General features: G+C 38.7%; 3 protein-coding genes across 4 annotated transcripts in view; 1 reads left to right on the plus strand and 2 right to left on the minus strand.

Annotated features, from left to right (window-relative positions):
• The first annotated feature begins 57,612 nt into the window (after positions 1-57,612).
• On the plus strand, positions 57,613-83,477 carry ELF9 (RNA binding (RRM/RBD/RNP motifs) family protein). The gene is made up of 14 exons (XM_039026648.2): positions 57,613-57,851; positions 58,709-58,819; positions 59,132-59,266; positions 59,349-59,578; positions 65,743-65,991; positions 66,110-66,202; positions 66,288-66,326; positions 72,700-72,789; positions 72,910-73,012; positions 73,157-73,237; positions 75,227-75,303; positions 75,891-75,971; positions 77,026-77,117; positions 83,135-83,477. Exons 2-14 carry the CDS (start codon positions 58,711-58,713, stop codon positions 83,256-83,258), a joined length of 1,503 nt encoding a protein of 500 aa, XP_038882576.2. The 5' UTR covers positions 57,613-57,851; positions 58,709-58,710; the 3' UTR covers positions 83,259-83,477.
• Positions 83,478-94,344: 10,867 nt separating this feature from the next.
• Positions 94,345-96,407, minus strand: LOC120073686 (uncharacterized). Its single transcript, XM_090312034.1, has 4 exons — positions 96,104-96,407; positions 95,439-95,992; positions 95,155-95,349; positions 94,345-94,860 (listed from the first exon to the last, which is right to left on the minus strand). The coding sequence occupies exons 1-4, from the start codon at positions 96,405-96,407 to the stop codon at positions 94,345-94,347; spliced, it is 1,569 nt and encodes a 522-aa protein (XP_090168160.1).
• Positions 96,408-137,230: 40,823 nt separating this feature from the next.
• LOC120073745 (1-acyl-sn-glycerol-3-phosphate acyltransferase BAT2, chloroplastic-like) overlaps positions 137,231-144,179 on the minus strand; it is a 20,266-nt gene continuing 13,317 nt past the window's right edge. The window contains exons 4-9 of one of the 2 annotated variants that reach the window (XM_039026567.2): positions 142,583-142,646; positions 141,641-141,832; positions 141,121-141,527; positions 140,874-140,975; positions 139,704-139,980; positions 137,231-137,560 (exon numbers count right to left, since the gene is read on the minus strand). In XM_039026567.2, coding sequence (XP_038882495.1) covers positions 139,759-139,980; positions 140,874-140,975; positions 141,121-141,527; positions 141,641-141,832; positions 142,583-142,646 — 987 coding nt within the window. In that variant the 3' untranslated portion in view covers positions 137,231-137,560; positions 139,704-139,758. Of the gene's footprint in view, positions 137,797-139,703; positions 139,981-140,873; positions 140,976-141,120; positions 141,528-141,640; positions 141,833-142,582; positions 142,647-144,179 lie in introns of both variants that reach the window. The other variant, XM_039026569.2, reaches the window with a different exon arrangement.

A 144,179-nucleotide genomic window follows, 5' to 3' on the forward strand; every position in this document is an offset into this window, starting at 1 on the left:
TACATATGTTGGAAAGAGTCTATTAAAACATATTTTGTGGTAAACGACCTCGATTTTGTCATATTTGAGGAGTGTCCTTAAATCCCGACCTCTGATGCACCGAAAAATGTTTATAATGCATATGAGGTGTGGATGAAGGCTAATTTGATGGCCCGCCTTCACATTTTGGCAAGCATACCTGATGCATTGGCCAAAAGGGTTGAGAACATGGTCATTGCACGTGAGATCATGGACTCATTGCAAGAATTGTTTAAGCTAAGTTCTCACTTTTTAAGCACAATGGGATTGATGACAAAGAAACCAGTGGTGTCAGTTCCCAAGATAATCTCCAGTCCTTCTTGAATGTCAAGGGACTAATAGAGAAATCAATTGTTTCTGACTCTGATGAAGTTCATTGACGAGAATTGTTCTATGAAATGGAACTTGGAGTTTATAATATAGGTTCTAATATTGATCCCACTACTCTCCAAAAAAGGAAGAAGTCTGAAAACGTTAAATGTGATTTATTTGTCTTGGAGATGTGTTTGGTAGAGAATGATGATTCTGCCTGGATGCTTGATTCAGGTGCTACTAACCACGTATGTTCTTCCTATCAAGGATTAGTTCCTGGAAAAAGTTGGAAGCTGGAGAGTTGACTCTTAAAGTCGGTACTGGTGAGGCCGTTTCAACTGTTGCTGTAGGCAGGCTTAAGTTATTTTTGGACAAGAAACGATATCTGTTACTGGATAATGTTTATGTAGTTTCTCCTATTAAGATGAACTTAATTTTAGTTTCTTGTCTGATTGAACAAAGTTATTCCATCTCCTTTTCTAAGAATAAAGTGTGTATTTTGAAGAATGGTATGGAGATTGGTTTTGGTTCAATGGAAAATAACTTGTATGTACTAAGGCCGTTAGTCATAAAAGTCTTGCTTCATACTGAAATGTTCAAAACAGCAACAACTGTGAAATGACCAAGAGTTTCTCCTAAAGAAAATGCCCATCTTTGGCATCTAAGGTTAGGTCACATCAATCTCGATAGGATTGAGAAGTTGGTGAAATGTGGACTTCTAAATGGTTTATAAGAAAACTCTTTGCCAATATGTGAATCTTGCCTTGAAGGCAAAATGACCAAACGATCTTTTACTAGAAAAGGTTACAGAGCCAAGGAAACCTTTGAGCTTATATATTCGGACCTTTGTGGTCCAATGAGTGTAAGAGCACGAGGTGGGTATGAATATTTCATCTCTTTCATAGATGATTATTCTATACATGGGTATTTATACCTAATGCAACATAAGTCTGATACTCTTGAAAAGTTCAAGGAATATAAGACTGAAGTTGAAAACTTGTTAGATAACAAGATAAAAACACTACGATCTGATCATGGTGGAAAGTATATGAACTTAGAATTTCAGAACTATATGATAGAACATGGAATCACGTCTCAACTCTCAACCCCAAGTACATCTCAGCAGAATGGTATATTGGAAAGGAGAAATAGAACCCTATTGGACATGGTTCGGTCTATGATGAGTTATGCTCATCTTCCAGACTCATTTTGAGGATATGCAGTAGAGACTGCAATTTACATTTTGAACAATGTTCCCTTAAACAGTGTTTATGAAACGCCTTTTGAGTTATGGAGAGGATGTAAAGGTAGTTTACGCCACTTCAGGATTTGGGATGCCCAGCCCACGTGCTTGTGGCTAACCCTAAAAAGTTCGAACCTCGTTCGAAAGTTTTCCTATTTGTAGGTTACCCCAAAGAAACGAGGGGTGGATACTTCTACGATCTAAGTGAGAATAAAGTGTTTGTATTGACAAATGTTGTCTTCTTGGAGAAAGACCACATAAGGGATCATAAGTCACGAAGTAAGCTTGTTTTAAATGAGATTTCTAATGAGACTACATAGGGATCATAAGCTCGATAGCCAAACGGTTTTGCGAATGGAGCTCAATAAGAGTATTTAACAAGCTCCATTCACAAAAACCCTTGGGTCCAATTTTTGTGTGCGAACTTTCCGGTGGGCAAAAACGCGAAAACGGACCCAGGGGTTAAGAACGATGAAAAAAAAGTCATGCGCCAGATAGTTTTGCAAATATAGCTCATTTGGTACCCCAAATGGCTATTGGGTCCGATGTGGCTGCCCCGGGGCCCAATTTTTGTGCGCAAACTTTCTGGCGTGCTAAAATGCAAAACCGGACCCAGGGGTTAAAAACAATGAGATAAAGCCGTGCGCGTAGACGGTTTTACGAACAGAACTCATTTGGTGCCCTAAATGGCTACGGGCCCGGTGGGGCTGCCCTGGGGCCCAATTTTTGTGCGCGAACTTTCTGGCGAACGCGAAAATGGATCAAGGAGTTAAGAATGATGAGAAAAAGCCGTGCGCCTAGGCAGTTTTATGAACAGAGCTCATTTGTTCCTCAAATGGCTATCGGGCCCGGTGGGGCCCATATTTTGTGCGCAAACTTTCTGGCGGGCGAAAATACGAAAACGGACCCAAGGGTTAAGAACGATGAGAAAAAGCCGTGCGCGCAGAGGGTTTTTCAGATGAAGCTCATTTGGTGCCCCAAACTGCTATCGGGCCCGGAGGGGCTGCCCTGGGGCCCCTCGCGGATGAGTCTCTTGAGCCATTGGACTCTTTATCAGTATTCCATTTTTGTGCGCGAACTTTCCGACGGGCGAAAATGCGAAATCGAACCTAGGGGTTAAGAATGAAGAGAAAAAGACGTGCGCGTAGATGGTTTTACGAACGGAGCTCATTTGGTGCCCCAAATGGCTATCGAGCCCGGCGAGACTACTCCGAGGCCCATTTTTTGTGCGTGAACTTTCCGGCGGACGAAAATGTGAAATCGGACCCAGGGGTTAAGAACAATGAGAAAAAGCCGTGCGCGTAGACGGTTTTGCGAACGTAGCACATTAGGTGCCCCAAATGGCTATTGGACCCCGCGGGACTACCTCGGGGCCAATTTTTGTGCACGAACTTTTCGGTGGGTGAAAATGCGAAAACGGACCCAGGGGTTAAGAACGATGAGAAAAAGCCGTGCGCGCAGATGGTTTTTCGAATGGAGCTCATTGGGTGCCCCAAATGGCTATTGGGCCCGGCGGGGTTGCCCTGGGGCCCAATTTTTGTACGCGAACTTTCCGGCAGGTGAAAATGCGAAAACGAACCCAGGGGTTAAGAACGATGAGAAAAGGCCGTCCGTGCAGACGGAGCTCATTTGGTGCCCCAAATGGCTATCGGGCCCGACGGGACTGCCCCGGGGACCATTTTTTGTGCGCGAACTTTCCGGTGGGTGAAAACGCGAAAACAGACCCAGGGTTTAAAAACGATGTGAAAAAGTCGTGTGCGTAGATGGTTTTTCGAACGGAGTTCATTTGGTGCCCCAAATGGCTATCGGGCCCGACGTGGCAGCCCAATTTTTGTGCGTGAACTTTCCGAAGGGCGAAAACACGAAAACGGACCCAAGGGTTAAGAACGATGAGAAAAAGTCATGCGCGCAGACTATTTTGCGAACAGAGCTCATTTGGTGCTCCAAATGGCTATCGGGCCCGGCGGGGCTGACCCGGGGCCCAATTTTTTAGCACGACCTTTTCGACGGGCGAAAACGCAAAAACGAACCGAGGGGTTAAGAACGATGAGAAAAAGTTGTGCGCGAAGACGGTTTTGCGAACGGAGCTCATTTGGTGCCCCAAATGGCCATCGGGCCCGGCAAGGCTGTCTAGAGGCCCAATTTCTGTACGCGAACTTTTCGGCGGCAAAAATGCAAAAAACAGACCCAGAGGTTAAGACCGATGAGAAAAAGCCGTGCGCGTAGACGGTTTTGCGAACGGAGCTCATTTGGTGCCCCAAATGGCTATCAGGTCTGGAGGGGCTACCCCGGGGCCCAATTTTTGTGCGCAAACTTTCCGGCGGGCGAAAACGCGAAAATGGACCCAGGGGTTAAGAACAATGAGAAAAACCCGTGCGCGCATATGGTTTTGCGAACAGAGCTCATTTGGTGCCCCAAAGGGCTATTGAGCCCAGCGGGGCTAACCCGAGACCAAATTTTTGAACGCGAACTTTCCGGCGGGCGAAAACAAACCTAGAGGTTAAGAACGATGAGAAAAAATTGTGCGCGCAGGCGATTTTGCGAACGGAGCTCATTTGGTGGCCCAACTGGCTATCGAGCCCCGCGGGGCTGACCCGGGGCCCAATTTTTTAGCGCGAACTTTCCGGCGGGCGCAAATGCAAAAACAGAACCAGAGGTTAAGAACGATATGAAAAAGCCGTGCACAGACGGTTTTGCGAACGGAGCTCATTAGGTGCAACAAATGGCTATCGGGCCCGGCAGGGCTACCCCGGGGCCCAATTTTTTTTCGCGAACTTTCCGGAGGGTGAAAACGCGAAACCGGACCTAGGGGTTAAGAACGAAGAGAAAAAGCCGTGCGCGTAGATGATTTTGCGAATGGAGCTCATTTGGTACCCCAAATGGCTATCGGGCCCAACGGGAATGTCCTAGGGCCCAATTTTTGTGCGCGAACTTTCTGACGAGCGAAAACGCGAAACCGGACTCAGGGGTTAAGAACAATGAGAAAAAGCCGTGCGTGTAGATAATTTGACGAACGAAGCTCAGTTGGTGCCCCAAATGGCTATCGGGCCCTTCGGGGCCCAATTTTTTTGCGCAAACTTTCCAGCGGGCGAAAACGCGAACACGAACACAAAGGTTAAGAACGATGAGAAAAAGTCATCCGCGAAGACGGTTTTACAAAGGGAGCTCATTGGGTGCCCCAAATGGCTATCGGGCCTGACAGGGCTGTCCCAAGGCCCAATTTCTGTACACGAACTTTCTGGCGGCGAAAATGCGAAAAACAGACCCAGGGGTTAAGACCGATGAGAAAAAGCCCTACGCACAGACGGTTTTGCGAATGGAGCTCATTTGATGCCCCAAATGGCTATCAGGCCTAGAGGGGCTACCTCGGGCCCAATTTTTGTGCGCGAACTTTCCAGCGAGTGAAAATGCGAAAACAGACCCAGGGGTTAGGAACAGTGAGAAAAAGTCGTGCGTGCAAAAAGTTTTGCGAACAGAGCTCATTTTGTACCTCAAATGGCTATCGGGCCTGACGAGGCTGCCCTGTGGCACAATTTTTGTGCGGAAACTTTTCGGTGGGCGAAAACATCAAAACAGACCCAGGGGTTAAGAACAATGAGAAAAAGCCGTGCGCGTAGACGGTTTTGCCAACAGAGCTCATTTGGTGCCCCAAATGGCTATCGGGCCTGACAGGGCTGCCCCGGGGCCCAAATTTTTGTGTGTGAACTTTCCGACGGGCGAAAACACGAAAACGCACCCAGGAGTTAAGAACGATGAGAAAAAGCCATGTGCGGTAGGTGATTTTGCGAATGGAGCTCATTTGGTAGCCCAAATGGCTATCGGGCCCGGCGAGGCTGCCCCGGGGACCAATTATTGTGCGCGAACTTTCCGGCGGGCGAAAACGTGAAAACGGATCGAGGGGTTAAGAACGATAGGAAAAACCCGTGCGCGCAGGCAATTTTATGAACGGAGCTCATTTGTTGCCCCAAATGGCTATCGGGCCCGGCGGGGTTGACCCGAGACCCAATTTTTGAGTGCGAACTTTCCGGCGGGCGAAAAGGCGAAAACAAACCCAAGAGTTCACAATGATGAGAAAAAACTGTGCGCGCAGGCGATTTTGCGAACGGAGCTTATTTGGTGCCCAAATGGCTATCGAGCCCGGCGGGGCTGACCCAAGGCCCAATTTTTTAGCGCGAACTTTCCAGCAGGCGAAAACGCAAAAACGGACCCAGAGGTCAACAACGATGAGAAAAAGCCATCCGCACAGACGGTTTTGCAAACAGAGCTTATTTGGTGCCCCAAATGGCTATCGAGCCTGGCGGGGATGCCCCGGGGACAAATTTTTGTGCACGAACTTTTTGGCGGGTGAAAATGCAAAAACGGACCCAGGGGTTATGAACGATGTGAAAAAGCCGTGTGCGTAGTTGGTTTTCAGAACGGAGCTCATTTGGTGCCCCAAATGGCTATCGGGCCCGGCGGGGCAAACCAATTTTTGTGCACGAACTTTCTGGTGGGCGAAAACGAAACGGACCCAGGGGTTAAGAACGATGAGAAAAAACCGTGCGTGTAGACTGTTTTGTGAACGGAGCTCATTTGTGCCCCAAATGGCTATCGGGCCCGGCGGGGCTGACCCAGGGCCCAATTTTTTAATGCAAAATTTCCAGCGTGCGAAAATGCGAAAACGGACACAGGGGTTAAGAACGATGAGAAAAAGTTGTGCGCGCAGACGGTTTCACGAACGGAACTCATTTGGTGCCCCAAATGGCTATCGGGCCCAGCGGGGCTGTCCCGGGGCCCAATTTCTGTACACAAACTTTCTGGCGGCGAAAATGAAAAAAACGGACCCAAGGCTTTAAACCGATGAGAAAAAGCCATGCGCGCTGACGGTTTTGCGAACGGAGCTCATTTGGTGCCCTTGGCTATCAGGCCTGGAGGGGCTACTCCGAGGCCCAATTTTTGTATGCGAACTTTCTGTCGAGTGAAAACGCGAAAACAAACCCAGGGGTTAAGAATGGTGAGAAAAAGCCGTGCGTGCTGACGTTTTTGCGAACGGATCTCATTTGGTGCCTCAAATGGCTATCGGGCTAGACGGGGCAGCCCGGGGCACAATTTTTATGCCCGAACTTCTCGGGGGGCGAAAACGCGAAAACGGACCCAGATGTTAAGAACGATGAGAAAATGTCGATCGCGCAGGCGGTTTTTCGAACGAATTTCATTTGGTGCCCGAAATGGATATTGGGTCCGGAGGGGCTACCCCGGAGCCCAATTTTCGTGCGCGAACTTTCCGGCGGGCGATTTTGTGAATGGGGCTCATTTGGTGCCCCAAATGGCTATCAGCCCCGGCGGCGCTTCCTCGGGGCCAATTTTTTAGTGCAAACTTTCCGACAAGCGAAAACGTGAAAACGGAATCAGGGGTTAAGAACAATGAGAAAAAGTCGTGCGTGTAGACGATTTTGCGAACGGAGCTCATTGGTGCCCCAAATGGCCATCGTGCCCGACGGGGCTGTTCCGAGGCACAATTTTTGTGCACGAACTTTCCTTCGGGTGAAAACACGAAAACGAACCCAGGTGTTAGGAACGATGAGAAAAACCCATGCGCGCAGGTGATTTTCCGAGCGAAGCTCATTTGGTGCCCCAAAAAGCTATCGGGCCCGACAGGGCTGCCCCAGGCCAATTTTTGTGCGCATACTTTTCGGCGGGCGAAATCGCACCCTGGGGTTAAGAACGATGAGAAAAATTCGTGCGCACAGATGATTTGGCGAATGAAGCTCATTTGGTGCCCCAAATGGCTATCGAGCCCGGCGGGGCTGCCCTGGGGCCCATTTTTTGTGTGCGAACTTTCCGGTGGGCGAAAACACGAAAACAGAGTCAGGGGTTAAGAACGATAAGAAAAAGTCGTGTGCGCAGACGGTTTTATGAACAGAGCTCATTTGGTGCCCCAAATAGCTATCGGGCCCATTGGGGCTCCCCAACGGAGCTCATTTGGTGCCCCAAATGGCTATCAGCCCCGACGGGGCTGCCCTGGGGCCATTTTTTTTTGCGGGAACTTTCTGGCGGGCGAAAACGCGACAACGGACCCAAGGGTTAAGAACGATGAGAAAAAGCTATGCGCGCAGTTGGTTTTGCGAACGAAGCTCATTTGGTGCCCAAAATGGCTATTGAGCTCGGCGGGGCTGCCCCGGGGCCCATTATTGTGCGCGAACTTTTTGGCGGGCAAAAACGTGAAAACGGAACTAGGGGTTAAGAACGATGAGAAAAAGTCGTGCGCGCAGGCGGTTTTGCGAACGGAGCTCATTTGGTGCCCCAAATGGTTATCGGACCCAGCGGGGGTGCCCCGAGGCTTAATTTTTGTGCGCGAACTTTCTGGCGGGGCGAAAACGTGAAAACGGAACCAAGGGTTAAGAACAAGGAGAAAATGCCGTGCGCGCAGAGGTTTTGTGAGCGTAGCTCATTTGGTGCCCCAAATGGCTATCGGGCCCTACGGGGCTGCCTGGGCCACACTTTTTTGTGCGCGAACTTTCCGGCGGACGAAAACACGAAAACGGACCCAGCGGTTAAAAACAATGAGAGAAAGCTATGCGCAGAGGCGGTTTTGCGAATGGAGCTCATTTGGTGCCCCAAATGGCTATCGGGCTCGATTTTAGTGCGCGAAAACGCGAAAACGAACCCAGAGGCTAAGAACGATGAGAGAAAGCTGTACGCGTAGATGGTTTCTCGAACGGAGCTCATTTGGTGCCCAAATGGCTATCGGGCTCGGCAAGGCTGACCTGAGAACAAATTTTTTAGCACGAACTTTCTTACAGGCAATAACGCGAAAACGAACGCAAGGGTTAAGAACGATGAGAAAAAGCCGTGCGCGTAGACGTTTTTGCAAACGGAGCTCATTTGGTGCCCCAAATGGCTATCGGGCTAGGCGGGGCTGCCTCGAGGCCCAACTTCTTTGCGAAAATTTTCGGCGGGGGGAAATGCGAAAACGAAACCAAGGGTTAATAACGAAGAGAAAAAGCCGTGCGCGCAGATGGTTTTGTGAATGGAGCTTATTTACTGCCTCGGGGCCCAATTTTTGTGCGCGAACTTTCCGGCGGGTGAAAATGCAAAAATGCACCCAGGGGTTAAGAACTATGAGAAAAAGCTGTGCGCGCAGACGGTTTTGCATATAGAGCTCATTTGGTGCCACAAATGGCTATCGGGCCCGTCGGGCTGACCCGGGGCCCAATTTCTTAGCCCGAACTTTCCAGCGGGCAAAAACGCGAAAATAGACCCAGGAGTTAAGAATAATGAGAAAAAGCCGTGCACGTAGACGATTTTGTGTACGCAGCTCATTTGGTGTCCCAAATGGCTATCGGGCCCAACGGGGCTTCCCCGGGGCCCAATTTCTGTGCGCGAACTTTTCGGCGGGCAAAAACGCAAAACCGCACCCAGAAGTTAAGAACGATGAGAAAAAGCCATGCGCGTAGGAGATTTTGCGAAGGAGCTCATTTGGTGCCCCAAATGGCTATCGGTCCCGGCGGGGCTGCCCCAAGGCCCAATTTTAATGTGCGAACTTTCCGACGGGCGAAAACGCAAAAACGGACCCAGGGGTTAAGAACGATGAGAAAAGGTCGTGCTCGCAGAAGGTTTCGCGAACGGAGCTCGATTGATGCCCTAAATGGCTATCGGGCTCGACGGGGCTGCCTCGGGGCCCATCTTTTATGCGCGAACTTTCCGGCGGGTGAAAACGCGAAAACAGACCTAGGGGTTAAGAATGATGAGAAAAAGCCGTGTGCATAGACGATTTTTTGAATGGAGCTCATTTGGTACCCAAAACTACTATCGGGCCCGACGGGGCTGCCCTGGGGCCCAATTTTTGTGCGTTAACTTTTCGGAGGGAGAAAACGCAAAAACGGACCCATTGGTTAAGAACGATGAGAAAAAGTTGGGCGCGCAGACGGTTTTATGAACGGAGCTCATTTGGTACCCCAAATTGCTATCGGGCCCGGTGGGGCTGCCATGGGGCCCAATTTTTGTGTGCGAACTTTTCGACGGGTGAAAATGCGAAAACGGAGGGGTTAAGAAGGATGAGAAAAAGCTGTGCGCGCAGGCGGTTTTGCAAATGGAGCTCATTTGGTGCCCCAAATGGCTATCGGTTTCGGTGGGGCTGACCCGGGGCCCAATTTTTGAACGCGGCCTTTCCGGCAGGCGAAAACGCAAAAAACGGGCCCAGGGGTTAACAACAATTAAAAAAAGTCGTGCGCACAGACAGTTTTGGGAATGGAGCGCATTTGGTGCCCCAAATGGCTATCGGACCCGGTGGGGCTGCCCTAGGACCCAATTTTTGTGCACGAACTTTCCGGCGGGTGAAAACGCGAAAACGTACCCAGGGGTTAAGAACGATGAGAAAAAGCCGTGCGCGCAGACGGTTTTGCAAACGAATCTCATTTGGTGCCCCAAATGGCTATCGAGCCCGGCGGGGCTGTTATGAGAAAAAACCGTGTGCGGAGATGGTTTTGCGAACGGAACTCATTTAGTGTGCCAAATGGATATCGGGCCGGACGGGCGAAACGCAAAAATGGACTTAGAGTTAAGAACGATGAGAAAAAATCGTGCGCGCAGACGGTTTTGCTAATAGAGCTCATTTGGTGCGCCAAATGGCTATCGGGCCCGGCGGAGCTGCCCCGCGGCCTAATTTTTGTGCGCGAACTTTCTGGCGGGCGAAAATGCGAAAACGGACCCAGGGGTTAAGAACGATGAGAAAAAGCCATGCACGCAGACGGTTTTTCGAACAAAGCTCATTTGGTACCCCAAATGGCTTTCGGTCCCGGCAAGGCTACCCTGGGACCCAATTTTTGTGCGCGAACTTTCCGGCGAGGGAAAACGCGAAAATGGACCCAGGGTTTAAGAACGATGAGAAAATGTTGTGCGTGCAGATGGTTTTGCGAACAAGGCTCATTTGCTTCCCCATATGGCTTTCGGGCCCGTTAGGGCTACCCCGGGACCCATTTTTTGTGCGCGAACTTTCCGTTGGGCGAAAACGTGAAAACGGACCCAGGGGTTCAGAACGATGAGAAAAAGCCATACGCGTAGACAGTTTTATGAACGGAGCTCATTTGGCGCCTCAAATGGCTATCGGGCCCGGCGGGGCTGCCCCGTTGCCCAATTTTTGTGCACGAACTTTCCGGCGAGCAAAAATGCGAAAACAGACCCAGGGGTTAAGAACGATGAGAAAACATCGTGCGTGCAGACGGTTTTGTGAACGGAGCTCATTTGGTGCCCCAAATGGCTATCGAGCCCGGCGGGGCTGCCTGTAGAAATATAAGTTATTTATGCTATTTTATTTATATTATGCGGCAAAAATAAGCAAAATTTGCGTAGACAATATAGAAATTGGCTTAGAAATACGAAACTTATAAAGTGTCATGAACACACCTACTAACCCTATTGCGATGGCGAATGGAATGTCCAAATCTTTGTTTTGTAGGAAATAGGTCGCCGCATGCGTTAATTGCTCGAGGACAAAATGAACAATGCATCCACACAGCATGCGGCAATCAATCAAGAACGAAAAAGATCAACACAATTACAGCGCATGCAACGTTCGATCATGGAGTCAAGCGATAAACGCATTTCCACCGCATGCAGCCATTAACAAGAGTTCAAAACAATTACACCGCATGCGGTGATCGATCGAAGATGTGAAGAGCAATGCATTCTTAGGAGATTCTGACAAGTGTACAACGTTTCTGTTGTACGATTCTGACAAATTGATCGTGGAGCAGAGCGGGCATTTCCATTACGCCATAGTAGGAATTATCAGAATTACAAAGTGAGACCACTAATACAGAGAGCCAAGATCTATAAATAGCTTCCTTGAATTAAGTGTAAAGGAGGTTGGTCTGAAGAGACAATACAAAGAAAATCCGGGAGAACGACGAGACAAGGCTGAAAGGTAAGTCTCCGAGCACGAAATTTTTCCCATTCCCGAAGCAGAAGCTCTATGTAAGAGGTCACTTCTACCTGGGAAGCAAGCCTGAGAGGGAAGCTTTCCACTTCATCTCATCCACACGCCGGCAAGCACAACGTCTCCGATCGGGATCTGTGTCAAGACATTGATACTCTTTTCGTATTTGTTTCTTTTCTTTCATTCATCTACTGTGTTCATCTTTCTTTGATCTTTCATTCACGATCTGTATTAAATGCTTATTTTTAGATTAAATATCATTATCGTAATCATTACCATCTCTCTGTTCTTTTCCATACATTCATCATCCATTTTCTCCATCACGTGTCACTAATCCCCTAGGTAAAGAGGAAGGATTAAGCGAGTGAGTTAATCATTGTTAAGGAAATCGGATGAGTTTAGCTTAATCATGCTCGACGACATCTTCACCTGTGAGAGCAGAAGTGAAGATGTTATTCTGCCTATCAAGAGAGGGTTGGAAGAATGCGTTGACTAAAGCGAGATGTCACACCCTGCTCCAGATTACCCTCTTAACCTGGATGGAACGATGACTGCAGCAGTTACCAACCCTTTTGCTGGCACTTACTGCCTATTTAACCTATTAAATTTTGTTCAAACCCTGAATACATACATGTCATCATTATACGAACATATTAACTCAGAACTTAACACATTTACATTACAGGGTTTCGCAGCATTGTTCATACATGAATATTATAACTTAGTGAGCCCCATCTAGAATACTAGTCACTAGACAGACACATGTGTACTAACTAATACAGGTCTTCAATTATGTTTCCTTCAACCTGTTTCTTTGAGTGGTAGAGCAGCAGCAGAAAAGTCTTTTGGGAACTGACCGCTACCTGAAAGGAAAACATTTAAAAACATGAGTTAGAAGCCCAGTGAGTGACTTAATAAAAACATAAATCTCATGCTTAAATTGGAAGCTCGAAAACATAATACTGGAACTAAAATATGCCAAGCAAACGTGTACATAAAACCTTTAAAACCATTGTATCTTAAACATTCATCGCTCTAATTCCCAACGCCAAGCCATGGCCAGATGAGACCCCTACTTCGATCTCTTCATACTGAACTATGGCTAGAAGAGACCCCTACGTTGATCCCTTTAAATATACCGATGGGCATCTCAAGCAACTTCCTCTAGACATAAACATTGATAACTATTCTTAAACATCATTAAACATCATTATTCCTTAGTTGAGAACGAGCATACATCACTCTAGCTCTCAACGTCTGTTACCAGCCAAGAGACCTATACTTCGGCCTTCCTTTGCTGGTATATGGCCTAGGAGACCCATACTTCGGCCTCTCATTCAGATCTACCTACGTGCACGTGGAGTTTTCTATGTACCGTCTACACCTTAGGTACATTTATTCAGATACCTTCCTTACTTCAGTATCCGACTCACTTAAGCTATCAAGTTCTCGAAGAGCATTAAAAGAATAGTTTTCAAATATAGCATAGAAAACTCTTTAGGATATCTTCTCTACCTTCAGTATCCTTTTTCATTATGTTTAGAATACCAACACATGTACTTTGACAAACTTAGGTATTTAAAACATAGTACGTCAAGCTTCATTCAACCTTAGCTTTAACCCTAACGCATGCTCCATACTTTGTAAAATAGGTTAGCTTAAATCTTGTTGAACTAGCTTGTAAAAACCATTAGCATGCGTTAGACATGGAAAACATACTTGGAAAACTCATACATTAGTAAACATCATGCGTTGATCATGATTTCAACCATAGAAATAAGTTGTTTGGAATCACATAAAATTTAGCATGAGAATAACTTTGCTCAATCCCTCAACGTCGTATTACTTACGTGCACGTGGTTATAACTGAGTACCGTCATACCTTAGATACTTAACTAGGATACCTTCTCATTGTCCTTCAGTATGCTTAGGATACCTTCTTATTGTCCTTCAGTATCCGTCGTATAACTAGTCATAAACATTTAATTGAAAACTAAGGCTTAGTGCTCAAATCATCATACTAGTTCATCATGAAAATGGAGTTACTAAAACATGCTAAAAGTATTTGGATAGGATAACATACTTAAATCATGTCAATTTCCATGGAAAACATGTTTTACTTAGCATGAGAAATAACTTCAAACATATATTGCTTGGCACTTCATATAAACACTTAGCATGAGAAATAACTTCAAAGAAATCATAGTTTCTAAATCATTAAAACATTAAATCATCACATAGTCACTCACAGGTCCTTTAAGTTTGCTTCCTTAAGGCTTGATAGGCTTTTCCAATGGGAGTTGAACCCTACACATATAAGCATACTATTTAGTGTTTACATTAGCCTTCCATTTAGGCCTACTCAATAAATCAAGCTCACATGCCAAACCATCACATTGTGCCTCCTACCATTCACTTTGAGGGTCGAACACTTAGCCAATTTGGAGGGATTGGGTGTCAAAAGAATGCACCCTTTGATCGCCCATACTCCCCACACTTAGAAAAATTTTGGAGCATCAAGCTGCATATCAATTTCAACAATTCATAACTAAATTTTCAGAACTAATCTCAAGGAAATTCCTTCCCAAACTTTCTTAGAATCAAGTTAGCAACATTACCTTAAAATTTCAGCTCAAAATTTCCCGTCGTTTGATCTAGAGATTCAAACCTTCATCATTGGCCCCAATTCAAGTAGCTGCCTGCTTGTTTAACAACTTCTAGTTCAAACTTCAAAAATATATAACTTGCATTCTAGGCCTCATCTTAAAAAGTTTCATTCTACAAAGTTGTTTATAACTAAGTTAACAATATTACCTCAAATTTTTAGCTCAAAACTCTTCGTAATTCGTCCTGGAGCTTCAATTATTCACTGATGGCCTAGATTCACCCGAGAAAGGAACCCTTCGTCTTTATTTTGCCCCTCTGGCCTTATTCTGGCGAGTTTTCCCCCCAGCAGCACAACCACAAAAAATAAACACACCGAGATTTTGAATGCCATTGGAATTACACAAATAGCCTAAGTAGTTTGTCCAAACCGACCCAATGAATTCGGCCTTCTTGCTTATACCACCGCCCAAATTCCTGCATGACCCTCCTTGTGCCACTTTGCCGACTATTGGTGATGAAGGGCTAGGATTTAGCAAATTTTCTTTTGCTAACTGCACTCATAATATTATTTCAGCACTACACCTCATTAGATGGCATGGTTTTATCCATATGCTTATTTTGCATTCCATCATCAAGCATGACCTTCCTTAGCCTAGCCGAGTTTTGTCCTACTTTTACACTTAGCTACCCAAGAGCTTATTACTTCTTGCCTCCATTTCTACCCTTCCTAAGACATGGCTTCATTTACCTCATTAGAAGACATCACATTACTTATGTTTGCCTACTTAAGGTAATTAGGGTTCGGGTTTTACACGAGAAGTATTTTCGGAGATGGAAACAACCTTGCGTTCATTACGTTCATCCCTGTTTCACCATAGACATATGGGAACCCGACCGATCACTGAAAGGTGTAAGCCAAGGGAAAGTGAAACCATAGTTGCATCCTAAACAAGATTGACGAACTTGTGATATCCTTTCCCTTAACCCATTCTCCTTCTGATTCATTCACAAGACTTGCCATCGCATTCACTAGATCATCTTTCATAACTTCACAACAAGTCCTCAACCTGTATCATTAGTAGTTTAGACATTTATTTTATCAACGCAATTTACTTTATCGCAATTTTACTTTCACCGCAATTTACTTTTTTTCACAAACCAATTCTTTATTCTTTATGATAAACCGGTCGCATTTACCACATTAGTATCGCAAGAAAACTTGCGTTGGAATTATACTTGGTTCCAGCGCAAGAAAACTTGTGACACGCACTACATCATCGCATACACCTAAAACGTAGTATCGCGCAATAATATCTTTATTGCAAAGCACTTGAGTGCATAGAGCATCATCAATTTCATTCATTAGCGCATAATAAAATAAAAGATAAAGATACAAATTAAATTTTTGTTACCAAGTTATTGGCGCGGTTGCCGGGAATTGGTAACGGTTAGTGTTGAATATTTTTGTGGTATTTTGTAGGACAGATCTTTGTTGTACTGTCTGTTTATCGCGGAGAGCATGCTGACGGTTTATGAGTATTGGTACTGATCCATAATTCGAAGCTGACCCAGAAATTGAGTGTACTTTTTACGCACGAGCATGCCAGAACCGAATTAGGCAAATAAGGAACATGGCGAATAATAACGATCGGCCCGATGGAAATCAAGGGGTAAATCGGCCAGTGCAAGACCCTGTCTTTCTTGCTGCCAACCGCAATATCCCAATGAGGAACTATGCGGAGCCAAATTTGTATGACTTCTCGCCCGAAATTTCTAGACCCACGGTTGAAGAGAATGCACGCTTTGAGATCAAGTCGGTCATGCTTCAAATGATCCAAAATGCAGGACAATTTGGAGGTATGCAAGGTGAAGACCCGCACGCACATTTGACCAGCTTCGTGGAGATGTGCAATACTTTCTCCATTTCTAGCGTTACTCCTGAGGGAATTAGAGTATACCTCTTCCCATACATACTGAGGGATGAAGCGAAGAGGTGGGCTCATTCTTTGGAGCCAAATGAAATTACTTCATGAGACCAGTTGGTAGAGCGATTCATGAAGAAATTCTTCCCGCCAGCCGTCAACGAAAGAAGACAGAAGGATGTGCTGAATTTTGAGCAGATGGAAAATGAGACTCTCAGCACCGCCTTGGTGCGATTCAGAAGATTGGTAAAGAACTGTCCGCACATCGGGATTTTCGATTGCGTTCTGATGGAAACCTTTTACAACGGCCTGGACAGATCAACGCAAGCCGTTGTTGATGCCTCTACAGCAGAAGGATTTATGGACAAGACCTACACTGAAGCTAAGGTCATCTTGGATCGCATTTCGTGAAACACAGATGACTGGGTAGACAACGGGTACGAGGGAAGAAGCCAGAGAAAAGAAGAACAGAAAATGCCATTGTACCAGCAGATACAATGACAACATTGGTCGCGCAAATGGCCATAGTGACCTCTCTCCTCCAGACGATGGCAATAAATCAAGGAACCTTCTCTCAGGGTGCTGCGCAAACCAATGTGCTGGCACAAGTGGCAGCAATCAGCTGTGCACAATGCAGAGGGGGTCATTCTGCAGTGTGCCCATCGAACCCGCAAGTAGTGTACTCCATTCAGAATAACCCGTATAGCAATACATATAATCCAGGTTGGCAGAATCACCGTAATTTCAGTTGGGGAGGTAACAACTAAAGTTAGGGTCATTCTAACTTCAGTTAGGGAGGTAACAACGACCAAGGAGGCCAGAGGAATTCACAGAACAACTCCGGGAATCGAGGAAACCCTCCAGCTTTTCACTAGGGTCTGAATCAGAGTCATCACCACCAAAGGCAATCACACAACCAACCTTCACTTCTACAAATACATCAACTTGGTTTTGGGATAAGCGTTGCATTGTTGATGAAACAAAAAAAACTTGAATAAATTTGGTATACATTGCAACGGTGGGTGTATCTTGCGCTGATAGATACACTTTGTGCCCGTCATCCACAAATGCACTGCGTTGACGGATGAGTTATGCATGTTTGTACACTGCGCCGTCCTCAGCAAAAATGCACTATGTCGAGGTAGTGTTGTGTTGGTAGAAATACCGTGTGCTTGTCCTCCAGAAATGCGTGGCGATGAGAGGTGTGTTAAGCTAATGCATACGTTGTGCCCGTCCTCTGCAAATATGCATTTGCGGTAATGGATGCATTGCGTTAAACTTTAACATTGTGCCCGTCCGAATAAAATAAAATGATAAAATTTTCACAGAGAAGTAGTCGAATCGTTTAAGCTTCCAAGAGAATTATGATTTAGCAGAGGAAAAGACGTCCTTCCTGCTAAATCATAATGGGAGGAGCGCTGTGGCAGGCTTTTTGAGAATATCAAAGCCTGCCACGCAGAGATTGCGTTGGGCCCGTCAAGGCCCAACCTATAAATCTTGCTTCCTTCAACCGAGGAGCTTATTTGAATCTCTCGAAAAAGAAAACCCTAAAATTTCCTCTACATACCATACCCTTCCGATTTCCTTCCTCAGACCAAATTTTTCCTAACTCCTTCACTCAGCCAAGCAAATGGCCAGACAATCTTCACACTCATCTTCCCTACCATCATCCCCTTCCCAAGCACTCGTCATCGTAGGGGAGGTGGCTTTCCTTGCTGCTAACCGCCGCCCAGCCTAAGCCTTCATCAAGAATCACCGAGAACCTCGGCGAAAGACCTCTTTAGCAAAACCACTCACCATCTAAGAGGGGCCGAGCACAGAGAATGCCCCTGCCACCAGACCTGAGGTGGAACTCCCAGTACCTTCGACAGAAAGCAAACTCAAGAGAAGGGACGACAAAGAGGTATTTGGGAGCATTTTGAGTAATATGGAAAGAGAGGGGGGGCTACCGGAAGCTGGAGTTGTAAACCAGCCCCTGCCTTCAGAGGAGGAAATGACGGAAGCTTCGCAAAGAAGGGTCGTGGCTGTTGAGGATCCTAAGAAGACTGTTCCAACAGACTCCAATGAGGGACCCATCGGGGCTGTTTTGGAGGTGGTAGGAGCGAAGAAGTAGTTGGGAACGGCCAAAGGGAATAAGAAGAGAAAAAGTAAAGAAAAACGGGTGGAAGGAGATGAAGCTACCCGACCGAAGAAGGAGAAGAAAAAAAAGAAGAAGAGTGAAAAGAAACAACACAGGCGAGAAGAGAAACACCTGAAGAAGGAGGAGAAAAGAAAGAAGGCGGAAAGCCCAGATTTTGATGGAGAATCAACCATCACAAGGGTGGAAGAGGGGATGTCAATGCAAATTAGAGCATCAGCGCAACCTTAAGTTTCATCACTGCATATCAGAATGGTTGCGTTTGAAGATAGAAAAGACCCTGACATTACTCCTCTTATGCAGCGTCGCAAGGAGAATGCGTCACAAGGGTCTACAAGTGACCCATTATTCTTTCAATGTATAGCAGAAGAAGAGGAGAGAAGAAAAAGAGAAGCAGAGGAGAAGTAAGAAAAGATGTCATGTGAGTGCCAAATCATCGCATCAGGCGATTTGGCCAGAAAAATACATGATGAGGAGGTTTGTCGTGACAATGCAAAGGCGGCAGAAGAAGAAAGAAGAAGGCTCGAGGATGTGCAACACATTTTGCTTGCCTCGGAGCAGTTTAAGAGAGAAATGAGAGAAGAAGAAGAAAAAGAAAAGAAAGAGAAAGATGAGAGGGAAAGATGCCACAAAGCCAATGTGCAGACAGAGAAAATAAAAGAAAAGAAGTGGAGGAATGGAAAAGGGAAAAAGAAGGGCAACACAAGGAAAGGGAACACAAACAAAGATAAAAATCCCGCCTTGCGTCTGCTCAAGACAAGGGCAAAGCTAAAGTTGAGAGCAGCGAGCTTGCGTCGACCAGGAGGCGCCCATCAACAAAGAAAGAAAATGATGATATGATGATGGAAATGGGTTTCTTCCTGCGTCGACGCCACTACCAGATTTGATCACAAGTGTAGTGTTGGAACATGGGTGGGAGACTTTTTGCCAATGTCCCTTCATAGTTATTCCTGCGATAGTGAGGGTCTTTTATCACGGCCAGCTCCATGACACCGAAGATGCGGTGATCATTGAAGGGTGGACAGTGCCATTCAGCGCAAAGGACATCAATGAGCTTTACAAGTTGAAGAACTTATCGGAAGCACCGGGTAACAAAATAATTAATGATCCTGAAGAAGTACACATGGAAGATGTGCTGAAGGTATCAACGCAACCGAGCACCCAGTGGTCGGTATCATTAACAGGCATTAAGACCCTTGCCTCAAACAAGTTGTTACTAGAGGCACGACTTTGGGTATATTTGGTGAAATGGCGGCTCATCCCAACAACGCATGATAAAATAATTTCAAGGGATCGAATGATGGCCGCATACTGTATCGCGCGAGGCATTCTGATCGATGTAGGCCAGCTTCTTGCAAAGCAGATTCGAGGTTTTGTTGGCCGTGTGAGAGGCCAATACTTATTCCTGTGGACGATTTCGAGCATGTACCTCTCTATGGGCGTAGGCATTGACGAAGAACCCATGCTTGAAGTTCACGGCCTCATCCACATGAAGATCCTGAGAATGCTTCTCAAAGATTCCCCACATTGCCCCGAGCTTCCAACCAAAAGGCCCCTCATAGATCTGAATGCGCCGCAACAACCCAAGCCAAAGAAGCAGCGCCGAAATGATAAAGGAAAGGAAAAAGTCCAAGAACAATCACCGCAAGAGCAAACCCAACTACCCTTGAACCTTTTTCCTTTAATCATTCGCCCACCGAGCCCTCCAATAGAACCTCTTTCCCCTCTTCCTGAACACTTCACAAACCTCCTTCTTACTCCAGATTCTAACCTCGCATCTCCAGCAGCATCCCCTAGCCATCCGTCTTCACCTCACTTTTCACCACCATCGTCGCATGTTGACGACCCACACGGTTTGGGAGCAAGCCCTTCCGCTCAACCTCAAACTAATGTTGGTGAAACATCGACGACGCAACCCACCATCGCATCCCTTGCTGCTGACTTAGCAGAAATGCGGTCCCTCTTTTCTCAATAACTTAACTTCTTCCGCCAAGCAATAATGGAGTTGCAGGAGAGCAATGTAGAGTTGCAACGCAATAATACAATGGTGCGTCAGGCGATGGTTAATATTCAACGTAATATCTTTACCATCCTTCTGAACCAAAGACAGATGGCAGAGCGCAACCATAAGTACTTCAACTTCTTAACAGCATATCTATATGGTACCATGGTGCCTCCCCATCTACATCTCTGCAATTTCAGGAAGCGCCTCAACGAGCTCCTCCGCAACATCCTCCTCAAGATCCCCCGCCGCAACTCTAAATTTGGGGGTGTGCCACCGTCTCCTCAATTTTGCAAATTTTTCTTTGCGGCCATCCATTCATTTTTTTATATAGAAGCTATACCTTGTATTCTTTTGTACATGCTACAATTTTGTGTTGCGATATTTACAAATTCTTTGTGTACTTAGACAAATTTTATACAACTGAGTAATTATTCTTTCCATATGCGTTAGCCATTTTACTTTTATCATCCTTTGTCAATTATTGCGGTAATTCTTGTCTTTTATTTTGCGTTGTTTATTTGCGTTGCCATGATGAGTAATAGGCACACCCTTAGAAAACTTTCTTTATACATTGCCTTTTCTACCTAACACTTAGACAATTCATCGCAATAGCTCTTCTTTACCTTCTCTATTTCAAGACTCTACTCAAACCTTCTTTTCAAAATTTTGACTAAGTGTTTTGTCTTTTCTGTCCAAAACAACGCAATGAGGACCTTGCACATCTCTAAATTTGAAGGTGGGAAAGGTCTGAGCAGATGCGATCAAACGAATGCGGTAATATCAGGCAAAGGCGTTCATTATTACCAAAAAAAAAAAAAACTCCGCTGTCAGCGCAAGGAAAAATCTCAACCTGATAAGAGTTAAATCGTGAAAGGAACCTACTCGTAGTAGGATATTCACATGACACCCGTGGGAGCAAGCCAGAACGAAGGTAGGTTTCTAGGATCGACGCAATAAAAAAAAAAAGAGACAAAATAAGAATAAAAGAGACAACTCCTCTAACCAGCAAAAGTAAAACTTGGCTGAGGATCAAGAGTTGAAGTTGAGATTGGTACATAACCGTAGTTGGATGCTCGCATGACACCCGTGAGAGCAAGCCAAAACGAAGGGTGTAACCATGATTAACATTCTCTAATAAGATGACGCAAACCAAGCCACCGCATAAAGACGCACTTCGTTGTTTTCGCAAGAAGAGGTAAAACATTCTTCTCAAAACTAGAAGGGAACTTTGGGTAGAGGTTTGTTTTAGATAAGAATAAAGTAAAGCATGTGAAGAATTTTAAAGGATAGAAGGAACTTGCGGTATTGAGTAATTTTGTAGAGGTGGAGCATTCGGTGTAGCCAATCGACGCAAAGTTAGGATGGGAGTTGAGCAGAATTGCCTTAGTCGAAGATATGCTTGAGGACAAGCATATATCTAAATTTGGGGGTGTGATACTTGTAGAAATACAAGTTATTTATGCTGTTTTATTTAGATTATACGGAAAAAAGAAGGAAAAGTCGCGTCGACAGTATAGAAATTGGCTTAGAAATACGAAAATTGTAAAGTATCGTGAACACACCCACTAACCCCATTGCGATGGCGAAATGGAATGTCCAATTCTTTGTTTTGTAGGAAACAGGTCACCGCATGCGATAATTGCTCGAGGATAAAAATGAACAACACATCCACACAGCATGCAACAATCGATCAAGAACGAAAAAGATCAACGCAATTGCAGCGCATGCGACGATCGATCATGGATTCTAGTAATCAACGCATATCCACCACATGTAACAATCAACAAGAGATCAAAACAACTACACCACATGCGACGATCGGTCGAAGATGTGAATAGCAACACATTCGCAGGAGATTTTGACAAGTGTACAACGTTTCTATTGTACGATTCTGACAAATTGATCGTGGAGTAGAGCAGACATTTCCATTACGCTATGGCAAGAATTATCATAAATACAAAGTGGGAACACTAATACAGAGAGCCAAGGTCTATAAATAGCTTCCTTGAATTCATTGTTAAAGAGGCTGGTCTGAAAAGACACTACAGAGAAAATCCAGGAGAACAATGAGACAAAGCTGAAAGGTAAGTCCCCGAGCACGGAATTCTTCCCATTCCCGAAGCAGAAGCTCTGTGCAAGAGGTCACTTCTACCTGAAAAGCAAGCCTGAAAGGGAAGCTTTCCACTCCATTTCATCCACACATCGGTAAGCACAACATCTCCGATCTGGATCTGTGTCAAGACATTGACACTCTTTCCGTATTTGTTTCTATTCTTTCATTCATCTACCGTGTTCATCATTCTTTAATCTTTCATTCACAATTTGTATCAAACGCTTAAACTCTAGATTTAAATATCATTATCGTCATCATTACCATCTCTCTATTCTTTTCCATACATTCATCATCCATTTTCTCCATCATGTGTGACTAATCCCCTGGGTAAAGGGGAAGGATTAAGCGAGTGAGTTAATCATTGTTAAGGAAATCGGCTGAGTTTAGCTAAAGCATGCTCGACGACATCTTCACCTGTGAGAGCAGAAGTGAAGATGTTATTCCGCCTATCGAAAGAAGGTTGGAAGAATGCGTTAACTAAAGCGAGAAGTATTTCCAGAGATGGAAACAACCTTGCGTTCATCACGTTCATCCCTGTTTCACAATAGACATGAGGGAACGCGGCCGATCACTGAAAGGTGTAAGCCAAAGGAACCTTAGTTGCGTCCTCAACAAGATTGACGAATTTGTGATGTCCTTTCCCTCAACACATTCTCTTTCTGATTTAATCACAAGACTTGCCACCGCATTCACTAGATTATCTTGCACAACTTCACTGCCAATCCTCACCCTGTATCATTAATAGTTTAGTCATTTACTTTTATCATCGCAATTTACTTTAACGCATTTCATTACAACGCAATTTACTTTTCTGCAAACACCAATTCTTTATTCTTTATGATAAACCGATCGCATTTACCACATTAGTATCGCATTTAAAAAACAACAATCCTCGTGTTCAACCTCAGGTCAATCTGAGAAACTTGCGTTCGAATTATACTTGGTTCCAACGAAAGAAAGTTTGTGACATGCACTACATCATCACATACTACGAAGCATATCATCATCAACACATACATTTAGAATGTAGTATTGCAACAATATCTTTATTGCAAAACATTTGAGCACATAGAGCATCATCATTTTCATTCATTAGCGCATAATAAGAAAAGAAAATAAAGATAAAGATAAATAATAAAGTTTTTGCCCAGCAACGGCGCCAAAAACTTGGTAGACGAAATTTCTTATTTGGTGCGTCGGTTTTGCGAACGGACCCAGGGGTTAAGAACGATGAGAAAAAGCCGAGCGCGCAAACGGTTTTGCGAACGGAGCTCATTTGGTGAGCCAAATGGCTATCGGGCCTGCCCCGGGGCCCAATTTTTGTGCGCGAACTTTCCGGTGGACGAAAACGCGAAAACAGACCAAGGGGTTAAGAACGATGAGAAAAAGTCGTGCGCGTAGACGGTTTTGCGAACGTAACTCATTTGGTGCCATAAATGCCTATCAGGCCCGGTGGGGCTATCTAGAGGCCCAATTTTTGGGCGCGAACTTTCTGTAGGGCAAAAAAGCGAAAATGGACCCAGGGGTTAAGAACGATGAGAAAAAGTCGTGCGCATACACGGTTTTGCAAACGGAGCTCATTTCGTGCCCCAAATGGCCATCGAGCCCGTCGAGGCTACCCCGAGGCCCAATTAAGTGCACGAACTTTCCAGTGGGCGAAAACGCGAAAATAGACTAGAGAATTAAGAACGATGAGAAAAAGTCGTGCGCGCAGACGGTTTTGCGAACGGAGCTCATTTGGTGCTCCAAATGGCTATCGGGCCCGGCGTGGCTGCCCCGAGGCCCAATTTTTGTGCACGAACTTTCCAGAGGGCGAAAATGCGAAAATGGACCCAGGGGTTAAAAACGATGAGAAAAAGTCGAGCGCATAAACGGTTGTGCGAACGAAGCTCATTTGGTGCTCCAAATAGCTATCGAGTCCGGTGGGGCTGCCCTGGGGCTCAATTTTTGTGCACGAACTGTCCGGCAGGAGAAACCACGAAAATGGACCCAGGGGTTAAGAACGATTAGAAAAAGTCGAGCGTGTAGATGGATTCAGGAACGGAGCTCATTTGGTCCCCAAAATGGCTATCGGACTTGACGGGGTTGCCCCGGGCCCAACTTTTGTGCGCGAACTTTCCGTCGAGTGAAAACGTGAAACGGACCATGGGGTATCGAACGATGAGAAAAAGTCATGCACGCAGACGATTTTGTGAACGGAGTTCATTTGGTGCCCCAAAATGGCTATCAGGCCCGGTGGGGCTGCCTCGGGGCCCAATTTTTGTGCGCGAACTTTCTGGAGGGCGAAAATGCGAAAACGGACCGAGGGGGTTAAGAACGATGATGAAAAGCCGTGCGCGTAGAGGTTTTGCGAACGAAGCTCATTTGGTGCCTCAAATGGCTATTGGGCCCGGCGGGGCTGTCAAGGGGCCCAATTTTTGTGAACGAACTTTTCGGCGGGCGAAAAGGCAAAAACGGACCCAATGGTTAAAAACGATAAGAAAAAACCGTGCACGCAAACGGTTTTGCGAACGGAGCTCATTTGGTTCCCCAAATGGCTATCGAGCCCGGCGTGGTTGCCTGGGGCCCAATTTTTATGCGCGAACTTTCCGATGGGCAAAAACGCGAAAACGGACCCAGGAATTTAGAACGATGAGAAAAAGACGTGCGCACAAACGATTTTGCGAACGGAGTTCATTTGGTTCCCCAAATGGCTGTCGGGCCTGGCGGGGCTGCTCTGAGGCCCAATTTTTGTGCGCGAACTTTTCGGAATGCGAAAACGCAAAAACGGACCCAGGGGTTAAAAACGATGAGAAAAAGTCGTGCGCGCCGACGATTTTGTGAATAGAGCTCATTTGGTGCTCCAAATGGCTATCGGCCCGGCAAGGCCGCCCCGGGTTCAATTTTTGTGCACAAACTTTCCAGCAAGCAAAAACACGAAAATGGACTCAGGGTTAAGAACAATGAGAAAAAGTCATGCACAGACGGTTTTGCGAACGGAGCTCATTTGGTGCCCCAAATGGCTATCGAGCCCGGCGGGGCTGCCCGGGGCACAATTTTTATGCGCGAACTTTCCGGTGGGCGAAAACGAACCCATGATTAAGAACGATGAGAAAAAGTCGTGCGCGCAGACGGTTTTGCGAATGGAGCTCATTTGGTGCTCCAAATGGCTATCGAGCCCGCGGGGCTGCCCCGAGGCCCAATTTTTTTGCACAAACTTTCCAGCGGGCGAAAACGCGAAAATGGACCCAAGGGTTAAGAACGATAAGAAAAAGTCGAGCGTGCAGACGGTTGTGTGAACGGAGCTCATTTGGTGCTCCAAATGGCTATCGAGTCCGACGAGACTGCCCCGGGGCCCAATTTTTGTGCACGAACTTTCCGGCCGGAGAAAACACGAAAATGGACACAGGGGTTAAGAACGATTAGAAAAAATCGAGCATGCAGATGGTTTCATGAACGGAGATCATTTGGTGTTCCAAAATGGCTATCTGGCCCGGCGGGGATGCCCCGGGCCCAATTTTTGTGCACGAACTTTCTGGCGGGCGAAAACGCGAAAAAAACCAATGGTTAAGAACAACGAGAAAAAGTTGTGCGCGCAAACGGTTTTGCGAACGGAGCTCATTTGGTTCCCTAAATGACTAACAGTCCCCGCGGGGTTACCCCGGGGCCCAATTTTTGTGCGCGAACTTTATGGCAGGCAAAAATACGAAAATGGAACCAGGGATTAAAACGATTAGCAAAAGCCATGCGCGCAGAAGGTTTTACAAACGGAGCTCATTTGGTGCCCCAAATGGCTATCGGGCTCGGTGGGGCTGCCTCGGGGCCCAATTTTTGTGCGCGAACTTTCCGACAGGAGAAAACGCGACGAACCCAGGGTTTAAGATCGATGAAAAAAGTCATGTGCCAGAAGGTTTTGCGAACGGAGCTTATTTGGTACCCCACATGGGTACCGGGCCCCGTATGGCTGCCCCGGGGGCCTAATTTTTGTGTGCAAACTTTCCAGCGGGTAAAAACGCGAAAACGGACCAAAGGGCTAAGAACGATGAAAAAACGTCGTGCGCGCAGACAATTTTGCAAATGGAGCTCATTTTGTGTCTCAAATGACTAACGGGCCTGGTGAGGCTGCCCTAAGGCTGAATTTTTGTCCGCGGACTTTCCGGCGGGCGAAAACGCAAAAATGGACCCAAGGGTTAAAAACGATGGAAAAAAGTCGTGCACCAGACGATTTTGTGAACAGAGCTCATTTGGAGGATGAAATGGCTATCGGGCCCGACGGGGCTGCCTCGGGGCCCAATTTTTATGCGCGAACTTTCTGGCGGGCGAAAACGCGAAAATGGACCCAGGGGTTAAGAACGATGAAAAAAAAGTCGTGCGTTAGACGATTTTGCGAACGGAGCTCATTTGGTGCCCGAAATGGCTATCGGGCTTGGCGGGGCTGCCTCGGGGCCCAATTTTTGTACGCGAACTTTCCGGCGGGCAAAAACGCAAAAAAGAACCCAGGGGTTAAGAACGATAAAAAAAGTCGTGCGCCAGACAGTTTTGCGAACGAAGCATATTTGATGCCTTAAATGGCTATCGAACCCGGCGGGGCTACCTCGGGGCCCAATTTTTGTACGTAAACTTTCCGACAGGCGAAAACGCAAAAAGGGACCCAGGGGTTAAGAACGACGAGAAAAATCCGTGCGCGCAGACGGTTTTGCGAACGAATCTCATTAATTTCTCACAGTTAAATTCAACATCGTTTGATCCTACTAGAAGTTTTAGTCCAAGTGGGAGTATGTTTGATTTTATGTCTTAAATCTCATAGTTTGTAATATCATATTCTCTTTCAACAAAGCTGTTAATTAAAATCTTTAGTAAATTTAAATTCTATATTCATGAATCCAATAAACTAAGGATCCGAGGCTATTAAGTTTAAGTTTGAACTTTATGTAGTAACATAAATGTGGATCAAGTTCAAATATATAGCCAAAATCGTCTATAGTATATGAATAAGGTTGGGCGCGTTATTCTAGAGCACTATGGATGCGGCCCATTTTGTAGTTAGTACAAACGATGTGATCCTAAGCCGTTCATGTGGAGACATGAAAATGGGGGCATCCTACGTAAATAGTTTACATAAGACTGAACCATGAAATAGTCACTTTTTACGTTCTAAACGTTGTTTAATGTATAAAACTGACTATTTCGTTAATTGATGACCTGAGTAACTTAATCTTAATCTTGAGCTAACTATGAACTCCTGTTCACTCGGAATCATCCTTAGAACTACATAATTGAGGGTAGCTCATTATCGCTGGCCCAATAAGCCTCCCATTTCAGGGGTAAGATCAAGTGGATAACTAGGAACATAGGGTGTAAGACGAAATTCACTCCTACCCGTCATAGGGATAGTAGATAGGTTGTTCCCTTTAGTACTGAATCCAGTCTTGAACAAGGGGCCCCACCCTCTTCCTGGCCCAAGAGGGGTTCGGTTTATAGGTTGGACCTTAAACCAATTGTTCATTAGAGGATCAGTGGAACTTAAGGAATAAGATGCAGTCTCGGGGGTAAACGGTTTTTATGACCCAGCCGAGATTACGAACAACCCGTGAAAGATTAGCTTACTAATCATGGTTATATCATATGGACACAAATATATCTATAGTGAGGGGAGTGCAACTAGGGGACTTTAGTGGAATAACCCGTGAGTTAACGAATGTTGATTAGCTCCATCTAAAGAGTTTAGCCAGCTAATCTCGGATCGTTGGAGCTCATGATCTATAGTCCATTAGGTTCCCCTACTAGCTCATATGGAATAAACTTAGAATAGTATGATAGAATAATTCGAATTGTTCGAATCAGGTAAAGAGAGAGAAACCTGATGGAACACGAGACATACGCAGCGGAAAAATGACCTAATTACACTCTAATTTCTTTTAATTAAAAGGAAATTAGCATGCAATTGAAGGAAAAAAACAGTAAATTAAAAATTACCTTTGAAGCTCTCGAAACGCTTTTATTCGCTGAATCTCGACCCAAACTCTTCCGGACCACCACTAGAGCTGACCTATCATCCTCTAGACTTAGAACCGTGGGACCCGATGGATGAAGAACCCGAGAGAGATAAAGAAGATGGAAAAGAAGATGGAAATTTGGGTTAGGTTTGGGGTTTTTTTTTTTCAGCCCAATTTTAGAAAACTATTTTGGCAAAAATGGCAAAAGTTTTTAATCCAAATTCAAAAGCCCATATTTATAGAAAATGGTCATACAAAATTGCATGAAACCACTTCACAAAAATCCAACACCTAGAATCCACTATCTAAGAGGACTTAATGTCTCCACTATAAGCCAATACTTAGCCCACTATTTTGTTAGTGGAATTATCCAACAAAAGTTTGGATTTTCCCACTAACTTTAGTCAAAGGGAAAAATAGTCATTTTGTCAAAGTCAAACTTTGACAAAAAAAAGTCAACATTTTGATTTTTTATGATTTTTCCGTGTTGACTAATTTTGACCTCCCGAGCATGAATCCGCATTCATTTTCTCGAAATTCAAATCACATTTGAATATAAGTCACTCAAACTTTGACCGACCTTATATTCAAATGTGATTTGAATTTCGAGAAAATGAATGCGGATTCACGCTCGGGAGGTCAAAATTAGTCAACACGGAAAAAAATCATGAAAAGTCAAAATGTTGACTTTTTGGTCAAAGTTTGACTTTGACAAAATGACTATTTTGCCCTTTGACTAAAGTTAGCTGGGAAATCCAAACTTTTGTTGGATAATTCCACTAATAAGAGAGTGGGTTACGTGTTGGCTTATAGTGGAGACATCAAGCCCACTTAGATAGTGGACTTTGAGGTGTTGAGTTTTTATGAATTTGTTTCATGCAAATTTTGCATGGTTTTTTTCTATAAATTTGGGCTTTCAATTTGCAGAAAATACTTTTGATTTTTTGCCAAAATTTGTTTCGAAATTTGGGCTGGAAAAAAACACTATTTTGGAGAAAAATTAAAAACCCAAAACCCAACCCAAAAATCCATCTTTTATTTCCATCTCTTTCTCTCTCTCGGGTTCTTCATCCATCGGGTCCCACAACCTGGTTCTGAGTCCAGAGGATAGTAAGTCAGCTCCAGTGGTTGTCTAATTTGTGTTCGAGCGGAGATAGAAGAGTTTTGGGAGCTTCAAAGGTAATATTTCAAAATAACCCTAATTAATTAATTTAGGGTTGTATGTTTAATTTGTGCAATTAGAGTAAAATTGATCCTCATTTCCGTTGCGCATGCCTATTTTTCCATCATGTAATATCAGAGCATGTTTTAATTTTACTCAATTGCATGTGGTGAGTTTCAATTTATTAGATAAAATTGAGATTAGAAACTAAAATGGTTTTTAGGTTTTAGCAATTAAATTAAAAAAAAAATTTGTAGTATTAATTTGTAATTGCTCGCGTGTTTATGAGCATTAATGTGTGGCAAAAGGTCTATAAATTTGCTAGAGTCATTAGAGTTGAAATTAGGTTGTAATTGCTCGGTTCCGAGAAAGAGGACAGCTTCAAATTTGGAGAAAAATGGCTCACAAACCCGAAATAGCCAACAGACCCGAGAGAGTGCTCCAAGACTCGACCCGAGCAGCGCTCCGACCCGGTTTCTTGCACGCGCGCTTGGCTTCGCACGCCTGTCCCGCCCGGATCCAACTCGTGCGCTCCACTTGCTCCAGCCGACCCGTGCTCCAGCGTCCGTTGACCTCCCCTGCAAGCGTTGATCAGACGGTCTGGACCGGTCCAATTGAGCCGTTTTGACGGGTTCAACCTGGTTTTTAGAGTTTTTGGGCTTGTTCGAGAGTTTTTTGACCGATTCAAGTTGATTCAAAAGTGTTTGAAGCTGGTTTGAGAGCATTTTTTTGTACTACACCAAATTATTATTGTAATAATTTAGTTGTTAGCTTAATTTAAGAGCCAAAACCAATCCATTTTAGGGTGTTTAATTAATTATGCATGTTGATGTATGTTTTAATTAAATTTTGAATCTTGTTGTGCATATAGTATGTCATATAGATTTAAAATCTCACTATAGGTTAACATGTACATGCATTTGATATATGTTATAATTGTTATAATGTATATAGTATGCATGTTAAGTTTTTTTTAATATAAAGTGTTATATTAAAGCATGATCATTAAGTATGAATGTATGTTATAGATGTATGATTCTAGGGTTATAATGGTTATAATTTTATTTTATAATTGTTATAAAATAACTTAGACTTTAAAATCTATAACAAAGGTAAAAGTTGCATGCTCACCTTGGATTAAATTGGTGCAATGAATAGGTCGATTACTTGTAAAATAAAGAGTTATTTACTTACCTGGGGAGATCTTGTCTAAGGTTGGGGGTTCTTAAGATGACAGTTTACGGAACACCTCCTACCTGGAGATCAAACTGGCGTCTAAGTCAAATAACCCTAGTTTTAATGAGCATGCATGAGAGATGTGAGGTAATAAAATTTGTTTATCACCTAGACATCATAGGTTAAAATCCAGTATAAGAGTTATACATGGATCTATCACCTAGACTTAGGATATGTTTAATTTAGCCGAAATATATATCTAAGTATTTTTTTTTATACCCTAAACCATTATAGAACAATTCAACTAGAGAGAAGTAGCGTACTTTTAGCTCTAGCGTCCCTAAGAGTTCACGTCGCGAGGTTCATGCAGGGCTTTGGGCCGTGCTTAGGAGCGGACTCCCTTCGGAGAGTGTTTGCATGGATCAATATCAAGGTGAATAGGGGAAGTAGTTCATAGTAAATGGGTGAGGGGTATGTAACAACATATCCCACGGTCTCTTCCATTAGGTCGCACCGTGAGATTCCTATAATGCGCCTCATGTTTGCCTTGGAGCGACCTTTCCCTTCGGAGGGTTGTATTATACGATTCAGAACACCGTGAACTCCAAATCTAGATAGGCTCTCTTAGATCAGTTTTCATATTGGCTTTCCACTTTCGGGAGCATGTTGATTCCGATTTCTAAAATCCAAAAATGGAAGGTTACGCTTTCAAGAATTACTAAGATGCTAGTATATTCTCGACCAAAGTAGCGATAACTAAAGTGCTATAAGAATAAAGAGTTATTTTGGGGTTAGCATCTAGTCGAGATTGTCTTAGTTCAGAAGAGGAATAATCAACTACCCTTCGGTGGAGGTTACTCTAAACTTTTGAAATATTGTTGCAAAATATAATAATGAAGGGTTCATTATTAGTTTTTGCTAAATTAAATTGGTTTATTTGTGATTATAGTTTTTCTAAAAGAATATGTTTATCTTTTCCAGCATGAATATCTCAATAATTCAACTCTTAACTTCCGAGAAACTAAACGGCGATAATTATTCGGCATGGAAATCAAATCTAAACACAATACTGTAGTTAACAATCTAAGATTTGTCTTAACTGAGGAATGTCCTCAAGCCCTAGCCTCAAATGGTAACCGAACTGTTCGGGAAGCATACGATCGATGGGTCAAAGCCAATGAAAAGGCCCGTGTTTACATTCTTGCCAGCATGTTTAATGTTTTGGCAAGGAAATATGAATCCTTAGCTACGGCTAAAGAGATAATAGATTAATTAAGAGAAATGTTTAGGCAACCATCATGGTCTCTTAGACACGAGGCAATTAAGCACATTTACACAAAGCGGATGAAGGAGGGGACCTCTGTTAGAGAACATGACCTGGGATGTACTTCAATATCGCTGAAGTAAACGACGGACCAGTTGATGAGGCTAATCAGGTTAGCTTTATCTTATAATATCTTCCGAAGAGTTTTATACCTTTTGAGACAAATGTGTCTTTAAATAAGATAGAATTTAACCTCACTACCCTTCTTCACGAGCTCCAGCGATTCCAAAACCTTACTTTAGGTAAGGGGAAGGAAGTGGAAGCAAATGTTGCTACCACTAAGAAAAAATTTATAAGATGATCGTCCTCTAAAAACAAAGTTGGACCCTCTAAAGCTCCAATGAAAAACAAGGGAAAAGGGTTTGCTCCCAATATAAGAAAGGGAAAGAAGGATACAGATAAAGGAAAATGTTTCCACTGTAACCAAAATGGGCATTGGAAGAGAAATTGCCCGAAGTACCTTGCAGAGAAGAAAGTTGAGAAAACGACACAAGGTAAATATGATTTACTAGTCGTTGAACATGTTTAGTGGAATATGATACATCAACCTGGATATTAGATTCATGAGCCACTAATCATATTTGTTTCTCATTTCAGGAAACTAGTTCTTAGAAAAAACCTGAAGAAGGTGAGATAACCCTCAAAATTGGAACAAGAGAGGTTGTCTCAGCTGAAGCAGTGGGAGATCTGAAGTTGTTTTCTGAAGATAGATATCTAGTACTTAAAAATGTTTTGTATGCACCTCTTATGAAGAGGAATTTGATATCTATCGCTTGTATTATAGAACAATTATATACAATATCTTTTAATATAAATGCAGCGTTCATTTTTTGTAAAGGTATTCAAATTTGTTTTGATACACTTGAAGACAACTTATATAAGTTAAGACCAACTAAAGAAATTTTTGTTTTAAATACTGAAATTTTTAGAACATTAGAAACTCAAAATAAAAAACAAAAGGTTTCCTCCAACGCCTATTTATGGCACCTAAGACTTGGTCACATAAATCTCAATAGGATTGGGAGATTGGTCAATAGTGAACTTTTAAGTCAGTTAGAAAATAACTCTTTACCTCCATGTGAATCCTGTATTGAAGGAAAGATGACCAAGAGATCTTTTACTGGAAAAGGTCTCAGAGCCAAAGTACCCTTAGAGCTCGTACATTCGGACTTTTGTGGACCAATGAATGTCAAGGCTCAAGGTGGGTATGAATATTTCATCAGTTTTATTGATGATTATTCAAGGTATGGTCATGTTTACCTGCTTCATCACAAGTCTGATTCTCTTGAAAAGTTCAAAGAATATAAGGCTGAAGTTGAGAATGAATTAGGTAAAACAATAAAGACACTTCGATCAGATCGAGGTGGAGAGTATATGGACATACGATTCCAAGATTATTTGATAGAAAATTGGATCCAATCACAACTCTCTACACCTAGTATGCCTCAGCAGAATGGTCTATCAGAAAGAAGAAACTAAATCTTATTAGATATGGATTGCTCTATGATGAGCTATGCTATCCATATTTTGAACTAGGGGACTCTCTACACCTGATTCCTTTTGGGGATATGCACTTGAATCTGCTATCCATATTTTGAACAATGTTCCCTTTAAAAGTGTTTCAGAAACACCTTATGAGCTATGGAAAGGGCGTAAAAGTAGTTTACGTCACTTTAGAATTTGGGGTTGCCTAGCACATGTGTTGGTACAAAATCCCAAGAAATTGGAACATCATTCAAAATTATGCCTATTTGAGGTTATCCAAAGGAAACAAGTAGTGGTTTGTTTTATCGTCCTAAAAAAACAAGGTATTTGTATGAATAAATGCCACATTCTTAGAGGAAGACCACATTAGAAATCATCAACCACGCAGTAAAATAGTGTTGAAAGAAATTTCAAAAGGCGCTATAAATATACCTGGTTCATCTACTAAAAACCGGTCTATTTTATCATCCCCAAGTGGCCATCGGGCCCAACGGGGCTACCCCGAGGGCCCAATTTTTGTGAGCGGAATTTCCGAAGGGAGAAAACGCGAAAACGAACCCAGGGGTTAAGAACGATGAAAAAAATCCTTGCGCCAGACGGTTTTACGAACGGAGCTCATTTGGTATCCCAAATGGCTATCGGGCCTCGCGGGGTTGCCCCGGGGCCCAATTTTTGTGTGCCAACTTTCCTGTAGGCGAAAATGCGAAAACGGACCCAGGGGTTCAGAACGATGAAAGAAAGTCGTACGCCAAACGGTTTTGCTAACGGAGCTCATTTGGTGCCTTAAATGGCTATCGGACCCAGCAGGGCTGCCCCGGGGCCCAATTTTTGTGCGCGAACTTTCCGGCCGGCGAAAACGAAAAAATGAACCCAGGGGTTAAGAACGATGGAAAAAAGCCGTGCGCGCAGAGGGTTTTGCAAACGAAGCTCATTTGGTGCCCCAAATGGCTATCGGGCCTGGTGGGGTTGCCCCGGGTACCCAATTTTTGTGCGCGGACTTTTCGGCGGGCGAAAACGCGAAAACGAACCCAACAGTTAAGAACGATGAAAAAAAGGCGTGCGTGCAGACGGTTTTGCGAACGGAGCTCATTTAGGGTCCCAAATGGCTATCGGGCCCGGCGGGGCTGCCTTGAGGCCCAATTTTTTTGGAAATTTCCGGAGGGTGAAAATGCAAAAATGGACCCAGGGGTTCAGAACAATGAAAACAAACCGTGCGACAGACGTTTTTGCAAATGAAGCTCATTTTGTGCCCCAAATGACTATCGGGCCCGGCGGGGCTGCCTCGAGGCCCAATTTTTGTGCGCGAACTTTCCGGCGGGCGAAAACGCAAAAACAAACCTGGGGGTTAAAAACGATGAAAAAAAAAACCCTGTGCCAGACGGTTTTGCAAACGAAGCTGATTTGGTGCCCCAAATGGCTATCGAGCCCGATGGAGCTGCCCTGGGGACCAAACCGTGTGCGTAAACTTTTCAGCGGGCGAAAACGTGAAAAAGGACTTGGGGGTTAAGAACGACGAAAAAAAGTCGTGCGCCAAACGGTTTTGCGAATGGAGCTAATTTGGTGCCCCAAATGACTGTTGGGCCCGGCGGGGCTGCCCTGGAGGCCTAATTTTTGTGCGCGAACTTTCCGGCAGGTGAAAACGCGAAAACAGACCCAAGGGCTAAGATCGATGAAAAAAAGTAATACGCCAGATGGTTTTGCGAGCAGAGCTCATTTGATGCCCCAAATGGGTATCGGACCCGCAGGGCCCAATTTTTGTGCATGAACTTTCCGGCGGGCAAAAACGCGAAAACGGACCAAGGGGCTAAGAACGATGAAAAAAAGTCGTACGCGCAGACGGTTTTGTGAACGAAGCTCATTTTGTGCCTCAAATGGCTAATGCGCCCGGCGGGACTGCCTTGGGGCCTAATTTTTATCTGCGGACTTTCCGGCGGGTGAAAACGCGAAAATGGACCTAGGGGTTAAGAACAATGAAAAAAAGTCATGCACTAGACGGTTTTGTGAAAGGAGCTCATTTAGTATTAGAAATGGCTATCGGGCCCAGCGGGGCTGCCCCGAGGCCCAATTTTTATGCACGAACGTTCCGGCAGGCAAAAACGCGAAAACGAACCCAGGGGTTAAGAACGATGAAAAAAAGTCGTCTGCCAGACGATTTTGAGAACGGAGCTTATTTGGTGCCCGAAATGGCTATCGGGCTCGGTGGGGCTGCCTCAGGGCCCAATTTTTGTGCGCGAACTTTTCGGCGGGCGAAAACTCGAAAAAGAACCCAGGGTTTAAGAACGATAAAAAAAGTTGTGCGCTAGACAGTTTTGCGAACGGAGCACATTTGGTGCCCTAAATGGCTATCGGACCCGGCGGGGCTTCCCCGTGGCCCAAATTTTGTACTTCCGGCGGGCGAAAACGCGAAAATGGACCTAGAGTTAAGAATGATGAAAAAAAGCCGCGCGTTAAACGATTTTGCGAACTGAGCTCATTTGGTACCCCAAATGGTTATCGGGCCTGGTGGGGCTGCCCCGGGGCCCAATTTTTGTGCGCGAACTTTTCGGCGGGCGAAAACGCAAAAACGAACCCAGGGATTAGGAACGATGAAAAAAAACCGTGCACTAGGCAGTTTTGCAAACGAAGCTTATTTGGTGTCCCAAATGGCTATCGGGCCCGGCGGGGCTGCCTCGGGGCCTAATTTTTGTGTATGAACTTTCCGGCAGGCAAAACGCAAAAACCGACTATGGGGTTAAGAACGATGAAAAAAAGTCATGTGCCAGGCATTTTTGCGAACGGAGCACATTTGGTGCCCCAAATGGCTATTGGGCCCTGCGGGGCTGCCCCTGGGCCCATTTTTTGTGCGCGAACTTTCTGGCAGGCGAAAAACCAAAAACAGACCCAAGGGTTAAGAACGATTAAAAAAAGTCGTGCGCCAAATGGTTTTGCGAACGGAGCTCATTTGGTGCCCCAAATGACTATCGGGCTTGGCGAGGCTGCCCCGTGGCCCAATTTTTGTGTGCGAACTTTTCGATGGGCGAAAATGCGAAAACGGACCCAGTAGTTAACAACGATGAAAAAAAGTTGTGCGCCAGGCGGTTTTGCGAACGGAGCATTACCTCCATGTGAATCTTGTCTTAAACGAAAAATGACTAAAATGCCTATTACTTGAAAATGTTATAGAACCAAAAAGCCCTTAGAATTCATACATTCAGATATTTATCGTCCAATAAATGTAAAAACTCTAGAAGGGTACGAATACTTTGTTGGATTTAGTGTCCTAAATTTCATGTATCTTATAGTATGTAAAAACAAATTATATATTTAATAAAATAATAGGTATTTTATTGACATCTAGACTGTATTAATTCAATCCAATAAACTAAAAACCCAAGGTTATGTGATGTCACTTGAACAGTATGTGATAGACATACAAGTGGTTCATGTTCAAGTTATAACCTAAAAGGTCTGCAGTAAATGGATAAGATTGGGTGTTTTATCCTGGTAACATTGCAGATACGACCCACTTTGTAATTGTTACATGAGTTTTAAATGTTACAGACAATATGAGCCATATTGTTCATGTGGATACATATGAGTGGAGGTATCCTGTATCAAGACTGGACTGCAAAATGATTGGTTTCTCTTTATAACATTATTACTTGAAGAAACCAACAATTTACTAGGATGACCATAGGTGACTTGACCTTAATCCTAAATGAGTTGTGAACCCCTGTCTATGAGGGCAATCCTTTGATCTGTATAGGTGAGAGTGGCCAAGTTAGCCGACTCAACGAGCCTACGATTTTAAGGATTTGTCTAAGTAGGGAGCTGGGAACACACATACACAAGAAGAAATTCGCTCCTTCTTGATTATAGGGAAAGTAGATAAATTGCTCTCTTAACAGTTGATTACGGGTCTTGAACAATGAGATCTCAACCTCTCACTGACCCAAGAGGTGTTAGTTTATAGTTTGACTATAAGTTATTTATTCATTGGAGGAATAAGTAGTACTTAAGCAGTTAGATATAACTACAAGGATAAAACAGTATTTTGAGCCAGCTGCAATTATGAACAATTTGTGAAGAGTCGACTCATTGTTGATTGATTATATCCATGGACACAGATATGTATTTGTAGTGCGAAAAGTGTAGCTATCAGTCTTTAGATGAGTGACAGATAGTTAATGAATATTGATTGATTTAATTAAAGAGTTTAATTAATTAATCTCATATCATTTGAGCTTTTAATCTATTGGTCCATAAGGTCCCCTATTAGCTCGCTAAGGATAGTAATGAGAAATTATTTGAATTGTTCAAATTACTTAAAGGAATTTTGTATTAATATGATTAATATTTAGTGTATTATGATACTTTATAGAATATGGTTAATTGTAGGTATGATCGATAATCCAAACTACACATGAGAGATATATTTGAATGAGATTCAAATATTAAATTCATGTGAATTGGATTCATATAGAATTATAATATTAGAGAGATGTATTTGAATGAGATTCAAATATTAGATTTATATGAATTGGATTCATAAAGAAATGTATGCATATAAATATGTGATATTTATATGTTAATTAATTAACATTATATTAAATATGATTTATTTTATAGTTGTTTAATTTATATGTTAATTGATTAATTAATGGTTAATTAATTAATTAAAAAATTCATGGAGAATGAAGGCTAGTATAAATATGTGATACTTAATTAACTGTACATTAAATATAATTTAATATATAGTTATTTAATTTGCATGTTAATTGATTAATTAATAGTTAATTAATCAATTAACAAATGATGGGAAATGAGAAAAACTTGGAGAAGGGGTTACCCTATTTCTATAAATACATCATTATAACCCATTTAGAGTATGGGTTTTCATTTTTTGAAAAGAAATCCTAGTCTCCGACTCTCCACTCTTAAAAACATTCCTCTACTTTTCATTCCCTCTTCCAAGGTGTCAGAGCCCACACACCTAGCTCCTTGGAGCATAATGGGAAAGCTCTTACGGTAGTGTCTTTGTTCGTTGAGAAATTCATGGTTGGTTGGTTGCAAAGTAGAGGGAAACATTAGGGGTGTTCAAAAAACCGGATGACTCGAAAAAACCGATCAACCCAACCCAACCCGTTCGGTTTGGGTTGGGTTATGAATTTTTTTGGGTTGGGTTGGGTTCAAATAAATGAAAATTTTATGGGTTGGGTTGGTTCATGGGTCACCTAAAATAACCTAAACCAACCCGAACTTATTATTAACTTTAGATTTTTTTTTTTTTTTTTTTTTTTGCTTATGTACAATTAGATATACATATATTTATTTTAGTTTTTTTAAATTTTATCAGTTTTTTGGATAATTTATTCTTCCTTGACTTTTAAAAATAGTTTTTTTTTACACTTTGAAAAAAGATTATACATTGTATAAATTGAAATTGAGTTGTTAATCTTAATTCATATATGAAAATAATTAAATCGAATTTTTACATATTAACATTTTACTTCCTTTTATAAAAAAAAAAATTAAATAAATGACCTGAGTAACCCGAACCAACCCAACCCAAATATTTCATGATTGGGTTGGGTTGGGTTGTATTCATTTTTTAATGAGGGTTGAAAAAATTTACAACCTGAACAATTGGGTTGGGTCTAAAAAGTCCAACCCAACCTAACTCACGAACACCCTTAGAAAACAAGAAGACAAAGGGATCTTTAAGGGTGCGTATTCTTCTTTCGTTTCTTCTCTTCTTCTTTATTAGGAGCATGCTTAGGCTTACTTGGATGTTTATCCTATTGTCTGAGATTTTTTCGCTGTTTTTATGTTTTATAAAATCATTTTTTCAAAATGTAAGGCAATCACACGCTTCTGTGGGAATCCGATTCCCTTCAATTGGTATAAGAGCCTAATTTTTGCAATTTTGATTTTCAGTTTTTAGAAATAAAAATCAAGAATGGTGGGTTGCTTTTAAATTATATGCATGAGATGTACGTGACTTTAATTGGAATTTGTGGGTTGAATTTTTAGGCCGTTGGCATTTAGATTTAAGTTTTAATTGATGGGATCAATGTAAAATCTAATGTTTATGGGTATTTTTTTACTGTAAATCGAGTCTATAAGTCCACGTTGTTCGTGGCAAAAAGTTTCTATGAAAAGAACCCCAAAAAACAAAGGTGAACCAAGAAAAAATAGAGAGGAACAATGCAGTGCAGGTAGATTTTTCAGGGACAGCTTTCACAAATGTATCGATTGCTGGAGTTCTAACTGTTGGATAATGCTGAAACAAGACACCTAGGGTCTCGTTTTGAACGGGAGCTCTGATTTATCCGCTGTCACCACTGAATAGAATCACCTTTCTTTTGTTTTTTCCGTTTTCTTTTAGAATTTTCTAAATTTTAGGGTTTTAGATTTTATTTGATTTGTAATGCCAATAGCTTGTCAACTTTGCTATTTTTAGAATTTAGTTATGCGTGAAATGTTTTATTTAAATTAAAATTTTGAATGTTGCATAAAGCAATTTAGATTAAAATCTCACCTTAGAATAAACGTGTTTTATGCATCATTTTTAATATAAGTGTTATATTATATGGTTGCATGATTAATTAAGCATCCCCATGCATCATATTAGAATATAGTTGTTATATAGTATGATAGCATGTGAATTATTTTCATTAGTTATAATATAATTGTTATATTGTTTAATGAAAATGAATATGTATGTTTATTTTCATGGATGATAATTACAAATGTTATTTTATTAGATGAAAATAAACTTTCATTAAGCATGACACATGCTCGGCCTTGTGGTGCCTTGCATGCACCTTCCCTTAGGAAGGTCTTTGCATTAGTCAATATCAAGGTGAATGGAGAAATTGTTTATAGTAAGTGGAAGAAGGATGTGTGACAATACATCCTACAGTCTTTTTCATTGGTTTGAAATGTTTTTTCTATGCTCGACCTCGTGGTCCCTTGGGAGCATCTCCCTTAGGAAGGTGTTTGTATGGGAAAGAGACATAACAAACCCCAGAAATGGATAAGATCGCTATAATCAATTGCATCAATTACGTTCTACCATGAGGCAGACTGGTTGGGGCGGGATTATAGGGTTAAAAATGAAGGGTTACACATACAAGAAAACATTAAGGTAGTTAATGATTTCTAGACCAAATCAATAGTAATTAAATGTTATAGTAAGAGTTATTCTGGTGTAATATTTGATTGCGAATGTCTCAATTTAGTGGAGTAAATGTTCGCCCCGAGGTGGCATTTATTCTAAATCATTGAAGTATTATTGCAAAATAGAATGATGTTAGGATTCATTACTTCTTTTGCTAAACTGATCGGATTAAAATGAATTTTTGCATATTTAATATAGATAATTTTGTTTTGAATCAGCATATCTAAATTAGCTCGGTTATTTCTTTGCTTGGCATCGACAAATTAATAGGGAAAAACTATGCAACATGGAAAAATACGATTAACACTGTTGTGGTAGTCGAATACCTCAAAATTTTCCTAACGGAGGAATATTTCGTGAAGCCTATGACAAATGGACTAAGGCCAATGATAAGGCCAGGGTCTATATTTTGGCAAGCTTAACTGAAGTCTTGGCCAAAAAACATGAGCCCATGATCACTGCACGTGAGATCTTGGAGTTATTGCGTGAGATGTTCGGCCAACTGGCTATACATCTCAAAACCATGATGCTCTGAAGTTCATCTTCAATGCCAGAATGAACGAGGGATCGTCTGTTAGGGAACATGTCTGTTAGAGAACATGTCTGATGCGTTCGTACCATGCGATGAGATGAAAATGAGGTTATAATGCTTTGTTTTTCCTGGCAGAACCCAAATGTAAGTCCAACCAGGGTCCTAGTAAGTCCAGGATCGAACTCAAGGATTGCTTACAAGTGTGCGATGAAACTAATACTCCGATCTTAATGCAAATGAAATGTTCACTCAAACGGTCAATTTTTTGTATTGTTCTAACTCTAAACTTTATGCGATGAGGGTTATACTTTAAGTGAAATAGTGTGAGCGGTGGTTATTGGATACTGATATGCAATGAGAAGGTTGAGAAGAATTTTCACCAATACTTCCTAAGCAACTACATGAATCATGCGTTCAAGTAATGCACTTGATATTATGACCAACACTTCTCAGTGTATCTAGCCACACTATTCTATCTCTAGGATGCATGCAATGAATGTAATATGTAAAACATGTACTTATTTCTACGGAGCATCTCCTCTTAGTTTATAAGTTCTAAATCTGAGTTCTTTTAAACCTAGATTCAATTTACTTAGAATAATCTTTTGATTCATTCAAGTGATGCATGTAGGCATGCATAAAACAAGTTGATCGCACAATTCTTTTGTTGTTTAGTTCATGCTGGCTATATGCTTCTCAACTCATAAAGTAATTTAGCTACTCATGATAATGATGGAGAAAATGAACAAAGGATGGAATAAATATGTATTCATATTGCAAACTTTGAACTTTTCAAGGTAACAATACAACACAAATACACTTTAAGATAAAGAAAGGGATAGAGAATCAAGCCATGGTGTGCAATATCTTGTTTCCTCCGGCTCTAATGATGATTGCTTCACTCAAAAATTAAATAATGAAGCTTCTCTTCTTCAACAAGAGACCCAAGCTCTCACTAGGGTGTTTTATAGTTGAACGAGAAGCATTTTTGACAGATTTTTCTTCTCAGAAATTTTGTGTCTCTCGTGTCCCTTGCATCGCGATTGCATGGGTATTTATAGGCGTATGAGGATGACGTCTCTTCTCTCACTCATGATTATGCTAATAAGGTGTATTAAATTCCATACCCTAATGTGCCGCCTACAATGCGTCAAAAGTTCATTGAATCTTCAACGAAGTTCTCTTGTCAGCCACCAACTCAATCTAAGATTTGACTTCCATCGCCCATGTCATATCATGCTTCATCGCCTAAAGTTATCAACTTAGTTGGTTATACGATCATGTGTTTGTTTATGATAGTTATTGTTTGACCGCATTAGTGGGCGTTCTGCATTAAAATAGCGACATTAGGTCAAAATTCAAATAGATCAAGCGTTGAAGATGTATGATCGCATATTGTGATTACTTTATGAATTCTTCAACAAAAATGTCACACTTTCAGAGCTTTTTCTTATTCTTTTAGATGAGAGAGATAAAATAATTTTTATTTCTATAAGTTATCAATGTTCTTAACACGATGGTCCACTTCAATATTGCTGAGATGAACGGGGTTGTCATAGACGAGTCTAGCCAAGTAAGCTTTATTCACGAAACTCTTCCGAAGAGTTATCTTCAGTTCTGCAGCAATGTTGTCATGAACAAGATTGAATATAATCTTATCACCCTTCTCAATGAGCTGCAGATTTACGAGTCCTTGATGAAAGTCAAAGGACAACACGGAGAGGCAATGTTGCCAGTTTCTCAAAAAATTTCCACAGGGGTTCTACCTTTGGGACTATGTCTGCCCCTTCTTCCACTGGCTCTAAAAAATGGAAAAAGAAGAAAGGTGGTAAAGCAAAGAATAAAGTTATCCCACCTGTTGCTGCCCACAAGGGAAAAAAAGGTCAAGGCTGTAAAGGGAACCTGTTTTCATTGCAACCAGGATGGGCATTGGAAACGTAACTGCCCAAAGTATTTGGCCAAAAAGAAGAAGGAAAAATAAGGTAAATATGATTTCCTGGTTCTAGAAACGTATTTAGTGGAAAATGATAATATTGCCTAGATACTTGATTCAGAAGCCACTAATTATGTTTGTACTTCTTTACAGGAAACTAGTTCCTGAAAGCAGCTGGAGGCTAGAAAGATAACTCTACAGGTTGGAATAGGGGAGATCGTCTCAGCGGTTGCAGTTGAGATCTTGAAGTTATTTTTCAATTCAAAATTTATATTGTTAGACAATGTTTACTATGTTCCTAATTTTAAGAGGAACTTAATTTCAATTTCGTGTTTGTTAGAACATTCTTATAATATATCTTTTATTCGTGATAAAGTGTTTGTCTTGAAAAATGGTGTTGATATATGTTTTGTAATAAGCGAAACTAACTTATATGTACTAAGGCATTTCAATTTCGTGTTTCCTATAATATATCTTTTATTCGTGATAAAGTGTTTGTCTTGAAAAATGGTGTTGATATATGTTTTGTAATAAGTGAAACTAACTTATATGTATTAAGACCATTAGTATCTAAAATGCTCCATAATGTTGAAATGTTCAACACTGCAACCACATAAAACAAAAGAAGAAAGGTTTCTCCAAAAGAAAATGCTCATCTTTCGCATCTAAGACTATGTCATATTAATCTCAATAGGATAAAAGATTGGTTAAGAATAGACTGCTAAACAAGCTAGAAGAAAATTCTTTACTAGTATGTGAATCTTGTCTAGAAGGAAATGACAAAACGAAATTTTTCTGGGTAATAGAGCCAAAGAACCCTTGGAGTTTATACATTCAGACCTTGATGGTTCTACAGCATTAAAGCAAGAGGAGGGTTTAAATACTTCGTCATTTTTACTAACAATTATTCTAGATATGGGTATGTTTACCTGATGCAACATAAGTCCAATACACTTGAAAAGTTCAAGGAGTATAAGGCTGAAGTTGAGAATTTATTGGACAAAAAGATAAAAACACTTCAATCAAATCGAGGTGGAGAGTACATGGATATAGGATTCCAAAACTATATGATAGAACATGGAATCACATCTTAACTCTCAGCACCAGGTACACCTCAACAAAATGATGTATCATAAAGGAGAAATAGAACCCTATTGGACATGGTTTGATCCATGATGAGTTATGCTTCTCTACCTATCTCATTATGGGGTTATGGAGTGGAGCTTGCAGCGTACATTTTGAAAAAAATTCCGTCAAAGAGTATTTCTGAGACGACTTTTGAATTATGGAGAGGTCGTAAAAATAGTTTATGACATCTCAGGATTTTAGGGGTATCCAACGCATGTGCTTGTGGAAAACTAGAAGAAATTGAAACCATGTTCAAAATTATGCCTCTTTACTCCAAAGAAATGAGAGGTGATCACTTTTATGATCCAAAAGAGAATAAAGTGTTTGTATCGACAAATGCGACATTCTTAGAGAAATACCACATTAGAGAACATAGACTAAGAAGTAAAATCGTACTAAATGAACTTACCAAAGAAACTAGTGAAACTTCAATAAGAGTTGTTGAAGCGAGAGGCACTTCGACAAAGATTGTTGTGATGGAACGAACACATGCACGGTAGAAGAAAAACGAATCTAAAGTACTCTAATTAGGTTTATCAGAAAAGATAAGCATGCAATTGAAACAAATAAAAGGGGGAAAAGAATACAACCTTTGTAGACTTTGAATCTTCTCCAAATTAGCTCCAATCTCCTTAGGAACGGTCATAGACCACCACGAGTCTTCCAGATTATTCTTCGTGTTGGGGTTGATGACCTAAACTCTCGTGTCCTGTAGTTTGTAAATAGTTTATACGAACGCTTGTGATGTATAATATATGATATTTTACTTCACTTCTTGGTTTTGCTCAGTTAATTGTTTTATTTGCTTTACCGCAAACCAATAAACCTAAAATCTTTAGTTATCTGTATGTAACTTAAGCATGTATGTGGTGACATACAAGTGGATCATGTCTTAAGTGATAACTAAAATGGTCTGTAGTATATTGATATAGGAGGGGAACCTTATCCTGGTAACGCTATGGATGCGGCCCGCTTTATGGAATGGTCACAAGTGTTGTGACTTGTCACAGATGGTCTGATCCTGATCATTCTGTAGGGGACATGCGACCGGGGGCGTCCTATACAAAGAGTTTGTATAAGATCTAACTACGAAGTGTTAACGTCTCGTTATATAACACCGTTCATGATAGAGACTTCAATTCATTAGGATGACCATAAGTAACATGACCTCAATCCTGAGTGAGTTGGGAACTCCTGCTATTGAGGGCGGTCCTTTGATTTGCATGGGTGCGAGTGGCCAGGTCGTCGACTCAAACCTACCACTTTGGGGATTCATCTGATTTGAGAGTTGGAAACTCAACTACACAAGATGGAATTCACTCCTTCCCCAAAGCAAGGGTAAGTAGATAGATAACTCCCTTAATGACTGATTCCAGGGCTTGAACGATGTGGCGCACACACTTTCTCTTGGCCCGAGAGGTGTTCACACATAGTTGGACTATGTTGTATTATTCATTAGAGGGATAAGTGGTACTTAAGGAGTGAGATATAACTACAGGGGCACAACGGTAAATTGGCCCAGGTGTACTTACGAGCATCTGTGAAGGGTCATCATACTCATGATTGGTTATATCTGATGGACACAAAAATATATCTGTGGTAAGAAGAGTTCAGCTATTGGTCTTTAGTGGAATGTCTGACAGTTAACGGATGGTGGATCTCGTCGATAAAGAGTTTAGTCAGCTATTCATGTACCATTGGAGCTTCGAGCCATAGGTCCATAAGGCCCCCTTGGTAGCTTGGATAAAGTTGAGAATCAGTTTTTGTTCAGTTTGAAATGTTCAAATTAACAAGAGGGAGTTTGATTATATATGATATAATCAACTAAATGTATGAGATACAGTATTTTGGAGAAAATTGGATATAAATATGATTTATATCAAGTAGGGGAGAAATTACTATAGTAGATATATGATATCAAACTATAGGTTAAGAATATAATATGATTATATTCATTATTTAATTAATTAGGTGGTTATGAGATAATTGGCCGAGAATTTCTCCGGAATCATGTGAAAGTGGGAAGATCGAATTCAGTTCTTGTAACTGAAGGATAAAATGAAAATTGTCATTTTGTAAGACACGCAAGAAATTCGCTCAAGGTGTGTTTCCATATAATCGCTTAGCATTGAGAGCCTATACGATAGCGCCCATCGTCCTAAACGATCGCATACCCGTGCACTAAACAATCGCCTGCGATTTCTAAACGATCGCTTAACGCACCGAGCATACCTAAACGATCGTCTACCATTTACTAGATGATCGCTTAGCAAAACCTACACGATCGTGTACCTTTTTCTAAATGACAAGCACCCGACTATACGATAGTCTTCTACTATCTTCCACTTGCTTGTTCGTACTACACGATCGTCTTTTCCTCCTTCCTCTACCAATTCCATCAAAGTCCACCCTTTGGATTCTCACTCTGAGAATACCAAGGGTTTCGAGTGGTGGTGTCGTCCTCGGTTGCTATTGGTTCGTGCACTGCCGATCGTGTAGACGATCGTGGTGCTGTTAGGCGACTGTTTGCTGGGCGATAAGGAGTGTAGAGGAGTTCACTTCTGCTTGACTGAGTTTGAGTGAAGATTGTCTTCAACTGGTACGTTTACTCAGTCTTTTGTGTTTTAATTGTTAAAACATGCCTATAATTAGTGTTACAATGCATATCAGTCACAATGAAATCAAAAAGATCCCCTTCTACTTGTGGATTCTCTTGTTTAAGAACTCTTTCAATTGGTATCAGGGCCAGGTTACTGATATTTCAATTTCATTGATGCAAAGAATTACATATGCATTCGCGGTGGGTGCAACATATCTACTCTCTGTTTGATTGTTAAATTATTTGTGGATGTGCGGATTAATGGAGTTTTTTAGGATGAAACCTCGGTTTGATTATTTTTTTTTTCATTTTCGGTTAATTGTAAAGGTCCCTGCGTTTTTTGGGCATAATTAATTGTTATTGAGTATGTAATTCAAAGTTAGTTTAAGTCTTGAGTCGTTCGTGAAGAAGTTTGGAGCAAGGGTTGCTACTCTTCGAGGAAGAAGACGATCAAGAGTTGATTGGGTCGTGTAGACGATGGGGTAGGCGATCGCTGAGTATCGAATGCTCGGTTGTTGTTTAACGCGCGCACGTACTAGACGATCGTTTAGCTCAGCAAGATTCATCGCTTAGTACCTGACTAAACGATCACGAAGTAACGCACGGTAAATTGTTTACCTCTTCGTGCGTTAAGCAATCATCTACAGATCAGGCTTCATAGCCTCGTTGTCGTCTAAGTGACCGTTTTAGCTTTTTCGCGCTATCGTCTAGTGTGCACTAAGCGGTCGTTTACCTGCGGCGTTTACTAAACGATTAAGCTTCACCCAACGATTCAAGACCCGGTTCGCCTATAAATCGGTTTGCTCGATGAAAAATGTAATAAATAGAATTATTTCATTCCGGTTTTGCAAAGGTTCATCCCGGTCCATTAATCTTTCGTTTATTACTTGAGATGTATGGTTATTTATATGTCATATGGTATGCACATATAGTAAACCCCACCTTAGGTTATGCATTGGTCATGCATCATCTCTTTATTGTAAATGTTATAGTTTAGAGAAGCATGATTTAATTATGTAAGAGCATGCTCATGCATCATATAATATAAGAGTTATATTTATACATGCGTAAAAAGCATTGACATGCATCATCTTTATATTATAATTGTTGTAGTATAAGGGTGTATGGAAAGCATGTTTGCTTGGTTATTACGTGTATATAAAAGTTATGTATAGTAATGACCGGACATTGCATAAAGCATGATACATAGGTTTCTTTATAAGCGTTATAAACACCTAGTTATGCGCAATGTGTTTTAGTTGTTTCTTTTTAAAGGTTTAAGAGAAATTAGAACTAAAAGCAATAAGAAAGACATGCATGCTCACTTAGGTTTAATTCATAGTTTTAAAATGTTTAAAACTTGGATGACATAGACCTACGATCACGGTTCTAATATGATTAGCAACCCTTAGGCTTTAATCTTTTAATCAGTTTAATAGGAAAATGGATTAATAAAGTGTTAAAGTGTAGCAAATCTATCTATAATGGACCTTTTGTCTAAGGCGGGTTTTGGCTAAGCTGGGGTATTTAAGTTGATGGAAACGTAACACCCCTACCTGAAAAGGTGAATTAGATAAATTTAATGCATGCATGCAAGTTAAGAAGAGTCCATTAAAGTGTTTAAATGTGACTACTTGAACTTGTTCATATTTCATAGACAAAAGTTTTTTATGAGTGGATTTAAAAAGATGACTTAAACTAAAATCAGTAGTCGGATTGTATAAGTTAACGAACCCCTAGGTAGAACATTCAGTGGGTGGTACTTGAGGCATATGATGCTTCATTTAAACCTTTCACATTTCTCCTATATAGTCCACACTGTGAGATTTACCCTCGGCCTCGTGGCACCAGTGTTCCCTTAAAGGATGGTGTTTGGGTAGGTCAATATCAAGGTAGATGGAGAGAGTGTTCATAGTAAGTGGGAGTGGAAAGTGCGACAACATATCCCACGGTATCCCTCATTGGATTGAATAAAGTTTCTGCGCATCGCCTCGAGGCACCTTGGGAATGTCCCCCTATAGGATGACAGTTTTGTGTGTTTTTTTATTTGATCTCCTGAAAGAGGATAAGGTTACTTAGTCTCTTGTCTTAATTTGCTTCTTCCCTACGGTGGGCTCATTAGGGCGGGACTTTAGCACTGAAGGCGAGAGGTCACACTTACGTGGGATTGTTAAAGGTTAACAGTTCTGGACCAAATAAATGGTGCTGCCAGGTTCAGTTCCAAGAGTTGGTTCTGCTTAATGGTTGAGAAGGTCTCATCCCAGTGAAGGGGCATTTGATCACCCTACCGGTGACATTTGTCTTGCCTCACTGGGACATCATTGCAAAATAGAAGTCTGTCACTTAACGTACTTGGAAACTGTTTTGCAAAATTAATTGGTTAAAATGTGGTTTAGCAAAATCTAATAAAAGTTTTGTTCGTTTCTCAGCAACAAATTTTGAAAATGGCCACAACCACAATAGCTTTTCTTAGTGCCGAGAAATTCACTGGCGATAATTTTTCAACATGGAAACACATGATCACAACAATTTTAATCATTGAGGATCTCATGTTTGATCTCACGGAGGTCTGTCCTCCTATTCTAGCTCCGAATGCCGCTCAAAATGTTCATGAGGCATATGAGCAATGGACACGGGCAAATGAGAAGGCCCGAGACTATATCTTGACAAGTTTTAATGATGTCTTGGCCAAGAAGCATGAGCCTATGGTCTCAGCGCGTGAGATCATGGAGTCCCTACGGGGGATGTTTGGACAACCGTCTGAACAACTCAAGCATGAGGCTCTTAATTATATATTCAACTCCAAAATGGAAGAAGGCACCTCTGTTCATGAACATATGCTTAATATGATGGTCCACTTCAATGTGGCGGAGTTGAATGGGTCTACTATCGATAAGGGTAGCCAGGTTAGCATAATCCTGCATTCATTGCTAGAGAGCTTCCTGCACTTTGTTAGCATTGTGATTCTTAACAAAGTGAAATACACCCTTCAAACTCTCCTCAACGAGTTGCAGACCTATCAATCTTTATTGAAAAGTAAGGAGAGGAAGAAGGCTGAGGCTTCATCTTCAAGGACGTTCCATAGAGGTTCGATCTCAGGAACAAAGTTTGCACCTTCTACTTCTAACTCTGCAAAGGGGAAGAAGAAGAATGGGTGGTAAGGGGAAAGGGAAGATGCCTGCTAACCTGCCACCTGTCGCCCCAAGAAGGCGTCCACCGTCGGTTGAAAAGGGAAAATGTTTCCACTGGAACCAGGATGGACATTGGAAGAGGAACTGTCCTCACTGGCTGAAGGAAAGGACCAAGGTTAAGGCCAATGTAGATAAAGATAAATATGATTTACTTGTACTTGAAACTTGTTTAGTGGAGAATGATGATTCTGCCTGGATAATTGATTCGGGCACCACTATTCACATTTGTAATTCTTTTCAGGGGATTAGATCCTGGTGACAGTTGGAAGCTAGTGAGATAACGATGCGAGTAGGCATCAGGCACGTCGTCTCAACTATGGCAGTGGGAGGGATCCAATTATCTTTACAGAATAGGTTTCTTGTTTTACATGATGTATATATTGTTCCTGAACTTAAGAGGAACATTATTTTTGTAAATTGCTTGTTGCAATGTAAATACACTCTTTCTTTTAATATGGATAAAGTATTTATTCATAAAGATGGTGTTAATATTTGTACAGCGTATCTGGAAAGTAACTTGTATGTGCTAAGACCGTTAGCCATAAGTTCCCTCCATAACACTGAGTTGTTTAAAACTGCCGCAACTCAATCTAAACGTCAACAAATTTCTCCAAAAGAAAATGCCCAACTTTGGCACCTTTGATTAGGGCACATCAATCTCAATAGGATTGAGAGATTGGTAAACAATGACCTTCTAAGTGAGTTAGAAGAAAATTCTTTACCGGTGTACGAATCTTGCCTTGAGGGTAAGATGACTAAAAGACCTTTTACTGGAAAAGGTTATCGAGCCAAAGAGCCTCTTGAGTTAGTACATTCTGACCTTTGTGGTCCCATGAATATGTGAGCCCGAGGTGGCTATGAGTATTTTATCAGTTTTACTGATGATTACTCTAGGTATGGGTATGTTTATCTTATGCAACGGAAGTCTGAATCATTTGAAAAGTTTAAAGAGTTCAAGGCTGAAGTTGAAAACGCATTGGATAAACTGATTAAAACACTTCGATCAGATCGAGGTGGAGAGTTTTTGGACTCAACATTTCAGGACTATTTGATAGAACATGGAATCGTTTCCCAACTCCCAGCGTCGAGTACACCTCAGCAAAATAGTGTAACGGAGAGAAGAAATAGACCTTGTTGGACATGGTTCGTTCTATGACGAGTTACACTTTCTTACCAGACTCATTTTGGGGTTTCGCAGTGGAGACTGCGATATACATACTCAACTGTGTTCCTTCCAAGAGTGTTGCAAGAACACCTCTGGAGTTGTTGAACGGACGTAAAGCTAGTTTACGTCACTTTCGCATTTGGGTTTGTCCAGCACATGTGCTTGAGGAAAATCCCAAGAAGTTGGAACCACGGCCGAGGTTATGCCTCTTTGTAGGCTACCCCAAAGGTACACGAGGGGGTTATTTTTATGATCCGTCGGAAAATAGGGTGTTTGTTTCCATGAACGCTACTTTCCTGGAGGAGGATCATATTAGGGAGCACAGTCCACGAAGTAAAGTTGTGTTGCGTGAGCTTTCCAATGAAACTACTGAAACTTCAACAAGAGTTGTTGAAGAGCATGCTTCATCAGCAAGCGTTGTTAATGGTAGTTTATCTAGTGGGTCGGTTCCACCTCAAGAGTTGAGGGAACCTCGATGCAGTGGGAGGGTTGCAAACCCGCCCGTTCACTATTTGGGTTTCACGGAAATTCTAGCTATGGTAGCAGATGGTGACGTTGAGGATTCGTTGTCTTATCAGAAGGCAATGGAGGATGTAGACTGGGATGAATGGGTCAAGGTCATGGATCTCGAGATGGAGTCAATGTACTTCAACTCAGTATGGAGCCTGATGAGGTAAGACCTATAGGTTGTAAATGGATTTACAAGTGCAAATGGGATGCTGATAGGAAGGTGAAAACCTTCAAGGCTCAACTTGTGGCAAAGGGTTATACCCAGGTAGAGGGAGTCGACTATGAGGAGACTTTCTCGCCTGTTGCCATGTTAAAGTCGATCTGCATCCTCCTGTCCATTATAGCTTATTAAAATTATGAGATATGGCAAATGGACGTCAAGTTCTGAATGGCAATCTTGAAGAGACCATTTACATGGTGCAACCCGAGGGATTCATAGCCCAAGGTCAATAGCAAAATGTTTGCATCGGTCCATTTATGGGCTGAAACATGCATCTCAATCTTAGAACATACAGTTTGATACTGCGATCAAGTCGTATGGTTTTGACTATGTCTACAAGAAGATCATCAACGCTTCAGTAGTATTCTTAGTGTTGTATGTAGATGATATTCTACTCATTGGAAATGATGTATGCCTACTGATTGCAGTTAAGAACTGGTTAACGAACCAATTCCAAATGAAAGATTTGGAAGAGGCTCAGTTTGTTCTAGGTATACAAATCTTTCGGGATCGTAAGAACAAAGTCCTAACATTGTCTCAGACATCATACATTGACAAGATGTTGCTAAATATTCGATGTAGGACTCTAAGAGGGGCTTACTACCGTTCAGGCACGGAGTCACTTTGTCTAAGGACATGTGTCCTAAGACGCCTCAAGAGGTTGAGGAAATGAGATGGGTCCCATATGTGTTTGCCATTGGCAGTTTGATGTACGTGATGCTCTATACTCGACCAGACATCTGCTATGTTGTGGGCATAGTCAGTAGGTATTAGTCTAACCCAGGCCAGGGTCACTCGACCGCGGTGAAGAACATCCTCAAGTATCTTCGGAGAACGAGGGACTACATGCTTGTGTATGGATCTAGGGATTTGATCCTCACTGGATACATGGATTTTGACTTTCAGACTGATAGAGACTCTCGCAAGTCCACGTCAGGGTCAGTCTTTACTCTTAACGGAGGAGCTGTAGTATGGCGATGCACTAAGCAGGGGTGCATCACCGACTCCACTATAGAGATGGAGTACGTAGCGGCTTGCGAAACTGCTAAGAGGGTTGTCTGGCTTAGAAAGTTCTTAACAGAACTGGAAATTGTTCCAGATATGTCTAAGCCCATTACCCTCTATTGTGATAATAGTGGGGCAGTGGCAAACTCCAAAGAGCTTAGGAGTCACAGGTGCGGAAAACACATAGAGCGAAAGTATCACTAAATCCGCGAGATAGTGCATCAAGGAGACGTGATCGTCACGAAGATCGCTTCGGAGCACAATGTTGCTGACCCATTTACGAACGCAATCACGGCTACAGTGTTTAAGGGTCACCTTTAGAGCATGGGTCTACAGGATCGCCTGCGGCTGGACTAGGACAAGTGGAAGATTTTCTTGTACTGGGCTTTTATGTCCTAGTTTATTGTTTTGTACACTCCACTTCGCTTTATGACAAGTGAGAGATTGTTGGGGTTGATACCCTAAAGTCTCGTGTCCTGTAGCTTGTAAACAGTTTGTATGAACGCTTGTGATGTATAATTTATGATATTTTACTTCACTTCTTGGTTTTGCTCAGTTGAATGTTTTATTTGCTTTACCACAAACCAATAAACCTAAAATCCCTGGTTATCTGTATGTAACTTAAGCATGTATGTGGTGACATACAAGTGGATCATGCTTAAGTGATAACCAAAATGGTCTGTAGTATATGGATATAGGAGGGAAACCTTATCCTGGTAACGCTATGGATGCGGTCCGCTTTGTGGAATGGTCACAAGTGTTGTGACTTGTCACAGATGGTCTGATCCTGATCATTCGTGTAGGGGACATGCAAGCGGGGGCGTCCTATACAAAGAGTTTGTATAAGACCTGACCACGAAGTGTTAATGTCTCGTTATATAATACCATTTATGACAGAGACTTCACTTCACTAGGATGACCATAGGTAACATGACCTCAATCTTGAGTGAGTTGGGAACTCCTGCCATTGAGGGTGGTCCTTTGATTTGCATGGATGCGAGTGGCCAGGTCGCCGACTCAAACCTACCACTTTGGGGATTTGTCTGATTTAAGAGTTGGGAACTCATCTACACAAGATGGAATTCACTCTTTCCCTGAAGCAGAGGTAAGTAGATAAATAACTCCCTTAAGGGCTAATTCCAGGGCTTGAAGGATGTGGCGCCACACACCTTCTCTTGGCCCGAGTGGTGTTCACACATAGTTGGATTGTGTTGTATTGTTCATTAGAGGGATAAGTGGTATTAAAGGAGTGAGATGTAACTATAGAGGCAAAACGGTAAATTCGCCCAACTGTACTTACGAGCATCTGTGAAGGGTCATCGTACTCATGATTGGTTATATCCGATGGACACAGAAATATATCTGTGGTAAGAAGAGTTCAACTATTGGTCTTTAGTGGAATGTCTGACAGTTAACAGATGGTGGATCTCGTGGCTAAAGAGTTTAGTCAGCTATTCACGTACCGTTGGAGCTTTGAGCCATAGGTCCATAAGGTCCCCTTGGTAGCTTGGATAAAGTTGAGAATCAGTTTTTGGATCAGTTTAAAATGTTCAAATTGACAAGAGGGAGTTTGATTATATATGATATAATTGACTAAATGTATGAGATACATTATTTGGAGGAAATTGGATATAAATATGATTTATATCAAGTAGAGAAGAAATTACTATAGTAGATATATGATATCAAACTATAGGTTAAGAATATAATACGATTATATTCATTATTTAATTAATTAGGCGGTTATGAGATAATTGGCCAAGAATTTCTCCGGAATCGTGCGAAAGTAGGAAGATCGAATTCAGTTCTTGTAGTTGAAGAATAAAATGAAAATTGTTTTCATTTTGTAAGACATGCAAAAAATTCGCTCAAGGTGTGTTTCCATACGATCGCTTAGCGTTGAGAGCCTATGTGATAGCACCCATCGTCTTAAACGATTGCACACCCGCGAGTTAAACAATCGCCCGCGATTTCTAAGCGATCGCTTAACGCGCCGAGCATACCTAAACGATCGCTTACCATTTATTAGACGATCGCTTAGCAAAACCTACACGATCGTGTAACTTTTTCTAAATGACAAGCACTCGACTATACGATAGTCTTCTACTATCTTCCACTTGCTTGTTCGTATTACATGATCGTCTTTTCCTCTTCCCTCTACTAATTTCATCAAAGTCCACCATTTGGATTCTCAATCCGAGAATACTGAGGGCTTCGGGTGGTGGTGTCGTCCCCGGTTGCTGTTGGTTCATGCGCTGCTGATCGTGTAGACGACCGTGGTGCCGTTAGGCGACTGTTTGCTGGGTGATAAGGAGCGTAGAAGAGTTCGCTTCCGTCGGATTGAGTTTGAGTGAAGATTGTCTTCAACTGGTACATTTACTCAGTCTTTTGTATTTTAATTGTTAAAGCATGCCTATAATTAGTATTACAATGCATATCTATCACAATGAAATCGGAAAGATCCGCTTCTGCTCATGGATTCTCTTGTTTAAGAGTTCCTTCACTTCGGCCTTAGAATTGGATGGTGGAACCCAGTGAGTGACTAATTTGGAGAGGAAAAAAGTTAAGTCTTAGAGAGAAAATTGTTAAATGATTATTATATAATCTCATCAATTTCCACTATGGACAAGAGTTTTAGAAATTCAATAAACTCTTCCTTTTAAAGACCATTACATACAAAATATGCAACTTTTAGTTTGATGAGAATTTGACACTAAAAAATCCACTAGCTCAAAATGGGATTTAGTGGGGCAAGTGTCTTCAAATGAAGACAACACTTTCAAATGCAAAAGTTGGCATTTCCCACTCACAAATGTTGGATCTTTCCAATAACTTGGTCAAGTTTTACTCTCAAAGTCCAAAGTCAACAAATTTAACTTTTTTATTTTTAAAGTCAAAAGTCAACAATTTGACTTTCATTACATTTTTTACCTAGTGAACAATTTGACTTTTAATGTCATTTTGATTATTTCCATATAATTTCAAAATTAATTCTAATCATCAATTTTAAAAATTAAATTAATATTAAATAATTAATTAAACAATAAATTAATTTAGTTTAATATTAAATCCAACACTAATCCCAATCAATATGAATCACTATTCATAATCTTGATATTTAAATCTTATTTAAATATCTCCTATTTTCTCTCTCTTTATATTTAATTCACAATTAAAAATTAGATTAAATATATTGTATATATTTAACGCTTTGCTCCAAAAATTGAATTTGAACATTTCAAATATGTTCTCACACTCTTCTAAGGTTTAGTTCGATATGAGCTAGTAGGGTCCTCATGGACCTACAGATAATGGGCTCCAACAATCCGCGATTAACCAGCTAAATTCTTTAACCTAATTAACCACCATTTGTTAACTACCGGGTCACTCCACTAAAGCCCAATAGTTGCACTCCCCTCGCAGATATATTATGTCAACTCGATATAACCATGATTAGTAAGTTAACCCTTTATAGGTCGTTCGTAATAATGGTCGGGTCAAAAGTTGTTTTATCTCGAGATTACATCTAGCTTCTTAAGTCCCACTGATCCTCTAATGAACAATTGGTTTGTGATCCAATCACTAAGCTGAGTCACTCTCGGGCCAATGAGAGGGTGGGACCCCTTGTTCAAGACCCGAAGTAAGCATTGAAGGGAACGACCTCTCTACTATCCCTAAAAGCGGGTAGGAGTAAATTCTGTTTCGCATCCTATGTCCCCAACTATTTACTCGGTTTTACCCCTAAAATGGGAGGCTCATTGAGCTGGCGCTGTTGAGCCAACCTTCACCCATGAAAATTTAAGGATAATCCCGAATAAACATGAGTTCATAGTTCGCTCAGGATTAAAGTCAATTTACCTAGGCCATCGCTTTGAAATAGTCAGTCTTAAACAGTAAACAACGTTATAAAGTAAGAGTGACTTAATTCTTGGTCCGATCTTATGCAAACTCATTGCATATAACGCCCCCACTCCTCATGTCAATACATGAACGAATCAGAATCACTTCGTTTGTAGCACTTTACAACGAATTGTAACAACTACAGAGAGGACCGCATTTTATAGTGTTACCAAAGTAAGTTACCCAGCCCTATAGACCGTTTTAGCTATTTACTGATCTTGATCTACTTTTATGTCTCTACATAAAGTTAATGTATTCAAATAATAGCCATGGATATTTAGTTTACTGGATTTAGACTTTACAAGTGCAATTCACATATTCAACAATAGTTTTATTGATAAACATCAATAACATCTTTTTTGATATTAGAATATGTTAATTATTACAAACTACGAGTTTTAGGACATACAACCTAACAAATTAATCATTAGTTAATTTATTGGTTTATTTAATTTATTCTAAATTAGAGTTAGGGGTGCCCGAACAGTGTTTTATGATATTATTATTTTAGAATACAAGTTTTGTCTCTTTTAATAAAATTTTATTGAGAAGTATACATTACCAAGCTTGTGCATGCATGTATTGGCGTTCTAGAAGTGTAGTAGAAAATCGGGTCGTTACAATTTTAAATTACAGAAATAAATATAAATAATAATTGTAGAGAGAAGAGGTAAATTTTTTAAAAATTATTTCCTAATTTAAAATAATGACAATAAATTTAGGAAACATTTTAAACTTATTTTTAAAAATCGAATAATTAAAAAAGTAAAATACGAAATGCACCCCCCCCCCCCCCGTTTTTTTTTTTTTTTTTTTTTTTTTTTTTTTTCTCTCTCTCTCTAAAATAAACAAGCCACTTTGTAAAATAAAATAAAAATGAATAAAAGTTGAAGGAAAACCTAACCACTTGGGTGAAAACTCCATACCTTCGTCTGTGCACCGCGCCACTTCATCATTTCTCCATCTTCTTCTCGCCGTCTCCTCCTCCGTTTCAGCAGCTCAGTGTCGCCGCCGCCTCTCTCCCGTTCACTGCCACCGTCGCTTTATTCGTTCGTGGTGCCCCAGCCTCCCTTAGCGGTTCTGCACTGATTTTACTCCATTTTTGTTACGGGTATTCTCTCAATCTCCATCCATGTCTTCCTTCTCACTTTTTTAGAAAAACTCAAATGACAACTTGTCTAATGACAGAAGGGACGTGGTTTGTGTATGCATATTTTGATTCGGCCATGAACCAGTTATCCAATTCTCTTGTAATTCCTACCTTGATTGATTGACCGAACTACTTCAACTTGGTTTGTATTTGTATATTTGTAGATTATAATTGGGAGGAGACAATTTTTTTTCTTTGAAAATTGAAATTCTCTCCCTCAATTAAACAATACAGTAATTAATGATACTTTAAATTTATGGAAATAAGAGCATGTATCCATACGTATTTCTGATTGGAATGCGAATCAATTACTGTGAGTGAGAAGTTCAAACCTGATGAAGCATGTGCCCAGACATAATTTCAATTATTAATTAGGAGTAGTTGTTTAATCCATTGGTAATGAACCAATCACCGTGTTCTATGAATGTGGATTATTTTTCTTCCGTATTGTGCCTTTTATACATTCTATAGATCTTTAGATATAGCTATAGCTATAGCTATAGATTCTATAAACTGGGGTTTTTTCCCCTCCAATTCAGTTCTCTCCTTTTCAGTTCAACTAACTACCGCAGCCCTCTCTGCTTTCTTCACAAGTCCATTTCGTTCAGCTCTTCCCTTTGTCCTCCTGTCTGCGCGAGCTCAAGCAATTCCGATACACACATATGTTTCTAAATATATGTATTATCCTGGTGAATTGTTTTTCATTCCTGATATTTGAACTTGCACATTTAAATTTATTTGGCAGGATCAAATGTTTAAATTGTTAGTAGGTCTGCTTTAGTGAAATGGGTTTGTATGATCTCCATGTTTTTTTGTAGGTATGGATAACAATTCTGTTGGGAACTCAGAAATGGTGACTGAAGCTGGATGGTATATTCTTGGTGAAAATCAGCAACATGTTGGTCCATATGCATTTTCTGAATTGCGTGGTGAGTTATGAGAACTGAACAGAACATTTCTGTATAAGCTGGTTGATATTGCTCCAAACATCACTTGTGGTTTTTGTTATTCGTTGAGGGAAATAGATGAGTTACATACTGGAGTCAGAATGTACCTTGGTACCTCATTTCATGACAACTATTTTTTTTTATCTTGTCAACTGCCGGTTGTTCCTCAAATTTACTTTCAATCTTTCTTTCTTGAATTTCAGTTGTACAAGTAAACAATAGCACGCAGTATCATGTTCAATTGGTATAAGAGCTATTGAAACATCTATTTAGTTATTTATTCGCCCTGGGCAGAGCATTTTCTAAATGGGTATCTCCTGGAGAGTACACTGGCCTGGTCTGAAGGACAAAGTGAATGGCAGCCATTATCGTCTATTCCTGGGTTGACAGTGAAAGTATATGAACAAGACTCTCATTTGTCAACTGCAGGTGAAGTCTTGTTTGTCTCATTAATTATTTATGAGTAACTAGTTTAGTCAAATAATTGTGTAATGCTCATTGACTTTTTTAGTCGCTGCCAACAACAACAATGACGATGATGAGCTTGAGAAATATCAGAAGGAAGTTGGAGAAACAGAAGCCACAGTGGAAGTGTCTAGTCCTTCTGGCAGCAGGAATTTTGGTATGGTGGAAGGTGATCTTGACAGACCTACTACACCACCAGAGGGTGAGGAGGAATTCACTGATGATGATGGGACCACATACAAGTGGGACAGGGCTCTTAGAGCCTGGGTACCTCAGGTATTATTCCTAGGAACCTTGTTCATGATGTAGGATTTCAATTTGTGGTGTCTTATGTTTACCTTAAAAGAGATGAAGTTTGAAACCGGAAATCAGTTGCCATGGCACTATAGATCCAAGTCTTCTTCCCTCACCTTTCTATTTTTCTTTTATTTTTGTTTCTTTTATGCACAGAAAGTTACAAAGGACTGGTGAGAAATTCAATCATAAACAACCGTCTTTTTTTTTTTTTGGTATCTTCTTTTTTCCTCTTTTCTTCGTTGGTCTCCTTGTACTTTGAGCATTAGTCTTATTTCATTAATTCAATGAAAAAGTTTTGTTTCCGTTCGTTTAAAAAAAACATTCTACATAAACAGCAGCCTTTTCTTTTCTTTTGTTTTCTTTTTTTTTTAGTTCTTATAGTTTCTATTTCCTATCTTATGGATTCTTGCAGGATTTTGATCTTGGTGTACTCTTTCTTTATAGTTTGTAATCAACCAAAATTGTAATGAACAAAAAAGATTGTGGCTGAAACCCGTGTTTGAAAGGCACAAGGCGCACTGAGGCGCAATGGCCCTTTGGGGCCTTGGCACAAGGCGCATAAAAAGGCGTGAGCTTTTTTTCATGAGACGCACTATATAAAATATATATATATATATATATATATATATATATATATATATATATATATATATATACACACACATGTGTATATACCCAACAAAACCTTGATGGAAAGAAATAAGGCTTAAGAAAGAATATATAAAAGATAAATAAGGTTAAAGTTATAAACAAACCGACTTGGGATGTACCAAAATTATTTTTGGTAGCAACAAAAGTTGGTTGGCAGCAAAGAAGAAGAGAGATGAAAGCTCTGCTGTTTTAGAGTCTTTTGCTCTATTTTTTGAAGAAAAAACAGAGTTGACTGTCAGACATGTGCACCCCATTTTCTTTTCTTCGTTCTTTTTAATTTTGATATAAAAAACATTAGAATACAAATATAAATTAAAAAAAAGCTAAAATAGAGAAATAAATAGCCAAATATTAAATAACTCCAAAATAAAATTAAGGAAAAAAACCTAAGCAAGTTAAAAAAAATATTAAATACCCATGAAAATAAAACATCAACAGTAAATTTCAACTGCACATTTCATGAAAGATAGAACTTTGATTTAAATATTATAGAAGTAGAAAATTTGAAAAAAGAATAAAAAATTAATTAAATGTTAATAGAATTGAAAAGAGTTGAAAATTGACATTACACATGTTAGACACGTGTAAGCACGAGAGAAACAAATGAGATTGATTTAAATATTATTTTTACTAAAAGTAACGTTTTCTAAATGTACTAAAAGTAACTTTTATAATATATTTTAAATTTTAAATAGTTTAATAATATCAAATAATTTTACAAGCCCACAGATCAAGGCATATCTTTTCAATTTCCTCTCTTCGTGCCTATCATCCCATCCACCTCCATCTCTTCTTTAGGCTTCATCCTTTTCGATTTTCTTCATTGTAAGTCCACTTTTTCACCATTTTTCTTATAACCACTGAAACCATAACGAGTTCTTCCTCGGCTTGAACATGGTAGCAGTAATCCCTAAACCTTAACGCAGCAACCATCCACGAAGAAGAATTGAAGGATAGAGGTGAAAGAGCTAGTGTGCCTCGATGCTTCTTGGAAGGCGCTGTAAGGCATGCGCCTAGCTTTTCCAAGGCGAGGCGCCATTGTTGCGAACCTAGGCGTGCCCCCGAGTGTGCCTTTCAAAACATTGGTAGAAACTGGTCATGATTGTTGGGAAAGATGTTATAAGGTGGTAGGGGAGTAGGTAGTGGTAGGAGTCCTTGGGATGTGCACATATTCTTAATTTAAACAAGTTCTTCATTAAATTAGTGAAAAGTTACAAAATATGATGCTCCCATTAGGAGTAAGTTGGACTATTGAAATATCAAAACCCCAGAGTCGTTGCAAACATTCTTAGTAAAAAATAGTTCCCTAAAATAAGGGGAACAATTACATCCAATATCGTGAAAAGCAAATGTTACTGAATAGTGAAAACAATGAATACCAAACAATGAATATCAAGAAGATGCTTTATATTTAGCTTCATCTCTCATCCCATTTAGTGAATTTTTCTTCAAGTGATCTTTGATTTCTTTTAGATTGTAATTTTGAAGTTGTTCCTCTGACAGCACTTAATCAAATCAGTTTAACTTAGCATTTGAATTGGAGTCCTCGAGTAAATCAAAGAAATAATTTGCTTGGATCCACCATCCATCACACAAGGGATGTTGAGGAGGGTGAAGGGCTTCAGATCGATCTGTTTGATTACTAGAGTGTATAAAATTTTGGCAAAAGTGTTGGCTAATTGGCTGAAGAGGGTGTTTCTGTCGACGATCTTTGAATGTCTAGGGGCTTTTGTTGCTGGAAGACAAATTCTAGATCAGGCCCTCATTGCTAACGAGGCGATTGAGGATTATAGGTCTAGGAAGAAGGAAGGAGTGATCTTAAGATTGACTTCGATAAAGCCTATGATCACGTGACTTTGAATTTTTGGATGGGGTTTTGGAGAAGAAGGGCTTTGATTACAAGTGGCAAATGTGGATGTGGGGCTGCTAGAGAAATGCGAGTTTTTCCTTTCTTATTAATGGGGGCCTTAAAGGTAAAGTGGTGGCTACTAGAGGCTTTAGACTGGGAGAACCTCTTTCCTCCTTGTTGTGGATGTTCTTAGCAAAAGCATTGGCAAGTGTGTTGAGGGCAATGTCTATGAGCCGTTTGAGGTGGGTTAAGATAGGGCTGCCCTTTCCCATCGTTAGTTTGCTGATGACACTCTTTTTTGTTCTGGAAGGGAGCAGTCGTTCTTGATTTTGAACCATATTCTTACCTTCGTTGAAGAGATGTCAAGGTTGAGAATTAATAGATGGAAGTGTAGTGTTATTATGGGGATCAACTGTGACGAGGAAAATCTTAGTAGATGTCTTGAGTTGGTGGGGTGTGATATTGATAGTCTTCCATCGTCTTACCTTGGTGTCTCTCCTTGGAGCAATCCTAAGTCTGTTTCTTTTTGGGACATTGTGTTGGATAAAGTTCGGAAGATGCTAGCTTCTTGGAAAATAAGGCTTCTTTTCTAAATTTGGTAGGCTTATCTTGATCAAATCATTCTTGAATGACATTCCTGTCTACCTTTTTTCCTTTTTTAGAGCCCCGTGTGAGCCTGAGGTGTGTAGGAATCTAGAGAGATTCATGCACGATTTTCTTTGAGAAGGATTGAGAAGCTAAAGGCAAGGGGTCCCATTTGATTAAATAGGAGGTTATCAAGAGACTGGTTTCCTTGTGGGGTCTTGAAATCGAGAATCTTAGGGCACAAAACAAAGCTTTATTAAACCAATGGTTTGTGGCATTTTTCCTTTGATCCCAATCCTTTGTGGTGTAGAATCATTGCTAATAAACATGTTCCCTATCTTTTCAAGTGGTCATCTAAGGGGGTTAAGGGTACTTTTTGGAATTTGTAGAAAGAAATTTCGAAAGAGCTCCCTTCTTTTGTCCATTTGGTTTGTTGTGTGGTCAGAGAGAGGAGGGACACGTACTTTTGGGAAGATCATTGGGTGGGGGAGAGACCTCCCTGTGCTTTGTCTCCTCTTCTGGATCATCTATTGTCCCTAATAAAGATGATCCCCATCCTTTCGAGTGGTCGTCTAAGGGTGTTAAGGGTACTTTCTGGAATTTGTAGAAAGATATTTCGAAAGAGCTCTCTTCTTTTGTCCATTTGGTTTGTTGTGTGGTCAGAGAGGGGAGAGACACATACTTCTGGGAAGATCATTGGGTGGGGGAGAGACCTCTTCGTGCTTTGTCACCTCTTCCGGATCATCTGTTGTCCCTAAAAAATCATTTTGTCGAAGATTTTATTGCGTGGACAGGGAGCTCATGTCCCTTTTCATTTGAGTTCCGTTGCTCTCTTTTCGATAGGGTGGCGACGAAGGTTGCTACATTTCTTTCTTTACTTGAGGGTTACTCCTTTGAAGAAGGAGGAGGGATGTTAATCCTTTGGATGGGTTTTCGTTAGGGGTGTGCAAGAGAACACTAATAGCCGATCCTATCCACCAAAATCGATCGAACCAAAGTTGGTTGGCCGGTCTAAGAAGCAAGGCGGTTGGAATCGATTTCCTAAGATGTAGAACTGGCTAGTCGGTCGGTCGGAGTGAAAAAATAGATGGGAAAACCGAACGACCAACTGGATTTTACACATTATTTAAAAACTTTTGAAAAACCATGCACATTCCTTGTTAGCATAATTAATGAAGGATTTGACTTGTCATAAAACTATGTGTGAAAACGATGAGCTCTAATGGTTTTGAGAAAACCACTCTTCATTTTAAATACTAAAAAAATCTTCATCTTTCTCTTCACATATTCCTAAAATCATAATTCCTGTTTGATCTCTCTTCTTTTCGCTCTCTTATTTCACTCTCATCCCATCCGATTCCTTTCCTTCTTCTCCTTCTCTCTTCTCTTTCCTTCTCAATCGGCCGCAACACCTCTACTAGCTATTGTGCCACCTCTTATATATATATCTATATATGCCCTTTTTTTCTTTAATTCTTTCTTCTCAATCTTTTTTCTTTCTTTCTTTCTCCTTTTCTCCATCGCTTATGTTTTTCTCCCTTGTTTCTTTTTACCTTTCTCTTTTCTTAGTTCGTCGGGACACAAACCGATCGACCAATTGGATGGATGGCCAGTCGGTGCCACCAATCTCCCAAAAATAAGTCAAGACCGACCGACTGAAACCGATATGTCGGTGGTTGACGTCAGTTTTAGCTCAAGACTGACTCCCACCGACTGATGATCACCCCTTGACCTAGTTTTCATGCAAGTCTTTCTTATAGTGTTTGGTTGATCCTTATTCCTTAGGAGTGTCGGTCATTGCGATGCTTTGGAGGATTAAGATTCTTAAGAAGGCGAGGTTCTTTACCTAGCACTTTACGGCCGTGTTAACAACTAACATAACACGTTGGATCTACTTGCGAGGAAGTTGCCTTCGCTTGTTGAGTCTTTTTGTTGTATTCTTTGTCTTTGGTGGAGGAAGACTTGGACCATATTTTTTGGCGTTGTGATTTTGCATGTACTGTTTGGGATTTATTCCTCTAGACGTTTGGTATGATGTATGTTCGTCATAAAAATGTTAGTGCTATGATCGAGGAGTTCCTCATCAATCCGCCTTTTAGGGAGGAGGGCCGCTTTTTATGGATGGGAGGGTGAGTGCAATTTTGTGGATCTTGTGGGGGAGCGGAATAGTTGGGTGTTTAGAGGGGTGGAAAGGGACCCTAGTGATATTAGATTCCTGGTTAGATTCCATGTTCCTCTTTGGGTTTCAATTTCAAAGGTTTTTTTTTTTTTTTTTTTTTGTAATTATTCTATAGACATTATTTTGTATAGTTGGAGTCCTTTTTTGGTAGAGGGAGTCCCTTTTTTGTGGGCTTGACTTTTGTATGCCCATGTATTCTTTCATTTTTTTTCTCGATGAAAGTTCTTATTAAAAAAAAATGTTCCCATTTGGGTATCGATTTTGTAAACCTTTTGTAATCATTTAATAGGTACTATTTTGTATGGTTGGAGTTCCTTTCTTTTGTGGGATTCTCCTTTTTGTGGGCTTGGTTTTTTATTTGACCTTGTATTCTTTCATTTTTTTTCTCCATTAAAGTCGTTATATAAAAAAAACAGTTTTTTTTACAAGATATGAAAATTCTTCACCAATGCTCAACGGTACAGTCGGGAGGAAAACAATAAAAGAACAAACAGAATCATGAGAAAGCATAAACATAAAAAATTATGAAGGAAAGATAAAAGCATGATTAAGGAAACCTAACAGAATATAGTATTCGGAGTGTGAAACTTGGACTTGTGAGAAAAGCAATAAAAGAACAGCAACAAATCATGAGAAAGCATAAACATAAAAAACTATGAAGGAAAGATAAAAGCATGATTAAAGAAACCTAATAGAATTTTGTAGTCAGGAGCGCGAAACTCGGACTCTTGTAGTCTATTTGGTTTGTGTAACTTCGAGAAGCTGAACTTCATGTAGATCTGATTTTTGAATAATTTTGAATGATCTATCCATTTGTTTGTACAATGCTTGAGTAGTATCAAACACAGATATAATTTTGAATGACCTGACTTTTAACAGGATGATGCATTTTTTAAACATGAGCAATATGGGCCCGAAGAGATGACTTTCATGCAAGAAGAAGAAGTATTTCCACAGCTTGAAGCGGATGCTCCTTGCACCTCCATCAAGGAAGAAGGTGATTCTGTTCCTTCCACCTCCATCAAGGAAGAAGATCATGTCACAAAAGAAGCCAACGGAAAAAGTGAGGACATTGAGACCAAAAAGAATGGGAAGAGAAAATTGTCTGGCAATCAAGTTGAAAAAAAGGTTTTTCCTTGCATTGTATCGACAATCTATTTATGAGGGTAGATGAGGGGCCACTCTAGAAAAATTATTTGCTATTCTAACTCGATTTTTCTTTCTGCTTAATGAATGCCTTCTGCAGGAAGCAAATAAAGGTCCTGATGGTTGGTTTGAACTAAAAATAAATACACATGTTTACGTAACAGGGTTGCCAGAGGATGTTACTATTGACGAAGTATGTTTTAGGAATGTACTAATAATTGTTGTATCTTTGAGCATTGTTTTCATAGGATGATGTAACTTTTTGTTTTATGTTGCAGGTCGTGGAAGTTTTTTCGAAGTGTGGAATAATAAAGGAGGTATTTATAGTTTGACATGCTATGCTTACATGAGTGGATAAATTCAATGTATGGTTGTCCTGGTTGTGTTGACTCCATATTTGATACATATTTTATTTTAAGGAAACGATGAATTTTGGCCCTAAGCTTGTCCATTGTATCAATTTGGACCCTAAAAAAAAAGAAAAAAAGAAAAAAAAGAAACTTACCAACAGCGCTCACTTACTTAGCTTCTACTCATTATCATCATAGTTAATGCCAAGTACCTAACACTTAACTATGTTAACCTTTAAACCTGAAATAGGCTGAAAAAATGACTTGGATTAACAAAGGCTATTTTTCCAAAGAGATGAAAATTGTATCATTGGGACATTGGCAACTAAAGATAAGACTGGTAACCTATCTCGTTCACCTGAATTCCCTCCAGAATGTTAATCTCCATACCTCTCAACACTATTCTTCTCAAAACGTTCCTTTGAGCCCCCAGTGGCATGAATGCTATCTCAGGGCTTACCATTGTCTCAAGCACCTTGACCTAGCTTTGATTGATCACAGGTGATCTCTTTGTCTCAATCCCTTGCCACTGCATTACATTGAAACATCAAGCATACGTTAACTAGTTTAATGGATTATTACACTGATCACCCTTTTTTACCGAGACAAATCCAATTCTTTAAGAGAGAATTCAGACATCTTTTATCAAAGCATTCCACAATAGTTCAAGAAGCCAAACTTTAAAAAAAAAAAAAATCCAAAATTGCGTCCATGTGTGCCTTTTCCTTTCTGCCACCACCATCTCATGACTTGGAATTGAACCAATCAAGCTTCTTGCCCTTCAGTAGATCATGAGTGGGTCCTGCGAAATTTCTAGGGCCTATATAGGATTAGGTCCAGAGTGTAGATAGAGTCAAATTGCAAGGATCATACAAATACATTGGCCCGAACCCTTTTGAATGAGTTGGCTACATCCGACATGGTATGGCTATGATATTATGCATGTGTAGATCCTAAAAAACATAGAGGTTGAAATTAAAACTAGCCCACGCTCCCACAGTTCCACGTTAATTGAAGTTCAATTTTTTCTCACCACAAATAACCAATTTTTTTTCATTCAGCCATATCCGAGAAGCAAAAAGATGGTAGTCCCCAAACTAAATTTCTTGTTTCAGGAACAACCCATAAATTATCCAATGTAGTTATAGCTTTTCTATTTAATCTTGATTCTTTGAAAAGTTCCATCCATTTTTCAGATCTTAAGTCTATCAATCTTCATTGTTTGAGAAGTTTCATGCTTCCTCTAGTTTTCTGTGAGGTCTCTACCTCACTATTGATATTCGAATATGATAATAGAACCAAAATACAGGCGAAACAAGTTTGAAATACTGTGTCACAAGATACCTACAGCCGACTAAGAGGGTTGCTCTCTCCTCCAAGAACTATTTTCATACACAAAATTCAAAGATAACTAACCCTAACACAAAAGAAGGTATAAATACCAACATTCCTCCGATACAAGTACTAGTGGGCCCAACCCTCTATCCTTCTACCATGGGTGTAAACCCCTTTTTACCCCTTCTCTTATATACATTCTTAATGGTTGGTCTAACACTACCCCCGTTCAGAGGAACCACCTTGGCCTCAAGGGGGAAATCCGAAAATTGTTGCTTGAATAATGCATGGGATTCCCATGTTGCTTCATGATCTGCTTGCCCCTTCCACTTGACGAGGCATTTCCACTTCTGTTCAACTTCATTCCAACGCATCTGAGAAACTTTACTCGGTTCCAAGATCCATTCTAATTCATCATTTAGGAGAGATATGTCCGACTGCACCACGTGGTGGCTCCCAATGGACTTCTTTAATTGAGAGACATGGAATACTGGGTCGTTTGGGCCATGGACGGCAGGTCCAATAAGTATGCCAGCTCACCGACGCATCCCATAATATGGAAAGGACCAAAAGATTTTGGTGTCAGCTTCTCACAATGTTTCTTTGCTAAAGACTTCTGGCGATAAGGGCGAATTTTCAAATAGACCCAGTCTCTCGTTTCAAATTGTACGTCACGACGATGGGCATCAACAAATTTTTTCATTTGATTTCGTGTGTGATTCAAATGGTCCTTCATAGGCACTAAGACCTCATCTCTTGTCTGTAACTGTTGCTCAACTGAGTAATTCGTTGTTCTCTTTGGCTGTCCGTATGATATGATCAGGGGTGGAGCTTGCCCATACAACACCTGATAGGGAGTAGTTTAGAGCGACGTGTGGTACGATTTATTGTACCAATATTTAGCCCAAGGTAAATTGTCATTCAGGGCTTTAGCTTCTCACTACACAAACAATGCCAATAGAGCTCCAAACTCTTGTTAACTATCTTCGTTTGTTCATTCCTTTGAGGGTGATACGTCGTACTTCGCTTCAATTGGGTACCCTGCATCCAGAGAAGTTCCTTCCAAAAATGACTGAGGAAAACTCGGTCACTGTCCGTCACAATAGACTTGGGGTACCCGTGGTGGCGCACCACTTCCCTCACAAACAATGTGGCTAGCGTCTTTGCGGAGTATGGGTGGGCCAGGGCTATGAAGTGTGCGTACTTGCTTAGCCGATCCACCACGACAAAAATAACCTCGGATCCTTTCGAGCAAGGTAGACCCTCCACAAAATCCATAGATATATCTTCCCATGTTTGGTTGGGAATGGGCAACGGTTGTAATAACCCAGTTGGAGAAAGAGCTTGTGTTTTATTTCTTTGGCAGATCGCACATTCGGCCATGTGTTTCTTCATATCCGACTTCATTCCTTCCCAATACAACTTTGCAGATAGTCGCTTGTATGTTTTCAAGTATCTCGAATGGCTAGCAATAACCGAGTTATGGAAAGTGTGGAGTATTGTGGGCAGTAGACAAGAAGTGCGCGAAAGAACCAGGCGCCCTCTACAAAATAAACCGACTTTTCCTTGGCCGTCGGCGATAATTGTTGGCTAAAAAAGGGTATGGGCCTCTTCTTTTGAGATAGAGCCGCCCCTAGTCCAGTTCCCAAGGCATCCATCTCATTCTTGAAAGAGGCTGATATTTGGTAGAGCTAAAACGGGCATCGTGATCATGGCCTTCTTTAAGGCTTCAAATGCCTCAGTAGCCTCCTCAGACCAAACGAATCCATTCTTTTTGGTCAATCGTGTTAACGGTGTGGCTATGGCCCCATAATTGGCCACAAAGCGTCTGTAATATCTGGTTAGGCCTAGAAATCCCCTCAATTCCTTCACACTCTGCGGAATGGGCCATTGCACCATGGCACGAACTTTTTCCTCATCGGCTTCCACCCCTCTGGCCAATACCCAATGTCCTAGATACTCAATTCTATCTTTCGCAAACTGGCACTTCTTATTCGCGTACAAACAATGCTCATGGAGGAGTCAAAAAACTACAATCAAGTGTTCCAGATGTGTCGCCATGTCAATGTTGTACACCAGAATATCATCGAAGAAAACGAGTAAGAATTTACGAAGGTAGGGACGAAAAACCTGATTCATGAGTGCTTGAAACCTTGCCAGGGCGTTGGTTAACCCAAATGGCATGACGAGGAATTCATAATGGCCCTCGTGCGTTCTGAATGTGGTCTTCCCCACATCTTCCTGTTGCTTTCGTATCGGGTGGTATCTCGATTTCAGATCTATTTTGGAGAAAATTCGAGCACCATTGAGCTCGTCCAATAGCTCGTCAATCATGGGAATAGAGAACTTGTTCGGTATCGTGGCTCGGTTAAACGCTCGATAGTCTTCACAAAAATGCCAACTCCCATCTTTTTCCTTTACTACAATCACGGGGCTCAAGAAAGGACTAATGCTCGGCTGTATGATCCTTGAAGTCATCATCTTGTCGATCAACCTTTCTATTTCCGTTTTTGTGCATGTGGATAGCTGGTCTTACATTGATCGAGTCAGTGTTTGCTTTTAATTGAATGCGGTGGTCTATTTGTCGCACTAGAGGTAACCCATCGGGCATATCGAACACATCTTCAAACTCCGCTTGTACAAGTCAAGCTCGGGCTGGAGTTCCGCTATGGTGTCAGTGAGCATGAGTTCCCGGTTTTCACGTGGGATTCCCATGGCTTAAAAATCAATCAAGAACCCTTGATCATCCAGATGCCACGTCTTGGCTAACATCGTAAGTGAAATTTCCATGCAGGCTAATGTTGGGTTCCCCTTGACCATCACTTTAGACTCTCCCACTGCGAACATCATGGTGAGTTCCTTCCAATCCGCCGTCATTGCTCCTTGCTTGCGAAGCCATTGAATGCCCAAAACCATGTCTAAATTACCCAATTCCAATGGTAGAAAGTCGTCTACGAACGTGAGTTCCGGTAGGCTAACGATGACTCCTCTACACATTTAGGCCTTGTATGGCTTCCCTCGAACCCAGAATAACTCCATAGTTCGTTGTCTTCGTCAAAGGAAGGTTGAGGAGCTCCACTATGCATACGGTGATAAAGTTATGGGTCGCACCTCAATCCACCATCACAATGATTTCTTGACCCTCTACGACACCTTTCAACTTAAATGTTACCGGAGTGGTAAGCCCCACCATCAAGTTCAGAGAGAGTTCTACCACCGGCTAACTTCTAACATGCAATCCTCCATGACGTCCTCCATCTTCGTGTCGTCAAGGTCGTCTGCCACCACACAGAAACATAACTCTTTGTTCTTGCAGCGATGGCCTTTGTTGAACGGCTCGTCACAACGATAACACAAACCCTTTTCCCTTCGAGCTTGCAGTTCCAAGCCTGTCCACCTGCGAAACTGAGGGTCTTGACGATTCGCTCCAGGCGTAGGGATTGAGGAAGGGATTTTTTCTGTCAACGTGACAGTACGTGTCACTATCCTGTTTGTATTCTTAGCCGTTGGTTTTTGAATTGATTTCCATTCCTTCCCCTACATTCCTTGGGCTGATTGGGCCGCTTGAATCCAATCCTCTGCTAAATTGGCCGAGGCCCATGGGCCTCATGGAGAAAACTTTCGCTCTAATCACTGGGTCCAGGCCGTTTGTAAACGTGCTCGACAAGACATCCTCTGCCAAGTCCGGCAACGGAGCCAATAGCTCTTCAAATTTCTGCACATACTTTGCCACCACACCTTGTTTGATCGCCAAAAATTGTGCGCACGGCGTTCCCCTCTGACGTGGCCAGGAATGGTCATAAATCCTCCATTTCAACTCCTTCCACGTCTTGGACTTCCTCCGATTTTCTGCCCAACGAAAAGAGTTATACTCATAATTGCTATTTTTAGTTTTTCTTTTTCGGTCAGAAGGTGTAATGTTCCGCCCGGAATAACCATCCATCTGGATCCTCTCCATTGAACATCGGCATCTCTAGCTTTTTAAACTTAATCCTCTCCTGCTGTTCCAATCCTTCCCTCAGTTGGGAGGTCTCTCCTTCTTCTGCATCATCATTCTCCTCCGATTCATTCTCTGTTTGAGGTTTCCTCTTGCCAGTGGTGACTTTGGATATCTTCGATAAACCCTGAGGACAATGGCGTTCTCCATGTATTTCCTCAAGTAGGGAGTACATTTTCTCTACTGATCTCTCCAGTGCTCCCAACCTTTGGGGTTCTTGCTTGATACTCCCGATATCAACCTCCGTCGTGCTCAACCGTTCTTCGATTCGTTTTTGTGTCATTTTCGTCTACCCCCAGGATGTTCGAACGAACTCTGATGCCACTTGTGAGGTTTCTACCTCACTATTGATATTCAAATATGATAAAAGAACCAAAATATAGGGGAAACAAGTTTGAAATACTGAGTCACAAGATTACAGCTGACTAAGTGGGCTGCTTTCTCCTCCAAGAACTATGTTCATACACAAAATTCAAGATAACTAACCCTAACACAAAAGAAGGTATGAATACCAACATTCCCCCAAACAAGTACTAGTGGGCCCAGCCCTCTATCCTTCTACCATGGGTGTAAACCCTTTTTATCCCTTCTCTTATTTACATTCTTAATGGGTGGTCTAACAGTTTCTCGTGCCACCCACCTTATAACACAAAAGTATGAAGAGGCATGCACTCATCATATCAATTTATCATTTGGAACATTGCAAAGTTATATGTGGTCACTGGTCGGGGACTGGCTGTATATCCTTATCCTCCATCTTGACTCACCCCAGTGGCGTTCCCACTGGTATCTTCATGAATATATGTCAGTATTAGATTATTCAAATTATGAAATGACATTTGAAAAAGTTTTATGGGATGCACTGGTTGGCAAAGATTCTTTATGGCTTCAGTGTGAGTGAAAGTGTATGCTATTCATTGAGACATGTTTTTGTCTGTTGAATATATGGTTCTCTTACAAATGTATTCTGTTCTTAATCTTAATTGTGGTTATTTATTTATTGTTCAGGATCCCGAAACCAAAAAACCCCGTGTTAAGTTGTATGTTGATAGAGAGACAGGGAAGAAGAAGGGTGATGCTTTAGTCTCCTATCTGAAGGTAATTGTTTTATCCTCATCTTTACCATCTACCTTTTTATTTTCCTGTCCTCCGTGTATAGTTTTCCCAAGTGATTATTGTTTGGACTCTATATGGTATACTCTGTGTTTGCTTGGATAGGAACCTTCTGTTGCTTTGGCTATGCAAATTTTGGATGGCACACCTCTTCGCCCGGGTGGAAAAATGCTAATGTCTGTTACTCAAGCTAAGTTTGAGCAAAAAGGTGTTGTTTACTCAACGATTCATTTTTTTAACATCTCTTACATTCTTTTTCTTTACTAATTAGAATTATTTGGTCTTCAATGTTGTGACAACCAAGCGCTTTGTTACTAACCTTTTGTTTCATTTGATGAACTTCCACGTGCAGGGGATAAATTTGTATCCAAAAAAGTAGACAAGAAGAAGAAAAAGAAGCTAAAAAAGGTTGAAGATAAGATACTTGGCTGGGGTATGTGTTCAGTTCCCAGAATATTTTTTACTTTATTTTGTTATTGAACATGCAAATAAAATTCTGTATTTCGATTATTCATATTCTTATTCTTATTTTTATAATAATACAGTTTTGTTCATAGCATGTAAGTTAGGCCGTCCTTGTTTCTCTTGTGTACGGTTAGTGTTGTTCTAGATATTTCAGACTCTAAGAAGCTCGATCACTTATTTTAATAATTGAGAGCTGGGGTTTGAATCCTTGGATATGGATAGACATGTTTTTAGGATAGGACCCATGCTTTATGCTTTAATGATCACAACGATGGTGCCTCGCCTTGGAAAAGCGAGGCGCATGGAAGAAGGCGTGTGCCTTACAGCGTTTACTGCTGCCATGTCCAAGCCGGGGAAGCCGGGGAAGGTTTACTGCATACGCCTTACTACAGCCTTCACCTCTATCTTTCAATTCTTCTTCGTGGATGGTTACGGCATTATGGTTTAGGGTTTACTGCTGCCATGTCCAAGCCGGGGAAGAACTCGTTATGGTTGCCGGTGATTACTAGAAAAATGGTGAAAAAGTGTACTCACAGTGAAGAAAATCGAAAAGGATGAAGCCTAAAGAAGAAGATGAAGGAGGTGGATGAGATGAGAGGCACGAAGAAAGAGAGGAAATTGAAAAGACATTCTTGATCTGCGTCCTGTGGGCTTGTAAATTATTTAATATTATTAAACTATTTAAAATTTAAAATATATTATAAAAGTTACTTTTAGTACATTTAGAAAACGTTACTTTTAGTAAAAATAATATTTAAATCAATCTCATTGTTTTCTCTCATGCTTGCACGTGTCTAACATGTGTAATGTGAATATTTTCAACTCTTTTAACATTTAATTATTTTTTTATTCTTTTTTCAAATTTTCTCTTCTATAATATTTAAACCAGTGTTCTATCTTTCATGAAATGTGCAGTTGAAATTTAATGTTGATGTTTTATTTTCATGGGTATTTAATATTTTTGAATTTGCTTAGGTTTTTTTAATTTTATTTTGGAGTTATTTAATATTTGGCTATTTATTTCTCTATTTTAGTATTTTTTATTTATATTTATATATTTTTTTTGAAAAGGAAACCAGACTTTTTATTAATGCATAAAAAGAAAGTACAAGAGATGTGTACTTAAAAGAGAACGATACAAGACTCGGATCAGGAGATGCTATTTATATTTATATTCTAATGTTTTTTATATCAAAATTAAAAACAACAAAGAAGAAAATGGGGTGCACATGTCTGACAGTCATCTCTGCTTTTTATTCAAAAAATAGAGCAAAAGACTCTAAAACAGCAGCTTTCATCTCTCTTCTTTGTTGACAGCCACATTTGTTGCTCCAAAAAATAATTTTGGTACATCCCAAGTTGGTTTGTTTATAACTTTAACCTTATTTATCTTTTATATATTCTTCCTTTTTAAGTCTTATTTCTTTCCATCAAGGTTTTGTTGTGTATATACACATGTATATACTTTCATATTTTTTTATATATAGTGCGCGCTTAGGTTCTGGGGGGCCATTGTGCCTTAATGCACCTTGTGCCTTTCAAAACACTGGATACACCTTATGCTGAAGGTGTAAGAAATAATTCGTCAGCATTTCATTCGACCACTGTTGAGTGGAAAATATATGAATTTTATCGGTTGTTCATAAGGACTCTAAAAGGGAAGGGATGGGCTGGAATAAGAAAAGGTAGGTACAAATTGAGGATGGATTCATTACCATTGACCATTGGCAAAGACTTTTCTCGCACATCTCCTGCCTTCCCATCTCAGCTTCTCTTTCTTTACTTCTAAGCATCAGTTTGGGAATGGTTTCTTATAAAAAAAATCTGTTGGGAATAATTTCCCTTTTTACCTCTCCTAGAGTTCATTCGACAATAAAGAGTGTCGTGATGCTCCGATGGTCAGACATGCACCTAGAGTTCATTTGGCAATAATTTCCTGTTTGTTTACTTTGTGTAGGTGGCCGAGATGATGCACAAGTTTCAATTCCTGCAACTGTTATTCTCCGTTTCATGTTCACACCTGCTGAAATGAGGGTTAGTTCTATTATCTTTTGTGGCTTCTCCAAGAGGTTGTAACAAGTGATAATAATAGATATTTGTTATTTTATTCATTTCTTATGGTGAAACTGGAGTGGACTTCTACTAAATAATTTTTCAGTCGAGTAGCATATTGTATTTTCTAATGTCAGTTAGAAATTCAATATTCATTATTATAGTATTCTAATTTCTTAAATATAAAATTTAAAATCCTGTTTATTTATATATTATTTTTATAAATCATTAGGTATAAATGTATATATTAGTTCTAACACTTAGCCTGACATAGTTATTACCCCGTTTCGTCAACACTAGAAGCTTCCATCTACTAGCTTAGCTGGTCTATGGTGTTAGCCACCTTAATACTGCCAGTTTTTTATTTTTATTGAACATAGAATGTGTGTGTGTTCATTAATAGATGTGTTATGCATAATTTCCATGTTAAGTAGTTTCTAATTTGACTGAAAATATTTTTGGACAGATGTTAAGAGCAATTAACCTCATAATGTAGTCTAATTATGATGAAACAATTTCTGGCTCGGTTTGGAATTGTTTAATGAAAACTAGAACGTTGTATCTTGTAGGCCGATGAAAATTTAGCTTCAGAAATAGAAACAGATGTCAAGGAGGAAAGCACAAGGTTTGGTCCTGTGGATTCAGTTAAGGTAACGAACATTTTTCCCCTCTCCTTTCCAAATTTCGGTCTTTCTGTTTGTAAATTAATATTGTTTTGAAAAGCAAAATTCTATCAAGATAATGTGAATCTTTGCTGGAATTTTAGCATTTCGAAAATAAAGTTTTGGCATTTTAGGTATAAATTTATATATTAGGTACAAGAGTGCTTTGTTGATTTTTTTTATGAGAAACAGTCAGAAAAATTTCATTGATAGTATGAAATTACAAACGGGGAAATCAGCGTGAGAGATTACATAATAGTATTCTGTAGGGGTGTTTATGGGTTGGGTTGGGTTGGGTTGAAAGACTTTTTAGACCCAACCCAATTGTTCGGGTTGTAAATTTCTTCAACCAAAATAATCCTTATTAAAAAATGAACCCAACCCAACTATGAAATATTTGGATTGGGTTAGTTCGGGTTAATTGGGTTATTTATTTAAAAATTTGTTTTAAAAAGAAGCAAAACGTAAAAAATGTAAAAATCTAATTTAATTATTTTCATATATCGAATTAAGATTAACAACTCAATTTCAATTTATATAGTGAAAATTTTCTTTCTAAAGTGCAAAGAAACTACTTTTAAGAGTTGTTGAAGAATAAATTATTAAAAAAATATTGGAATTAAATAAAATTAAAATCAATACATGTATAAATAATTGTGTTATAAGTAATAAAAAAAATATTTTGAAGTTAATAATAAATTTGGGTGGTTCGAGTTGGTTCGGGTTATATTTGGTGAACCCATGAACCAATCCAACTCATAAAATTTTCATTTATTTGAATCCAACCTAAATGAGTTATAACCCAACCCAAACCACACGAGTTGGGTTGAGTTGATCGGTTTTTTGAACACCCCTATTATTCTAATGTATGGTAAGAGATGTAAGACTATAATCACAAAAAGATGGGGTGAGTTTACACCAAGTGAGAGCTGTATACAAAAGATGATAAAAAAGCGGGCGACTATCTTCAAAGACTTGATTGTTGTTGAGATAATATTTGATCTATTATTTTTATTTTATTTTTTGGTTTGGTTGGATATAGGTTTGTGAAAACCATCCACAAGGTGTGGTTCTGATAAGATTCAAGGATAGGAAGGATGCTCAGAAATGTATTGAGTTGATGAATGGCAGATGGTAATACATTTTGTTTCTTTAATTTTCTTTTTTGTTTTCAAAAGTTAAGGCTCCCTTTGGTAACCATTTGGCTAAGAATTCAACTATTGTATTTAAGAAAAATGGAAATCTAATAGACCCACCATATTTAGAAAATATGATAGAAGAATTAACAAGAAAAATAGGAAGGGGGGGGGGTACAAATGTAAATGAGGAAGAGAATATAGGTAGTTAGAGGAGAATGAAGAGTGGGGACCACTATGGGGGAAAATCTGTTATTGTTGTTGCTGAATTAGTATAAAGCATGAGGTAGGGGAGAGGGATAGATATAGAAGTTTTATTTTGAATTAAGCTTGCGAGCTTGTAAGGGAGGAGGTCTCGGCTTCCTAGGCTAATTTGAGCCAAAACTGTGAATAGATAATCGAGTTCTTATCAATTTGGTATCAGAGCTGTTCCTTCTAGGGAAGGGTATGGTGAAGAAGATGGAGGCAAGATTATCAGCAGTGGAAGAGCAACTTACCTTACTACAAGTAGGGATGGAAAACAGAATGGATCAACGATTCGGGGAGATGCAACAAGTTACCGAGAATGTTATGGCAGCTAAGATCGAAGCTCTGGGAGAGACATTGGAGCAGAAAATGATTCGCGCATTGGAGGTTTGGTCGAAGAAGTCGGAAACACTCGAGGGCGAATCAGGTTCATTTGAGAAGACAATGACGGACAAAGGGAAACAGCTGACGAAAGAAGATGTCGGGGAGAGGAGAGAGGTACCGTTATTTGATATGAGATTGAGAAAGCTAGAAATTCCTATATTCAAAGGGGAAATAGGGGAAGATTCGATGGGCTGGTTTCATAGGGTTGAAAGGTATTTCGTGGTCAATCGTTTATCAAAGAAGGATAAAATCGAAGCAGCGATACTATGTTTGGAAGGGGAAGCTCTGGAATGGCATCAGTAGGAAGAGGAGAGGACGTCGATGAATACTTGGGTGAAGTTCAAAGAACAGCTCCTGCTACACTTTCTACCGGTCAAAGAAGAAGATCGGAGAGCTAAGTTCCTCACATTGAAGTAGGACGACAGTGTTCGTGCGTATCGGTGGCAGTTCGAGCAGCTATCGGGACCATTGAAGGATCTTTCAGATGAAAAGTTGGAAAGCAAATTCATCAGCGGGCTGAAGGAAGATATCCAAATCAAGATGAGAATGTTCAAACTAATTGGGCTGAAGGAGAAGATGAGGATGACCCAGATCATCGAAGATATTGAAGAAGCCCGAAGAAAGAAATGGGGCGGAGGCGACCCAAGCCCATCGAAATCCACTGGTATGTCTTCAAACTCGGGCCTCAATACCACCACGGGTCAAACAGGCCATAGCCCAAACCAAGACAGCCCGAACAATTTCTCTCAACTCGATCCGCAGTGGAGGTACGTCTTCTAACTCGGTCACACTGAAGGATGTAAATGGGAGGTCGTTCACGGTCGATGCGTTCAAACGGCTGTCCGACAGTGAGATGCAGAATCGGAGGGACAAGGGACTGTGCTATCGTTGTGACGAGAAGTATACCTCGGGGCATTGTTGCAAGAGAAAAGAATTGAGCATTCTGCTGTACCATGACGGTGAAGGGGATGAAGAGACGGACGACGCAGTGGAGGAACCAGGCGAAGTTGATATTCCAACGGCCACTACTCTGGAATCCATGGTAGTTGAGACTATCGAGCACGAAGCGGTGGAGCTTTCCTTCAATTCTTTCGAAGGAATTGACTCGCCTCGAACAATTAAGGTCAAGGGGGCTATTGGGGATAGGGATGTGGTCGTCCTCATCGATAGCGGAGCATCCCACAACTTCATTGACAGGGAGCTGGTAACGACTCTGAAATTATCGCAAACGCCCACGACAAGCTATGGAATTATGTTGGGAACAAGAACCTCAGTTAGGACGACGGGTATCTGCAAAGGGGTAATCTTTAACCTCCCTAGCCTCACAATTATTAATGATTTCTTCCCTTTACCTCTGGGCAGCGCCAATGTAGTATTGGGAGTACAGTGGCTGATAACATTGGGACGAGTTGAATGTGATTGGAGCACATCGAAAATGGATTTTCAAATCGGAGATTGGCAGGTGCATTTGAAGGGAGATCGCAGTTTGATGAAGGTCCAAATATCCCTCAAATCGATGATGAAATTGGTTAGGGAAGAAGGCCAAGGCATATTGCTCGAGTTGAATTCTCTTTTGACTGCAGCAGGGGAAGACAGAGGCCGAACAGAGGAAGGAAGCGATCCAGAAATCTGGGAAGTTCTGAAGGGATACCAGTCGGTATTTCAAACAGTAGAAGGGTTCCTCCAGTACGACACCATGAGCACCATATTGAACTAAAGCTAGGTGCTGGACCGGTGAACGACAGACCATAAAGGTACCCTCAGTTCCAGAAAGATGAGATCAAGAAATTGGTAGAAGAAATGCTCATCGTTGGGATTATCCAACCAAGTGTAAGCCCGTTCTTCAGCCCCGTGTTATTAATTAAAAAGAAGGATGGGAGCTGGCGATTTTGTGTTGACTATAGGGCCTTGAACTAAGCCACGATACCAGATAACTTCCCCATTCCGATGGTCGATGAACTTCTTGACGAATTAGCCGGAGCACAAATCTTCTTCAAAATCGACCTGAAATCCGGCTACCATCAAATTCGAGTGGCACCATCAGACATCCACAAAACGACATTCTGAACTCATGAAGGCCACTACGAGTTTCTAGTCATGTCATTTGGATTAAGGAACGTCCCATCAATGTTCCAATCAGTAATGAACGAACTCTTACACCCATATTTACGAAAATTTGTATTGGTGTTCTTCGATGATATCCTAATTTACAGTTCTTCATTATGTGATCATGTGCGCCATTTGTCCCTGGTGTTGCAAGCGTGGGAAGATAATCAGTTTATGGCCAACCTCAAGAAATGTACCTTCGCGGCCAATCAGATCGACTACTTGGGCCACATAATATCAGCTGAAGGAGTGGCTGCTAATCCCTCGAAGGTTGAGGCTATGCTGCAATGGCCCACCCCGACCACAGTGAAGCAATTAAAGGGATTTTTGGGGTTGACCGGATACTATCGCAAGTTTGTAGTTCACTCCATTGCCTTCCCATTAACACAACAACTTAAGAAGGATAAGTTACAATGGAACGAGGAAGCACAGGAGGCTTTCGAGACATTGAAGCAAAAAATGGCTCAACTCCCCACCCTCAAGCTCCCTGATTTCAACCAAGTATTCATAGTGGAAACGGACGTGTCAGGAGTAGGAGTTGGGGTGGTATTGATGCAAGAAGGACGACCAATAGCCTACTTCAGCAAAGCTCTCCCACCAATGCATCGCCTCAAAGCCGCATATGAACGAGAACTAATTGCCATAGTTATAACTGTGCAGAAATGGAGGCCCTATCTCTTGGGGAGGAAGTTCATCGTGCGGACGGATAAAAAAAGCCTCAAATTTCTGTTGGAACAACGCATCATCGCGAGAGATTATCAGAAATGGGTGGCCAAGTTGATCGGGTATGATTTTGACATTGAATACAAGAGGGGACTGGAAAATTCAGCTGTCGATGCCCTGTCTAGATTGCCTACCACGATGGAATGACTATGCTGAGCGTGATTAATTCACTTAATCCAGTAGTATTCGCTAGTCAAGTCGAGCAAGACCCGGAGCAACAAGGTGTTCGGGACAATATTTGATTGGGACAGCCGCACCCCCAAGGTTATTCACTTCAAGGAGACCTGCTATACAAGCAACGCATTGCACTGCCACCACAATCACCAACCATACCCTTGCTGCTACAAGAATTCCACAATAATCCAATCAGAGGACACAATGGGGTAGTTAAAATGTACCAACGGCTGAAGAAAGAGTTTTTCTGGAAAGGCATGAAGGCATAGGTAAGAGCCTTCGTAGGAGACTGCTCGGTTTGTCAGCAAACCAAATATTTATCACTAGCCCTCGCCAGATTGCTACACCCACTGCCTATACAAGAGCTGACTTGGGAAGATATCAGTTTGGATTTCATCGATGGCTTGCCAAAGTTCGAGGGATATAACTCCATTTTGGTGGTGGTTGACCGGCTGTCTAAGTATGCACATTTCCTTGCCCTCCGCCATCTACCACAGCAACCGTAGTTGGAATATTCCTAGAAATTGTACGACTACATGGAGTTGCTCGGAGCATAATATCGGATAGAGACAAGATATTCACTAGCCTATTCTGGGAGGAGCTATTCAAACTAATGGGGACTCAGATTAAGAGAAGCACATCATACCATCCACAAATGGATGGGCAAATGGAAGTAGTCAATCGAGGATTGGAAGTATATCTCTGTTGTTTCACCATGGAAACACCATCACAGTGGTCTAAATGGTTGGCATGGGCTGAGTACAATTACAACATATCATATCATACAGCCATCAAGCCGACACCTTATGAAATAGTATATGGTCGACCGGTACCCCCACTAGTCTATTATGAGCATGGGAATGCGATAGTAGGAGAAGTGGATGTGTTACTGAAAAATAGAGATGAAATGCTCAAGCAATTGAAGAGTACACTAGAAGCAACCCAACAATGAATGAAGGCCCTAGCAGATTCTAAACGATAGGAAGTAAATTTTGAAGTTTCGGATTGGGTATACATCAGACTCAAACCATACCGCCAAAGCTCTCTACTAGTGCACAAGCATCCAAAGTTGGCTCCACGCTACATTGGCCCTTTTCAAATCGTCCAAAGGATTGGACCAGTAGCATACAAACTAGACCTACCCCTCGATGTAAGCATACACCCCGTACTACATGTTTCACAATTGAGGAAGGCCGTAGGCACCTTACTACCGAGAATCATTGCACCACCAGCCTGGCAATTAGGAAAGCAACATAAACTCAAACCAATAGCAGTTTTGGGGATCCGGAAGATCGGCACCACCATATCATCACCCAACGATTTCGAAGTACTCATCTAATGGGGGGAAGACTTACCGATCGAAGATGCAACATGGGAAGGAGGAGCACAGATCGTCAAACAATTTCCAGACTTTCACCTTGAGGACAAGGTGGTGCTTTGGGGGGGAGGGACTCCCCATATTTAGAAAATATGAAAGAAGAATTAACAAGAAAAATAGGAAGGGGGTACAAATGTAAATGAGGAAGAGAATATAGGTAGTTAGAGGAGAATGAAGAGTGGGGACCATTATGGGGGAAAATCTGTTATTGTTGCTGAATTAGTAAAAAGCATGAGGTAGGGGAGAGGGATAGATAATAGAAGTTTCATTTTGAATTAAGCTTGTGAGCTTGTAAGGGAGGAGGTCTCGGCTTCCTAGGCTAATTTGAGCTAAAACAGTGAATAGATAACCGAGTTCTTATCAAAATCATTGTAGGAAATGAGGAGGAAATAGATTTAATTTTCAAAAACCAAAAATAAAAAACGAAATGGTTACCAAATAGGGCTTAATTGTTTCTGGTTTAAATCTCATTTTTGATTATCTACTAAGCTTACTATCCTGACTTTCAAACTTCTAAAGTGGTTTTTTAAACTTCTGAGTGATAAATGATTTCATTTTTAATTTAATGTTTTTTAAAATTTTAATTGTTCTCTCGCAATATCTTTACTCAGTTCTCACCATCTCCGAGAAACATTTTAAAAAAGGTTTTTAAATGTTATTTTTTCTTTAATTTTCAAAATTGGGTTAGATTTTGGAAGTTGGGCAAAGTTAGAATCAAACAAAGATATTTGAGTAGTAGCATTTGTAAACTTTATTTTCAAAAACTAAAAACCAAATTGTTATCATATCTTTCATAGTCTTTAAAACTTTATACTCTAGAAACCTCACTGCTTTGGTACATATAAAATAGAGAGAGACCAAAATAGTTTTGTTTTGAAAAGTTCTGGATTGAAATGAACGGTTGAAAAATTTCAGGCCAAAAATGTACGTTTTAGAAATTTAGAAGCTAAAATGAGATTTGAACGACAACTAAACATGGCTAGTGTTAATAATGATTTGGACAGGTTTGGTGGAAGACAAATTCATGCAAGCGAGGATGATGGTTTAGTGAACCATTCTATGGTGAGGGATCTTGAAGCTGATGCTGCTCGCTTGGAGCAGTTTGGTTCTGAGCTTGAGGCTGACTAACTCTATTTTACTCTAAAAATATCCCAAATTTAGTTCACTTTTTATAATTATAATTAAGCACTATATACCTGTATGAAGACACTTACCATTTTGTACATTATTAATACTCACATTAATATGTCCCTTCTAATGTTTGCACCTAAAACTCCTCACCTGCTGTAAAGGAAAAATTTTCCCCATTATTAACTAAAAAAAAAACCTCCCCTTCTTTTGAGGCTATGTCTTTCTCCATGTAGATTAATTGTCTTTTAATATATCTATTTTTTAGATAGGAAAAAAAAAAAAAAACAGTTTTTATCCCAATTTGCAGGTTATATTACTGGTGGGTGGAGTTTTTCCAATTTTAGGCCTCGGCTTTCTATACAGATAGCTTAAATAAATAGACTCTATTGTATAATTGTCTGAACTTCTCTATCTTGTCCAGCAGCTTAATGAGTTATTATTTTATCTTTTTTTTTTTTGAAACATACCCGTTGTTTACCCTATAAAATGGAAGCAAGAATCAAGAAAATGATGTATATTTGTTGTATATCGAACTATTATAAATGTAATATTTAATGTAGATATTCCTAATTTATATAGCCACAATTTCATATTTTATAAATAGTAGTGTATGGTGCGTTTGTAATACATATTATAATTGAGTTCAATGGTTTCTTTTAGGCTCCACTTGATAATCATTTTTTTTTAGAAGTTAAATGTATAGACACTACTTCCACTTCTGAATACCTTCCTTTATTACCTACCTTTTATCAATGGTTTAGAAGCCAGTTAAAATTTGAAAACTAAAAAATAGTTTTTAAAAGGTGTTTTTTGTTTTTAGAATTTGGCTAAGAATTTAACTATTATTGTAACGATCTGGCTCCTTAGGATTTATACTAGTTTGTTATCACATGTATGCATACATTTCAAATCGACACATCTTCATGATTTGGTAAAAGGTAATTAAATACTATTATTAAAAGTAAATAACTAAAATTTATTTAATAGAGTTAAAACCATAAAACAAAACTAGAAAATTCTCAAGAAAAGTTTAAAAGCACAAATATCGGAATTTCAAGTTCAAACATCAAAACTAGAATTTTAAGACATAAAAATCTCGAAAACATGAGCGGTAGCATATGACTAGTTCTAGTGGTTCGAACATGGATTCCGCTTGTCATTTGTCGGCATGTACTTACCCTTACCTTAAAAAAAAAACATGAAAAAGAATGAGTTTAAAATACTTAGTAAATAACCTCACTACTGGGGTTATAATTTCTAAGGGTTTTGTACCAATACGTGTGCTGGTACATATAAGATGCCTGAGTAGTGTTAAGGTTCTGTTATTTCAATTTCAAAAAATATGAATCTCAAGAACATATTGAGCATTTCCCAAATCTTTCATTTGGAACTGTGATGCTAACCATCTCTTTAAGTCAGCAAGATAATTTGTCTCATTCCCAATGAGCAAGATATTATCAACATAAAGTACCAAGAATGCTACAGTTTTGTTGACTATCTTCTGTATACACAAGGTTCATCAACATTTTGTTCAAAGCCATAAGATTTGATCGCAGTGTCAAATCTTATATTCCAAGATCTAGAAGCTTGCTCCAACCCATAAATGGATCTCTTAAGCTTACAAACCTTTTGTTCTTGACCCTGTTTAATAAACCTTTCTGATTTAGACATAAAAATACTTTAATCAAGATGACCATTCAAAAAAGCTGTCTTGACATCCATTCGCCATATTTTATAGTCATAATATGCGACAATGGATAAGAGTATTCTTATTGATTTTATTATGACAACAGGAGAGAAGGTTTCTTCGTAGTTAACCCCCTCCCTTTGGGTAAAACTTTTTGCCACGAGTTTGGCAATATGGTTCGCACCTTGCTAGTTTAGTCTCTTTTCCTCTTGTAGATCCATTTACAACATATAGGTTTAACCTTATATGGTTAATCTATAAGATCTCAGATAGAATTGAAGTACATGGACTCAATTTCTACGTCCATGGCTTTTATCCATTATTCTCTATCAACATCTTCCACCTTTTTAAAGGTCAATGGATCCTTTAGACCATCATTAAGTATGATGTCTTGAGTTTCTGTTAAACCCATGTAGCGTTCAGATTGATGAACAATCCTCCCACTACGTCGAGGCATTCTAAACTCTTGAGAAGAATGTGATAGGGAAATAACCGTTGTTGATGGACCAGCTTCATCAACAACTTTTGTTGATTTATCTGTAGTATCTTTGGTCATTTCTTTCAATATTAGTTTACTGCTAGATTGATGACTTCTAATATGATCTTCTTCCAAGAATGTAGCATTTGTTGAAACAAATACTTTATCTTCTTAGGGAACATAGAACAATCCACCTTTTGTTTCTTTTGGGTATCCAACAAAGAGGCATAATTTTGAACGTCGTTCTAATTTCTAAGGGTTTTGTACCAATACGTGTGCTGGACATCCCGATACTCGAAAGTAATGTAAACGACCTTTACGTCCTTTCCAAAACTCATACGGTGTTTTAGAAATACTTTTTGACAAAACCATGTTCAGAATATATACTACAATCTGTACAGCATACCCCCAAAAGGATTGAGGTAACTAAGAAAAACTCATTATTGATTGAATCATGTCTAACAAGGTTCGGTTTCTCCTTTCTGCAACACTGTTTTGTTATGGTGTTCCAGGTGCTGTGAGTCGGGATTGAATTCCATGATCTATCAAATAGTTCTGGCATTGTAAGTCCATATACTCATCATCTCGATTTGATCGAAGTGTTTTAATTCTGTTACCTAATAAGTTTTCTGTTTTGGTCTTGAATTCCCTGAACTTTTTGAGAGTTTTAGACTTGACTTATTAAGTAAATATAGCCATATCTAGAATAGTCATCAATAGAATTGACAAAATATTCATAACCACCTTGTGCTCTTAGATTCATCGAACTACAAAGGTCGGAATGTATAAGTTCGAGGGGTTCTTTGGCACAAAAACCTTTTCCAGTAAAATATATTTTAGTCATTTTTCCCTCAAGACATGATTCACAAGGAGGTAAAGAACTGTCTTCTAACTGATTTAGATGACCGGTTTTAACTAATCTCTCAATCCTGTTGAGATTTATGTGATCAAGTCTGAGATGCCAAAGATAGGCGTTAGAAGAAATTTTTTGTTTTTTTATTTCGAGTTTCTGCCGTTTTAAACATCTCTACATTTAAAATGGCTTTTGCTTCAGTTGGTTTTAACACATATAAGTTATTTTCAAGTCTAGCAGAACAGATATGATCACCTCTTGAAAAAACGAACACTTCGTTAACTTTAAAAGATACTTTATACATATTTTCAAGTAGACATGATAAGGAGATTAAGTTTCGTTTCATCTTTGGTACATAATATACATTTCTTAACAAGACAAAAGAATCTCCAAAAAACAACTTGACATCTCCCACTGCTTCTGCTGAAATAACTTCCCTTGTTTCCACCTTGAAAATCATTTCGTACTTTGAGAGTTGTTTCCAAGAACTAGTTTCCTTGATTTTTCTTTTCCGCTTTCTTCTCAGCCAAATACTTCGCGCAGTTTCGTTTCCAGTGTCTGTCTTCTCCACAATGGAAACATTTTCCTTTGGGAGCCTTGTTTTTCTTTGCAGTGGGTTGTTTATTCCCATTTTCCTTTTTCTTCATCAGTACACTTTTGTCTTTAGATGATAAAGGGACATATTTCTTTTTGTTAGTGGGTTTCATTCCAGACGATGAACCCTTCAGAAATTTCTTTTGTCGTGAAACAACATTTGCTTCATTCTCTTTCAATTTCATCATTGATTGATAAGTCTGTAGTTCATTTAATAAAGTAATCAAATTATAATTTATTTTATTCATTACGCATTAGTACGGAAGGCTAAGTAGCTCTTCAGAAAAGACTCTAAAATAATACTAACTTGACTAGTTTCGTCTATGGTAGCCCCGTGAGCTTCTGTGACATTAAAATGAACCATCATGTCTAGAACATGTTCATTGACATTGGTTCCATATTTCATTCGCGAGTTATAAACATACTTTATAGCCTCGTGTCGAACAGAAGATGACGGTTGCTCGAACATATCCTGTAATGACGCCATAATTTCATGGGCTGTGGGCATGGGTTCATGTTTCTTGTTGAGCACATTGGATATGCTCGCTAAGATATAGGTCATTGCTTTTTCATTTGCCCTTACCCATCTATAATAAGCATCCCGAATGCTTCGATTTTCCATCGAACTGGGAATAGGAAGATATTCCTCCGTTAACACAAACCTCAGATCATCAACTACTAATATTGTGTTTAAATTTGACATCCAGTTGGAATAACCCTCTCCATTAAATTTGTCAGAAGTTAGAAGTTGTATTATTGAGTTTGGCATGCTGAAAAAATTAAACAAATTCTATTAACAAAGTGCATCTAAATCCAATTTTAGAAAAAACTAATAAAGTACCTATAACGCAATTTGTATGTATGATATTCAATGCTCATGATGACATGATACTACTACTATTTATGCGTTAATTAGAGATGCTCAAGTAGTATACCCTGCGTTGTCACAATTTTCCTTACGATGGAACCAAGTGTAATTCCATCACATGTTTCTCGGTGTGATCCGAGGTCGAACATGGGGAAATGGTACCGGTTATTGTGGTATGTTCATGGTACATGTGACCGGGTTTTTCAATTCTTTATAAAAGTGTGTACAGTATGTAAATTACAGTAAAATAAAGGAAAACAGTAGAATGCGATAAAATATGGAAATACAATAAATCTAAACTAGATGTTACAAGATACAGGCTTTATGTGCAAGATACTAGGATTAAGGCTGGCTGTGAAGATTGTACAAAGACGTGGGATGCGACGACAAGTCTTGTGAATAGATTAGAAAGAGAAAGATAAGTATTACAAACAACGCAAGTTCTTAATTGAATTGAAGGTATAAATACTGTTCCGCTCTTCTCTTGGCATACACCTCTCAGTGATCGGCTGCATTTCCCACATGTCTGTGGTGAAACAGAGTTTAATGTAATGAACGCAAGGTTACTTCCATGTCTGGAAGTACTACTCGCTTTAGTTAACACACTCTTTTGACCTTCTCTCGATAGATTAGAATGACATCTTCACTTCTGCTCTCACAGGCGAAGATGCCGTCTAGCATGCTTTAGCTAAACGTATTTTATAACTTTAATACATATTAAGTTCTTGGTGATTCATGTTGCTCATCAAGGGATTAAGAAAACATCATGAAGAAAGTGACTAATGGGTGAACGGAAACAGATAGAGAATGGTAAACGAAATCTATCGAAATATTTAATATTTCTACAAAGTATTTGATACATGATGTGTGAATGTAGAGATAAAGAAAACATGGAATACAGTGAAAGGGAGATAGAACAGATACAATCAGGTGCCAATTTCATGGCACAGATTCAATGGAGATTTGCTTTTCGAATAGGATGGTTTGGATGGCAGGAAGAACTTCCCTCTTAAGCTTGCTCCACCGGTAGCAGGGGTCTCTGCACAAAGCTTCGATCGGGTATACAGCTGGTCGGATCCGAGATTTACCTTTCGGCCTTATCTCTTTCTCTTCCCAGATTTCTTCTTTTCAGCACTCAGCTCAACCTTTTTCTCTCTAAAATCTTACAGCACTTAGCTCAGTATCAAATAGCATATTTTTCTCTGAAATCGTTGAGGTATTTATAGGAGCAGATCCTTTGACTCCGGCCTTGTGGTCCCCACTTTTGTTATGGAAATTTCGAAGATAGAGGGATATTATTCCTTCTGTTATGCAATCAGACTGTCAAATCTGCACAACGATTAGTCGTACACGTGTCTCAATCCTCCGCCTTGCGTTGCTCAGCTGCATCTTTTGATCCTGGGATGGCATGCGATGTTTGTTTTTATTACCGCATGTGGTCGAAGCATAACTCTGGACCGACTGTCGCATTGCGCCGTTACTTTGGTAATCGTCTCTTCATGGTTGATCGACGGGTGCAATGTGACAGAGATGCGTTGATTAGTTTCTCATGAGCCTTGAGCGCAAGCGATGACTTGGTCTCCTGCAAAACAGAGTAAAGTTTGGCTTGTCTTCCATCCTTTTGGTGTTAGTGGGTGTAATTGCAAACATTTATAATTATTGTCGTACTAGGTTAATTTTCATACAATTGGCGCATAATTACTAACTTTTGGCCGCAATATCTAGATAAGGTGGCATAAATAACTTGTATTTCTACAAATTATCATACCCCCAAATTTAGATATATGCTTGTCCTCAAGCATATCTTCTACTAAGGCAATCATGCTCCATTCCTATCCTATATTTCTGCGATGATTGGTTGCTCCAAATGTTACACTTAGGCACATTCCCTGACATTGCACTTTCCTTCTATCCCTGCTAATTCTTAGCAAGCCCTACTTTATTCTTCTATGTAACAAAATCCTGCTCAATGACACTTTTCTAGTTTTCAAAGTAGGATGCTTATCCCTTATTTATCAAAACAACTTGATGTAACTATATGCTGTGAGCAAAACTTTGCGTCATTTATTCACTTAGAGACAATTGGTCATGGTTACACTCTTCATTTTGGCTTGTCCCCACGGGTGTCATGCGAACATCCAACTACGGTAGTGTGCCAGTTCTAACTTTAACTCATGATAATCAGAGAAGTTGTCCCTTGCCTTCTTTTTCCATTTTTGGCTTATACTACGTTGTTCTTGGAAACCCACATTTGTTTTGGCTTACTTCTATGGGTGTCATACGAACATCCAACTACGAGCAGGCTCCTTTCACAACTAAACTCTTATCAAGTTGGGAACAGTTTTGAAATTTTTCCTTGCGCTGACATTGGAGTTTTGCATAATTTTTTTTTCAAATGAAAGTAGACGCATTTTTTGAAATACTGCATACTTCTGAGTTCATCTGCTCATACCTTCCCCACTCCCAAATTTAAAGATGAGCAAGGTTCTTATTACGTTGTTTGGATAGACTAGACAAACACTTAGAAGAAAATTTCAAAAAGAAGGTTTAAGTAGGACTTTGAAAGATAAAAGATAAAATATTGCTAAACTAAGAGTTAACTAAGTGTTAGTCAGAATTTACTAAGTATGGGAAATGTTTCTAAGTGTAATATATAATACATCATAGCAACGCAATGAAGATCATAAAAATAAAAGAGTACAAATATAGCAAAGATTAGCAAAGGAAGATAAAGAAAGAAGCACAGGCTAAGAGTAGAGGAAATTATGTACTTTGGTTGTATTGACTATTAACAAAGTATGCAAATATATTACAAATGATCGCAATAAAAAATTTTCTCTGCCTGTTACACGAGTCAAAGAATTTGGTAAAGTTACAATTTAATTCGGAAGGGTGCATGATTCACAATTCATGTCATGCTTCCAATAAACGCAGATACATTTTTGCTGAGGACGGGCACACGCATCCATCCCCGCAGCACATCCCTTAACTAAATACATTTCTAGAGGATACCTCAACATAGTGTATTTTAATTAAGACCGGGCAAAGGATGCATATGTGCACAACACACCCCTCACCGCAATGTATTTGGGTGTATTAGATGCATACCTCCTCTTCTTTCTGCTTACTACACCCATCCTCTCGTTAGATACCAGTTTATTTTCCTCTCTTCCTAACGCAAGTTAAAAAGGTCTTGTGGTGATTTATCAAACCTTCACAAAGTCATGCATTCATGCTACTATATTTAACATATGTAAATATATGAAACTTCTAGAACATTAAGGCCTAATCCTATTAAACAGTGATCATAAAATGAAACAAACGGTAAAAGAAAGCTATAAAGAAAGCAAATAAACATAGATGGGAAAGCTGACTGAAAGAAGTTCTTAGAGTTACCGCAATCGCTTTCCCTGCAAGCATATTAATCTTGCTTGCCTAAATCAATGGTGTCCATGTGCCGATCGAAGTCACCCCCATTGTAGGGTTTGATCCACTGACCATTGACTTTGAATACGCTGCTCCCATCCAAAGTTGTTAATTCCACTGCGCCGTGAGGAAAGATGGTCTTGATCTGGAATGGCCTAGACCATCAAGATTTTAGCTTCCCAGGGAACAGTCGCAGAAGTGCGTTGAATAGCAGTACCTACTGGCATTTGGTGAATGTCCGGTCGTTTATGCGTTCGTCATGACATTTCTTGGTTTTCTCCTTATATATCTTGACATTCTCATAGGCATCCCTTCTCCATTCGACCAACTGATTCAATTGTAACTTCCAGATTTTCCCCGCACTAGCTAAATCAAACTTCAGCTTCTTGCATGCCCACATTGCCTTGTGTTCTAACTCAAGCGACAGATGACAAGCTTTTCTGAAGACCAAGGCATACAGGGACATGCCAATTTGTGTTTTGTAGGTAGTCCGGTAAGCCCATAGTGCTTCCTCAAGCTTGGTTGACCAATCCCTCCTGGTAGTATTAACTACCTTCTCCAAGATAGTTTTGATCTCTCTGTTAGAAATTTTTTCCTGCCCATTAGTCTGTGGGTGGTATGCGGTTGCCACTCGATGGCTAACGTTGAATTTAGTCAGCAGGTTAGCAATTATGCGGTTGATGAAATGAGAGCCCTCATCACTGATTAAGGCACGTGGTGTTCCATAGCGACAAAAATATTCTTCTTAAAAAACTTTACCATAGTGGCTGCGTCGTTCTTGGCATATGCGATGGCCTCAACCCATTTTGAAACATAGTCAACCGCAACAAGAATATATTGATGACCTTCAGATGGTGGAAACGAGCCCATGAAGTCAATTCCCCATACGTCAAATAATTCAACTTCTAAGATTGACGTCAATGGCATTTCATTTCTTTTGGACATATTCCCTGTCCTTTGGAACTTATCGCATTTCATAACATGGGCATGGGCATCTTTGAACAGAGTTGGCCAAAAGTAGCCGCACTATAAGACTTTTGCTGCAGTCCTTTGCCCCCCATAATGTCCTCCATATGGGGACTCATGACAGAGTTTTAAAATGCTCTTAGCTTCGTGCTCAGGGACACATCGAACGTATGATATGATCAGGTCCTTGTCAATACAGGAATGGATCGTCCCAGAAATAAAATTTTACGTCATGTCTTAGCTTCTTCTTCTGCTAGTAGGTATAATCATCCGACAATTGACCGCAAACTATAAAGTTTACTATTGACTGAAAACTATAAAGTTTACTATGTCTGCATACCAGGGGACATTAACGCCTACTGCCATCAGCAGCTCATCGGGGAATATTTCCTCAATATCTTTTTCTGTCCCTTGAACCTCGCCGTTTTCTAGTCTTGACAAATGATCTGCGACTTGGTTCTCAGTGCCCTTCCTATCTTTAATTTTTAGGTCAAACTCTTGCAGGAGCAGCACCCACCGTATCAATCTTGGTTTTGCATCCTTCTTCATCATTAGATACTTAATCGCAGAGTGATCTGTATACACCACCACATTTGTTCCGATCAGGTACTGTCGAAACTTCTCAAGTGCAAATACCATTGCGAGCATTTCTTTCTCTGTGGTTGTATAGTTCTCTTGCACGTCGTTCAGTGTTTTACTCGCATAATAAATGGGATGCAAAACCTTCTCTTGACGTTGACTCAAAACTGCGCCCACAGCATATCCGCTAGCGTATCAATGCAAAGGGTTGCATCCAATTTGGGGCAACCAAAATTGGAGCGGAGATAAGTGCATCTTTTAATGTGTTAAATGCTTTAGTGCAGGCAGCGTCAAACTTATATTCAGGGTCAACTTCGAGAAGTGCACTAAGGGGTCTTGCGATCTGAGAGAAATTGTGAATAAATCTTCTATAAAATCCCACGTGACCCAGAAATCTCCTTAGTGTCTTTACATTCACTGGTGGGGGTAATTTGGAAATTGCGTTGATTTTTGCTTGATCAACTTCCAATCCTGCCTTGGAGATTTTGTGACCCAGAACTATTCCTTCTTCCACCATGAAGTGACATTTTTCCAATTCAGTACAAGATTTGTTTCTACGTATCTCTTCAAGACTTTTTCAAGGTTGGTTAAACAGGAGTCATAGTTACTGCCGAAAACTGAGAAATCATCCACGAAAACTTCGACCGACTCCTCCAAGTAATCCAAAAATATTGCCATCATGCATCGTTGAAAAGTGCCTGGTGCATTATAGAGTCCAAATGGCATGCGTCGGAATGCGAATGTACCAAATGGGCATGTGAAGGTTGTCTTGTCCTGATCCTCTGACGCAATTACTATTTGGTTATACCCTGAATAGCCATCAAGAAAGCAGAAAAATTCGTACCCCGCAAGTCTGTTCAACATTTGGTCAATGAACGGGAGTGGAAAATGGTCCTTTTTAGTGGCCAAATTTAGCTTGCGATAGTCCATGCAGATTCTCCACCCCGTAGTTGTCCTTGTGGGAACCAATTCATTCTTGTCATTGGTGATGACTGTCATCCCTCCTTTCTTTGGAACACACTACACTGGGCTTACCCAGCTGCTATCGGATATTGGGTAGAGGACACCGACATCCAGCCACTTCACTATTTCTTTCTTTACAACCTTCTTCATGGCAGGGTTTAAGCGACGTTTCCTTTCTACTGATCCATTCTTTCCTTTCTCCAGACGAATCTTGTGCATGCAATACGAGGGGCTGATTCCTCGAATATTTGCCAAGGTCCATCCTAAGGCTTTTGCGTTGTTTCTCAGGATCCGTATGAGAGCATTTTCTTTCTTCTTACTTAGTGATGCAGAGATGATAATAGGTAACGTGTCGTTATTTCCTAAGTAAGCATACTTTAAATGTACTAGCAACAACTTTAACTCTAACATAGAAGGCTCTTCTAATGATGGCTTAATACGCTGCGAAGTCCGTTCAGATAACTTGAGTGGTTCGAAATTAGATTCAGCATGAATTGCGGTGCAATCTTCCTCCACTAATGCGCTGTCTGCAAAATCTTCCTCCTCCATTTCTTTCAGGGGTTCGTGCAACTGTTCTCCCTGCAGTTCCTCGATGTATTGGCAGTTTTCTATATCTCCTGAATATTTCAACGCATTGAGTATGTTGAACTTTACCTTTTGATCATCAATCTAGATGGTCAATTCTCTCTTCTGTACATCGATCAATGCTCGCCCTGTGGCTAGAAATGGGCGTCCTAGGATGATAGGGATTTCTCTATCTGCCTCATAGTCCAATATAACAAAATCTGCGGGGAAGATAAACTTGTCTACCTGTACGAAAACATCTTCTATCTTGCCCTCTGGAAGCTTTATTGATTTATCGACTAATTGTAATGTAATCGTGGTTGGTCTAGCTTCGCCGATGTCTATCTTCTTAAAGATTGACGAGGGCATCAAATTTATGCTCGCCCCCAAATCAAACAATGCATTCTCGACCATATTCCCTCCTATGGTGCAGGGTAATGTAAAACTCCCAGGATCCTTCATTTTAGCAGGGAGATTATTTTGAAACAAAGCGCTACACTCGTATGTTAGTGCAACTGTTTCATTTTCTTTGATCTTTCTCTTGTTGGCTAGAATGTCCTTGAGGAATTTCACATAGCTTGGCATTTGATCTAATGCTTCTATTAAGGGAATATTAATATGCTGTTGTCGAAGAACGTCCAGGAACCTTTGAAATTGCTTACTATCGTCTTTCTTTTTCAGCCTAGACGGGAAAGGTGGAGGATCCCGACGTGTTTCCTGCTCACTTTGCTGCTTAGTGAGGTCCTATGCTTGCTGTGCGTTGTTGGTTAGAGGTTGTGTTGATTGAGAATTTAAGTCTTTAGAAGCTTCATCTTTTATAAATAATCTTGCTTTTGAATTGGGGTTGCTTTCGTTATTTTGTACTTGGTCATCATCAATAGTTAACTCAGCTAGTACTGATACCGCATCTGGTACCTTTGGCGCAATTGAGGCTATTGTTCTGTCGCTCCGTAATTTCATGGCATGACATTGTTCTTTACCTTTTGGCTCCAATATTCCTGAACTTCCTTGTGATGCAGGCATTTTCTTCTTTAATTCTCTTGCAAGCTGATCTATTTGGTCTTCTAATTCTTTGAGAGAGTCAGCTTGCGACTGTCTCATTGCCTCGCTCTGTTCAATGTAATGCTTCAGTGACGTTTCCAGAGACAAGGTACTGCAAGAGGTATTATATGCAAACAGTTGGTCGCATGGCTGTGTACCCTGAAAATCACTTGGACTACAGTCCGGGGTAGTGAAGACCGGAGGGTTGCCTCGATCCTCTTGATAACTAAATTGATAGAAACTATGGTCTTCATGACAGAGATTCTCATCCAAACCGAAAATTGGGTGATTCCCTCAATCATGGTTGTGGTTGTTGCCCCATGATTCATCATAAATTGCATATACGGGTTGTTGATCCCATGGGCAGACATCAGCTGGATGTACTTCTCCCTATTGAGTGCAATCCATAGCGGCATATGAGTCATCGCGTTAACTTGCACTACTCCCTGGGAGAGAGTTTTCTGCTGATTAGCCACTGTTTGCAGGAGCGATGTCATCGTGGTCATTTGCTTGATCAATGCGCTCATTGTGTCTGTTGGCACATCGGCCCTCTCTACTCTTTCTGGTTCCAGACATCTTACCTCAAGCCTATTATCAATCCATTCATCAGAGTGTCGCGATATACGATCCAAGATTCCCTTTGCTTCCGTATATGACTTATTCATTAATCCTCCCTCTGCAGAGGAGTCGGCAACTGCTCGTGTTGATGAATCTAGTCCATTGTAAAAGGTTTACATCAAGATACTATCAGGAATCCCAATATGCAGACAGTTCTTTACTAACTACCGGAATCGCATCGAAGCGGTGCTCAGGGTTTCATAACTCTTTTGCTCAAAATTCAACACTTCTCTTCGCCTCCTTACGTTGACAGATGTAGGGAAGAATCTATTCATGAACCTATCAACCAATTGTCCCCATTCATGAATTTCACCCGGCTCTAATGCTTGAACCCACCTCTTTGCTTCATCCCGTAATGTGTACGGGAATAGATATAGTTTAAGATTTTCTTGAGTTACACCAGGCGGAAAGAATGCGCTACATATGTCTACGAAGTTTGTTAAATGAGTGTGTGGGTCTTCTCCCTGTAATCCTCCGAATTGTCCCACATTCTGAATCATTTGCAGCATGATCAGTTTTATCTTGAAGCTTGCATTCCCTTCAACTACTAGTTTTGAAATTCCTGGTGAAAATTGTATAGATCTGGTGCTGCATACTCCCTCATAAGGATGTTCTGATCAGCGTCAAGAAAAACAGGATCTTGCACTGGCAAATCTCCCCTCAAGTTTCCAGTAGAAGCCATATTCTCTTCAGCCATACTTCTTTACCAGTTAATTCTACCCTGATGAACTCTGTGCAAAGAATATACTTGATCTCTGGGTCCACTTAGAGTTACCAGACCACCCCCAGTACTCCTAAGTCGTCAGACTGCTCTCCGCGTTGAACAGTCAGTACAAAGAGATCTGTCCTGCAAAATACCAAAAACCACTCAAACAATAAACCGTTGACCAAGTTCCTCGGCAACGACGCCATAAAATTGTAACGCGATTTGTATGTATGATATTCAATGCTCATGATGACGCGATACGACTACTATTTATGTGTTAATTAGAGATGCTCAAGTAGTATGCCCTGCGTTGTCACAATTTTCCTTACGATGGAACTAAGTGTAATTCCAGCGCAAGTTTCTCGGTGTGATTCGAGGTCGAACACGGGGAAGTGGTGCTGGTTATTGCGGCATGTTCATGGTACATGCGACCGGGTTTTTCAATTCTTTATAAAAGTGTGTACAGTAAGTAAATTACAGTAAAATAAAGGAAAGCAGTAGAATGTGATAAAACATGGAAATACAATAAACCTAAACTAGATGTTACAAGATACAGACTTTATGTGCAAGATACTAGGATTAAGGCTGGCTGTGAAGATTGTGCAAAGACGTGGGATGCGACGACAAGTCTTATGAATAGATTAGAAAGAGAAAGATAAGTATTACAAACAACGCAAGTTCTTAATTGAATTGAAGGTATAAATACTGTTCCGCTCTTCTCTTGGCGTACATCTCTCAGTGATCGGCTGCGTTTCCCACATGTCTGTGGTGAAATAGAGTTTAACGTAATGAATGCAAGGTTGCTTCCATGTCTGGAAGTACTACTCGCTTTAGTTAACACACTCTTTTGACCTTCTCTCGATAGATCAGAATGACATCTTCACTTCTGCTCTCACAGGTGAAGATGTCGTTTAGCATGCTTTAGCTAAACGTATTTTATAACTTTAATACATAATAAGTTTTTGGTGATTCATATTGCTCATCAAGGGATTAAGAAAACATCATGAAGAAAGTGACTAATGGGTGAACGAAAACAGATAGAGAATGGTAAACGAAATCTATCGAAATATTTAATATTTCTACTAAGTGTTTGATACATGATGTGTGAATATAGAGATAAAGAAAACATGGAATACAGTGAAAGAGAGATAGAATAGATACAATCAGGTGCCAATGTCATGGCACAGATTCAATGGAGATCTGCTTTCCGAATAGGATGGTTTGGATGGTAGGAAAAGCTTCCCTCTCAGGCTTGCTCCACCGGTAGCAGGGGTCTCTGCATAGAGCTTCGATCGGGTATATAGCTGGTCGGATCTGAGATTTACCTCTCAGCCTTATCTCTTTCTCTTCCTAGATTTCTTCTTTACAACACTTAACTCAGCCTTTTTCTCTCTAAAATCTTACAGTACTTAGCCCAGTATCAAATAGCACATTTTTCTCTGAAATCGCTGGGGTATTTATAGGAGCAGATCCTTTGACTTCGGCCTTGTGGTCCCCACTTTTGTTATGGAAATTCCAAAGATGGAGGGATATTATTCCTTCTGTTATGCAATCGGACCGTTGAATCTACACAACGGTTAGTCGTACACGTGTCTCAATCCTCCGCCTTTGTGTTGCTCAGCTGCATCTTTCGATCATGGGTTCGCATGTGGTGTTTGTTTTTATTACCGCATGCGGTCGAAGCATAACTCTGGACCGATTCTCACATTGCGCCGTTACTTCGGTAATCGTCTCTTCATGATTGACCGATAGGCGCAATGTGACAGAGATGCGTTGATTAGTTTTTCATGAGCCTTGAGTGCAAGTGGTGACTTGGTCTCCTACAAAATAGAGTAAAGTTTGGCTTGACCTCCATCTTTTTAGTGTTAGTGGGTGTAATTGCAAACATTTATAATTATTGTCATACTAGGTTATTTTTCATACAATTGACGCATAATTACTAACTTTTGGCCGCAATATCTAGATAAGGTGGCATAAATAACTTGTATCTCTACAAGTTCTCAGTACCCATAGATATTATTTATTTGCAATGATACTATAGTGAGTTTGAATAAGTGCTACCTGAGGCAGCCAAATATTCCTTCACTAAAATAAGATATTCTTGACTAAATAATATCTCCAGAATAACTCATATTCCCACAGTCATTTAGCTATCGTTTTTCGGTCAAGAACTTTTTAACACTTAATAATTTTGTAACTGTGACCCACCATTTTCAGATCTTATAGAACGGTATGAACATGCCCCCGAATTGGAAGACAATATGCAAGATGGAACTATAAGACCCTATTCATTTCTAAAGCTTGGGTTGTTCCGAATCCTATGTTACAACCCTTCGAAGTGATCGCCGCTGTTAATGACTAGCTAGTGCCGCCTAAAAACGATAGCATGCATAACATAGGAATCTCACGGTTCAAATTAATGGAGGAGACCGTAGGATACGTTGACACATTTCCTTCACCTACTTACTATGAACTACTTCCCTCATTCACCTTGTTATTGGCCCATGCAAACACTTTCTGAATGAAGCAGTCGAGGTAAAATCGACACGAAGCCGAGCATGGATCTCACGGTATGAACTTTTGAGGACGTGAGAGCTGAAAACAATATATCATATATATTGTTAATCTCCCACTGAAGAGTTCTAAATGTTTGAGTATTCTTTAACTTAGGTTTATTACGACTAATTTTAAACAACCCAACTCTATTTGTTTATTATCAAAGTATAACGTTTATATTTGGATTTGAACTATGATGTCTAGGTTAAAACTAATTTTAAACCTCACACCACTCATGCAATGCTCATAAAACCAATTATCAATTATCGTTATTTCAGTCATAATCCCTAGGTAGGAGGTGTTACGTAAACTGTCGACTTAAATACCCCCAACCTTAGATAGGATTGTGAACTGATTGAGTTTGTAACCAAATTTTATAAGATAGCGACCTATTTTAACTATTAAAATAAGTTGTTAACCTAAATGATCATGCTTTTTATCTTTCGTATGGATTTTAATGTCTAATTCAATTTTATAACAATTTACAAAAATAGACATACTAAAAATCCATAACATACACCAAAGGCATTCAATATTTAACATAACCTTTATATTAAAACAATTGAAACCCTATACATGCATACTATACATTATAACAATTTTATAACATACTTCAATGTATGTAACATGCTTCCTATGGTGGGATTATAACAATTTTATAACATACTTCAATGTATGTAACATGCTTCCTATGGTGGGATTTTAATTCTACATGACATACTTTATGCACATACAAGATTTATTTAATTATAACATATATCAAATGCATAAATAATTAAACACAAAAACTGATATGGTTTTAGTTTTGGCATTTTCAAGCAAACAAAGGCCTAACTATTACATAAATCAGAAAAATCGGCTTTAAAGAACTTATAGAACGCTCAAACCGCCTTGAATTGGGCAAAACTCATCGAGTATTAGCAAGCAATGAATACCATCGAGCATACCACCCAACACCGAGTATGCTAGTGTGCATCAAGTATGACATCAAGCATCATTGAACATCAAGTATTTCATAAAAATACCATTGAGTAGACGCCATCAACCATCGAGTAGGGCATCATGAGCAGTGAGTATTTCATGAAATATCATCGAGTAAATGCATCAAGTACCATCGAGTATGGCATCGTGCATCGAGATTTCATGAAATATCATCGAGTAAATGCATCGAGTACCATTGAATATGGCATCGTGCATCAAGTATTTCATGAAAAATCATCAAGTATGCCATCGAGTATTCCATCGAGTATCGAGTATCTGGTAGAAATTTGAATTTCCAGTTCCTGCTGCTCGACCTTCTTCACTTCTTTGTTCAATTACATTCTAATTGCAACTCTATTGAATCCAAACGAATTATAGACACTTAAACACACATTAAGACCCATCAAACAAGAGCCAGTTACAAGAGTTACAACATAATTGAAAAGATTCAATTGCTAAAACACTGGAAAAACATATCCGTTCACCATTTTCATGCAGTTTATGAAAAACTCCCACCCAACTCAAATTAACAACAATTGAGTGCTTAATTCATGCTCTAATATACCAATTAAAAGAGTATGTTAACATGAAACGGAGAAAATCAGAATCAATAAGCACTCTAGTTATACTTAATTTGAGTTTAAAACATGCTTCAAAGTAACTATTACAAAAGAGGGTTTGCTAAACACAATACCTTTGATGAATCCTCTTCAAAACCAGCCGAGTTCCACGTAAATGTGCTTCAATCTACAAGTAGACCACCATGAAGATCTTCTCTACTATTTTCTTGCAAGGATTGTGTGGTGGAAACACTAAATTGAGTGGCGTGCTTTGGAGGCGCGAGTTATAGCCAAACGAATTGGCGGTCGACGAGGTCAGAGTAGCACGGAATGGGCGGATCTAACCTGATGAAAAAGAGGAGTGGTGAGGCGGTTCTAACCTGGTGCAGTAACAGTGGGTCACGGACAGCGGCTAGGGCTTCGCGTGGGTGTTGGCAGCGTGAAGAAAGAGAAAAAAAAAATGAGAGGGAGGGGGACTCGTGTTTCAGGAGAGAAAGAGAAATTTTATTTTATTTTTATTAATTCTTTAATCCCAAGACATATATATAATAATAATAATAATAATAATAATAATAATAATAATTAAATCACTTTCCTTTTTCCTCTTCAAATTCCAAATATCTTTTCAAATCCTAAATTCCAAATTTGGGTTCAATTTTCCAAATTAAACTAAAATTGAAGTAAACCCCAAATTCTCCTTTAAATCTTTTAAATCCCAAAATCCTTCACTTAAACAAAAATTTAAAATTGAATGATCTTTTTATAATATTTCAATTTAACATCCAAAATTCAAAATAACTCTAAAATATTACACAACTTAAATCAAATTACATAAAAAAAAAAAATTGGAATGTCACATTCTTCCCTCCTTAAAGAACTTTTGTTCTCGAAAGTTTTTTCTTGAAAAAGCTTCGGGTATTGTCTTTTCATCTCATCCTCTCGCTCCCATGTAGCCTCCTTGAACTGGTGATTCTGCCACAAAACTTTCACAAGTGCTATTTCCCTGTTGCATAAAGTTTTCACCTCCTTGGCGAGAATCCGAATAGGCTTCTCCTCATAACTTAAGTTCTCATTTAACTGCAATGGTTCAAAGTCCACCACATGGGATGGATTTGCCACATAGTTCCTCAACATCGAACATGAAAAACATTGTGAACTGAGGAATGGTGGTAACGCCAACCGATAAGCTATTGAGCCAATTCACTCCAAGACCTCGAAAGGCCCAATAATCACGGACTTAGGTTTCTTTTTCTTTAAACCTTATAACACCTTTCATAGGTGCCACTTTTAAAAACACTTTGTCGCCTGTTTCAAAATCTAGATCTTTATGCCTAACATCGGTGTAACTTTTCTGTCTGCTCTGAGCTGTTTGTATGCTTACTCCAATCTTTTGTATTGCCTCATTTGTGGTCTATACCAGCTTAAGTCCTAGCCACATCCTCTCACCAACTTCATCCTAGCATAAGGGAGACCTACAACTTTTTCCATATAAGGCCTCAAATGGCGACATGCCAATGGTAGCCTGATAATTGTTATTATATGCAAACTCTATCAAATGCAGGTGAGAGTCCCAACACCCTGAAAACTCTAACGCACAGGCGCGCAATACATATCCTCTAGTGTCTTGTTTAAACGCTTTATCTGACCATCAGTCTGTGGATGGAAGGTTGTACTAAAATCAAATCGAGTACCCAATGCTGATTGAAGTCTCTTCCAAAACCTAGATGTAAAGCGAGGGTCTCTGTCTGACACAATGGACACAGGTACTCCATATGTAAAACCCGAGTTTTAATTACCTCACTTAAGTATGTTTAAGGATAAGGAACTGAAGAGGGAAATTCTTAAGTATGAGAATCTTGGCTCTTGGGTATTTAATAAGCTAGCCTTGCAAAAAAAAAAAAAAAAAAAATTTGGCTAAGTGTTGGTCGTGGAAATGGTGGCTGAGCATCGAGTAAGTACAAGGCAAGCAGTGAGTAAATGCCACCGAGCATCGAGTATGAGTAATCGAGAAAGGTTCAAGCGTCGAGTATAAGCGATCGAGGAAGGGTCAAGCATTAAGTTTGAACGATCGAGGAAGGGTCGAGCTTCGAGTATAAGTGATCGAGGAAGGGTCGAGCATCGAGTTCTTCCCATTGAGTATTCAATAGAGAACCATCGAAATTTCCATCAAAATAATCCTTTTCCATCGAGTTTTTCCATCGAGGATCGGGTTTGCTTGAATGTTCAGCTTTAAACTTTTATTTTAGTTATCCGGACAGATGGCTTAATCTGGGCCCTTAATCTTCATTAATGGGTGAGATGGGTTAAGGAGATTTCATGCACAAGGGCTGGATGGTAGTATAAAAAGGGAAGAAAAATTTAAGAGCTCGTTTTGAACGATTCCTTCGAGCAAATCAGACGAACTTGGTACGTCGGAAAGCTCTATGAGTCTAGTTTCTGAAGTCGAGCCATTGGAAGGAAGTCTCATTGGAAGAAGGCCGGAGAATGAAGGAAGTATCGATGGGTTCCATTTTTGGGCGAATCCAGGCTGTCGACGAAGAAATCAAGATCCAGGTTGAATCACATGGAATTTCAAGCTGAAAATTTAATATATTATTGTATCACCTTTATGAGTAAGTTTATAGAAGGAACTTTTGCAAGATAAAGTCTGGGGTTTGAGTTATATATTTTTGAAACTGAAGGTAGAAAGTGTTGAACAAGCAGACAGCTTCGCAGTTTAGGGCCATTGGGGAAGATTTAAAGCTACAGTTCAAACCACGAAGAATTTTACACTGAAATTTTGAGATAACATTGTTAACACAACTACGAGCATGTTTGAAGAAGGAATTTTCTTAAAATGAGTTCTGGATTTCGAGTTATTGACATCAGAATCTGAATCTAGCATTTATTGGGCGAACAGGCAACTACTTGCTAAACGTGGGTTTGACACCCTAAAAATCCTACTAAGTACTGGGTGTGGGCATCAGAAAGAAGGTGACCAACTGAAGTTTAAGCCCTTTTAAATTTGACTAAGTATCTGATGCCCTAAGGTAAGTTACAAAGAATTGAAAGTGAAAGGAATAAATGTGAGCTTAATTCTGAAAGCGAGTCTAAAAATGGAAACCATGACTAGTAACTAAAGTATTTTGATATGTTCACAGGGTTGACATTAGTAGGAGAAGCTCATCAATCTTAAAAGAAGTTCCCAAAGAATGTGAGTTACTCTAATGTTTACAAATGTTTATGAATGATTTAGCAAGTCATGTTTTAATGAAAGTTACTTATTAATAGCTAGTATCAAACGTTTGCCAAGGTATTTCCTTTACTGATGGTTACATATGCTTGATAGATTAATAAATTATAGAGTATGGATAGATATGGTCCAGTCATAATGTTCTTAAGTAATTAAGTTCTAGTGCTTATGAAGTATGTAGCCCTAGACAAAGCCTAAATGGTTAGCGCCTACTATTAGGGAAAGCTAAGTCTATAAGACAAAGCTAAGTGTGATGTTTATGCGAAGGACTCCTAGTAAAGTGTGTTTAGCTCAATACCTTGAAGTGGTAACCGAGCTTAGAGGCAATTGAAGATAGGATCCTAGCTATGTACACATAGGGCCATTGGGACTGGGAAATGAAAGAACTCTTACACAAGAGTATTTATGAGCGGGTTCAGATCTTTCCTATTTCATTGTGACCGAATTACTACACACACATTCTAACAAATAGATATGCATTGTAACACTAATTATAGGAATGCTTTAAAAATTAAAATACAACAGATTGAGTAAACGTACCAGTTGAAAACAATCTTCACTCGAACTCAATACAGCGGAAGCGAATCCTTTACGCTCCTTATCGCCCAATAGTCAGTCGCATAACAACATCACGATCGTCTACATGAACGACAACGCACAAACAAGCAGCAACCGGGGACGACACCACCACTCGAAGCCCTTAGTATTCTTGGAGTGAGAATCTGAAGAGTGGACTTTGCTGGAATTGGTAGAGGGAGAAGGAGAGGACGATCGTGTAGTACGAACAAGCAAGTGGGAGATAGTAGATGACTATCGTATAGTTGGGTGCTTGTCTCTTAGGAAAGGGTACATGATCGTGTAGGTTTTACCAAGCGATCGTCTAGCAAATGTTAAGTGATCGTTCTTAGCGCGCTAAGCGATCGTTTAGGATGATGGGTGTTATCATATAGGCTCTCACGCTAAGCGATCGTGAAGTTTTCACACTGTGAGCGAATTTTTTGAACTCTTTACTAAATGAAAACCATTTTCATTTTATTCTTCAGTTACAATAACCGAAATTGAACTTCCCACTTTCACATGATTCAGGAGAAATTCTCGGTCAGTTATCACATAACCGCCTAATTAATTAATTAATTAATATAATCATATTATATTCTTAGCCTATAGTTTGATATCATATATCTACTATAGTAATTTCTCCTCTACTTGATATAAATCATATTTATATCTAATTTTCTCCAAAATAATGTATCTCATATATTTAGTCAATTATATCATATATAATTAACCATTTCAATTATATCATATATAATTGAACTCATTCTTGTCAATTTGAAAATTTCAAACTGACCCTAAAATTGATTCTCGACTTTATCCAAGCTATCAAGGGGACCTTATGGACCTGTGGCTCGAAGCTCCAACGGTACGTGAATAGCTTACTAAACTCTTTAGCCACGAGATCCACCATCCATTAACTGCCAGACATTCCACTAAAGACCAACAGCTGAACTCTTTTTGCCACAGATATATTTATGTTTCCATCAGATATAACCAATCATGAGTACGATGTCCCTTCATAGATGCTTGTAAGTACAACTGGGCCAATTTACCGTTTTACCCCTATAGTTACATCTCGCTCCTTAAGTACCACTGATTCCTCTAATGAATAAAACAACATAGTCCAACTATATGTGAACACCTCTCGGGCCAAGAGAAAGTGTGTGGCGTCACATCGTTCAAGCCCTGGAATTAGCCCTTAAGGGAGCCATCTATCTACTTGCCACTACTTCGGGAAAGAAGTGAATTCCATCTTATGTAGCTGAGTTCCCAGCTGTCAAATCAAACGAATTCCCAAGGTTTTAGGATTGAATCGGTGACTTGGCCATTCGCACCCATGCAAATCAAAGGACCACCTTCAATGGCAGAAGTTTCCAACTCATTCAAGGTTGAGGTCATGTTACCTATGGTCATCCTAGTGAAGTGAAGTCTCTGTCATAAATGGTGTTATATAATGAGACGTTAACATTTTGTGATCAGGTCTTATACAAACTCTTTGTATAGGACGTCCCCACTCGCATGTCCCCTACACGAATGACCAGGATCAGACCATGTGACAAGTCACAACACTTGTGACCATTCCACAAAGTAGGCCGCATCCGTAGGGTTACCAGGATAAGGTTTCCCTCCTATATCCATATACTACAAACCATTTTGGTTATCACTTAAGACATGATCTACTTGTATGTCACCACATACATGCTTAAGTTACATACAGATAACCAGGGATTTTAGGTTTATTGGTTTGTGGTAAAGCAAATAAACAAACAACTGAGCACAAGAAGTGAAGTAAAATATCATATATTATACATCACAAGCGTTCGTACAAACTGTTTACAAACTACAGGACACGAGACTTTAAGGCATCAACCCTAACAGGAAGGTGATGGACAGAGGAGCCACATCCCAGGAGATGAATTCAAGTTTTAGTAAAACTTGTTAATGAAGATTGCTACGCATTGTTTTGGTTTCGCATTAGCAAGAGCTATGAAGAGTGATAAACTATGTGATTTCATTGATAATTGTTGATAAGTTTATATGTTTTCAAGCAATTAAGTTTCATGAGATTGCTTAGCATTTTCCTCAAGTATGTACTTTTTTTATCGCATGCCAAGGTGATATGTTAGCCTTATTTCAGATTAAGTATTCTATGTTGAAGCATGCGTTCTAAAGACTATAGCTAAGTTTCTACAAATGCTAAGCTTAAAGCTATGTTCTGAAAGCTTCATAATATATATGATTTTAAAGAATGATATGTTTATAGTAAGCTGAATACTGAAAGCATGGAAGGTGCCTAGGAAGTACCTAAGGTGTTGACGGTGCTTAGTAAGTCCAGGTGCACGTAGAAAGTTCTGAAGAAGAGGCCGAAGTATGGGTCTCTTAGGCCATATTTAAGAGACCGAAGTATGGGTCTTCTAGGCCATATTTCAGTAACATGAGGCCAAAGTATGAGTCTCTTGGCGTGATGCAGACGTTGGGAGCTTGGCGATGAATGCTCGTTCTTAACTAAGATTTAGGAAGTATTCACATAATGTTATTATGTTTTATGCTTCAAGTGTTATGGAAGCTATTCGATGAGTTACAGTTAAAGACATAAGTAATGGTCAGAAGTGACACATCTCGACTAAGGTTATAGTGGAAGCTGGGCTGGAGGGTCCCTCTCCCAAGCAAGCTTTAGTTCAGTAAGTTTATGCTCAAGAGCAGTGTGGAAGTTAAGGCTTAACTCCCAGAGCTGATGTCTATGATGCCTATGTTATGTTTAATTACTAGTAGAGAAGTTTTATGTAATTACTTGCTTGACTAATTTCTCAGTTTTCAGCTACACTTTTCAGTTCATGATCTCTTTGTTAAGCATGATTGATATGTCTTTTACTTTTTAAAGGTTAGTCACTCACTAGGTTTCTAGCTCACCTTGTTTAAATGTTTTCTCCGCAAGTAAGTACAAGTGGATCATGTCTTGAGTGATAATCAAAATGGTTTGTAGTATATGGATATAGAAGGGAAACCTTATCTTGGTAACGCTACAGATGTGGCCCGCTTTGTGGAATGGTCACAAGTGTTGTGATTTGTCATAGATGGTCTGATTCTGATAATTCGTGTAGGGGACATGTGAGCGGGGATGTTCTATACAAAGAGTTTGTATAAGACCTGACCACGAAGTGTTAACGTCTCGTTATATAACACCATTCATGATAGAGACTTTACTTCACTAGGATGACCATAGGTAACATGACCTCAATCCTGAGTGAGTTGGGAACTTCTGCCATTGAAGGCAGTTCTTTGATTTGTATGGGTGCGAGTGGCCAGGTCGCCGATTCAAACCTACCATCTTGGGAATTCGTCTGATTTGGGAGCTGGGAACTCATCTACACAAGATGAAATTCACTCCTTTCCTGAGGCAGGGGTAAGTAGATAGATAGCTCCCTTAAGGGCTGATTCCAGGGCTTGAACGATGTGGTGCCACACATCTTCTCTTGGCCCGGAAGGTGTTCACATATAATTGGACTATGTTGTATTGTTCATTAGAGGAATCAGTGGTACTTAAGGAGTGAGATGTAACTATAGGGGTAAAACAGTAAATTGGCCCAACTGTATTTACGAGCATCTGTGAAGGGTCATCGTACTCATGATTGGTTATATCCGATGGACACAAAAATATATTTGTGGTAAGAAAAGTTCAGCTGTTGGTCTTTAGTGGAATGCCTAACAGTTAAGGGATGGTGGATCTTGTGACTAAAGAGTTTAGTCAGCTATTCACGTACCGTTGGAGCTTTGAGCCACAGATCTATTAGGTCCCCTGGGTAGCTTGGATAAAGTCGAGAATCAGTGTTTGGGTTAGTTTGAAATGTTCAAATTGACAAGAGGGAGTTCGATTATATATGATATAATTGAACTGGTTAATTATATATGATATAATTGGCTAAATATATGAGGTACATTATTTTGGAGGAAATTAGATATAAATATGATTTATATCAAGTGGAGGAGAAATTACTATAGTAGATAAGTGATATCAAACTATAGGGTAAGAATACAATATGATTATATTCATTAATTGTTAAATTGATTAATTATGAGATAATTGGCCGTATTATTCTCCTCAATCGTGCGTTAGTGGGAGTAGCCGCATTCAGTTATGGTAACCGATGAATAAAATGAAAATTATTTTCATTTGGCAAAAAGTTCGAAATTTCACAATCGGTGTGAAAACGTAACGATCGCCTAGCTTGAGAGCATATACGATAGTAGCTCATTGTCTAAACGATTACACACCAGCGCCTAAACAATCGCACGTCTGTCCCTAAACGATCGCTTTGCTTTCCTAAACGATCGTATAGCGTGCTGCGTTTTCTAAACAATCGTCTACCTTTTACTAAACGATCGCTTAGTAAAACCTACACGATCGTGTAACTTCATCTAAACGATAAGCATCCCTACTATATGATAACTCTTTCTTTCCCACTTGTTTATCGTCTACACGATCTGTCTTTTCTCCTACTTCTATCAAATTCACCAAAGATCACACTTTGGATTCTCACTCCGAGAATACCAAGGGCTCCAACTGGTGGTGTCGTCTTTGCTGTTTACTTGTTCGTGACTGTTCGTGTTGCTGCCGTTCATGTATGCGATCGTGCTACCGCAACCGACTGATTTGTTGGGCGATAGTGCGTATAGAGGTTTTTCCATTGCTTTGAGTTCGACGTTTGAAGAGAGTCTTTAACTGGTATGAAAACTCTTTCCTTTGTATTTTAATGTTCCAAGCATGCCCTTAATTAGTTTTGATTTGCATAACTATCTGTTAGAATGTGTATGTTGTATTTCGGTCACAATGAAATCGGAAAGATCCGAATGCACTCATGGATGCTCTTCGTTAAGTGTTCCTTCATAGCGGTCACTCCCCAGAAGACGACTCTGCTGTTGCTCGGCCACTCAAGACCAAATGTTAGGAAGTCTAAGCGTGGGTTATGTATAAAGTAGTACGCATGTATTATGTTATGTAGGGACTAGTTGAATGTGTTGGGCTCACTGCTTATGTAAAGTGTATATGTTGTATTATTGAAGAGTTATGTAGAACCCTGTAAATGATTGTCATTGTCTTAAGTTATGGTTGAGTATCTATGCATTTCAGGAATCTAAGTCAGGTTAAGCAGGTTAGTAGGTAGTAAGTGTCAGTAAGAGGGTTGGTAACTGCTGCAGTCACACCTCTTTACAAGTCATTTGGGAAATCTGGGAGGGAGTATGACACCATGCAACCTCCCACCTCTTTCATGTATATTTGCGCCGACTTTACTCATCGTAAAAGTAGACTTTCTTGGAATGAAATGTGCTAGCTTAGTAAGCCTGTCTACTACAACCCAAATTATAGTAAAGTTCTTTGCTGTTCGGGGGAACCCCACGATGAAGTCCATTTACACATGCTCGCACTTCCACTCTGGTATGCTTAAGGGTTGCAACAAGCCTGCTGGCTTCTGCCTCGGGGTTTCACTTACTGACACATTAAGCACTTATTGATAAACTCTTCTATCTCTATTTTCATGTCATTCCATCAGTAACAACTCTTCAAATCCCGATACATCTTGGTACTGCTAGGATGTATCGAAAATGGGGAACTATGAGCTTCCAATAACAAATCGTTCTTAAGATCACTGTTCGCTGGTACACATAAACGTCCCTGATAGTGAAGACCATTATCTGTGGATATAGAGAACTCACCACCTTGCCCTGACTCCATCTTACAAATTTTCTCAACCAGATAAAGATCACTCTGTTGAGCATCAATAATTATCTGTCTTAAACTCGATTGCACTAACAATTGCACTAACTGTGCAGTGACTTCCCCCATTACCATTACAATCTCAGCTCGTTCCTGGTTAAATTAATCCCAATTTCCTAGTTAAATTTCTGGTGAGTTGGCATTGAGATATTTTCAAATAAAGAAAAGTGAGCCAACTTATTCACAAATTAGCAGAATGTCACTATATGTGATAGTTCGCGATTGACACCTATTAGTGTCACTGTGTCAGTGATAGAAGTCGATCACGGTCTATCATTGATAGACAGTTATATTTTGGCATACTTGAAAATATTTTCATCAGTTTTATTATTTAAACTAATTACCTTTAATTTTAGGCCTAGACTTTTTAGACTGATACTTTCAATAAATAGGTTCAATTACATAATTGTCTAAATTTCAAAATTTTGTACATGATTAGCTTAATGAGTTATTATTTTATATAAAAGTTTAGCTCAATTTTGTAAGGGAGGTTTCTCTATATCACAGTTATAAAATTCAAATAATTTAGGATAATTAAAAAATGGGAAGTTTATATATACGGGTGTTTTATCCTCTGCTAAAGCACGTGTATTAATTTTAAAACATTCAAAACAGATATTACTAAAGGAACCAACAAACAAGGAAAAAAGTAATTTGATTTCAATCAACCTTTTGCTTATTTCATCATCAGGTGAAATTACTAAAACAACCAACAAAAAATGTGTGTAGGCCTCCGAATTCTCAACTCTGGCTTGGCTTCTTGCGCTCGCGTCTCTCTCCTCGGCACTCTCCAGTTCACGGAAGAACTTTCAGCAAGATAGATCAGAGAAGCTAAAACCAAAGGTTGAAGAAGGAGAATCTGACAAACAAGGACGAAGTTAGGAAGAAACGCTGTGAACACTAGTCCTCTTGAAGCTGAAGCTTCCATGGCAAATGGCGAAATTGAAAATCACGGTTTTGGACACATTTGGGATTCCATGGCTGAAGCTTCAAGTTTCATGAACAGATTTGGGATTTCGTGCAGTGAACGAGAGGGAGGTGAAAATAGAAACTGATTTTGGCTTCAATTTGGGCAATTGCCGTAGAGATGAGATCTTGAGTAGCGAAACCAGGATTGACAGCGATAATCAAGAATTGAGATCCCATCTCCTCAAATCGCGCTCTCTGTCCAATTTCATGTTTGCCAAATCATGCTCTCAATCCTATTTTTGCAACTTCTCGCTAGGATGATGAAAGCGAAAGGTCAAAACACTTCGATTTTCTAAATATAGGTCAAATTTTCATGGGAAAATTATACGGATGACCCAATTTTAGGGTCTAAAATGTCAAATGACCAATTTTTAAAAAATAATGTCAGTTGACCCTCTGCTTACATCATCACGGGATGAGATTACAAAAATGCCCCTCTAGTCTATAGTGCTCAAACTCAACGGTCGTCCCAATCCGCTCAAAATTAAGGAAAACAAATTGTTGTACGTGCAAGTTTCGTTTATCTCGTTCTTCAAAACCATCACTGTTGTAATCGAAGTTCTCTACTGCCGTAATTGAAGTTCTCTACTGGGTTAGTAAATTTAATTTTTGTCTTCCATGTTGTGTTGCGTCTGTTTAGGTTGGTCTCGTTTGATCGGTCGTCACGTTCATAACTGGTTTCACGTCTGTCTTTTATTTTGGGTTTCGATGTGTTCTGCATTGGTTGAGGATGGAGAAGATATAGTTAGATGACAAGTTAGTGGATGAGTTTTGCGAGAGCGAGATGTGCTAGAGCGAGATGAGCGAGATTACTGAGAGATAGCGAAAGCTAGCGAGATTAGCGAGACTTTTAGTACGGACCTGTTAACTGAATGTTCATTGAACAATGCAGGAGTAATTTAAGATGTCGAAATCTTTGAAAATTCGTGAAGTTGATAGGTTTCCTGGGCAAGTAACTTGTCTGGCCCATGTTGCCAATGCCAACAAGATTGTAAAGCAGAAGCTCACCGGAAGGTAGTTAGAGATGTTCAAGAGAACAATTTTTGGTCGATTCCTAGACATTAAACTTGTATTCAACAGCCCTCTAATCCACCATATGTTATTGAGGGAAGTGAAGAACTCAGGAATGGACTCAATCAGTTTCTTTGTCAGAGGAAAGGTCGTCACATTTTCAAAGGACGAATTTTTGTTGATCACTGGTTTGTGGCGGTCTCCTACGCGAGTTGGACGGAGTGAGAAGTCCTCACACGAACTTTTTACCAAGTACTTTGGTAGTCGGTTGGCCTCAGACGCATTTCACTTGCATTTGCTTGAAAAAGAATTCAAAGAATTGGTATTTGAAAATGATGATGATGTAGTGAAAATTACCCTAGTATACTACACAGAGGTTGCAATGAAGGGTAAAACCAACCAAAAGAATGTTATGGATCGTACTCTATTTGACGATATTGAGGACATAGACTACTACAACTCTCTTGATTGGGGTACAATTATTTGGCAGAGGACACTCGACTCCCTGAAGACCGCACTTAAAGAAAATGTTGATCTATACAAAGAGAAGGTGAGGGGAAATAAAAATTATGTTGTGAAGTACTCGCTCCGTGGATTTCCCCAATCATTCTAGGTAGATGTTCCTTAACTTAACTTTATCTTTGGTTTAACATTAACATAGTTATAAATTTGAGTTCTTTGGATTTAGATGTGGACGTACGAGATCCTTTCGTCAATAGCAGGAAACATTGCCACTCGAAAGAGCAAGGTAGCGATTCCTCGTATATTACGGTGGTCATGCTCCCACTCGATGTCATTCAAAACACTCGAGAGGGACATTTTTTAGTCTGAAAATGTAAGTGTAATCTATGTAGCCACAGTATATTTGTTCGATAGTTAAATGTACACTAACCATCTTACTGGGTTCCTTAATGCAGACAAAAGTCAAAGAGGGTCTTGTCATGTCCGAGGCTGAGAAAGAGTTTCGGGACGCCCCAATTGATAGACGGGCCGTAAGACAAGCACACTCCGACACTGAGAGTTCAGGGAGCTCTAGCAGTCCAAATAGTGACGGTGGTTCAGATAATAATGGTTCAGAAGGTGGGGAAGGTGAACTGAAAGATAATTCAGAAGGTGGAGTGAGGGATGAAGAATCTGATGGGGACCAAAACATCCACCAGCCTACTTACACTTCTAGTGAGGATATGTTTCATAATGTGCTGGTGGTCAGTGACGTACGTCCTGAGTTTGAGGAGTGTTCTGTCCCGGAGGATTCGGGCCGCAGGGAGGGAGCCAATGTTGAACCTGATGTATATGCCTACCTACGGAGCATTGACAGCTCAATATCGAGCTTAGATGCTCGTGTATCGAACCTAGAGACGGGAGTGAGAGACATGAAAGCACAATTGTCAACTATTTTGTCTCTATTACAGTCGCTGAAAGGTTCCACGATGCCGACGAGGTCTCCTGCTCCACAGATGGGCTAGGATGCTACTATGTCCCCCATCCCGATTGTACGTAAGTCACCTATCCCACCTGTACGTAGGTCACCTACACCACCTGTACATAGGTCACCTACCCCACCTCCACCTCCACCTAGGTCACCTACACCACCTCCACCTAAGTCACCTACCCCACCTCCACCTAAGTCACCTACCGCACCTCCATCGATCCCACCTCTACCTTCATCTGTACAGCTCGATATCACGACTTCCTCTAACATCATACATCTCGATTCATAGGTATGATCATTATGTGATTCGAAAATTTCTTTCTTCATATTTGTTATTCAACATGTTCAATATTTATTATATTTCTGTAGGTTATGGTCGAGAGTAGAAAAACAACACGTAAGAGGAAGGCCGTTGATAAGTACACACCTCTCATTGAACCAAAGAAGAAAATAACAAAAGAGAAGGAAGTTAAGGTTCAACTTCCTTTGGATCGTCCAAATATTAAGTACCATCTCCTTGGGGTACCTACGATGCAGTTTAAAGCGACGATCCAATACTCCTTGGAGCATGAGGTTTCAGTGGCTATATTGATGAAAATGGTGAACTGGATTGCCGATGAGAATACGGACAACGAGGTTCGAGAAAATGCAGTTCAGCCATTATCCAAAACCTTTTTCCAGAAGTTGACTGAACCAAGTTCAAGGGTTGAGTGGGACGTTAATTTATGATCCTTGTCCTTTTTACCAAGTACATACAATTATAAACCCTCTCCTAATGTATACCTTATTCTGGATGCAGACCCTAAATATCATTTTTGAGTTCATGAAAGAAAAATTCTATAGGTGACCAGACATGTGTAGGCTCGCTTCACCATCTTGCCAATTAGAATAACGGTAACCATTTACTGCACTTTTGAATAGGAATACGTTGGTTGACTATTATGTGTTTTAATGTTCTTTTCGTTGTGTAGATTCATCTAAATTCTCGAGATGGGGTCTACAAACATATCAAGAACAAGTCGACCTTGGATGCTGCCGTAGCATGGGTGGATGAGACGTTACCGGATTATATCATGGGTAAATTTGATGTCAAGTGGTCAGATGTGGACTTCGTATACACGGCAACAAACTTTGATCAACATTGGATGTTGATAGCATTCGATCTGAATAGATGCCAGTTGTTCGTATTTGATTCATTGTCTTCTATGACATCGAAGAAGAAGCTAGAGTCTTTCCTTGAACCGTTGACTTACACCCTACCTTCGCTTCTTCACTACTGTGACCTGAAACGTTCGAAGCCGGACATCAAAACGTCTCATTGGAAGATAGCCCGACCTACCTCTACGAATACACAGCACGGGTCGTTAGATTGTGGAATTTTTGTTGTAAAATTCTTAGAACATTTAGTGACTGGTAATGACCCATCTGTAATAACTCAGGATAAGATGACTAACTATAGGATGCAATTGGCATGTCAATTGTGGACGAACACTCCATATTATTGACGTACATGTATATTATGTATATTATTGATGTAATTTAGCTTTTACTAACATGTTATTTAAATTGTTAGTGTAGAACTACCATGAATACAGAAGATTCATTCATGAATAGTGAACAAGTTAAATTAAACTTAGATAAGCGAGACATTTGAAGGGATTCATTAAGCCAACAAGTTAAATTAAATTATAAGTAATCAGAATTTAATTTAAGTTTAATTTAAGTAATCAAACTTTAAAAGGGTTTAAATTAATTTAAATTAAACTTATAAAAGGGATTAAATTGTTAGTGTAGAACTACCATAAATATAGAAGAAGATTCATTCATGAATAGCAAACAAGTTAAATTAAACTTAGATAAGCGAGACATCTGAAGGGATTCACTAATTACACTTATAAAAGGGATTCATTGCCAACAAGTTAAATTAAAAGCGAGATGAGCGAGAGTGAGATGTGCTAGAGCGAGATGAGCGAAAGTGAGATGCGCGAGAGCGAGAAGTTTCCAGAATGGTTCAAGAATAGCCAAACTCTAGTAATCAAACTTATAAAGCGAGATATCTGAAGAGATTCATGAATATACAAACTCTAGTAATCAGACTCATAAGCGAGACATTAGAAGTTTCCAGAATGACAAGTGGCACATAAAAAATTACAGTTTTGAGGATTAAAGTGGCACATAGAATGTTACAGTTACAAAGACAAGTGGCGTTTAGACAATTACAAAGACAAGTGGCACATAGACAACTACAATTGACCAATATTTGAATCATTTGTATTAGAGTCAATGGGTGACCCGGTCGTCAGCGGTTCACTGCAGTTTTGCCGATTATGCCCGTAGTTCCCACACCTACCACATTTTATTTGTCTGCGTTGTTCTCCTCTTGATGGTGTTCTTTGTACTCTTCGCCGCCCAACCTGTATCACTCTTCTAGGAGGTGCAATATGATTTTCCACATATCCCGGAGGTCTCTTCCATTCAGATATGTAACCAAGTGGATTTACAGGCTCTCCATAAGCAGCCATGAAGGAGTCAACGCTATAGAATGGACTACACAAACCATGGATGGGGATGTTTCTTTCTCGCGCAGCCACAATCGCATGTGAACATGGGATACCGAGTGAGTCAAATTCCTTGCATGTGCATTCCTTCGTATGGAGGTTCACAATACCATCCAATCGATTGTCTCACACATGGATCCTATAACAATCAATCGGCTCAACTCGATATCATCTACCTTTGTCACACTCAGTTGCTAATCGGTTTTCACAGTAGTCTGAATGTGACGTTGTTCAAGATGCCCAATAATTTCTCCGTTCATAAAACCATGACTGGATGAGGCCTCGAACGTGTTCCAATAAGCACATTATGGGCAGCTGTCGATATTCTTTGGTCAATGAATTGAAACACTCTGCACTATTGGACGTCATGTTATCGTATCTTCATTTTGTTTGGTAAACACGCACCCACCTTTCAAGACCAATATCCTCCAAATATCTCGATACTGCACCATTTCGAAGAAGACATAGTTGATCCCAGTGTGCTTGGAACTCTGACATGAAATGCCCTGGCTGCATCCTTGAACATCCCAACAATTCTGTTGTCCTTAAAGTTCGAAAGAATATTATTTTCTAGGTGGTAGGTGCACAATTCATGAAATGCTGTGGGAAAAATTGCACGAATGGCATTGCCAATAAATACCGCTCGATCGAACACAAACACCAAGTTAGGGGGTTCTCCAATGGCACACTTCAAGTTCGACATAAACCACTTCCAAGCTCTATCAGTTTCATTGTCCACTATGGCATATGCTAGTGGGTAAACTTGGTTGTTGCCATCCATGGAGACGCCGACCAACATTGTCCCTTTGTATTTTCCTTTCAGATGCGATCCATCAACAATTATCACCGGCCAACAACTTGAAAAACCTCTAATACAAGGTCCTAATGCCATAATTATGTACTTGAAATGGACATCTTTTTCAAGTTAGATTTCAAACCTTATACCTAGATTCTCCATCTTTAATGCTTCACCATATGCATGTAGAACAGCGTAAGACTCTTTTGGAGTACCCCTGGCGAGAGCATAAGCAGTTTCCCTTGCACGCCACGCCTTATCGTAACTTATGTTTACGCCGTACTCTCTCCTCATATCCTCGACAATGTGACGAGGTTTATAAATACGTCCTATGCCTGTAAACTTGTCTTTGATTAGTTCACCAACTACCGCAGCCGTTGCTTGTCTATGGTCATGATTTAAAATCCAATAGAACATGTGTGCGACCGCATATACTTCGTGATCTTAAATATATCACACCTTGAAATTTTAACAGCACGAAGGCTCCACTTACAATTATCCTCTATACATTTAACAGTGAACAAAGACTCAGTTGACTACCTTACCTTATATTCAAAATTATTGTTTATGCACAGAATAGACAATATCATTCTTAAATCACTCTTACTCAAAAAAATTTGACCAACTTCAACATCTGTCTCGGATGAAGAGGCGCCAGGCATAATCAATTCCCCTCTACAACATGAAGACATGGAATTCAATCCTCTTGCTCTCTTAGTAATAGCCACTGCAGGTCTATGCACCTCTGAAGGACCATAGTCCATAGAATTTAATCCTTCTGATCTCTCATTATCAACCATGAAAGGATCACACTCTTCTGAAGGACCACAATCCATAAAATTCAAGCCTGCTAATCTCTCATTACCAGGCACAGGTCTGTTACATTGAGTTTCTCTTTCCAAGTCCACTGCACGAATGCTGTCATTATCTATTGATAATGTTGATGGTTGAGTGTTCATAGACAATGGGATATCACCCTCTTCTCGATTAAGCTCATCTGATGCCTCGTATTGTCTGTCTACACCTATACGATCATCACTTATATTCATATTTTCGTCATGGTATGATTTTAGTGTTACATATATCTGAATTGTACAAAGATCGTCCCGGCAAAGAACGAAGTCAACATCACCATCATTTCGTATGTAGTGTGGAGGGGCTTCAAAGTCAAGCTTATATTTAACTCTCATAACAACATCAAACTTTGAGCAACTTACATTTGCAATCCTGTAAACGTGAACTTTAAGTTCTTCATACTTCAAGGTAATAGGCATTATGATTCCTGTTATCTCGCCTCTAACATACAAATTTTGGTTCTCATCCCAATGATCTCCGTATCGAATTAGTACAAACTTTCGTGTCATCCTACAAAGCAAGAGAACATTTTTTATTAAGTAGATAGTAATATACATGGATCTCTCTCGCTATCACTCCCACGCTTCTCGCCCTCTTGTCTCTCGCTCTCGCACTTCTCGTTGTCGCTCAAGCCCACTCTCTCGCTGTCGCTCTCTCCACCTTTCTCTTTGTCCCTCTTTCTCACATCCTTTTCATTATGCTATTTTACAATGTCTATACATACCTGTTTTGAGACCACTTTTCTACAAATACCAATGAGATCAAGTTCAAGAAAAGTCTGTTCCGTTCTGAAACCCCGTTTTGAAAACTCCGTTTGGTTCAGAAAAACACCGCTTTGGAAAACCTCATTCAACAAATCTCTGTTCAACAAAATGACAATTCAAATGAAGTTTAGATTTTAAAGAATATACCATTTTTGTGTTAATGATTTTAAGTTGTAGACAGATTTTGTGAAAATTGTCAAATCTGTCAAACAATCACATCACGATGGAAGATGAACAGACAGCGAGAGCGAGATTAGCGAAGCGAGAGCGAGAGGGTTATTAGGGGAAATTTTTGTAATCTCATCCCGTGATGACGTAAGCAGAGGGTCAATTGATATTATTTTTAAAAATGGGTCATTTGACATTTTGGACCCTAAAATTGGGTCATTCGTAAAATTTTCCCAAATTTCATTTGGGCCTCTCAAAGCATAGACAATCCGTACAGAAATGTCCTCAACAGTTTTCCCCAACCCTTTATTTTCTTACACACACACACGAATGCAAGGAACCTACATACGAATGCAAGGGAACCTACATACGTCGTCGTCACTTTCCCTCTTATTGATACATGTTAGATGGGAGGTTTTTGTATGGATGACCTATTGTTAGGCGCATTTAAGTTTCGTGACCCACCCTTAGCAAATTTATGATTTATAACTTTCTGCTTACATCATAGGGCAGTTTCAAATTTAACATTCACATCGCGCTTGCGATTTACCATACAACCTGAGTAATTTTTCCTAGTCCTAACTTGATTTGATGAATAAAAATGCGATGACAATTTAAACCTATTTTCCATCCAACATTGGATCACAATAGCGATGAACCTTCCAACCTGATGTTTTCTCCAAATACCTTACCCGATTTCATTACACAACACGATGCAAACTTTTTGTTTACATGCCTTTTTTATTTGGCATCGTTCGCAGTAGGGATGTCATGACCAACCTGATGAATTATCCACAGCCCTATCACGATTTTGTATTTTTTTTTAAAACAAAATAGAATGAGAAGCACATTTGAATGTAAGGCCTATTCAAAGTCAGACCGAAGAGAGGTATGTACATTGGTTACCTTTATCATTGTTGGTCACTATTTATATTGCTTGACAATGGCTCAATGCACATTCTACTATTGTGTCCTGAATTTCCATACCTAGTGTATCTTTGGGCCCATATGTGTTCTCTTGCTTATGGAATCCGATTGACACGCGACCTACCAATAGTGAGATGATATTTTTTGTGGTAGGATAACACATTCCACGTATCCCTGTGGTTTCCTCCACTTTGAAGAATATCCAATAGGGAAGATGGGTTCTACATACGCTAGGATGAAACACACTATAAGGTTGACGACAAAGTGTGTATGAGTTAATGTTTCTCAACCTTGCAACAACTATTGCATGTGAGCATAGAATCTCCATGTAGTCGAACTTCTTACATGTGCTATCACACTCCCTCCCAGATTACCCTCTTAATCTGAAAGGAGATGTGACGGTAGTAGTTACCAATATTCTTGTTGGCACTTACTGCTTACTGACCTGCTTAATTTCTCTTGGAAACCTTGGATTATACAAATATACATTTACTGGGTAACTAACATTAATAGACATACATCAATAGGGTTTCATGGAAACCATCATATACATGACATATGTACATACAAGATCCTGTGGGCCCAACTTGCGAAACTAGTCCTTGTATGAACAAAACATGTGTACAAATATTTTACAGAACAAACACCTAATCTTTTCAAAATTGGAGTTTTTGTGTGGCAAAGCAACAACAAAGTTATCTTCTGGAGAGTTGACCGCTACCTAGAAGGGAAAACATTTAAAAATAGGGTGAGCTACTAGCCCAGTGAGTGACTTAATAAAAACATAGTTCTCATGCTTAAAATTTAAAATTGGAAAACTGAATACTAAAATCTGAAAACTTGCCAAGCAAACATGTATATAAACTTTAATCATATCAAAATTGAAACATAGTTAAGCTGATTCTGAGTTGAGAGAGAACCCTTTTGCTCAATCACTTAACGTCAAACTTTAGTCAAGAGAGAACCCTTTTGCTCAATCTCTTGACGTCAAATCTACCTACATGCACGTGGTAATAATTAAGTACCGTGATACCTTAGGTACTATGGCCCTGATGTTCTCAGAGTCCTTCAGTATCGGGTTTTTCATGCTCAACATAAATCTTATTCTTTAAAGACATGTATACTTGAAAGCATAGTAACATGAACAGGAGATTTCACAACTTAATGAACTTTCAACGCATGCTTTGTGTACATAAACATATAAATATTAAAACATGCTTTATAAATATTCTTTTAAACTAGCTTGCGATAAACTTGGTTTGTTTGGAAAACATTCTTATAATTAAGCAAGCATGAGTTACTAAGCATTTAGAAAACTTTTAGGTTCGTCACTCACGACTTTAGGCAATTCTCCTTATGGTTGATAAACTTCTCCTATTGGTGTCAACCCTGGAATCATAACAACATGCTTAAGCCACTAGCAATGGTCTTCTTGTGAGGTTAACTTTCTTAAATGAGCTTACATTCAACCTACCATAAAATATTTGCATACCAACGCATACCTTACTGTGCATTCAACACTTAGTAATTTTCTTGAAATTCTAAATCTTTGCTATGCGACCAATACACCTCATTATCGCACACACCCATGCGCCAATCGCATGTCTTAGGTGCCCCTTCAGCCGCACATGAACGTCCACACCGCCCTCATGCGTCCAAGTCTTCAGCACACGCTCTCTTAGCCTAACACATAGCTCAATGCATAGTGGTGATCAACCTTGTCCTTACCCGTGCGTCAACCTTGAGCTATCTGCTTGTTCATCTCAAGCAGCTACCTACTTGTTCAAAAATTCCCAAGTTCATCTTATAATTCCAACTTATTATACACGCCTTTTCTCAGAAAATTTTCTTCTACAAACTTGTTCAAAATTGTCTTAGCTTACTTACCTTAAAATTTGAGCTCATAATTTCTTGTGGTTTGGCCAGAAACTTCAAATCTTTACCACTAGCTCAAATTCATTCAAGAGCTCGACCTTCTTGCAAATTCTTCAGTTTCTAGCTCGATTCCTTTGAAGTTTCCTTCTAGCAGCCCTACCTTATCAATTAGACTCACTAGTTCTTAGATGGCTTTGGAATCACCATAATAGCACACCAGATTGCTCAAATCGTGCTTCTGAAGTCAGTCTCTCTTTTTATACTCAAGTCTGCATGCTTTACTTTAACTATTAAGTTGCCACCTCATTCTTAAGTGGGATTAACTCATCTGAACTTGACAGCTGGCCACCTTAACCCATGATTAAGCTGATTGCCTTCCCTTGGTCATCAACGCAAGGCCTACAATCTTCACCATCGCATGTTACCCTTTTGGCCGCATGCCCTCTTGTTCAACACCTAATTTTCCTTTGTCGTGGCCTTGCTTTGAGCATCGCATAGCCTCAACCAACGCATGGATCAACCTCATCGCTCTATCAACCAGGCGCCCACCAGCCTCAACGCATACCTCACTGAGCAGTATATGCTTCAAGTACCTTGCGCCAACGTTATCAGCACATACCTAAGCACACACATGGCCTCCCAACGCCTAAGGCCTTCATGCCGCGCCCCATCCACCACTCGACGCATGTTCTGGTGCATCTCAACTTTCCTTGCATAAGCTTATGGCCAATGCATAACCCTCACAACCCGCACACTGGCTAGTGCGCATGCCCAACCTCAACGCCTAGGCAGCCTCGTTCATGTTGTGCGCTCAACGCCTACATTCCTTGCGGCCAACATCTAGCCTACCATCAGTGACTTCCCTCGTGTCTACCATACGCCCAATAACCTCAAAAGGACTTGGCTGCCGCATATCTTGCCCCAAGCTTCAGCGCATCAAGCCTCCAACGCATGTTGTCCTCATGCAACCAATACTTAGCCAAAATTTCCACTTGCTAGGCCAAACACAAAGCTACCCAAGGCCTTTTATACCAACACTTAGAATTTTCTTACTTCACTCTTCTCATTCTTCAACCTTTTCCCTACAATGTAACATTAACTTATATTTAAACATACTTAACATATTAATTAACATATTTAAGTAGGAAAAATAGGGTTCGGGGTTTACATGTGCACTAGCGGCTGTTTAGGTTGACAATACCATCCAAGTGACCGTCCTTTACAATGAATGTATGACAGTCAATTGAGCTTACTTGGTACTGTCTACCCATCTTAAACTCTTCTGCCATTTGCTTTTTGACATAGTTCAAATATAATGTGGTACAGGAGGACCATTGGTTTCTTCATCCGAAAAATCATTCATGGAGCTTCTCTCTAATAAATTCAAGCAAAGATATTATGGGTAGGAGTCTCGCCTCCGCTGTAAGTGAATTGAAGCACTCCGCACTATTGCTTGTCATGTTGTCGTACCGTCTTATCCCAATTCTTAAATTACACTAAAAATAGTTCAATTACGAACTCTAATCGAGCAACCCAAAAGGAAATTATTTTTTTAAAAAAAACATAAAATTAAAACAAACAAAACCTTAAAAATTCTTTAAATTCTTCGTGATTGAAGTAATAAAACTTTTTATGTTTCATCGTTTTGGTTCTTAATTATAACCTTTTTGTTTTTAGTATATTGTTGGTAATTAAATAATTTACCTTTCATAATGGATTGGCTTTTTCTTTGGGTATAAGGTTAATGATTTTTTATTCCCCAAAAAAAAAAAAAAACATAAGCATGTAATAGATTGATCTGTTGTTTTTTCAATAAAATAGTAATATACTAATTATGAAAAAACAATGAAAAAAAAATATCCCTAAAAAAAGTAGCCAAGAAAATTCAAGACTGGCTATACACTACACATTCCTCAAAATGGATAGACCATTGAGTTTTTATTTTTTCACCAAATATATTAAAAAAAATACATTAAATATAAAATACCCAGAAAAAGCAAAGCAGCAATTAAAAAAAAAAAAAGACCTTAGTTATAGCCTATAAACTTGATCTTCATAACAATTGGTAGGTAAACAGTTTTACACAATTCCATCAAAGTTGAATGGCACCATTTGCAACTTGAATGTACCAAAATCTTGAAAGAATTTGAAGATCGAATGAAAAAGTTTTTAGTAGGAGAAACTTTTTACATTCTAACCTTTGAATTTCTATTACACTTATTATCATAATTAATAATTAATTATGTAGGATAATTAATAATTAATTATTTGTATACTATTTATAGTTAATTTTTAATTACATATTTTGTAAATAAGAAAATTAGGGGAGGGATAGATGTGTCCAATTTTTTTTTTTTTTAATATCCTCGCTTTTCAATATACTAGTTTTTTTAATATGAGCATTGGACGTGATATTTTCAATTATGTTATCATATTGATAAAATTCTCATTCCATTTTATCGTATATTAAGAATAAATTTTTACAAAAAAATTAAAGTAAGCATCTAATGCTAGTTTCGTTTTACTTTGAAAAAATAGTTATTTATATGGTTGTGGAGAATTAAAAATTATTAAAACTCCAAAAATTATAATTTTTCTATATAATTAAAATAAATTCATAAATTTCATAGTTTTTTTTTTAATGAATGAAATTGGCAAAACTTTTAGTATTCTAACTTTTCGCGTCCTTCTCATTTCTTATTTTTATACATGTCATTAAAATTCTTGGTGTCAACGTACTTTAGGCCTTTATTTTAAAAAACTAACTAATAAACTTAAGTAAAATTTTAAAAAAAATGTTAGTATTAAATATAATTATAGGTAAACTTTTTTTTTTTTTTTAAAGTAATTATAGGTAAAGTTATAAATCTTAGAATTAGTTTTTAGTAGTGAATTGACAAAATGTTCTATATTCAAGTTGTTTGTATTTTAGATTTTCACTTTTTTTTCTCAATTTTATAAGTAAATTGAAATTATTGTTTTAATGTATCTTTTTTTTTTTTTTTAAATCCAATTTTGAAAAATGATTGATTATAAAATCACAAGTTTTAGAAATAATTTGAGAAATTATTAATATAATAACGTACCAAAAATTAAATTTAAAAACCATAGAATTTATAAAATTTCATAATAATAGTAATAATAATAACAAGCATTATTTTACATTAATTAGTATTATTATTTTTTTAAGAAAAACTAAATACAACATAAGAGAGATTATTTGTAAATACTTAAAACATTATTTGGCTTAACTTTGACATTTTATCATTTTCGAGCACCCCAACCTATTTTCATATCTTCAAGTATTCCCTTAAATTACAAAGTATTTAACATTGCAACACAAAAAGTAGAAGAGAAAAACAAACCTATGTAAAAGAGAAAGAATGTTTGTATTTTTTTTTTTCTTTGAAGAGAGTTGCTTATATAGTTGTAAAAGATAAAAGTTGCAAAACTTTTGAAATCTCATCATTAACTAAATGTACTTAAAAGGAAAATTCATAAATTTTAAAAATTGAATGGTAGAAATATCAACATAATTTTTTTTTCTTCATATTATAACATCTTATCTGTATGGATGTGAGAATGCGAAAAGATAATAAACAATTAATATTAATGTAAATTCTAATTTAAATTTAAATTAAATAATAATAAATATTGAATCAATTTTTAAAAAGTAGGTAGCATTTTTTTAAAGAAAACCTTAGTGTTTTTTCTTCTTTTTAACTAGTTAGGTTCCTATTTCAATAGTCTTAATCCTTTAGGTTTGATTCCCCCCTCATACTTTAATTACAATACCTTTAGAAAAAAAATAAAAATAAAAATAACAATGAGGAGAGAGGAAGGGGTAAATCGTGTAAAATGAATACAAAAAATAGTGTAGGTCCTAAATAATCAAGTTATCATAATAAAAATGACCCCTTTGAGGAATCAAATTAAAATGAGATCCACCATTAATTTTCGGTACAAATTTTGGTAAATAACATGAATCATAATCGAGTGGGTTCCGTAATTGTGGATTCTCATTCCTTGATTACATTTACGGGTATATAAAAGTGTCATAAGCTATATTTTTATAATTGAGATTTTTGTACGGATGACCTCTTTTCGGAAGCCCAAATAAAATTGAACCAATCTTTTGAAAACCTAAAAGCATGTTTTTTTAGAAAATCTGAAAATATAAATTTGAAAACAAGAGATTCAGAAAAAACAAAGTTCTATTCAATGTTTTTAGATATACGTATGGTAGCATATTAAAAAATTAGATTCTAATTTAAATAATTATTTAAAATATGTTTGATGTTATATTCATAAACTATAAAACTAGTTATAACTAAACCATTAAATATTAATCGATAATAAACTTTTGTTAACTTATTTAATTGATAATTGAGGGACGGTGGTGCCTTTGCTCTAATGGGAGCTAATAATTATAGGTGTGGTCATAGAGGAGAATCAGTCCCTACATTTATTGAGGGTTTATAGCAAGAGAAATTTTGTATGCAGAGAAGTCATGGAAGAGAGTATAAGAGGAGCAATGAGTACTAAATGACGATCGTTGATTTAGTCCCTTCTAACATTGTTTTGCTCCTAACGTTTCATTCTACTTCTTAAACGTTCGAGATCTGTAAAATAGTCAATTCAACACATTAAAGTAAAGAACGATCCTGAATTAAGTAGAGGAAGATAGTATATTTTCAGTGCTATCAGCAATCTTCATACTTCCACTCACCTTTTTCGATCAAAACCAAATTAATTCTTTACAATTTTAGCGGTTTCTTGCTCATATTCTACACTACTTTAAAGACTACATTTTCTATTTTATTGAAAGTTTTTTTTGTTCATATTTCCATTATTGCAGAATGACATGATGGCGGATTTCGAAGCATGGGAGTAAGAAGAAAAGAGACTAGTGAGGTTGAGATCGTCTTTGTTGCAGAATGAGAGAAAATAAAAATGAAGATTGAGGCAAGAGTGAGATGATGGGCAAGAGAGAGAATCGAGGAGTGAAACTCATCGCACGTGCATCTTGGGTTGTTTAGGTCATTTCACCTAGCGAAGAAAGAAGCATAAGGTAGACAAAAAACTTAAGGTCTTTTTGGTAGACAACTCAAATTCTGTTTTATGTTTTCGGATTCACTGAGTTCAGCGAATATGTGCTTGGTTGGCCGTCTAGATTTTCTTTCCAAAAATTGTTTTCAAATTATGTTAATCCTAACGGTGCAAATTGTGAAAACAACTTTTTTATGTTTGCATCTAAATTATCTACTAAATAGGTCTTTAGGTTTTCAAAAGATGCGTCAAATCTCATTAATCGTTGTTATTGTTTTTTCATTTGTAGGAAAATAAAAGAAATGAATAGTTGGCATAAATTGGTCCTATTAAATTGTTTGGAAAAAAATTGATGGGGCCTAAATTTTAAAATGATAAAAAAATAATAATAATAATTCCTATGCTCTGATAATTAATAATTTATGTTTTCTTTGTTACTTTTTGAGATGAAAAAAACGGTTATTTATTAAAGAAAGAGAATTTTTTTCTAGGAAGTTTCTAAAGTTTATTATAGACGTGCTATGTTTCTTTCTTCAACATACTAATTTTTTATTTAAAATAATCAACCAATTTTAAAATTAGATATATAATATTATATATATATATTTCCAAAAAGCTTATTGGTTTTAATGTAAATCGTATTAACTTACCAACGTAAACACTATCTTCATAATAGAAATAAAAGAATAAACTGAATGTGAACTATTAGTACTCCCCGCACATGTAAACTTTTTAAATTGTATTGAAGTTCAAGGAATAGAAAAACATCTCACAACTTTCTAATGTTTGATTATATAGTAAATTTAACAATATGTTGCATAATTGTTACATTAGTTTAATTAAAAGTTTACATTGCTGACACTATTGAAATATTGATTTGAATGGTTAGTTTGATAGTGATTTAGTCTCCACACTTTAGTTTGGATCAATATAATCACCTATTTTCAAATATGAAACACATTTGTCATTAAAATTTATCGAGTAACAGTTTAATCTGACTAGTACGTAGTTTTTTTTTTTTTTTTATCAACTTTAGACTCGACCTTGGAAATTTTCGTACATTTAAAGAAATTTCTTCTGCTATATGTTTAGCGATTGACATATAGGAGAAACTACACATTAAACCATATCAATACTTTTCATGGACATTACATATTGAAGTTCAATATTAAAAATTTTCCATCATTCAAATTGCATCATTTAAATCATTAAAAATACCGATCCTCGAGATTCGAAGTTGATCAAAATGAAGGACCTAAACATCCCATTTTTGGGGTGAGCAGTTGGAGAGGGCTTCTTAGATATAGAAGATCTAGATTACCAACCAAACACATATTCGCTGAACTCAGTAAATCTGAAAACATAAAATAGAATTTGAGTTGTATACCAAACAGAACAAGTCATCAAATAATTGACCTCAACAACTTAGACAATAGACCATGACTTCATGTTACCTCGAGAGAGTGAGAGCAAAGGAATAACCCAAATGTCGTAAGCTTTTTGTGACCTCATTTTATTATAGTTGATTGGGATGGAATTAAAGCACTTGAATACAAGTGCATGTCAAAGATTTTATGCCCAAATATTTGATTACATAAGAGTTGATTGTCTACTTTGGAGGGTCATATAGATACATCCAGCAAAAACAAGAACAAGACGAAAATAATTGGCAACTGAATCTCGTCATACCAACAAAATCCTGCCAATCCGGAGGTTTTTCCTGAAGAAAAAAAAAAAAAAAAAAAAACTTTTTCTAAGCATGTTGAAAACTATGGTTAAAGACTAAACATCACTACAAAAGTGCAATAGATTATTTAACAGGTAAAGAAAACTTTCAAGTATAACTTCAAGATGGTTGTTAGTAACAGAGCTAGTTGATCCCTTGTTTACAAATGAGGGGAACAATCTGAGTTATACCATCAAAATTTATTTGGAGAAACTATCTCTAAAACTCATTCAAACAGTAGGGACCTAAACATAATAAATTTTTAGGGGATAAAGTCCAAATTATAAAAATGAAATTGAAGAGTGCAAAAGAAGAAATAAAAAGCTTTGTTCTTGTAATAGATTGAAGGAATACAAATTTCACTTTGTGCCATTGAAGTCAAAATATAAATTATGGACTTTAAATCAACCATACTATAAAATGGATTTTTTTAAAAAATTATCAGAATGAACAACAAGCCAAGATGACTTAATTCAAAATAGTTCAACAAAATTGAAACACAACTCTCAGTAAATTCAGAAGAAAGTTTTCTACTCCTACTCTTCTTCTTTTCCTCCTAAACCCAAAAACCGAAATCTCACACAAAATCATGCTACTGGAAGATAATGTCAACTATCAAACCCAAATCAAAATACTTGACTATAAAACTAATCATATTAACCATATTTTCCCTCAATAAAGTAATAGAAAACTCATACCTCTTCCTTCTTGTCTTTAGTGAAGAACTAGTACGTCCCATAAAGAACACAATCACAAACTGTAAATACAAAGTAAGATATGTAGTGATTATAGAAAAACAATGTGATAAATCAATCAATTTAAATTCAATTAACTTAGGATAGTGGGTTCAGTTAATGAGCCGTATTGAATAGGCAAGCCAATTCATTCTAAAGTGTTGAAGAATTTGGAGAAATTGGCATTGTTACACAGTCTCTTTCAAACTACTTTCTCATTTTTGTATTCTTTCTAAGTAACTTAGGGTATCAAAGAGAATTTGGGAAATATAATGAAGAAACCATCTCACACATAAGAAACGACCATAAAAAAACTATGCTTGCAAGGTTGAGATACTTTAAAAAGGATGATAGAGCAACTAGTTCTAACTACGATGAACTTTCTAAGAGATGAAAAGCCAAGAGCCAAATACCATAAGAAACTACGGTATATATATGTGTGTATGTACATAAAATAGGACTAGCTCTTTGAATTTTTTAACCTATATAAACATTAAGGGGGCGTTTGGCACACAGAGTTGAGTTGGTAATTATTATAGGAGGAGAGTAATTGAGAGAGTTGATGCGAATAACGAGGTGAGAAAGGTGAGTTAATGCGAATAACGAGGTAATAAACTTCTTTAATAATTAGTAAACCAAACGGTGGGTGGGTGTATTTTACCCACCCAATCCAATCCAACTTGGAGGGCCAAACGCCCCCTAAATAATTACCTCAAACTTTTCTTACTTGTGGCTCATGTCCCGTAATTAAGAAGTTGCACAAAAGGTTTAAACACCAAATTTGTAATAATCGACAATGACATCCAAAGTAATATATGGTCCAATAATACCTTCTTTTCGAGATGTGACCAAATCCAACAACATATAAGAAATATTGTAATTACATTCAAACTAATACAAAACTAGTTTTCATAAGGAATTTGTGGCGTCTATTTGCCTCCACGAGACTTAACAAACATCATTTCCAGACATTTTATGGAATGATAAAGGAAAAACTTGAATGAAAATTGAATAATTGGACCTTCTTTTTTGGATCACACCATCTTATTAAATAAGATTTACAACATCCAATTTGAGTACCTATAAGATCTTTAAAACTTTGAATGTTCACTATAATACATATATGTATAGAGATGTCTAATTTCCTGTGGGGATTCCCCGATTAGACGAGTATGAGGGGGGAATGGGGAAAAAAGTTCCCTGTGAGCTAAATAAGGACGGGGACGAGGAATGCATTCCCCATCCCTGCCCCCACCACTATAAGAAATCGAACTTCTCCTGACATCATAATTCGCTGGGAAAGGGTGGAAAATGCGTTGGGAGAGCCTCTTCCAACGAATAATGGATCGTCGGGAGTTTGGTCGAGAAAAACCCATCGGGAGAGGAACTCCCGACGCATGAAACAAAGGTGTCGGGAGTTGTCGAAGAACTCCCGACGCATGTATAGGGCGTCGGGAGTTCTTCGACTAACTCCCGACGGTTTGTTCTTCGAACTCCCGACGGTTTGTTTTATAGTTCGAGAACTCCCCATCCCTGCCTCCGCACCCCGTTCCCATCCCTACTGCAGTTAGGCTCTATTTATTTATTTGGTATAATTATTTAATGTTATATTATTATTATTAATAATATATAAATATTACAGTTAAATGTCAAGTTCGATTGTTCATTAGTCAAGATAATCAATATGTTTAAATTGAATATTTAAATTTAAACTATATATGTGAATAATTTGATTTATATTTACATCTTTCTACTAAAAAAGTTGATTAGTTCTTTTAGGCCAAAATTTGAGTAATTTATTTTAGATTCAATTTTTCATGTAAAATTAACCATAATAAACAATTTAGTAATTGAGTTAATTATTTAATTTAAATTTGCCTATATTAGTGATTTAAATTAATTTTTTTTAAAAAAAAACTAACGGGAACAAATTTCCCGTGAGGAACCCAACCCTCGCGAATTCTCCTTGGGGAATCCCTGTCTCCGTGGGAAATTTCATAGGGATGAAAAATTAAATGGGGAGCGGGAATGGGTACGGGCAAATGGCATCCCTCCTCTCCAGTGGACATCTCTATATATGTATCCAGTTTGTATCCAATTTCCATGGGCAACAACACGTATAAATTCATATATGTATTTAGATACCCAACAATCAAAACATATCTCAATAATAACATCACATTTTCAGAATATTTAAGCATCTAGAATACAAAACAATCTCAAGAAAATAAGGGATTTAAATCTTAAGTAAAGTTATAATACACAAAAAGCACACAATATGCTATCAATCAACAAACAAACTCCTAAGTAGAATTCCACTTACCTAACATGTAATAAAGCATTTCTAATCTCTTTGAAAGACGCCTAAAACAATGTTGAACCTCAAATCGAATATCTCAAATCAAGTCTAAACTACAAATAAAAAAATCTCCAAGAGTTTTAAACTAAATTACAACACCTAAATCAAAGCCAAACAAATCTAAATAGGGCTATAATGCCTAAAACTCACCAAGACAGCCTCGGGACTTCACTGAAAAGTGTTTGAATAGCCCCGAAACTATTCCGAATTTACAATTAAGAGTTTCCAAGCATTAGATCTAGACTTAACCTTAATCTAATTCGAAAAGGAATTCAGAGCATTCTTACCTGCAAAGACTTACCCAATCGACTCATTAACTAAGTTAATCAATATTCGTTAACTGTGAGTACACTTTATTAAAGACCCACAGCTGCACTTATTTTACTACAAATATATTTTTGTATCCATGGATATAGACCAATAACAGCAAATTAGTTCTTTACGAGTATTCATAACTCCAACTGGGTCAAATTATCGTTTTACCCTTAGATTACCTCTGACTTCTTAAGTGCCATGAATAACCTGTAGGGGTGTTCAAAAAACCCGATAACCCGACCAACCTGGCCTATCCAACCCAAACACGAGATTTTATTTTGGGTTGGTTGGGTTAAAAAATTAAAAATTTAAAAAAAATGGGTCGGGTCTCGGGTTACTCCTTTTTAGGGTTGGGTCAACCCGACCCGACCCGACCCGAATGTATATATATATTAAAAAAATAAAACAAACCTACCTTCGACTCCCTCCCCTCACCTCGCCACCCTTAAAGCCAAACCCTCATCCCTCTATTCCCTCCCTTCATTCGTCGCTCCGCTCTGGCCTCACGCTCATGCTCCAACACTCCTCAATTCCCTCCCCTCGTTCGACGCTCCACTCGCAAGACGCAAATCGTGCCTCTGACTTCCGATTTTTTGAACACTCGAAGACGCAGATCGCGTCTCACGTCTAACACTTTAACTTCGATTTCAGGCTTCCGGCTACACATCTCCGGCCTCACGCTTCCGACCTCACGTCGATCTGCCGTCCTTCAAAATTCAAAAAAGAAAGAAAAAAAATTGGTGACCCAACCCATAATTTTGGGTTGGGTTGGGTTGACCCTTAAAAAATGAACCGATAGGGTTCATTATTAGCCACCTCGAATTTTCGGGTTGGTCCACAAAATTCCTCCAGCCCCGCCCAACCCGGCCCATGTACACCCTTAATAACCTGTTTATGGTCCAACCAATAAACAGAAACCCATCTCGGGCCAATGAAAAGGTAGGGTCCTTTGTTCAAGTCCTGGAGACACCACTTAAGGGAACACTCATCTACTTACAGAAGGAATGAATTCCATCTTGTATTATTATATTCTCAGCTCCCCACTCAATCTTGTCACCAAAATGGTACCCATGTTGAGTCGACGAACTGGCCACCCTCACCCATAAAAATTAAAGAGGCAATCCCTCGTGAACAGAAGTTCATAATATACTCAGGATTAAGACTAAGTTGCCTAGGTCATCCTATTGAAATAGGAACCGGTCAATAGTACAAGCACTATACTAGTTGAGCTACACTCTTGGACTTCCCCTCCTCTCGCTTAGGCATTTCCCTTTAACTTTTCCCTCTTCCTTTCACTCTGGCTTTCCCCACTTCCTATCGCTCTAGCTTTTTTCTCTTCCTCTCTCTCTTGCTCTATCCCTCTCCCTTTCATTGTGGCTTTTCTCTCTTCCTCTCGCTCTTGAAACACCATTTATAATTTTGATTTACTTATTCAATTTTTTGTATTTTTAAATATTAACACAATTAAAATTAAAAAATGGATAATTTTAACAAATAAAAATGTAATTCAAATTTCAATTTAGAAAAACACATGATCTTTTTTAAGAAGAAAAACATATCATCCTTTTTTAAGAAGAAAAACACATAATCTTCATATATATACAATTATAATTTGCATTACCTTCCTCCCAGTTGAATGTTTAATCATCATCCCCACACCTATTTTACTAAGAAAAACAATTAAAGCAAACTCTACTTCATATAAATACATTTAAAAATAACATTTTTTAAATAAAACCTACAGTTATTGGTTTGATACTCAGTACATGGAAAACATAAGGGAAAAAAAAAGAGTGAATGAAAAAAAAAACATGTAATCAGAAAGTAATGAAACCCAAAAAAAGATACTTTATCACTATTGTTGTCATCATCTTTCATATAAAATGGTAAAAATTGGTATCTATATTCTTACCGAAAACGATATACGACCTTTTAGGCCACGACTACATTTTAATTATTGGAAGGGTAATTGATGACATATTAGGGCAAAATTTGGAAAACATTTAAGAGTGTTTTGAGGCACTGAATTGGTTATTATAGGTTGTAGGCTTAAAACAGTCCGTGTTTGAGATACAAATTAATTTAGTCTGGATAAAAAATGCTAAACACGGTAATAAAGAGGAAAAGAGATGTAAATAGGAAATAGTAAACATGGTAACAAAGTGTGATTTGAAATAGTAATATTATAGTTAATTGTAAGTTATAATAGTTGAAAATACCAACTATTATAATTGGAGCCCCAAACATGAGGTATGTTGTCCCATTCAGCTCACTTTAAGTTGGGACCTAAACACCTCTAGAACACAAAAGATTAGTAGATCCAATGTAATTTTAAAACGTAATTAGATTGAGTGCCCCTCACGATCGAATTATGAATGAGGATTACATATTTTGTAATGGGTCACGATTCATTATTATTAAATTAAATGGACCCCACTTTTGTAATTAGATTAGATTCACTAAAAAGTAAACATGATCTTAATGAATAGGTTAACTGATTACCATTTCAACCCATTTCCTTTACAACTCAAGCCATGTTTATTTCGGAAGAAACATAATCCAACAATAATAAATCTAAAAGATGAACCTCATTTGATTACGTTTGTGATTGCTTATCTACATTTGTTGTTTACCTAAGTTTCATAATTGTAATGAAATGTGATGTCCACTATCAAATTTATAATCAACAAACACATCCGATTGAGAGTTCAGTTGATCAATCTGATTGCATTTGAAAATTATGTGAGATCCATTAACTTTTTTCAAATATTTTTGAAAGCTTTCCATTTTTTGCTCTCAAATACCATTATTGTTACCATTAAGATACCGATATCAATTGATCCTAAACTATAAAGGCATTTGAAAATTATGTGAGATCCATTAACTTTTTTCAAATATTTTTGAAAGCTTTCCATTTTTTGCCCTCAAATATCATTATTGTTACCATTAAAGATACCGATATCAATTGATCATAAACTATAAAAGGTAGTGATAAGAAGACAATACAAAATAAACACCGCAAAGTAAACAACTTCAATCGTAATCAAATTACGTTAACAAAATGCTTAAGTAAACGTGATTGATCAAATTACATTTGCAATTTAGACTCATTATGTTTGATCCATCGATAAAATTTTATTGTAATTATATCAATTTTAGTTACAAATTGGTTAACATGACCTCAATTCAATTACAATCGCCAGGATATCCCAAGAAAATGTAATGGGTGACAAAAACATGAATTTGCAAACACGTCTATGTGATCTGTGATTTTGCAGAGAACAAAATACTCCAGTTCACATTTTCTTTTTATCTTTTTAATTTCAATTTTTACACTTGCAAACAAAAGAAATTGGACAAATTAAGTTCAGGAATAATATAATTTTTAAAAATAATGACAAAAATATGGTAAACAAGAATTTTTTTTTTTTAAATAAAAGTGGTTGAAGAAACAAATTTTAGAAATAAGATTAAATACCAAATTATTGACAAAAATGAGGTGGTTTTGGATGTGATAAAAATCATACACAATTTTTATTAATCTAGTCATCACCAACGTGATTGCTAGGTGATTGCCATGTCATGGATGTAGTTGTTAAAATCAAAGATCTCATCCACGAGTTAGTTTTTTTTTCTTTATTATTTTTTTTTTTTTTTTTTTTACAATTTTCAACGTGGACCTCGTCTCTTCTTTGGTATTGTGTTGTCAATATGCTCATTCGATTGAGATTGAGAAGGAAGATAAAAAAGATGGAGATGGAGATCAGGTTCAAGGTTATCGGATCCAAACATAAAAAAGAGAATTAAAACAAAAAAGGAAAAATTAAAAAGAAAGGAAAAAGGAAAAAGGAACTGAAAACCCTTCTTTTGAAACAGAATAAAGAGAAAAGAATAAATGCCGAATGTGCTGAAGAAAGTATGAGTTTTATCACAATATTTTGAGAGAAGTGGAGATCAAAGAAAGTGAACCCTCCAAAAAATCATAGAAATTAAAGAAAAACTACATATTGTGTTTGTTTTGTTTGTGCTGGCCATAGCCAAAAAATCCCAAAACCCCACCAAGACAATTTGTTAAATATTTAAAGAAAATAGATCATAAAGATGAAGAAGAGGAAAGTAATATTACTTGTGGCCATGGGATTCGAAGAAAAAGAAGAAAATTCTGAAGAATTTTGTAATTTGTTTTATGTTTTTGTTAGAGAGAAAAAGAGTAAAGCTGAGGCCTTAAAAATGGTGAGATGATGAAAAGCTTGAAGAAAAAGAAACCTCGAAAGTTTTCTCCTTGAAAATAGAGAAACTCGTGGACCCATCCCATCCTACACACATGTATACTTCAAAATTGTGAAACTTAAATCGTGGATCGAATATACGATTTAGAATTAATCGTATTGCGGATACACGTTTTCTCATAATTGTGTATCAGATCCATGATTTTCCAACCTTATTTTTGTCAATATTTTGCTCTCAACTCTATTTATAACTAACAGATAGTATTCAGACAATAAGTATGAAATAATAATTAGACAACAATAAATAGTGAAACAGAATCGTAAGCAATCAATATAAGTTAACAATAAGGTATATGAGCATCATATAACAGTTTGCAATTAGTATTAAATAGCAAAGAGTATTCTATAGCAATCCGTATCATTAATAATAATTATCAAATAATAATCAAACAACAATCAAATAGTAATCAATATCATTGGCAATCAATATCAGAAAGTAATTAGATAACAATCATATAGCAATCGATTATCATTGACAACAATGGTAATCAGACAAGCAAATAGCAATTTGACGTCGTTGATAACCGGTATTAGATAGTAATCGTACAAAAAACAGATAGCAATCAATATTATTGACAATTAGTATCAGATAGTAATCCAATCAATATCAATTATCTGATAATAATCAAATAATAATTGGATAATCAATATGATTAGTAATTAGTATCAATTAAATAGCAGCTAGTATCAAATAGTAACCAAACAACAATTATCAATGCAATCACATTTTAAATGTTAGGAACATTTTGGTCATTTGAGTATCTCAATTGGGATAAATTGGTTAATTTTGCCATTTTTATAAACTTTAAATTGTTGGACTATGGACTTAATTTGTGTGCAAGTGGCCTTTTACCAATTACCAATTTACTTCACTTGACAGATAATTTTTCTAGAAACACAATTGGCTTGAAATTTGAACTTCCAATCAGGAAAAAAAAAATCTTCTTTAATTTGCACACATAGCAAAAGACAGAACTTCTTTTCACCCAACTTAGGTGGGGAAAAAGAAAAACTAATCTCTAACTCGAACTAATACCCATAGACAAAAATTAAGTTGACATCCCTTGCTTAATATTTCCTATACACTTGGAGAATTTATTCCAATCATCTAACTATCGCAAACTGACACAAATGATCAGTTGAAGGGAAAACAAAATCCAAGATGAACATGGTATAACAATTTGAAACTAATAGCAGTTCATGTTATCAAGTTACAAACAAAATTCAAGAGGCTTTACACATTCGTTTGAAAATTTAAACTTCAGAAACATGTAGAAACCATATGCCTAACGACTAGGAGAAATATGCAAAAGAAAGAAAACCGAATGATTGTGAAGCATGTAGATAAAAACTTTAATAAGTCACTCCCCTTCTGGCTCACATAAACCAGATTCTAAGCAAAGAAGATTGTCCTTTGTTATTGGAAATTACCTCTTAAACTTTTTGCAAATCAAATGAAGTTGGTACATCTGCAGAAGCCATTGTACACCTCATTTAGTTACACTAAACCACATTCCAAAATTCCAATTTCAGACGAAAAGTTGAAAGCTTTTTTATTTTTATTTTTTTTGACAAAATTATCTACAAAATGGAAGTAGTAGTTCCCCTCAAATTTTGGGAAGAGCAATAATCTTTGACTGATCAAGTACAAAGAATGTTCCCCTTCGACCTCAACCCTCCACGACGTGTACTACATGCAACATAGCTAGGGATGATATAAATCAGCTTTTGTCTCACTCTATGAAGCACAAACATGGATATAAATATGCGATATGGATATAATTGGATACATATGTGATAAGATACAATAATATGCCAATTTCTAAAAAAATTAAGATATGGATACATGAAGATATGTCACTTTATATATTTTTATATATTTTCTTTATACATGTAAATTTAATATTGCTAAATGTAATCCAACAAAAAAACACGACATGCCAATTTAACAACTTAATATTGAAGTCTAAAAGCGAAATAGTTGAAGTACAGAAACAAAATGAAGATGAATTTCGAAGTTGAAATTTGAAGTTCGAAGAAATGGGGAAAAAAAGTGTGAGATCAAAGCTGAAGTACGAAATTGAAGAGATGAGAAAAATATTATGAAATCTTTTATTTATTTTCTTTTGGGCTGCTAGATTGATGGAATATAGTGGACTTAGGTTAGGACATTTAAAACCCATCAATTTGGAAAATAAAAAAAAGACGAGCATGTTCTCTTTATGTATCTAGAAGGAGACACGCCTATCTGACATTAAAAAAATAAAAAATAAAATAAATTCGGATACTTCAAATCATGTACAGACACATATCATATATGTATTTGATATGATTCTCTATACAATTTAAAATATCTGTACTTTATAGGGCTCATTCTTCTTCCATAATCTGAATTCTTGATTCACTGAGTCACTGTAGTTCCAATTTTTTGTTTTAGGAATGTCATTACATAAAAGGCGTTCAATATCATTCTCATTCCATTTTTCCCCATCCCACAACCATTTTTCTCTCCACTTATTTTTTTGAACCCACGTCAACTTAAATTTGATTCTCAGTCTCAATATTCTTAAACAACGTCCATAACAATCGTCTTCATTCTGATTCCAATTCCAAAATAATTTATACATTAGCACACCTTTAGAAATTGTATTCACATTTCACAATTTCTCTTTTTATTTATTTTTGTTCTAATTTTCTCTAATGAGGCCTTAAGTAATTAAGTTAAAAAATAAAGAACATGTTTGGTAGACAATTCAAATTCTATTTTATGTTTTCAGATTCACTCAGTTCAGTTAATATGTGTTTAATTGACCGTCTGAATTCAATTTTTGAAAACTATTTGCAGGTTTTGTGATCCAAACTGTGCAAATTCTTAAAAACAACTTTTTTATGTTTGCGGTGTATCTAGATTTTGAATTCAAAATTTTAAAATGCATAATTATATTAAAAATGAGAAAACAATAACAAGTACACTATTTCATGTTATAAACTCAATTATTTTTATTAAATTTAAAATATTTAATATATTCTATATATTATATGATATTATAAAATAATAATTATACAAAAATTTTAACATAAAAAAAGTTCAGAAATTAATTAGTAATGGTTTATATTCAACCTAGTACTTAGTGGGAAACTAAATATATTTTCAATCCCATTTAAAAATTTGTTTAAATTGGAATTTAATTTATAAGTCTACTACCAAACACATATCTGAAAACATGAAATACAACTCTATTTTCATTAAATTCCTTATTTTCAAATTTTTATTTTCAGATTGCCTACCAAACAGGTCCAAAGATTTACAGCATAAGGTAAGAGATCTCATTAGGTTAAGAATCTTATTATTACAACGTTGAGGTTTCTCTTTCGGCTTCTACTTATTATTACAATCTTATTATTATACATATTTATTATTTGTAACTTCCCTTTATTTTTAATTTTGCCTTCAAGAATGCCACTACTCCCCCTTTCATCTTGTGTCCAAAGAAAAAGAACATACTAAAACCAGCCCACAAACCAACTAAAAGAAACACATTAAAGTGGATGAAATGATAAGCAAAAACTGAAGCAAAGTAATTAAATGAAATCGCAGAGAGAGATTGTTACCTTGTCAACACAATAGATATTCCACATCGGATCGAAAATCACTCACTGGAAAACCTCAGCAATCGGCATGCTTACTCAATGCATCTGCAATTACACTCCTAGCTTGATTGCACAATGCTTCTGGATCACTTCCGACCATAGACTTATGGATAACGACTTTCACAGATCCCTTATTCAAGATGCCTTCAAATCCTGCTGGCATAATGCTACCTGTTCCGACAAGTGTAATGGGTACGACTGGCACTTTGGTCTTTGCTGCAACACTGAATGCTCCTTTCTAAAAGACATGAGCAGATACATTCAAAAAGACATGAATAGGTATTTTACGCTTTCTAGTCAATCATAATACAATCTCCCCCAATGCACTTTATTTAATTTCAGAGATAAAACAAGCTTACTAAAGATTTAAGTATGGTGAAAGCAAATTGGTTAACAAAAAGCAACCTTACCAGAAAACTGCAAAGAAACCCAAACAAATAATGAAATAAAGAACTGCAGAACAAGAAGATAATTAAAACAATGGAACCGTTTATTTTTCAATTATCTAACTTTAGTGTTATGCATGGAATCAATATTTCAAACTCGAGTAAGCCTCACTAAGCTGCATTCAGGATTGATTTTGGGAGAAAGTGAAGTGATTATAACAAAATCTTAACCTTTTTTTTGTTTGGTAAAACAAATTATGATTAAATCCACTAAAATCACTTTTAAATCACACGTTTATTTCATGCCATTTTTAAAATATGTTATTTACTAGCTTTTATATTCTCCTAAAAGCATATACAATATTTAATAAAATTCGATTTTTAAATTTATCGAATAAAATTAAATTTTATTTTATATATCTATTTTAAAAAAATTATAAAATAATTATATAAAAATAATAATATTAAGTCCATTTTGGTTATTATATCTAAAATACGATAATTTAGTATTTATTTACCAAACACATGTAACCAACTTGTTAAGTATAAAGTTGAAATTTACCAAACAATAATACACTTCATATTAAAATGAATTTTACAAAGAGCACAATTGCCAGCAATTATTTTAAAAGTTACAACAACCCCAAACGGAATCTAAGTTTGTGAAAAAATGTATAGATTTCATGACCAAAAATCAACAATATTGTCCCGCAACGCAATGGTTTGAAATACAATGTTCACTTACCTTGAAAGCGCCTAATTTTCCATCTTTACTACGTGTTCCCTCTGGAAAGAAAAATACAGATGCACCCTTCCTTATAAGCTCCATGCACCGCTTCAGACAGTCCTTCATTAAAAAAAATTAACAAACTTTGAAATAATAACCCAACAACATCATTCTTAACCACGAGAAAAAGCTCCACAAATTTTCGAAATTTGTCTTCTAACTAATACAAGGGGGCAAAATCCAAACAGATAAACAAAGAAAGTACCAACTGGCTTCTGCTATCCATACGCTTCAAAGGAATGACACCCATCATAAACATAGCCCAACCAATAATGGGAAAGAGAAATATTGCAGTCTTGCTAATGAACTTAAAGCTTCTGCCAAGGGTAAGAAGTGTATATATGTCTAGAAAGCTCTGATGGTTTGAAACAAACACAGCAGGAGAATTAGGAGAGGGCAAATTCTCCAACCCTTCATATTTGATCCTAAAAAATGGAGCAATAGTCAAACTTGCCCACATTTTGGCAATTGAATAATGAATACTTCTGCGGTATCTATCCGTCAATAACACAAATGGATGTGCCACCAGCATAAGCATAAAGAGAAAAATAGCAGTGATTCCAGTAGTAGCATAAAAGAACGTTCCTCTGACTTTAGAGCTCAATGGTACTCCTGCACTTTAGGTAGTTAAAAAGAAACAAAACAAAATTGGAATTAGACATATAAGATAAGAGGTCAAAAGAAAAGGCAACAGGACAAGAAACAAAATTCATCCGAGAGGAAACCTGATAATGGATAACCAGCTTCATGAGTTCCCATTTTTGCAAGTTCAGACCTAGCAATAATGTACCGAGGGTTTCTTTTTCCACTAAACAGGTTGTTGTCCCAAGGGTTGTATAGATTCTCGTTTGGAGTAAGATAACACCAAGAGACACCAACACGTTTTCTGATGATGGCTGAGAAGCAATACTGTTGAGCTGTAGATGAAGAGAAACATCAAAGCCTTAGCTAAAGCTAACTCAATGAAAACATATTGTTTACCACCCCCGTAACATCAGATTTCAACACATTCTCCGAAGAACAAGATTTATATAGCATTTCATTTAATATGTGTCAAAATAACATGCTTCTGCAGCTGAGGCAAACGAAGTGGCCATTGCCTTAAAAGGGAAATTCATGCCAATGAGTTATGATTCAAATATATCAAGAATGTGTTAAAACCCGGTGATATCCTGATGACAAAGTCGAAAAGTATAGAATATCTTGTATGGTGGTAGATTTAGCCGGTGATCAAAATAAATCATATAAAAATTGCAAATAAGAATAAAATAAATTGTGCTCCCGTTTGTTTATCAACATGTCATCTTCTGATAACCTTGATCATTGAATAGTAAATTATCAAGCAAGACTTAGCCATGAACAATTGCACAAGGTCTAACACATTTCACTTAACTCTGTGCAAAAATTTTGTTTCATATTCTCTTCTGGTGTACCTAGCCTAGGATGAAAAACCATTATACTTGGAGATAAAACAATGAAGCGTGAATCATTTTACAATATCATAGGTTATAAGATTTTGTTGGTCTATGCCAGCTAAATGCTGCAAAAAGATATCATAATCAAAAAGGCAGTGGAAACTATTGATTACTCAAAAAAAAAAAAAAAAAGGTTATACTAAGTTAGAAGAAATTAACTAGAATAAAATTTTTGAGCGAGAAATAACTTACCACCATTTCCCAAATATGCTTGATGTAGAGAGGAACTGTACTGAAGACCTCTAGACATATTCATCTGCAAATAAAATGGTAATTAACACTCCAATAAAACAAATAAATTAGTAATGGTGAAAAACACCACGATGGAGCATAGCTCCTTCCCCCTTTCTCTTCTCCATCCCATTCTTGTGACCTCATTGCGCAAATGCCCCCTTACCATGCTTCTACAATCAACCTCTCCCTCGAACATGGAGTATTGAGTGAGTACAAGTTGTGTTGAAGTATTAATATAATAAAATAAAACATAACCCATTAATTTAAACTTTTGGGTTGATTAGTCATTTAACATGGTATCAAAACAAGTCTTATGTTCAAATCCATGTACAATGTCATTTTCTCCTAAGCCAACAAGAGCGTAGCTCAACTGGCATAATGTTCATAGTATCAACCTCATGGTTTGAGGTTCAATTCCCCCATCCCACGCTTTAATTACAATACCTCTTCAAAAAAATGTCATTTTCTCCCAATATTGAATTCCACAAGTTGGATCTTCTATAAATTTTCAAGCTCACAAGTGAATGGAAGTGTTGTAGTATTGATATAATCAAATTTATCACACCAACTTATGCCTTTTGGTTGATTGTGTAAGGCCCCCAATTATAAATACTTATAAACGTAGGGGTAAGAAAGGGATTAGAGGAAAAGAGGGATTGATACATGAAATCTTTGCTGTTAGTTAGATGTGGGGACCAGTGAGGGGAGGGGTTTAAGAAGGGTTTATTCCCGTAGGTGGAGGGGGGATTTTTTGGTGAGCAGGTTGCTTAAGGGAGAGGTTCCAGCCCTCTGAAAGTGCTGGTGGCTAGGGTATTATTTCCCGATTTCCTTGTTTTCCTTACTGATGTTATTGTTCATCTTCATCTTGTAATCTTCCCTTGAAGTTCATAAATAAATTTACCAGAGCATTGCTCTGTTATTGGAGTACTTGTTGGTAAATTCTGTTTGTAGGCGTTGGTTCCTAACAGATCGTTGATTTCACAAGTTTATCCCAAAGGGAAGGGTGCATGGATAAAAGCCACTTGAAAGGAACTGCAAGCAACCTTGATCTTTTTATAAAAAATATATATATAAGAAAGCAACCTTGATCTTTGGAAAGCAATAACAGAGAGAGTCTCTTAAAAAAACTATGCAAGTGGAAGAATATTTTGTTCAATAAAAGAGGGATAACCAACCCATTCAAATGCGGGTTTTTTCTAGCATTCCAATTTACTACCTTCCTATCTTTCAAGGTCTTTCAAAGACGACCAAAAAGTTGAAGAAGCTCTAAAAATGAGGATATCAGCAACATTGTCCAACACTCGAAAATCCATGTACCTTCTTATTTTTAATTTTTATATTTTGGACAAGTGATGGACATGCACAGACACATCGAAAAACCCAAACCTTTCAAATCGACAATGGTGTTGGGGAGAGGTGGTCAGTGTCGGCAACATTGATCAGAAGAAGCGACTGAGCGGGCAATGCAACAAAGGGAAGGAGATAAAAAAAACTTCGACAGCCACAGCAGGAGAGGAGTGACCAACATCAGCAACTTCGACAGCAGCCGCAAAGG

Source organism: Benincasa hispida, chromosome 3, assembly GCF_027475165.1.
Source record: "Benincasa hispida cultivar pf3 chromosome 3, pf3_genome.v1.1, whole genome shotgun sequence".
Lineage (NCBI taxonomy): Eukaryota > Viridiplantae > Streptophyta > Magnoliopsida > Cucurbitales > Cucurbitaceae > Benincasa > Benincasa hispida.

Excerpts from the sequence above, each read along its gene's own strand:
- LOC120073686 (XM_090312034.1), bottom strand. The coding sequence starts at position 96,407 with ATGCTGCAAATGATTCAGAATGTGGGACAATTCGGAGGATTACAGGGA. Across the intron at positions 95,993-96,103 it reads GTTGAATTTTGAGCAAAAGA|ATTCATCAACACGAGCAGTT; the intron begins GTTATGAAACCC and ends ACAATGGACTAG. Across the intron at positions 94,861-95,154 it reads TAGCCTCAATTGCGCCAAAG|CATATTAATATTCCCTTAAT; the intron begins GTACCAGATGCG and ends CTTCGACAACAG.
- ELF9 (XM_039026648.2), top strand. The coding sequence starts at position 58,711 with ATGGATAACAATTCTGTTGGGAACTCAGAAATGGTGACTGAAGCTGGA. Across the intron at positions 59,267-59,348 it reads CTCTCATTTGTCAACTGCAG|TCGCTGCCAACAACAACAAT; the intron begins GTGAAGTCTTGT and ends TGACTTTTTTAG. Across the intron at positions 73,013-73,156 it reads AGCTAAGTTTGAGCAAAAAG|GGGATAAATTTGTATCCAAA; the intron begins GTGTTGTTTACT and ends TTCCACGTGCAG.